This window comes from Chiloscyllium punctatum, chromosome 11, assembly GCF_047496795.1.
Source record: "Chiloscyllium punctatum isolate Juve2018m chromosome 11, sChiPun1.3, whole genome shotgun sequence".
Lineage (NCBI taxonomy): Eukaryota > Metazoa > Chordata > Chondrichthyes > Orectolobiformes > Hemiscylliidae > Chiloscyllium > Chiloscyllium punctatum.
Window position 1 is genome coordinate 8,434,029 of NC_092749.1, and position 144,179 is coordinate 8,578,207.

General features: G+C 44.9%; 1 protein-coding gene across 2 annotated transcripts; it reads right to left on the minus strand.

Moving 5' to 3' along the window:
- Positions 1 to 28,969: 28,969 nt before the first annotated feature.
- On the minus strand, positions 28,970 to 102,935 carry LOC140482707 (immunoglobulin superfamily member 3-like). Of its 2 annotated transcripts, XM_072580241.1 has the most exons (9): positions 102,812 to 102,935; positions 71,284 to 71,637; positions 52,869 to 53,213; positions 48,932 to 49,279; positions 44,077 to 44,421; positions 37,974 to 38,109; positions 34,430 to 34,473; positions 33,340 to 33,374; positions 28,970 to 29,390 (listed from the first exon to the last, which is right to left on the minus strand). In XM_072580241.1, exons 1-9 carry the CDS (start codon positions 102,861 to 102,863, stop codon positions 29,274 to 29,276), a joined length of 1,776 nt encoding a protein of 591 aa, XP_072436342.1. In that variant the 5' UTR covers positions 102,864 to 102,935; the 3' UTR covers positions 28,970 to 29,273. The 2 variants fall into 2 exon arrangements, with proteins under 2 accessions (XP_072436342.1, XP_072436343.1); XM_072580242.1 differs by lacking the exon at positions 44,077 to 44,421.
- Between the last annotated feature and the right edge of the window lie 41,244 nt (positions 102,936 to 144,179).

Here is a 144,179-nt window from a genome sequence, read left to right on the forward strand (position 1 = left end):
TTCACAATCATCCTCCCGTAAGAACACAGCTTCAGCACCGACATAACTTGTGTCGATGGTGACTTTGAAGGGTTTAAAAAAAATTGCTGTGGCTAAAACTGGTGCCGTGGTTAATAGTGCTTTTAAATTCTCAAACACCTCCAGGCATTGTTCTGTCCACTGCAATTTCAGGTTCTTTTTTTAACAAATCTGCCAATGGTGCCACTATGCTATTAAAGTTTGTACAAATTTCAATCCCAAAAATGGGAGCACTTCGTTCTGTGAAGATGGCATTGGAAATTCCTCAATGGCCTTCATCTTCACAGTTCTTGATGTCATCCATCCATGACCAATTTTGTGAACTGAGAATGCCTGTTTTTATCAAGTTTCTGACCAGTTTTGCCTGTTGTAGTCTCTGAAAGATCTCTGCCAAATGCTCCATGTAATTTTTTCACGCATGGCTAAAGAGCCCTACATCATCCATGTAGATGGCACAATTACTCAATCCTGCAACAGCTTTGTTCATCAGTCTTTGAAAAGTGCTTGGTACGTGTTTCATTCCAAATGGCATTAATTTAAATTGAAATAGCCCATTTTGGGTTATAAAAGCAGAAACTTCTTTTCCTCGCTCCAATAAAAGTACTTGCCAGTAACTGTGAAGTAAGTCCAACTTTGTGATGTAAGTGGCTTGTCCTACTTTACCAATACAATCCTCCAGCCTTGGAATTGAATATGAATTTGATTTGTCACAGTGTTGATGTTCCAATAATCTATGCAGATTCTTTGAGTACAATCACGTTTGGGAACTAATTACCTGACTGAAATTCTGAATCTTATAAGGAATGCTAAACCTTGCTCTGAACGGATCTCCTACTACTGGTAACAACATCAATACTTTATGCCCACAGATAAATGTATAAGTTTTAGATTTATTATCTGCTCTTTGGTTCATTAGGTGCTGTGACACCTTCAAATGTTATCTCGTTAATTCACCTGCTCAGTTAATCTTTCTCTCACTTCTGATATAATATCAAACTGTGAAATTTCTGACTTCAGATTGATCAACTTTTCCTAAATTAATTTTAAAGGCCCTCTTACTTCATGTCCAAATATCAATTCAAATGGAGCAAACTGATTCAATTTATTTGGAGCATCTCCAACAGCAAATAATATGAATGGAATACCTTTATTCTGATCATTTGGGTAATCTTGGAAATAAACCCTCAACACTGGCTTTAGGGTCTGATGCCACCTTTCCAATGCCCCCTTTGATTCAGGATGCTACACGCTTGATATAAAGTGCTTGATAGCTAAACTATCTGTAACTTCATAAATAATTTGGCACTAAAGTTGAACACTTGGTCTGACTGCATCTCCCTGTATTGTACACATTTGATAAGGAGAGCAAGCAACTCCTCCACAACTGTTTTTGCAATAATACCCCTGCCAGTAAAAGCCAACACACCATGTGCTTTCTTAACAACCCTCTCGACTTGGGTGGCATCTTTGAGGGATCTTTGGAAATGGACTCCAAGATCCCTCTGCTCCTCCACAATGCCAAGAATCCTTCCTTTAACCCTATATTCTGCAATCAAATTCAACATTCCCAAATGAATCACTTCACGCTTTTCCAGGTTGAACCCCATCTGCCACTTATCAGCTCAGTTCTACATCCTGTCAATGTCCCATTGCAACCGACAACAGCCCTCCGCACTATCTATCACTCTACCAACCTTCGTGTCATCAGCAAACTTACTAACCCACCCCTCCACCTCCTCATCCAAGTATTTATAAAACTCACAAAGAGCAGAGGCCCCTGAATAGATCCCTGCAGAACACCACTGGCCACCGAGCTCCAGGCTGAATACTGTCCATCTACGACTACCCTCTGTCTTCTATGGGCCAGCCACCTGTGAGAAACAAAACCCACTCACTTCAATAATTTCAGTCCGAGACAAGATCTGAATCAGTAGTGCCATTTATTTTACACTTGCAAGTGGGTGTGATGTCCACTGTCTACAAGGCAAGGGACATACACACACCAAATTCAATTCATGCACAACATTTATATGATTTGATGTCTATTGTTTTACACTGCTCCCTCCCCTGTTTACATCGTCCACTTCCCTAAGACCAGCCCCCATTACCCCTGTTTATCTCTTGCCTTATCCGGCCTTGTCTGTGACAAAATGCTTATTTCTGGCCTCACAAGGCTGTTTGACCTCATCCTGCTGTAGGTCATTGTTAGGCATATTCTTTCTTCATCATTATCTACCCCCTTCATCTGTGCCTTTCCCAAGGCCGTTCTGATCCCTATGACCCTTTTAATTGGGGTTTGTTCCTGTGTTTTTGTAAAAGTGGGAAGCACATGTTTATATCTACTGTTTGTACAGGCGTATCTAGCTTAACTTCATCCCCTCACAGCATCTTATCTACTTGCCCATAATGTCTACCTTCTGACATACAGTTTTAGCTAATACAAAAACAATTATATTTTTCCTCCACATCGCTTCCATTCTTGTTGACTCAGCTCTTGGCTAAAACAATTACACACTGGTGTGAGTTCATTTTACTTTGTAAGATGGAATTGCAGAATTGAAGAAGTAACATTAATTTACCTATATCCCACAATTTCCCCCTTTTCTTTAATTACCATTTGTTATCTTCTGCATTTTTCTTTTAGGGGCACCTGTTTCATCAAGGCTGTTTCAATCAGTCTTTGGGTGAGCCCTCGTATACAGGGTATGATCATTTTTATTAATTGTTACCCACCAAAAGAGAGCTGACACAAAGCCTGCTGCAATCTGGTTACAAGCCTTGAATTCATCAGGTACCCCCCTAGGGACTCCTACCGAATCGAGATAAATCCTGTCATCAAAAGAAGTGTCTAACAGTAATCTCTTACCCTTTCCCTTTTTCCCTCCTATCTTTTCCTTCTCAAATGCCAGGGTAAATGGAATTGCCAATTGTACAATTGCACAAATCCCTCTCCAATCTGGAGGTAGCGTGGGTCTCAATATTTTGCCTCCACAGTCCCACCACAGATCCGCTCGGGGAACCTTCAGTGCTGAGTAGTTCCCTCCCTTCTCCATTTCGGTTACATTCTTAATTTCTGTACATAATTTCAGCTCCCCCAAATCTTTCGACTGACTTGTACCTCGTCTACACACACGATGTGTGATTTCCAACTGCGGCAGAAAACAGGGGGGGGAACTTTTACATCTTTCTTCTCCAAGGGAGGGAACATCAGAGATAGGGAGGTACAATTCCTATCATTCCACGCAGTCTGATCCTGATACAGGGCTATCATACATTTCATGCCCTTCCTGTCTCGCTTCCACCCGAGCGGAAAGGGAACCACCTAGGCCACTGGCCTACCGGAGGCATATGCATAGCAATTGCTCTTGTTCAGACTTTTCACAGTATACTTTACCCATTCAACCCAGGCATTTGCATCCCCGTACCCAGTTTCTATTTCAATGGTCTGTTTCAAGTCCTTTACCTCTATAAATTTTACTACTTTAGGATCAGCGGGAGGGGTGAAAGATTGTATCTTATTACCCAGTAGTTCTACCCGTTTTCCCCGTCCTACGGTAATTCAAAAACAATAGCCCAAGAAATCCTTCCCATTTACTTTCATTTCTATCCCAAACATTTCATTTCATTGTATCTCATAGGTGCTCCCCCCCCCCCCCCCCCCCCCCCCCCGCCAACCAGGATTGTTTCGTGCCATGTGGTTTTCCTTATCGTTAGGTATATTGGGTTACACTTTTTATCAGGACAATCACGAGCTGGTCGGAAGGGGGCCTGGTGTACTGTGACGAGACCATTATACTAAGTACCATCCCCAAGGCTATCCCCATAGGACTTAAGATGTATCTCAGAGCTGCGGTACTGTCTCTGATTATCTACATCCCCACAATTTACTAAGCTGCATACATCAGCGTCTATTACTTGTGGATTATCAGACTTGGGGACCGTTAATAATACATATGAAAATGATATTTGACAAAATCCCAATACTAAAAGGGCTAGCATCATATCTCTAGCAGCATTCCCAGTATTCTAAACATCATGCTGAATATACAATCTTACAGAAATAATCCCGCGCTCGCGTCGCCACTGTATAATCAGTTATTCAAAGTCTCTTTAGCCTGAGTTTCAGCGAATCTTGCATTGATTCGGCTGTCCAGACTTCTTCCTCAACTGGAGGGTCCACTGGCCCTTTGATCCGAGTGTAGTGAGTCCAGCCTTTCTCTGCCGTCCTTATCGCTGTTTCAGGGGTCAAAAGAGCCTGGTACGGCCCTTCCCAGTCCGGCTGCAATTTAGTCTCTGTCCATGATTTTACTAAGATTCAATCGCCCGGCTGGATGGGATGAACGGTGAATTCAAGGGCTGGAGTCTGTGCCAATAAACTCTGTTTCCTGAGGAAAAACAAAGAGGAGGACAAGCCCAGTATGTACTTCTTTAAAAACAAGTCTTTAGTTTCGGGACTTGGCAATTCTCCATTCGTTCCCAAGTAAGGTAATCCAAATAAGATTTCATAGGGGGATAGTCCCAAATCTTTCCTTGGGGCTGTTCGTACTCACAAGAGAGCTATAGGTAAACATTTGATCCAAGGGAGTCTGGTTCCTATTATCAATTTAGAGAGCTGTCGTTTGAGTGTTTGGTTCATTCTCTCAACCCTTCCCGATGATGGCGGGTGCCATTGAGTATGGAACTCCCAGGAAATTCCCAACCCTTTCATTACCCCCCGTAACACTTTAGAGGTAAAGTGAGTTCCTTGGTCAGAATCTATATGGTTCACAAGCCCATATCGGGGAATTATGTGCTCCAATATTGTTTTAGACACTCCACTCGCAGTGGCGGTAGCTAGGGGGTATGCCTCAACCCAACCAGATAGATGATCTACTATGACCAACATATATTTTAGTCTCCCTACCCTGGGGAGTTCAGTATAATCTACTTGCATACTCTGGAAAGGTCTCAGTTCTGGGTCTCTTCCTCCCAGGGTCTGTTTTCTCAAGACTTTCTTATTTACCTTTCTGCATATGATACATCCCTCACATATTTGTTTAGCAATTGTATATATTCCTTTACATCCATATTCCCTAAGAACCAAATCACACATTGCTTGTCCTCCCCAATGGCTGCCTTGGTGTAGGACAGCCATAATCTCTCACATCATCATTTTGTTCAACATTCTCCTTCCATCAGGTAACATCCAATGCCCGTCTGCTGTTTTTACAGCCCCTAAATCTCTCAATTCTTTTTCTTCGCTTTCAGTAAATATAGGAGCTTCCCGAGGACCTGGGACAGTAGGTATTAGGGAATGAATTACCACTTCTTGTGGGTTCAGGGTGGCTTCCCTCGCCACTTCATCAGCTAATCTATTTCCCCTAACCTCTGGTTCATTTCCTTTCTGATGACCATTTACATGCACTGCTGCTATTTCTCGGGGAAGTAATAGGGACTCCAAGACTCGTTTAATCAATTCTTCATGTACTAATTCCTTCCCCCACCTCTGGGTTAATACTCCCAAAGCTGCTCCCTTATCCACGGTAGCAAAGAGGTGGAAAGGTTTATCTAGAGAAGGTAAGGCTAACACGGGGGCATGGATCAGATCTCTTTTGCCTCATCATCCCAACTTAGACATTTTGGTTCCCCCTCTAATAGTTTGAGATATAATTTCTTAGTCTTCTGTCCATAGGAATCAATCCACAATCTGCAATAACCCGTGAGACCCAAAGATTTGTGTAACTCCCGTTTAGTGCTGGGCAGCGGCATTCCCACTATTCCCTCTGTCCGTTCCGGGCTTATTTTTCGCTTTCCCTCACTAACTAAATGTCCCAAGTATTTCACTTCTTGCTCCACATATTGTAGTTTGTTTTTAGATACCCTCAGTCCCTGCTGACCCAGGAAATTCAATAATTTGTTAGTGGCTTCTACTACTCTTTCTCTTCTTTTTCCTGTTACTAACAGGTCGTCTACATACTGCAACAGGGTAGTCCCCTTGGGGTTGCTAAATTTCTCCAATATTTGTTCTAACATCTGTCCAAATAAATTCGGGGATTCCGTAAACCCCTGGGGAAGCACAGTACACCGGTATTGCTGTTGCTGTCCTGTCTTAGGGTCTTCCCACTCAAAGGCAAACAAATTCCTACCTTCCTCTGCCAAGGGACAAGCCCAAAAGGCATCCTTTAAATCTATCACACTAAACCATTTGTGGTCATGAGGGATCTTACTGAATAACGTAGAGGGGTTTGGCACCACTGGGTGCCTGATCTGTACTATTCGATTTAATGTTCTCAAATCCTGCACCAATCGATAAGTTCCATCGGATTTCTTCACTGGTAGTATTGGGGTATTATAAGGAGACATACATGGCTCCAACAGTCCATCTCTAATCAATCCCACAATTACTGGCTGCAGTCCTCATTTACCTTCTATGGAAATGGGATATTGTCGCTCACAGACAACGTCCCCTTTCCTTTTTTTTAAATTTACTTCAAGGGGAGGGATCTGTAGTTTTCCACAATTCCCTTCTCTAGCCCATACAATAGGGTCTATCTCTCTCTCCACATCCTCTGTCAACATTGCCTTTTGTACAACTAATTCTTTTTCCTGAATTCCAATCCCCAGTCCTAAGAGGATAATTAAATCTCTCCCTAATAAGTTACTTCCTATATCAGGGATATACCACAGTTCCCCTGTGACCCTATCCTTAGGACCTTCTATCATCATAGGTTCAAATACTGGAACAGTAAATCCTTCCCCTTTTTACCCCCGAAACAGTAATTGACCGTGTTGACATTCCTACTTTCTTTGGTTTAAAATTCAGCAATGACCGTGCTGCCCCCGTATCTACTAGGAAGACTACCTCTTCCCTACAGAGTCCCACCTTCAGGTTTATCAAGGGTTCCTGGTGGGTCCCCGGGGGCAGGAACCCCTGACACCCCTATACTTCATCAAAATTCATAAGCGGAATTGCCCTCTCTTCCCTGTCCAGAGCAGGACACTCCCGCTTAAAGTGCCCTAGCTTTCCGCAATAATAGCATCCTGCCTGTGGAGACCTCCAGCTCTGCCCCTGTCGCTCGAACCCTCTATCAAACGCTCCCCCTTGTCCTCTCTGTCCTACATGCTGCCACCTGCCCCTCCGGTTGGTCATTATTGGTTCCATTCTTTTCTTAACTACCTCATCAACCGCAGCTACCATCGTTTTCACCTTCTGTTTCTGTCTCTCATCCTCTCTCTTTACAAACACTTTCTGTGTCTCTCTTAACAATTCAACTAATGGCTTTTCACTCCACCCTTCTATTTGCTGTATCTTTCTCTGTATGTCTGGCCATTCCTTTGTCACAAAAATGTACTTTCAAAAGACCCTGTGCCACTGGGTTCTCAGGGTTCATTCCAGAATATTTCCACATTGAGTCTCTTAATCTCTGCAAAAAAGAAGCTGAAGGAGTCTCATCTTTCTCCTGTCTAACTTCAAAGACTTTAGTCAAATTCTGTGACTTCGGAACTGCCTCTCTTATACCTTTTAGAATCAGGTTTTTCAATTCCCTCATTTCTTCTCTATGCTCCGGATTTTGGTTTTCCCACTGGGGGTCTCTGAGGGGAAACTTCACCTCTCCCTGTCCAGCATCCCCATCTCCAATGGGGTGTTTCCTGTCCCATATTTAACGGCTGCTCCCCATATAAGTCCCCTTTCTTCCCCAGTAAATAGTATATTCAAAATAGACATTAACTCAGCCAGGTATACAGACTGGGCCCCAAAAATCAGTTTGTTCAGACAACCCTACCGGATCCTCAACCAGGACCTTCATTTCTTTTTTAAATGTTCTGACCTCCCCACTGCTGAGGGGGGCACTTACAAACCCAATCCCTATTTGTCCCCTACTGGTACCTCCTGAAGGGGATAAGTCATTACGTTCTTCCCCTTTTTGTTTTTTTAAAGAAATATTGCAATATTTCTAGCTCCCCATAACTTCAAACACCAATTCATCAATTCATGCTTGACTAACTTTAAAGCCTGTTCCAAACTTGTAAATATATTTATATATTTACATTCATTTATTCAGTATTTAATATTCAAAATGTAAAATGCATACAGTTCTCAATTTTGAAATCCACTGTAATCACCCAGTTTTAGTCCCTTAATTTAAATCCAAAATTAGTTTTCTTAAGTAGTCCTGACCAATCATTGCTCAATTACAATACTATAGGTCTTGAAATAATCAGAGCTGCCTTAAAATTATTTGTCTATTCAAGTTTAAAAAAAAACTTCTAATGCATGAACAATGGCCGAATCCAAGGTCACAGATATTAACCATAGGATCTTGTTTTTACTACAATCTAATGTTGAACTGAAACTTCAACTGTCCTCCATAAATCACTTTCATGTAATGATAAAAGAGATTAGTTAGAAACTGATAGTAAGGCAGTCATGACCTGTAAGAAGAACAGGAGTTATCATTCTTTTTTTTTCATAATCTCTATAGAATCCTTAACCTTAAAAGAAATCATGTAAAGTTTCCATAATAAAAATCAGATTCAAAACAGTCCCGGAACTCAAGCTCCAGGGAATAAAACGCAAACATTCAATCACCAACAAACAAATGTGCATTCAAACCAAATCACAAAGGGTTAAACTTTCTACCAGCTGTACAGCTCTCTTCATTCTCTCTCTCTCTCTCTCTCACTCATTGACAAATAAATTCAGATATTTACAAACCCAGTCTTTGTCCGACCTGAATTTTGGCCAAAAGAGGCGGGACGAAGAATGGATTCCTTAGTCCATATGAAGCAACAATATTTAATCATCTTTTTCCCCTGTACAAGTATTATTTTGCCAATTCCACAACATCCTCCCCAAAGGACTTTCTGGAGGTATGTTGTAAGGGACCCCGCCTCCAATTCCATTGCTTTTTCCTTCTTTTGTTTTCCCGGAGGCTTTTTCCTTACCCACGGCACAACCCATATTGAGTTCCTTCGTTAGTCCCTTATTAACTACTAAAACTCAATCCCGGCCACCAAGGCAATACTTAAAAGTCAATGTTCTTACCTTGGTCTGTGCACAGAGTTGCCTGGCCCCTTTGTGCCGTATTGTCTATCGAGCTCCTATCACTGTCTGATTCAGATGTCTCTCTTGTGGGATTCGTACCAGTCGCCCAAGGGAGCAGACCAAACCAGGACACGAGACCGCTCCTCAATGGGGAACGGGACACGTCTTCCCAGTATCCAAGGCCAGCCACTCCCCCCGGTGATGGAAGAAAATCCCGGACGAGCCCCCAATTGTGAGAAACAAAACCCACTCACTTCAATAATTTCAGTCCGAGACAAGATCTGAATCAGTAGTGCCATTTATTTTACACTTGCAAGTGGGTGTGATGTCCACTGTCTACAAGGCAAGGGACATACACACACCAAATTCAATTCATACACAACATTTATATGATTTGATGTCTATTGTTTTACACTGCTCCCTCCCCTGTTTACATCGTCCACTTCCCTAAGACCAGCCCCCATTACCCCTGTTTATCTCTTGCCTTATCCGGCCTTGTCTGTGACAAAATGCTTATTTCTGGCCTCACAAGGCTGTTTGACCTCATCCTGCTGTAGGTCATTGTTAGGCATATTCTTTCTTCATCATTATCTACCCCCTTCATCTGTGCCTTTCCCGAGGCCTATGACCCTTTTAATTGGGGTTTGTTCCTGTGTTTTTGTAAAAGTGGGAAGCACATGTTTATATCTACTGTTTGTACAGGCGTATCTAGCTTAACTTCATCCCCTCACAGCATCTTATCTACTTGCCCATAATGTCTACCTTCTGACATACAGTTTTAGCTAATACAAAAACAATTATATATTTCCTCCACATCGTTTCCATTCTTGTTGACTCAGCTCTTGGCTAAAACAATTACACACTGGTGTGAGTTCATTTTACTTTGTAAGATGGAATTGCAGAATTGCAGAAGTAACATTAATTTACCTATATCCCACACACCAATTCTGCATCCAGACAGCCAAGTGCCCCTGTATTCTATGCTTCCTCACTTTCTGAATGAGCCAACCATGGGGAACCTTATCAAACGCCTTGCTAAAATCCACATACACCACATCCATCACACTACCTTCATTAATGTGTTTTCTCACATCCTCAAAGAATTCAAGGCTTGTGAGGAATGACCTGCCCTTCACAAAGCCACGCAGACTATCTCTAATCAAACTATGGTTTTCCAAGTAATCATAAATCCTGTATCTCAGAATCCTCTCCAATAATTTGCCCACCACAGATATAGAACTGACTAGCCTGTAATTCCCAGAATTATCCCTATTCGCTTTAGTGAACAGAGGAATAATTTTTGCCACCTTCCAACCATTTGGTACTACTCCAGTAGAGAGTGAGTACACAAAGATCTTTGCCAAAGATGCAGCAATCTCTTCCCTCACTTCCTGTAGTAATCTTGGATATATCCCATCAACCTGTTTAAGCATATCAGCCTGTTTCACACGGTCCTCAGAAATGAGAAGATCCCTTTCAGTCGAGAGTACTGAAGCAAATTATTAAGGACCTCCCCTATCTCCTCCGACTCCAGGCACAAGTTCCCTGCAATATCACTGATTGGCGCCACCCTCACTCTGGCCATCCTCTTGTTCTTCTGTCCATTATTGCACAGATTACCAATCTGCCAGGCAATATTTCAGAAGGAGTACAAATATGTTTATCTCTGACTATTAGAAACAGACTGGCTCCTGTATCTTCTAGGAGAAAGTGAGGACTGCAGATGCTGGAGATCAGAGCTGAAAATGTGTTGCTGGAAAAGCGCAGCAGGTCAGGCAGCATTCAAGGAGCAGGAGAATCAACGTTTCGGGCATGAGCTCTTCTTCAGGAATGAGGAAAGTGTGTCCAGCAGGCTAAGATAAAAGGTAGGGAGGAGGGACTTGAGGGAGGGGCGTTAGAAATGCGATAGGTGGAAGGAGATTAAGGTGAGGGTGATCTGAAGAACTTCTGGGCAGAGGAGATGACCCGGGGTGTGCAGTGAGAGAGGGACTCACTGAAATCCTTGTAGAGGGAGGAAGAGAGCTTCTTCAAGGAGGGCACCTTAACCTCTTTCCACCTATCGTATTTCCAATGCCCCTCCCCCAAGTCCCTCCTCCCTACCTTTTATCTTAGCCTGCTTGGCACACTTTCCTCATTCCTGAAGAAGGGCTCATGCCCGAAACGTTGATTCTCCTACTCCTTGGATGCTGCTTGACCTGCAGCACTTTTCCAGCAACACATTTTCAGCTCTGATCTCCAGTATCTGCAATCCTCACTTTCTCCTAGAAGATTTTAACCTACTGCGAATCCTCTTGCAAGGATGCCTTCCTTGAAGAAGCTCTCTTCCTCCCTTTACAAGGATTTCAGTGAGTGCCTCTCTTCCTGCATACCCCGGGTCATCTCCTCTGCCCAGAAGCTCTTCAGATCACCCTCACCTTAACCTCCTTCCACCTATCGCATTTCTAACGCCCCTCCCTCAAGTCCCTCCTCTCTACCTTTTATCTTAGCCTGGTTGGCACGCTTTCCTCATTCCTGAAGAAGGGCTCATGCCTGAAACGTCGATTCTCCTGCTCCTTGGATGCTGCCTGACCTGCTGCGCTTTTCCAGCAATACATTTTCAGTTTTGGCTCCTGTATCTATCAATATATTAACTTTCTTATCTTCTCCCCTGTTCTACTTGTGTGAATCTTACCCACACTAGTGAAGTATTTGGAAAGATTGTGTGTGTGATCTCATTATCCAGCCAGTAACTAAACTGTGCACTCTTCTGCACTTTCTCAATGTCTCTTAGGATTTCTTTCACTGCCTTAATGAATTCTATTGGATTAGCCGTTTTTACCACATGCTTTTTCCTAGTGCCTTTCTTAAACCCCCAGCTCTGTGACTTTGTGTGTCCCACCTTACTGCAGTGAAAACACTTGAGGTCTTTCACCTCTTTTCCACCATCTTGGATCTGCCATCTCTGCAGCTCTTCTTGCTGCTTGAATGTTCAGTTCCTCAACATGAGTTCTTACCACTTCTGGAGCAGAATAATCTCTCTAAGACCCTCAGATGTCTTTGCTATCTTTAAGACTCTCATCCATCTATCAAAGTTGTTCTGTTTAATTCTTTCAAACTCAATATAGAGTCATAGAGGTGCACAGCACAGAAGCAGACCCTTTGGTCCAACTTGTCCATGCCAGCCAGGTATTGAACTGAATTTATTGTTACAACAGGTACGTGCGAATGTTAAGAGTTTTGTCAGTCCATTCAGTATTCTAACAACAATAGGGTAGAAACTGTTTTGAAACTGGCTGGTGTGTCTGTTCAGGCTTCTGTACCTTCTCCCCGATGGTAGAGGTTGTAGAAAAACATTGCCAGGGTGGGATGGATCTTTGAGAATGCTGGCGGCTTTTCCTTGACAGCGGGGCCTGGTAGATGGATTCTATAGATGGGCATCAATTCAATTCAATTCTTTTTCTGTTTTGCTAAACTTCCCGGCAAATTTGTGAAGCATCTTCGACCCCTCCCCCCACCCCCCAAAACCTCTTTAGCAATGCTTAGAGCCATTTTCCCACTTTTGATTTAACCGATAACAAGCAACTGAATTTAAACAGATTTTCCACATCTCACTTCAGTTTTATTTAAAGATCTAGGAGTTGAGGCCCCAAGTCTGATTAAATCTGCTGAGACCTTTCATATCCTAAATCTGTCCAATCTGTCCCAGACCATGAGCCCCCTATCTGTTATAAAGCACTCTGAGAATTAAAATTGAAACACCCCAAGAGGAGCACCTCGCCCTATAATCTGTAAAAGGAGGGTGGAAAGTGATGTAATCTGCCTTTCAGCAACTTCTCGTGGTTAAATAAAGTCAATCCGTGACACTCACTTTAAAATCAACAAATAACAATGTATTTATTAAACACTAGCAGTGAACAAATTACCTAAATTATTAACAGCCAAATAAATCCCTTATAACTACTAACTATTCCTGAATAAAATAAGATGCTAATGAAAGATGTTCCAATAAATATTCATATAATAAAAAATAGTATTTAAGTCTCTTGATATTACAGCCAAGGTACGTTTCTTCCGGAATGTTTGGGTTACTCTTCATCAATTCTTTTGTCAGGAATATTAGTGAGTTAGTACGATTGTTACTTAGATGGTGCTTTCTCTAAGACATAGATGAGGTTGTGAGAGCCAGCGATTCTCTCTCGAGGGCTCAGGGCTGTTAGCTCTGGCAGATGGAAGCTACCTCTGAGGTCTTTGTCCAGTTGCCCCGTCTTTTATAACTGTGATGGCATCTCAACGTTTCTCACAATAGGATTGGTCCTACGCTGTCAAAGCCATCACATTTAAATTTAACAGAATTTTTGTACCTAAGCAACTGGTTCAAATTGATTGGCTAAATTAATACATTAAGGGCAAAAGGGTAACTAGGGAGAGAATAGGGCCTTCAAAGATCAGCAAGGCAGACTATGTGTGGAGCCATAGGAGATGGGGTAGATACTAAATGAGTATTTTACATGTTTACTGTAGAGAAGGACATGGAATATATAGAATGTAGGGAAATAGATGGTGACATCTTGAAAAAATGCCCATATTACAGAGGAGAGGTGCTGGATGTCTTGAAATGTATAAAAATGGACAAATCCCCAGGACCTGATCAGATGTACCCTAGAACTCTTTGCGAAGCCAGGGATGTGATTGTAGGGCCTCCTGTTTAGTTATTTGTATCATCGACAGTCGCAGGTGAGGTCAGGTGCCAGAAGACTGGAGGTTGGCTATCGTGGTACCACTATTTAAGAAAGGTGGTAAGGAAAAGCCAGGGAACAGGAGGTCATGTTGCAACTCTACAGCATGTTGGTTAGGGCACTTTAGGAATATTGCATGCAATTCTGCTCTCCTTCCTATTGGAAGGATGTTGTGAAACTTGAAAAGGCTCAGCAAATATTTACAAGGAGGTTGCCAGGATTGGAAGCTTTGAGCTACAATTAAATAGGCTGGGGCTGTTTTCGCTGGAGCATCAGAGGCTGAGTGGTGACTTTATACAGGTTTATAAAATCATGAGGGGCATGGATACGGTAAATAGACAAAATCTTTTCTCTGGGGTGGGGGAATCCAGCACAAGAGGACATAGTTTCAAGGTGAGAGGGGAAAGATATAAAAGGGACAAGTTTTTCATGCAAAGGGTGGTGTGTGTATGTAATGAGCTGCCAGATGAAGAGGTGGAGACTAGTACAATTGAACATTTAAAGGCTTCTGGATGGATATATGAATAGGAAGGCTTCAAAGGGATATGGGCCAAGTGCTGGCAAATGAGGCTAGATTAGGTTAGGATGTCTGGTCGGCATAGATGAGTTGGACCGAAGGGTCTGTTTCTGTGCTGTACATCTCTCTGACTCTATGACTCTAAAAGCCTGTTGTCTTGGTAAAAACTGCTGCTTGGTCTGCTAACTGTACGGCCTTCTGATACAAAGGTTTCAATTCAGGTGCTCTCTGGGCACTTGCAAACATTCAAGCTGCTGCTCACAGACATCCATTTTAAAACTCTAAGCAGAGAAAAAGCACATGATCTTTTAAAAGAACCATGCAATGCTTCCCCCACCCCCAGCACTTTACAAACACCAAATTCAAACTTCCTGCCTCCTAATCAAGAAGTAATCTACCCAACTTTGCAACAAAAATGTCATAAACAGCAGAGCGTACCACGGATCCCTTTGGAACACCAGTAGTCATGAATGACTAGCATAAAAAAAACTCTTCCACCATTACTTTCTGCCTTTGATGCACAAACCAATTCTGAATTCATATAGCACCGTTACTATGGATCCCACGCAACCTCATCCTTTGGATGAGCCATCCATGAGGGACCTTGTCAAAAGCCTGACTAAAATCCAACTAAAACAACATCAACTGCTCTGTCCTCAGTGATTATATTTGTCACCTCCACAAAAAAGTCAATCAAGCTAGTAAGACATGACCTCCCCTGCACAAAGCCATGCTGACTGTCCCTAATTAGGCCATGTTTTTCTGAATGTGCTTAAATCCTATCCCTAAGAATTATCTCCAATAGTTTCCCAGTCACTGATGTGAGACTCTCTGGTCTACAGTTTCCTGCATTATCCCTATTTCCCTTCTTAAACAAAGGAACATCATTTTTATATTACTGGGCACTCAGACCCTCCCAGATCCTGAGATTACTGGGCACTCAGAACCTCCCAGACCCCAAGACTACTGGGCACTCAGACAGTGCAGCAGCTCAGCATGGGGGTGGAAAGTGCAGGAGGCAGTGCAGTCTCTCACTGAGATTATTTGGAGCACACTGCCCTCTGCTGCTCCCTCTAACATTGTGCAGAACAACAGCAGGGACATTGTGGGAACAGCTCAAATTGTGAAATCCCTCCAAGTCCCAGTACATCCTGATTTGGAATCTCAGCCTTTCCTTCCTCAGCACTGGCTCTGGTTATTGGAATTCCCCAGTTAACAGCCAGCAATGGGTCATTGGACAGCCCCAGGCAGAGCTGAGCTTGACCAGGATGAGGCAAGTCATGCCTTAAAGACATTTGTCACATTGTTGGGAAAAATAATGATTGACAGTTTGATCATTAAAGTTGGAACATCCCCAAAATGTTGCCTGGGTCTCTGGTTTAATTGTCTCATGATAATCCCACTCAGACATTGCCTACCCCTCAGCATGAATGATAATTTTAATCTTGCCAGGTTGTGCAATTTGGGTTGGTTTTGTTTTGCCAGTTTTTTCTGAATTGATGCCTCATTCCTCTGAAACCGGAATGTAGGAGCAGGAGTGGACCATTCAGCCCCTCTAGCCTGCTATCCCATACAGTAAGATGGCAGCTGATTGGATTGTGATATCTATCCACTTTCCTGTCTGACCCTTGACCCCTTGACTCCCTCACCTCCTGAAACCTCCAGCAGCCAATGGACAGAGTGGGGTCATGAAATGACAATCGAGTATGATGGTGAGGGTTAATGTGGCAGCAGGATACGGGAGTTAGACAGCCATCTGACTGGAATCTCTCTCCAGATGTTCCTGAGGAAAAGCTGGTTCTGTCCTGGATCAGCCTGTGCCTGTTCACTTCATATCACTGACAGCATCCTGGCTCCCTCCTGGACAGCGTTTGCTGGATTTGGGAGGTCTGTTTCCCTTTCTTTACTTCCAGCATTTTTATGGGTGATGGAGGAACAGGATGACTAGTGACCATTCCTTCTTTATCCCATCTTATCCCTGCTATCCCATCTTTGGTCCTTCCATTTCTTGCCCCAAATGTCCCTTACCCTCTCCATTTTCCTTCCCTCCATGTACTTCCACCCTCCCTTCAAGCTTCTCCCTCTCCTACCCTTTCCCCAAACTTCATTTGTCTCTCTGTGCCCCTCACCCTCCCATTATTTCCTGCCCTCTCTGTGGTGGCCATTCCCCACACCGCCATCACCATAAACATTTTGCAGAGAAGCCCTGTCCAGCTATAGCTTTAATGGCTGACCATCTCATTGGTCTAAATGAATGGGGGACAATCTCATTTCAGACTCTCACAATGTATTCCCCTCGCCCTGGCCCCTCCCCCTCCCTTCGTCAACCAGCTCCCTCTTCAACGTTGCTTTTCCAGAACTTTCAATTGGCCTAAAAGCCCAGAACCACACGCTGAGCCTGATTGATGAAGTCTCAAGATTACCTGGGATCAATCCTTGGGATCTGATTGGGATGTGGGAGAAAGTGGAACACTGGATTGGATCTGTACACATATGGGTGAAGCAGCTCACTGGCTTCACTGTGAGCTTCAGGAATGTTGGAGCTGGCCGGGGGATTGGGGACTTCAAGGGTCAGTGGTTCCAGGGTGTGGGGGTGATTAGGGGTCAGAGGAGGGGGTGTTGAGGAATAAAAAGGAGCTTCATCATTACAGAGTAACTTCACAATCTGCTGCCTCTAAGCACAGCACAGGCACTTGCTCCAGGAGTCCGCGAGTGATGTCTGAAACCAGCTTTTTGTGCCCAAAGCTGTCACAGTCTGGATTAGTGTCCTCCTTACCCAGTGTGGAAGGCAGTGCACATCCAGACTGAAATGTGCTCACAATGTCTGCCAATCATATTAGGACCTGTCAGAGTTTTCCAGTCTGTGATACTGGGCTAGATGCACTTGCAACTTTCCTTTCTCAACAAGTCTAGGCTTGTTAGATAGATTCCCTACAGTGTGGAAACAGGCCCTTCGGCCCAACAAGTCCACACCGACCCTCCAAAGAGTAATCCACTCGGAACCATTCCCCTGTGACTAATGCACCTAACACTATGGGCAATTTAGAATGGCCAATTCACCTGACCTGCACATCTTTGGACTGTGGGAGGAAACCTACGCAGACACGGGGAGAATGTGTAAACTCCACACAGTCACCTGCGGTTAGGATCGAACCTGGGACCCTGGTGCTGTGAGGCAGCAGTGCTAACCACTGAGCCACCGTGCCGCCCCAAGATTTCAACTGAGCATCACTATGCCTCAGGTGAGGAGACAGTCTTTCATGATAACCTCAGCTGGTGGGGAATTGAACCCATGCTGTTGGTATCACTTTGCATCACAAACCAGCCATCCTGCCAACTGAGCTAACCAACTCATGTAGTAATCAGTTGTACAGGAGGCACCACTAGAAAGTCTGAACAAGAAGAGGTATTTCCAAGGGGTGGGCGTATGCCATTGTCTCATTGACAGAGACCTGCTCAACTCAGGAAGATGGGCAAGGGTCAAAATTTCAAGATTTCTAATTTGTACAAGGTCCATGTCAGGGCTTAATGGGTGATTAATCCTCTACCTGTGCTAATATTCTACTCCAATACCATGTGCTCCTCTCTTGCACAAACACCTTTTTTTGTGGTACCCTATTGGATGCTTCTGACAGTCCAAAAACACTACATCTACCAGTTCCCCTTTATCATCAGTGCTTGTTATATCCTCAAACATCTCCAGTACATTTTTCAAAAATGATTCACCTTTCACAAAATCATGATGACTCTGTTTGGTGACATTAAGATTTTTGAAATATCAAGTGATTTCTTCCTTAATTATAGACTCTAACATTATTTCAATCACAGCTGTAGGGGTAAGTATGGCAGATTTCCAATCCCAAAGTAAAGTAGGGGCTTAGATGAATTTTTATGACAATGCAGCAGTTTTAGGATCATTATTAACAAGTCTTTATTCCACAAGCCGACCACAATGGGTTTTAGATGCCCACAGTAAAATCTGATCTGTGCCTCTGGGTGATTAGTACAGAGACATAGTCAGGATGCCAAATTAAAACAAAGAATGCAGATGCTAGAGACCTGACACAATAACAGAAAGTGCTGGAGAAACTCAGCAGGTCTGGCAGCATCTATACAGCGAGAAACAAAAGTTTCATATTCAGTGACATTCTTTAGAATTGGATACACGCGATGTAAGCTAGCATTTATTACCTGTCCCTAATTCCCTTTAAGAAGGTGGTGGGCTTCTTACCTGTTGCCCTTGCGCTATAGGTTGACTTACAATGAGATTAGGGAGGGAATTCCAGGATTTTCACCCAGCCACACAGAAGGAACAGTGAGGATGGTGAGTGACTTGGAGGGGAGCTTGTAGGTGGTGGTGTTCCCAAATATCTACTGCCCTTGTCCTTGCAGATGAAAATAGTAATGGAGTTGGAGATGATCACATGATCACATTGAACAGCAGCAAAGGCTTGAGAGGCTGAATGGCCTTCTCCAACTACAACTACAACATGAGCACAGCTCAAGGGTAAAAGTTAGGAAACAATCTGTTGTATGGCCCATCCCCTTTCAGTACTCTGGATTGAAGAGCGTGAAGTTTGTAAAATTAACTCCCTGTAAAAGAGGTACATTTGAAATAATTGGGTGTTACAAATGGTTAAGGGTACACAGTAAGTTAGAGATGCACACAAATAAAAAGTGGTGAAGATGCTAATTCAAGGGGTCACTGACATTGTTCCCCCAAAGCCAGACCAAGAACACCTTTAGCTCCATGTTCAGTCAGAGGAGAGGCTGGTTCAGGGTCACTGAGCAACCTTCCCTTTGACCTGGGTTTTTAAATCTGTCCTTGAGAGTGTTGATGTTGGTCTGATCAAACCTGCTTCATTGCAGTTTAGTAAATTACACACAGAGTTTGGAGACAGTTTAAAATAAAGTGAATCCAAAGTATTTGTTATGTGGAAAACAGAGAGATTCATATCCCATCTGAACATTGATAATTAAGAAAAAATACAATGGTTATTTTCAATGAAAAGCACAAACAAGGGTCCAGATGTTATACAGTTACATACATAGGACAATTCACACAGACTCTTTACTCAGTGCATTTGCAGAGGTTGTGAAGAACCATTGCAGTGTTGGCCACGTGATCTACAACACAAATTCTTTTGAAGTTGTTTCTGGTTTTCTCTTTTTTTCATTGCAATGAGGAAGTACTCCTTCTTTGCAATATCTCTCAATGCTACTCGCAAGCCAGCTTAAACAAGCTCTTAACCAACTGAAACTCCTAATTCAAGAAAGCCAGCTCTCATCTTCCCTCCAGTTAATCTTCAAATTAATCCAGTGAATTTGAAGGACATTTCTGCTTTCCATCAATAGCCGGGCCTGTCCTGTGTCATTTGAACCTTTACCTGCTCTTTCTGCAAGGATTGCTAAGAGCATGCAAAGCACAGCAGGAACAGACCATTCTGCTCATCAAATCTGCTCCTCTCCCTCCAATACAATGATGTCTGATCTTCTGCCTCATCTATATTTTCCTACCTGATCCCAGGGATGGTGGAAAAGTGGTAACGTGATTAAATTAACAATCGAGAGGCCCAGTCTCATGTTCTGGGTCACTCGTTCAAACCCCACTGTGCTATGTAGTACTGTTTACATTCAGTTAATCAAGTCTGGAATTGAAAGTGTCTCAGTGATGGAGACCATGAGAATTGTCACCTACTGTGGGATTCACTGATGCCCTTCAGGGAAAGACATCTGTCATCTTTACCTGCTCCAGTTGACAAGTGACTCCAAAAGCACAACAACGTGACTGTTTCACACCTGCCCTTTATCATGACATGAGTTGAAAAGTGTGGTGCTGGAAAAGCACAGCAGGTCAGGAGCAGGACAGACGACCTATCGAGCATGAGCTCTTCATCAGGAATGAGGGTGTGGCCAAAGGGAGTTGAGAGATAAATGGGAGGGGTGGGGCTGGGGTAGAAGGAAACTGGGAAGGCGATAGGTCAATGAAGGTTGGGAGTGATGGTGATAGGTCAGAGAGGAGGGCGGAGCGGATAGGTGAGAAAGAAGATGGACAGGTAGGACAGTCCAAGAAGGAGGTGCCATGTTGGGGGGTTGGATGTGGGATAAGGTTGGGGGGGAAGGGAAATGAAGAAACTGGTGAAATCGACATTGATGCCATGTGGTTGCAGGGTCCCAAGGTGGAAGATGAGGCATTCTTCCTCCAGGCATCAGGTGGCGCAGGTTTGGCAGTGGAGGAGGCCCAAGACTTGCATGTCCTTGGCAGAGTGGGAGGGGGAGTTGAAGTGTTCAGCCACAGGGTGGTGTTTTTTTTTATTGGCTGTGTCACAAAGATGTTCTCTGAAATGTTCCGCAAGTAGGCATTCACTCTCCCCAGTGCAGAGGAGACCACACCCAGAGCAACAGACACAGTAGATGACATGTGTGGAAGTGCAGGTAAATCTCTGACAGATGTGGAAAGATCCTCTGGGGCCTTGGACGATGGTGAGTATGGAGGTGTGGTGCAAGTTTTACACTTCATGTAGTGGCAAGGGAAGGTTCTAGGAGTGGAGTGTGGAATGGTAGGGGCTGTGGACCTAACAAGGGGGTCGTGGAGGAAATGGTCTCTCTGAAAGGCAGTCAGGGCTGGAGAGGGAAATATATCCCTGGTGGTGAGGGCTGTTTGTAGATGGCAGAAATGGTGGAGCATGATGCTTTGTATCCGGAGGTTGGTGGGGTTGAAGGTGAGGACTGGGAGTGGGGGGTCTGTCCTTGCTGTGCTTGGAGTGGTGGGGTGCAAGGGTGGAAGTGCAGGAGATACACTGGAGGACATTGTCGACCACTGGGAGAGGAAATTGTGGTCCTTGAAGAAGGAGGGCATTTGGAATGGTCTGTGTTGTGGAATTGGTCCTCCTGGGAGCAGAAGCAGCGGAGGCAGAGGAATTGGGAGTAAGAGGCAGCATTTTTACAGGAGGCAGAGTGGGAGGAGGTATAATCCAGGTAGCTGTGCAAGTCAGTGGGTTTGAAGTAGATGTCCCTGGTGAGTCTGTTGCCAGAAATGGAAATGGACAGGTCCAGGAAGGGGAGGGAGGTGTCTGAGATGATCCAGGTGAATTTGAGCACAGGGTGGAAAGTATTTGTGAAATTGATGAACTGTTTAACCTCCTTGCAGAAGCATGAGGTGGGCTGATACAGTCAACGATGTAGCAGAAGAAAAGGTGGGGAATGGTGCTGGTGTTGCTGCATAAGATAGACTGTTCCATGAACCCAACAAAGAGGCAGGCATAGCCGACGGCCATGTGGGTCCCCATGGTTTGGAGGAAGTGGGAGGATTGGAAGGAGAAATTGAGTGAGCACCAGTTTAGCGAATCAGATGAGTTTTTCAGTGCAAGCATACTGGTTGGGTTGGTGGAAAGGAAGTAACGGAGGGTCTTGGAGACCTTTGTCATGTCAGATGGATGTGTACCGGGACTGAATGTCCATGGTGGAGATAAGGTGTTGGGGTCCAGGGAAAATACAGTCATGGAGGAGGTGGACGGTGTGGGTGGTGTCCTGAACGTATGTGGGGAGCACCTGAACAAAGAAGGACAGGATGGTATGCAGAGACAAGTTTGGTGGGGCAGGAGCAGCTGAGACAATGGGTAGGCTGGCACAGTCAGGTTTGTGGATTTTGGGTGGGAGGTAGAATCAGGTGGTGTGGCATTCCCAGACAATGAGTTTGGAGCCTGTGGATGCTATATCCCTTGAAGTGGTGAGGTTGTGGATGGTCTGCGAGATAATAGTTTGGTGGTGAGATGTGAGGTTGTGCTCAGGGAGCAGTAAGAGGAAGTGTATACGAATTGGCACCTGACTTCTACGTTGTACAGGTCAGTGTGCCAAACTCCCACTGCACCCTCCACTTTGCCGCTGGTTTGATGGTGAGGTTGTGGTTGGAATAGAGGGAGTGGAGGGCTGCGTATTGCAAGGGTGAGAGGTCATCTACTGTGTACGTTACTTTGGGTGTAATCTCCTCTACACTGGGGAGACAGGATGCCTACTTGTAGAACATAGAACATAGAACATAGAACAATACAGCACAGAACAGGCCCTTCAGCCCACGATGTTGTTCCGAACCTCTATCCTAGATTAAGCACCCATCCATGTACCTATCCAAATGCCGCTTAAAGGTCACCAATGATTCTGACTCTACCACTCCCACGGGCAGCGCATTCCATGCCCCCACCACTCTCTGGGTAAAGAACCCACCCCTGACATCTCCCCTATACCTTCCACCCTTCACCTTAAACTTATGTCCCCTTGTAACACTCTGTTGTACCCGGGGAAAAAATTTCTGACTGTCTACTCTATCTATTCCTCTGATCATCTTATAAACCTCTATCAAGTCACCCCTCATCCTTCGCCGTTCCAACAAGAAAAGGCCGAGAACCCTCAACCTATCCTCGTACGACCAATTCTCCATTCCAGGCAACATCCTGGTAAATCTTCTCTGCACCCTCTCCAAAGCTTCCACATCTTTCCTAAAGTGAGGTGACCAGAACTGCACACAGTACTCCAACTGTGGCCTAACCAAAGTCCTGTACAGCTGCAACATCACTTCACGACTCTTGAATTCAATCCCTCTGCTAATGAACGATAATACACCATAGGCCTTCTTACAAACTCTATCCACCTGAATGGCAACTTTCAAAGATCTATGTACATAGACCCCAAGATCCCTCTGTTCCTCCACCTGACTAAGAACCCTACCATTAACCCTGTATTCCGCATTCTTATTTTTCTTCCAAAATGGACAACCTCACACTTGGCAGGGTTGAACTCCATCTGCCACTCCTCAGCCCAGCTCTGCATCATATCTAAGTCCCTTTGCAAACAACAAATGCCCTCCTCACTGTCCACAACTCCACCTATCTTCGTATCATCTGCAAATTTACTAACCCACCATTCGACTCCCTCATCCAAGTCATTAATAAAAATTACAAACAGCAGAGGACCCAGAACTGATCCCTGCGGAACTCCACTTGTAACTGGGCTCCAGGCTGAATATTTACCATCTACCACCACTCTCTGACTTCGACCGGTTAGCCAGTTTTCTATCCAATTGGCCAAATTTCCCTCGATGCCATGCCTCCTGACTTTCCGCATAAGCCTACCATGGGGAACCTTATCAAATGCCTTACTAAAATCCGTGTCCACTACATTCACTGCTCTACCCTCATCCACATGCTTGGTCACCTCCTCGAAGAATTCAATAAGACTTGTAAGGCAAGACCTACCCTTCACAAATCCGTGCTGGCTGTCCCTAATCAAGCAGTGTCTTTCCAGATACTCGTAAATCCTATTCCTCAGTACCCTTTCCATTACTTTGCCTACCACAGAAGTAAGACTAACTGGCCTGTAATTCCCGGGGTTATCCCTATTCCCTTTTTTGAACAGGGGCACAACATTCGCTACTCTCCAATCCCCTGGTACCACCCCTGTTGACAGTGAAGACGAGAAGATCATTGCCAACCGTACTGCAATTTCCTCTCTTGCTTCCTACATAATCCTAGGATATATCTCGTCAGGCCCGGGGGACTTGTCTATCCTCAAGTTGTTCAAAATGTCCAACACATCTTCCTTCCTAACAAGTATCTCTTCTAGCTTACCAGTCCGTTTCACACTCTCCTCTTCAACAATACCGTCCCTCTCGTTCGTAAATACTGAAGAGAAGTACTTGTTCAAGACCTCTCCTATCTCTTCCGACTCAATATACAATCTCCCACTACTGTCCTTGATCGGACCTATCCTCGTTCTCGTCATTCTCAGGTTTCTCTCACGAATAAAATGCCTTGGGGTTATCCTTGATCCTATCTGCCAAGGATTTTTCATGCCCTCTCTTAGCTCTCCAATCCCTTTCTTCAGGTCCCTTCTGGCTATCCTTTATCCCTCCACTGCTCTGTCTGAACCCTGTTTCCTCAACCTTATGTAAGCCTCCTTCTTCCTCTTTACTAGACATTCAACCTCCCTCGTCAACCAAGGCTCCCTCACACGACCATTTCTTTCCTGCCTGATAGGTACATACATATCAAGGACACGTTGTATCTGCTCCTTGAAAAAGTTCCACATTTCCACCACATCCTTCCCTGACAGCCTATGCTCCCAACTTATGCTCCTCAAATCCTGTCTTACAGCATCGTAATTTCCCTTCCCCCAATTGTAAAATCTACCTTGTTGTGCGCACCTATCTCTCTCCATAACCAAGGTGAAAGTCACAGAATTGTGGTCACCATCACCAAAATGTTCACCCACTAACAAGCCCATCACTTGTCCCGGTTCATTACCGAGTACCAAATCCAATGTGGCCTCCCCTCTGGTTGGACAATCTACATACTGAGTTAGAAAAGCTTCCTGGACACACTGCACAAACACCGCCCCATCCAATCTACTTGATCTAAAGAGCTTCCAATCAATATTTGGGAAGTTGAAGTCGCCCATGACTACGACCCTGTGGCTTCTGCACCTTTCCAAAATCTGTTTCCCAATCTGTTTCTTCACATCTCTGCTGCTATTGGGGGGCCTATAGTAAACACCCAACAAGGTGACTGCACTTTTCCTATTTCTGACTTCAGCCCATACTACCTCCAAAGGCAGATCCCCCTCAAACTTCCTTTCTGCAGCCGTTATACCATTTCTAATTAGCAATGCCACCCCCCCTCCTTTTTTGCCACCCTCCCTAATCTTACTGAAACATCTGTAACCAGGAACCTCCAACAGCCATTCCTGTCCCTCATCTATCCACGTTTCCGTGATGGCCACAACATCGTAGTCCCAGGTACCGATCCACGCCTTACGTTCACCCACCTTATTTCTGATACTCCTTGCGTTGAAGGATACGCACTTGAGCCCATCTCTGTGTCCGCAAGTATTCCCTGTCAGTGCTACCTTCTCCACAGCCTCCCTACAGTCTTGGACATCCTGACAAACAGCTAGCTTACTTGCTGGACTACATGTCCGGATCCCATCCCCCTGGCAAATTAGTTTAAACCCCCCCCGAAGAGTGCTAGCAAACCTACCCCCCAGGATATTGGTGCCCTTCTGGTTCAGGTGCAACCCGTCCTGTTTGTACAGGTCCCACCTTCTCCAGAATGCAGTCCAATTGTCCAAATACCTGAAGCCCTCCCTCCTACACTATCCTTGCAGCCACGTGTTCAACTGCACTCTCTCCCTATTCCTTGCCTCACTGTCACGTGGCACCGGCAACAACCCAGAGATGATGACTCTGTCTGTCCTAGCTTTTAGCTTCCATCCTAACTCCTTGAGCTCTTGAATGACCTCCCCACCCCTCTTCCTACCTATGTCGTTGGTGCCAATGTGTACCACGACTTCTGGCTGCACACCCTTCCCCTTAAGGATTCTGAAGACACGGTCCGAGATGTCTCGGACCCTGGCACCCGGGAGGCAACAAACCATCCGAGAGTCTCGCCCATGTCCACAGAACCGCCTGTCCGTCCCTCTAACTAGAGAGTCTCCTATAACTAGCGCTCTCCTCCTCTCCCCCTTTCCCTTCTGAGTCTCAGAGCCAGACCTCACGCCACAGACCCCTTCACTGCAGCTTACACCTGCAAGGCTGTCCCCCCCCAACAGTTTCCAAAGTTGTATACTTATTATTTAGGGGAACGACCACAGGGGAACCCTGCACTGCCTGCTGCTTCCCCTTCCCACCTCTAACTGTTACCCAGCTACCTCTGTTCTCCGGCATAACTATGTCCCTGTAGATTCTATCAATCACCCTCTCAGCCTCTCGAATAATCCTCAGTTCATCCAACTCCAGTTCCAGTTCCCTAACTTGTTCGGTGAGGAGCAGGATCTGACTGCATTTCCTGCAGACGAAGTCGGCAGGAGTATCGGTGGTCACCCCTACCTCAAACATCCTGCAGGAGGAACATTCCACCGCCTGTGCTGCCATGACTGTACACTTTGTCTCCAAAACAAGAACACTGAGTCAATTGTGGAATGCTTTAGAGAACATCTCTGGGACACATGTACTAAAAAACCCCACTAGCCTATGGCTGAACACTTTAACTCTCCCTCCCACTCCACCAAGGACATGCAAGTCCTGGGCATCCTCCACTGCCAAACTCTAGCCAGCTGACGCCTGGAGGAAGAACGCCACATCTTCTGCCTTGGAACCCTCTAACCACATGGGATCAATGTCAATTTCACCAGTTTCTTCATTTCTCCTCTCCCCACCTCACCCTAGTTCCAGCCTTCCAACTTGGCACCGTCCTCTTGACCTGTCCTAGCTGCCCATTTTCCTTCCCATCTATCTGTTCCATCCTCCTTTCCAAACTATCACCACCTCCATCCAGCTATTGTATTCCCAGCTATCTTCCCCCAGCCCCACCCCCACCCCCACTTCCATTTATCTCTCAGCATCCTTGGGTCACCCCCTAATTCCTGATGAAGAGCTTATGCTCAAAACATCGAACCTTCTGCTCCTCGGATGCTGCCTGACCAGTTGTGCATTTCCAGCATCACATGTTTTGACTCTGATCTCCAGATTCTGCCATCCTCACTTTCTCCTCCATCATGACATAGCATGTTACTCATTTCAAGAAGAGTTAGGGATGAGCAACAAATGCTGATCTTGCCAGGGATGTCCACATTGCATGAAAATATAACAATTTTAGAAACCTTAACTTCCTGAGAGACTAAAAATCTGTATCTAGAATATGCTCAAGATGTGAGCACTTACAGATCTCTGGGGTCCAGAATTTGAAAGATTTGCTATTGGTCAGGAAGTGTCTCCACATCTCTATTCAAAATAATCAACCCCTTATTCAGAGAATATGTGCCCCTGACTTCATCCCACCCTGCATCCCACCCTGCAGCCAGGAGGGAAAGCAGCCTGTCAGTGTCTATTATGTGATGGAACAGCATTCTTCCACACTCCCAACATTACAGACACGTTCTACTCAATCTTATGTCAAAGGCCAACTCTCCTCACTAATCCCTACTCCACCCCCACCCAACCCAACACCCCCACCCCTCACCCCAGCCCTTATTTCACCCTCTCTCGGGTAAGCTTGGATATGAGGGCAAACTATGTAGTCCTCCTTTGGGTATCTAATCTAGTCATATACTCCAGTTTGTTGAGAGCATTAAAATTACAAGAAATGAAACTAAAATAATGAAGCTGTTTAATAATTGCAGATGTGTAAATGCTTGCATTATGGATTCCTAAAATATACTATTTTACAATTTCAGAATAAAAGGTGTGAGTTTCGTGTTCAGTATTGAGAGAGGTGAGCGGGTAAAGATTGCAGATCGTGACCACTCACTCCCTCCATTGAGCTCATTCTTCAACACACCTCAAAAGGTTAAAAGCACCTCACAAACACATGAAAAGAATGATTCCTGCTCTATCTGAGCATTCATTCCATTTCACTCTTCACTAAAATCACCTTCATTATCTTTACTTTGATTTTACACAATTATTTAGTTATCTGTCCTGCTTTAAACATTTGAATAAAAATAAAATCCCTGCCATTCTAAAATGCCTTAAATAAATCTCCAATTGGTTCAACCCCTGGTCCAAAGTATGTTTGTTTTGTTCGACGCAGTTACATGAGACACTGAAGTCAGTCTTCTCAAATCAGCTCATTGATTCCCTGCTAATGACAAAATCCAAGGCAGGCAAGGGTCTCAAATGACGAAGACGAGTCCATATGAACCTTCAGCGGGAAAGTATGCGAACGAGGTTCGGGAGTTCAGAATTCGGGTGTTCTTGGTCACCAGGACAGTTTAATTTTGTTGAGTTTAACAAGGGAGAACCTCCTGCTAAGTTTGGGGAGGAATCTAACTTAAATGAAATGGGGAGGTCTCTCTGACTTCTGCTCAGCTCACATCCTGAGAGACAATGCTGCTGGCGAGTGGGCTCATGGGGTGACCAGATTCCTAGGCTTTCAAAGGGACTGTCCCAGTTTCTCAAACTCTGCTGAGTTCCTGATAATTTCCCGAAAATAGTACAAATAGCTCAGTTCTCATCTCTTCCCTAGCTGAGAATGTAATCTGGGTCTTAGGAGAGAGTCAGTCTGACATAATTGTTTTTTTTTCCCTGGAAGCCCCCATTACTTCACCTAGCACTGTACACAGTGAATCCTATATCCTGGAAGAGACTTCACAGTAAGGTAGAACGTTTTCAAGGTCAGCATCCTGTATCACCCCTGCCAATACTCAGCCTCTCTCCTCAGCCTTCACCTCACCCCTGCCAGAGAAAGTAGGAGCAGGAGGAGGCCATTCAGCCCTTCGAGCCTACTCTGCCATTCAATATGAAGATGGCTAATTAATTATCTAACTCACTATCCTGTTTTTGCTTTCTCTTCCCCCAAGCTTTTTGATCTCTTTAGCCCTAAGAAATATGTCTAACTCCTTCTTGAAAATAGTTAATGTTTTAGTTTCAACCACTTCCTGTGGCAGAGAGTTCCACAGGCTTCCCAATCGCTGGGTGAAGACATTTATTGTTATCTCAGTCCTAAGTTGCCTACTCCATATCCTTGGACTGTGAGCCCTCGTTCTGGACTCCAAAGGAGCTGTCTTTAGCACCGAAAGGCCCCTTTGTGGATGACCTTTTAGAAACAAAGTATAGAAGGTCACCAACTCCAGCTGGAGATAGTCCGGAAAGTGTCATCATGTGACTATTACCCCCGCCACCCCCATTCCCCACCCACCCACATTTCAATGTCTAACCTTGAGACTCCTCCCACTGGTCACCCAATGTGTTAATCTTCAGCGATGCCCCTCTTTCCCATGCCTGTTAAACTCATCTTGGTTTCTCACTTAAAAATCTGGTCACCTTATGGACTCTGCCCAGAGACTTCAATCTGTCAGGAAGCTGCACCCTGGAAATTCAGGAATAGTTATCAAGCAGAAATATCAATAAGCGATTGTGATGACCCATTATCCCTGGTGCTGCTGATTTTGGAGTTAATGGTAGCAAACACTGCTCCTCATCACTTGCAGAAGAATTGATTTCTCTTCTCTATGCATATTTAATGGTAGCGTACTCAGTTGACTCCTCAGTCATCACCATAACTTGTCCTGTGGTTTTCTTTCGGAAGAACTGGATATCAGCGTAATACAGCTCCCCTTCCTCCAACTGAAACACAATGGAAGATACAGAATTTTTACTACAGCTAGTATCAAGCCCCTTCTGCACCCACTCTCCGCACATACTGCACCAGAGAACAAACTCTTCAACCACTCGTCAGGGACAAAGTCTGGATCCGATCGTTGGGTGTGAAGGTCCCATCAGGCTTTCAGCTAAAGGTACAGGCCCTTTGAACAGCTCCAGAAGCTTCTCTTTGATGAACCTACAGCCCTTCCTCCTAGCAGAAACAGTGCCAGCTGGGGTACTGAAATGGAGGAAGGGCAGTTCAAATAATCATTTTGCCAGTAAAGGAACCTGCGTATTGCTAATTAAAGATCATTTTAACAAAGTTTCCTGTTCAAATGCACTCATAAGGACATTCCACAAGAATACAAATAATGCCATCCAATATTAAAACTACAGGAGAGGAGCGTGCTGAACTCTGATTGTTAGAAGGGTTGTCAGGGAGAGTATATCCAATGGTACTGATTGACAGTTAACTGCCAGGCTTTGTTAAATTTAAAACCAATCAGGTTGAAGCTGACTGGTCAATGAACCAGCATGAATGTCACATTTCTTGCTAATTTGAATCAAATAAAAGAGTAAGGGCATCCTTTTGGCTTCAAAGAACATTGGTCCTGTGTATCGATACGCATAGCTTCCTGTAAAGGCAAGTACAGAACACTACAGGCCCGGTGAACTGGGCTGTCAGTGAAATTCCTCACATATTCTGGATTATCCAGCAAATAGTGTCCAACATGAACATTAACATCTACCATCAGACAAGATTCTGCAATGGGGAGGCTCAGGAGAGCTCTCAGCTGTCCTCCACAGGTGCATTGTAGGTGGCTTGCCCAAATACTGATAAAAGACACTAGCTGGAGGGTAAACTGAGGGTGAGGGTAAACTGAAGATGAGGGTGACTGTGCAGGAGCTTCCATTCAGGGAGCTCGAGCAAGAAAGGAGTCAGCATAGTATAGAGAGGCAATCACTGCATGAAGAAGAAGAGGCGAAGGATTTCAGAATTTTCCATCACACTGGTCAAAGTTTTTCCCATTTTCAGATCACATGAGATGGGGGCAAAAGTAGACCATTCTGCCCATCAAGTCTGTTCTGCCATTCAATGAGATCATGGCTGATTTAATAATTCTCAGTTCCACTTTCCTGCCTTTTCCCTCATAATCCTTGATTCCCTTCCTTCATAAAAGTCACTTGTATAGTTTAAACTTCGGTTTTCCAAACCATAGACAACACAAATCAAATCCGAGAGCCTGACCTCATAAGGCATGAGAAAACACACTCCAGTTGCAAGACATTGGCTGCAATCTGTGGCTGAGGCTGTCTGTACCTGCAGACTGATTATAAACTATTTCACATAAACAAAACCTTTTCCACCAAAACCGAGCATGTTTGGTTCGGCACCCAGTGCTAGTTTGCTCCGCACACAGCTCTCCACCACTTTCCCGTGCGCAGTGTTGGCATTGGGTAATAAATGCTGAGCTAACCCATGAATCTCCATTCATGTGAAGGAATAAAGAAAAAACATTGATAAAGGGAATATTTCAAACCCCTCCCAACAGGGTGCCCAATAAGGTGGGACCAAACAACAGAAGAAGAGAGCAGGGATGGAGGAGGAAGCAACTTTGACAAACCTTAGACAGAGTTACCTCGGAGTTAAGGGAGAATTCAGAGGCCTTGCTCTGCAATATAAGGGAATGATTCTGAAAGAGTTAATGTTGCAATCGCACTAAGCTCCACCCAATCTCATTTGTCACACATTCTTGGATAGAAAATATTAGTCTTGAATGAGATCCCAGTTGGGCCACACTTAGTTCCAGACTACTTGAAGATGGTCAGTGTAACTTGTACCAATTGTTATCATGTTATAAACTATCTTTCCTTGTTTAAGGCAAGGCCCTCTTCAAGTTTAGAACCCGTAGCACTTATGATTAGACAAGCCTTTGAACACAGCATAGCAAACAAGATTATGAAGAGAGGTTGGATTGATTAGGACAATATTGCTGGAGTTTCATAGAATGAGAGGTTTGTCATAGAAACATTTAATAGTTTGATTGGATAAGATGCAGGAAGGATGTTCCCAATAACCTGGGAGTCCAAATCAAGAATCACAGTCAGGAATCACAGTCAAAGGGTAAACCATTCAGAACTGAGGTGAGGAGAAATGTCTTCACCCACAGAGTTGGGAGCCTGTGGAGTTCTCTAACACAGAAAGTGGTTGAAGCCAAACATTACATATTTTGAAGGAGCTAAACATAGGTCTAAAGGGATCAAATGGTAAAACGAGAGAACAGGCGATTGAGTTGGATGTTCAGTCATGATAATCTTGAATGGCACAGCAGGCTCAAAGGGCTGAATGGCCTACTATGGCTCCGACTTTCTATGCGTCTACGATTGAAGACAGTGATCTAGCTCAACCATCGAAATTCAAAATATTACAGGTCCTTGATCAGGACTGGAGCATTTTATCATTCCATTCAGAATGGCTTCCTGATGATTTGAAGCGATGATCTTTCCAGCGAGGTTTTTGTGGCTCAGCAGATCACTGAGTAATTCTTACAGGGTCTGGCTGGTAGGGTCTGGGGTACTCCAACCAGCCCCACAGGAGTGGGGAGGAGGCTCAGGTTTAAATGGAACTGGTGGGTCACAATCAAGGAAGGGGTCGCACCTGACACTAGAAAGGTCACATGACCAGAGAATACAGCTAGTCACAATACACCTTAGCAACTTGTTCTCCCTCTCTCAAGGTTTATCCAGAATCAGGAGCCATGAGATTACAACTGGAGTTAGAGGTTGCTCAGGGATAATGTCAGCAAACAATTCCATAGAGGTTAATAGAATGGGAATCTGGAATTCTTCATCTACAAAAAGTAAAGCAGGAAGTCCATGGCACATTTGAAAATGGACACTGATCTTTGTTTTGTGTTAGACAAGATCAAGGCAGCTAAATACAATTCTCATACAGGTCAGCCATGATCTCTTTGAATGGACCAACAGTCCAAAGGCTTGAATTCGACATGATCATGGCTGATCATCCAGCTCCGTCCCCTGTTCCTGCTTCCTCCCCATAGCCTTTGATCACTTCAGCCTGAAGAATGAGATCTATCTCCTTCTGGATAATATTCAATGTTGTGACCTTAACCACTTTTCATTTTCGTATGTTACCCCATTCCGAATAATTAATGCACAAGATACTTGTTAAACCTCAGTTGGAGTATTGCGTACAGTTGTGGGTGTCACATTAAAGGAAAGATGTGAATGCAATGGAGAGAGAGAGCATTCCTGATTTACAAGAACAGTTTCAGGGATGAGAAACTTCAGCAATCAGGACAGTTTGAAGAAGTTGAGACAATTCGGAAATCTGATAGAGGATTTCAAAATCATGAACAGGTTGGACAGAGCAGATAAGGAGAAGCTGTTTCTGCTCATAAAAGAATCACGAATGGGAGGGCATAGATTGAAAGTGATTTGGAAGCAACACAAGGGTCATGAGAGAAAAAAACTTTTTCACATAATGCGTGACCAGAGTGTTGAATGCACTGCCTAGAAATGTAATGGAAGCAGGTTCAATTGAGGCACTTAGAGAGGCACTGGATGGTTATTTGAGATAATGTGAAAGGGTATGGTTAGAAAGCTGATCAGCACTTGGTAATGACGCATGTTTGAAGAGTTGGAGCAAGCTCAATGGGCCAAATGCCCCCTTTCTGCACCGTAACAATTCTGTAATCCTGTGATGTGTGCTTCGATCCAAGCTGTCGGAGGTTAAATAGTAACTCAGCGCCATTACTGGAATACCTGCACACACTGTTTCCTGTAAAAGTGGTTCCTTCACAACATCACAGCTAACATTGAAAAGAATGAAGGCAAACCAAACAGGATTACAGAGAGGGAACTGTAATGGATGGTAACAGGATGATAACTGTTTATGTTCAATACTTACTGGAGTAGGGGCCTGTTCGTTTTTCTGCACTTTTTCTGAAAGAAAATAAGAATTTCCAAGTTTATTTTCACTGTCATTTCTGGCTGATAATAACAGGAAAACAGGATCGTTGACAAAAATATTGAGTTATACTGAATGTCTGATGACTAGCTATACATTCGATGGTCCATACTAAGGGACTACAGCACTGTCAGAGGGACAGTGCTGAGGGACTACCGTACTGTCAGAAGATCAGTAATGAGGGAGTGTTGCACTGTCAGAGGGTCAGTGCTGAGGGACTGCTGCACTATCAGAGGGTCAGTACTGAGGCAGTGCTGCACTGTCAGAATGTCAGCACTGAGGGAGTGCTGCACTGTCGGAGGATCAACACTGAGTGAGTGCTGCACTGTCAGAGGGTTAGTACTGAGGAAGTGCCGCACAGACAGAGGGTCAGTATTGGGGAGGGGGAGGCCACACTGTTGGAGGGCCAGTAGTGAGGGAGTGCCGCACTGACAGAGGGTCAGTACTGAGGAGGCATTGCTCTGTCGAAAGGTCAGTATTGAGGGAGTGCTGCACTGTCAGAGGGTCGGTACTGAGGAAGCATTGCTCTGTCGAATGGTCAGTGCTAAGGGAGTGCTGCACTGTCAGAGGGTCAGTGCTGAGGGACTGCTGCACTGTCAGAGGGTCAGTGCTGAGGGACTGCTGCACTGTCAGAGGGTCAGTGCTGAAGGAGTGCTGCACTGTCAGAGGGTCAGTACTAAGGGACTGCTGCACTGTTGGGAGAGCCACTTGAAAAGGAATGGTCTTCCCCTTCCTTCTGTGCTCCAGTTTTGCTCGGTCCCTCATCCTTGATCCTAACAAATGATTGGCTACAGGTGCTGAAGCAGACTTGTTTCACTGATGACTTCCATCCCAATCTCAGGGTTAGGCATATTCCTGTGGCCTGATAGAGGGAGCATACCTCTACGACTGTCTGTCTGATGTCTTCAAGATGAGTGCTTGAAAATAACATTGGGCAGAAAAACCATTTTACTGATATTTCATAATTAATATTAAGCAATCGATATCACCTGGAATGATCATTACTGTGGATTTGAATTTGTTTTCTTACCACTGACTGTTGCATAGACTGTATTAAGCTCTTCTTCAGAGGTCCTGTTTGATATGGTGCAGAAATATAAAGTCAATGATTTAATATCAGGACTGCAGAAGGAGAAAAGAATGTCAAAGTGATGGAGAAAGCCCGTTATTCTGTCAAATAAACCTTGCACATGTTGGAAGGTGCCAACTGGTGCCTACTTCTCCCATCATGATAGGTTTAGGCTTAACAAACCAAAGCTGTTCCCATTTGCTGATGCAACAAGGACTGGCAGGTGCATATTGAAGGATTTGGATGAGAAAAGCAGAACGGATCTGAGGAAGATCTCTGCAACCAGGGGTGGGAATGACCAGAACACGGGTGCCTGTGAGGAGAGTGGAAGGGGAGAGAATGAATGATTTCAAAAAGAGATTAGAAGGGCACTTGAGGGAAATGATCTTGCACAGTTATAGGACAGAGCAGGGAGTTACATTGATGAGATTGAGCCACATTGAGCTAGTATGGATGTGATGGGAAGAATAGCCTACTTCTTTTCTGTAAATGACTTGAGAATGAAAGGATGTATTTGAGTGTGACCAACAAATTTCTTCAGATACACCAAAACTTAATGTTAGCAGCTGAGAGACTAAGCTAGAGAGGATTGAGGTTTGTAAAGAAGAGGTGTTAGCAGTTCTGGAGAGTATGAAAATAGATAAGTCCCCTGCGCCAGTTAGGATATATCCTAGATTCTCTGGGAAGCTAAGGAGGAGATTGCAGAATGTTTTGCTTTGATCTTTGTGTCATCATTGTCGACAGAAATAGTGCCAGAAGACTGGAGGATAGCAAATATCTCCTTGCTCAAGAAGGGGAGTAGAGACAACCCTGGTAATTATAGACCAGTGGACCTTACTTTAGTTGTGGGTAAAGTGTTGGAAAGAATTGGAAAAGCTAGGATTTATCATCATCTAGAAAGGAATAAATTGATTAGGGATAGTCAACATAGTTTTGTGAAGGGTAGGTTGTGCCTCACAAACCTTATTGAGGTCCTTGAGAAAGTGACCTAATATATGGATGAAGGTAAAGCAGTTGATGTGGTGTACATAGATTTCAGTAAAGTGTTTGATAAGGTTCCACATGGTAGGTTATTGCAGAAAATATGGAGGCATGGGATTCAGGGTGATTTAGCGATTTGGATCAGAAATTAGCTAGCTGAAAGAAGACAGAGGGTGGTGGTTGATGGGAAATATTCATCCTGGAGTTCAGTTACTAGTGGGGTACCGCAAGGATCTGTTTTGGGGCCACTGCTGTTTGTCATTTTTATAAATGACCTGGATGAGGGTGGAGAAGGATGGGTTAGTAAATTTGTGGATGACACTAAGGTCAGAGGAGTTGTGAATAGTGCCGAAGGATGTTGTCAGTTACAGAGGGACATAGATAAGCTGCAGAGCTGGGCTGAGAGGTCACAAATGGAGTTTAGTGTGGAAAAGTGTGAGGTGATTTACTTTGGAAGTAGCAACAGGAATACAAAGTACTAGGCTAATGGTAAGATTCTTGGTAGTGTAGATGAGCAGAGAGATCTCAGTGTTCATGTACAAAGATCCCTGAAAGTTGCTAGGGTTGATAAGGTTGTTAAGAAGGCCTACGGTGTGTTAGTTCTTATTATTAGTCACGAGTTTCAGAGTCACGAGGTCATGCTGCAGGTGTACAGAACTGTGGTGTGGCCGCATTTGGAATATTTCATACAGTTCTGGTCCCCACTTTATAGGAAGGATGTGGAAGCTTTGGAAAGAGTTCAGAGGAGATTTACTTAGGTGTTGCCTGATATGGAGGGATGAAATTATGAGGAAAGGCTGAGGGATTGAGGCTGTGTTCATTAGAGGGAAGAAGGTTGAGATGTGACTTAATAGAGACAGATCAGATAATCAGAGGGTGGATGGGGTGGACAGTTAGAGCCTTTTTCCTCAGATGGTGATGGCTAGCGTGAGGGGACATAGCTTTAAATTGAGGGGTGATAGATATAGAACAGATGGAACTGTGTAGGTTAGATGGGTATCAGATTAATTTCACAGGTCGGTGCAACATTGAGGGCCAAAGGACCTGTACTGCATTCTATGTTCTATGTCAAAGGTAGTTTCTTTACTCAGAGAGTAGTCCGGGCATGGAACGCACTGCCTGCAACAGTAGAAGACTGGCCAATTTTAAGAGCATTTAAATGGTCATTGGATAAACATATGGATGAAAATAGAATAGTGCAGGATACATGGGCTTCAGATTGATTTCAGAGATTGGCACAGCAAGAGCTGAAGGGACTATATTGTGCTATACTGTTCTATGTTCTAACAGCCCAAGAATTTCTGAAAGTTGAGTCAATGCTGGGATCAGTGTTGTTCAAGGGTGCCTTGTGGATGTGGTCAGGAATATAGATGGACTGCTTCATTCTGCTGTGACCTTTCTCCTGGTTGTTGCGATAATGTCATGAAGGAGCTCCTAGAAAGCACCATTTGTGCCGAAGAAGTCATCTTCCCAGACTGCCTTCACTTTCAGATAGCATCAGCACAATGGGCTGAATTAAAACTTCGGAAACAGCAGCAAATTGCTGGGCACTGTTCTGAATGTTGATCAGAACAGGAGCTCCTGGTCAACCAGTGTACAATGTCTAGCGTCCATTAATACTATCAGCAACTTTGGCAAACTCATGATAGAGAAATAGTTTGGTGCAGTCTATCAAAAATTATAAATCAGAATTTATGTTCAAACATAACAATCACCAGTCACAACTCCCAAAAACCAAACATCAGGAATTAACAACACCTCCTTAAGAGTGGCTCCAACTGAAATCACAGCTCACCTCCGTGACTGAGCTGAGAATAACAGTTTGTTACTTGGACACTTGTTATCATGCTTATTGTTTATTCCCATGGATTACAAATGTGTAAAATTCCTTCTTGTACATTGTCTGCACAAAAAAGTTACAGTGATCTTAAAAAGCACCTTGCAGATTGTAGAAGAACTAGGGCAGCTAATATATGGGAACACCTGCAAGTTCCCCTCCAAGCCACTCCCCATCCTGACTTGAAAATATATCACTGCTCCTTCAGTGTCGCTGGGTCAAAATTCTGGAATTCCCTCCCTTAGGGCATTGTGGGTCTATGTACAGCACATAGTCTGCAGTGGCTCAAGAAGGCAGCTCATCACCACCTTCTCAAGGCAACTAGAGACAGAGCAATAAATGCTGGACCAGCCTGTGAGACCCACATCCTGTGAGTGAATAAAAATAATGCAGAAGAGAGGGTTCTAAAGATGGATAGAGAGGGCCGGGAAAGAGGGGAAAAAACTGATAGAGAAGTTGATGGTGAACTCCAGAAATCATAGACACATGTTTTGAAATTCAAAACGCTAATAACCATCTGAAAAATTGCAGCGCATCATAGGTCTGGGTAAGTTTAGATTCATTAGGCTCCTGTAAGTGGGAAAATGTCTTTGACACCGTTGCCAAAGTGCTGATGTCATCCATGTACCCATCAATATTTAATTCAAGATTATAATCCGGTGAGATAGGGAATGCGATTGTATTTACCCTTCTGGTTTTGATAGGGATTGAAAACAGGCCCATTTCTTCATGTAAAGAAGTACGATGAGAAAGATGCAGAGTAAGAGAACAAATGCCAGGGTGGCGCCAATGATGATCATTAATAACCAATTTCCAGGTTGTTCTGTAAAATACCAAAATCAAGGTTTAATATAACATCAGCAACACAAATCAAGTTAGCCAATGGATGTCTGTCCTTTGGAACAGCCAGCTTCATACAGGAGTGATGGAAAAGCAGAGCTCTCTCTCACGTGGATAGGACTGACCTGAGGGATGTACCACATGTGGGGCGTGTACAGAAGGAGGACAACACTAAGAAACAGACAGGACAAAAAAACTGCTGTTGGTGACCACTGCCTTTCAAAGGAACTGTTACATTTGTTATGGACCAGGCCAGGCCTCCTCAAAATATTTCAAGAAAGTAGCCTAGACCCTAACTTTTCTCGTTTTTTTAAACAGGTGGAAAGTGGACATACCAGGAGTGATGCAGCTGCCCAATCATTCAGTTTTAAACAAAACAGCATTTATTCATACACAAACACAAGAAAACAGAATTTAGAATAATATAACTATTTGAAACCCAAATTGACTCTATCGCAACAGAATGATGCTGTTCTGAATACCAGCAACATTCCCATAAATACTCCTTGGCAGAAAGGTAATTTCATAGAACATAGAACAGTTCAGCATAGTACAGGCCCTTCAGCCCTCGACACTGTGTTGGCCTTTTATCTATTTAAGGTCAGACTAACCCACATACACTTAATTCCATGTACTCAAGAGTCATGAGGTGATGTTGCAGCTGTACAGGACTTTGGTTAGGCCACATTTGGAGTACTGTGTGCAGTTCTGGTCGCCTCACTTTAGGAAAGATGTGGAAGCTTTGGAGAGGGTGCAGAGAAGATTTACCAGGATGTTGCCTGGAATGGAGAGTAGGTCGTACGAGGATAGGTTGAAAGTTCTCGGCCTTTTCTCGTTGGAACGGCGAAGGATGAGGGGTGACTTGATAGAGGTTTATAAGATGATCAGAGGAATAGATAGAGTAGACAGTCAGAAACTTTTTCCCCGGGTACAACAGAGTGTTACAAGGGGACATAAATTTAAGGTGAAGGGTGGAAGGTATAGGGGAGATGTCAGGGGTGGGTTCTTTACCCAGAGAGTGGTGGGGGCATGGAATGCGCTGCCCGTGGGAGTGGTAGAGTCAGATTCATTGGCGACCTTTAAGCGGCATTTGGATAGGTACATGGATGGGTGCTTAATCTAGGATAGAAGTTCGGCACAACATCGTGGGCCGAAGGGCCTGTTCTGTGCTGTATTGTTCTATGTTCTATGTTCTATGTTCTACCTTACATGTGCCTATCCAAGAGTCGCTTAAATATCCCTAATGTCACTGACTCTACTACCACTGCTGGCAGTGCTTTCCACGTACCTGCCATGCTCTTTGTAAAGAACCTACCTCTGACATCTGCCCTAAACCTTTTCCCAATTATCTTGAAATTATGCCCCTTCATGATAAACATTTCTGCCATGGGAAATAGTATCTGGCTATCCACTCTATCTATGCCTCCCAACATCTTGTACGCCTCTGTCAAGTCATCTCTCATCCTTCTTCACTCCAATGAGAAAAGCCCTAGCTTCCTCAACCTCTCTTCATAAGACAAGCCCTCTAGTCCAGGCAGCATCCTGGTAAATCTCCTCTGCACCCTCTCTAAAGCTTCCACATCTTTTCTATACGGAGATGACCAGTAATAGGGCGGCACAGTGGCTCAGCACTTAGCACTACTGCCTCACAGCACCAGGGTCCCAGGTTCGATTCCAGTCTTGGGCAACTGTTTGTGTGGAATTTTCACATTCTGCATGGGTTTGCTCCGGTCCAAAGATTTGCAGGTTAGGTGAATTGGCCATGCTAAATTGCCCATAGTGTTAGGTGCGTTAGTCAGAGGGAAGTGGGTCTGGTTGGGTTACTCTGCGGAGGGTCAGTGTGGACTGGTTAGGCCGAAGGGCCTGTTTCCACACTATAGGGAATCTAATTATGTGGGCGGCATGGTGGCACAGTGGTTAGCACTGCTGCCTCACAGCGCCAGAGACCCAGGTTCAATTCCCACCTCAGGCGACTGACTGTGTGGAGTTTGCACGTTTTCCCCGTGTCTGCGTGGGTTTCCTTCGGGTGCTCCGGTTTCCTCCCACAGTCCAAAGATGTGCAGATCACGTGAATTGGCCATGCTAAATTTCCCATAGTGTTAGGTAAGGGGTAAATGTAGGGGTAGGGGTAGGGGTAGGGGTAAGGGGTAGGGGGTAGGGGGTAGGGGCATGGGTGGGTTGCGCTTCGGCAGGTCAGTGTGGACTTGTTGGGCCAAAGGGCCTGTTTCCACACTGTAATCTAACCTAATCTAAATCTACTGAGCACAATATTCAGGTTCTTACAGGAGAGATGTAAGAGAGAGGGGATCAACATGGAACTGTTTCTTTTGGTCCAGCAGCCTCTCTGGGTTCCCAGCTAAAACCTGACCAGTAGCTGCAAATAAAATAGCCAGACTGCTGAACCCAAACCAAACCCTGAATTGAGAGAATGGGCCACTACCCTTTCATTGTTCATGTGTTTTTAAAAAAACACTTAAAAGCTCCTTCAAGTAGCTAAACCCAGACATATCTGTCTTAATGACCCCTCTGAAAAAAACCCAAAGACAACATAACCTTGTTAAAGGAGCAGCATTATCATACATTTTAATTCCTGTTAATTTCCCTAAACCTAATATTTATCCACTAGGCTGCATCATACAGTGCAGTTGTAATCTGGAGCAGAAAATCAAAATTCTTAATTTTACTATTTCTCTCTTTTGCACTGAAGCAGCAAGACGGATTGGTGTGACATTGGTGGCAGGAGGCAGGTGAACCAATGGGAAGCTCATTGACCATGTCTGCTGTCTCTGAAAGGTCCTGCGCCCAGATTGAACTTGTGCCATCACAATCTTTGGAATGTTATCGATGAAAAGCAGCTGTCTGAGTCTGATTATTAAAAGCTGAATCGACACGAGTATAGTACTGTTTTGTGGAATAATACAGGAATGCCAATGCACAAAATAGGAACAAGGATAGGCCATTCACTAATACAACAGCTGATCTGTTTGTGATTCAAATTCCACATTTCTATCTATTCCTGATAACATAAAATTCCCTGCCTCATAAGAATCGATCCTCCTCTGCCTGAAAGAAATTTCAGTGACCCCCACATCCACTGCATTCCAGGCAAAGAGTTCCAAAGTCACACAATAGTCGGAGGGAACTGTGCCCCACCTCCCATCTCTGCCCTAAGAGGGCAATAGTTAATTTTACTTCAATGTCTCCTCGATCTTGACTCAGCCACAAAAGGAAACATCCTTTCCACATCCACCTTGTCAAGATCATTCAGAACCTTATGCACTTTAATTAAATCCCCCTCACTCTTCTAAACTCTGTGGAAACAAAAGCAAAAATTTTACATACACTGGATATCTGACAAATAACAAAGTATGCTGGAGAAACTCAGCAGGTCTGGCAGCATCGTTGGACAGAGTTAATATTTTGCTCCAGGAACCCTTCTGTAGAATGAAGAAAGAGTCATGTTGGACTCAAAACATTGACTCTGTTTTTCTCTCTACCTATGCTGCCAGACCTGCTGAGTTTCTCCAGGATTTCAAGTGGAAAAAAATCCACTTTTTTTAGTCCTTTGTCATAAAATAGCCAATTTATTCTAGAGGTCAGTCGAGTAAGCCACCTCTTAACTACCTCCAATACATTTATTTTCTTATATGAGGAGACCAGAGCACACACAGTATTCAAGATGTTCTGGTCACCCTGTTATAGGAAGGATATTATCAAGCTGGGGAGGATTCAGAAAAGATTTACGAGGGTGTTGCTGGGAATGGCAGATTTGATTTATAAAGAGAGACCAGACAGGCTGAGACCTTTTTTCACTGGCGCCTAGGAGGTTGGGGGGGTGACCTTATAGAGATTTATAAAATCGTGAGGGCAAGGATAAGGTGAATGACAGGTGTCTTTTCCCTAAGGTGGGGGTTTTCAAGACCAGGCAGCACATTGTTAAGGTGAAAGGAGAAAGATTCAAATCGGATATGAGAGGCAAACTCTTTACACAGAAAAGGGTGAGTGTGTGGAATGAACTTCCAGAGGAAGTGATGACTACGGATACAATTGCAACGTTTCAAAGATATTCGTATTAATACATGAATAAGAAACATTTGTTTTTTTTTATCTTTATTCGGTTTCCACCACCAGGAAGAAAGGAAACACCCGAGTGGCCAGTGACAAGCAGAGCCCTTCACATCAAAGGGCAATGCTGTGTGATCAAACAGTGAAGGGGAGGGCACGGGTTAAATCAAAATAGAGTTGGGGGAAATAATGCACTCCACTCCCTGCGGCGCCCACCTCTCCCTGAACAACTCCAGGGTGTTGGTGGACACCGCGTGCTCCTTCTCCAAGGACAACCGGGCTCTAACGTAACCCCGGAAGAGGGGCAGGCAGTCAGCCCTAACGACCCTCTCCACGGCCCGCTGCTTGGACCTTTCACCATCCTTCACAGCTAGCGGGCTAGTACTCCATCGAAGAATTCTGTTGTGGTTGGACAGATTGAACAGTGAGCCTTCCTCTGAAATCACCTCTCTCTCTCTCTCTCTCTTCTCTCAGCTCATCAGCTACTAGGATTTGTGACTGCTTATTCACCAGGAGAGCTCCTGTTAATTCCACAGTGAGCCCTCAGATCTGAAGCTTATCAGATTCCCCATCAGCTCTCTTCCAGGAGGAGACAGTGACACGGGAAAGTGGCTGGGTCTGACTGGAGGGAGGTGAGAGTGCACTCTGAAAGTTGTAACCACTTTGAAGCAATTGATGAAAGAGGGAACATCTGCGCAGAATAGAGAGAGAACACAAGGGGAGGTCTGGAATTGGGTGGAAGACAGAGGAAATCACGGCAAACCTGGACACACACTATGGGAGAAAACAACAGAAATGACAACAATCTGAATTTGATGAAGTTAGAATTATGTTTGCAGCATTATAAAATCCCAGGTCAAACATAGTTTTCCTTCAGTTCATGTTGAATTTCAATGGAACAGTGTTTGAGGTCGAGGTCAGAGTGGGAGTGAGAATTAAAGTGAGAGTGAGTGGAAGCACAGCACTGATTGAGGATATGAGCCTCCACACAACAGGCTACTGGGCACCTGTTTGACCCTCTGCACCATCTCCCACATCTTGCTGATACTCAATGCTGGCACGAATAATGTGCTTCACTACTGGAACCTTCCAGTCAACAAGCCCGCTCCCAGTTTCCTGTCCTCACAAACATCTCTCCCCTCCCTCACACATCTGGTGACTGATGAAAACCCACAAGCTGGATGAAGTGATCTGTGCTCCCTCTCCTTTCCAGACTCCACAATGATCCACTTGGTGTTCCCTCTCCATCAGGGTGTTCTGTACAGAGCAATATTCCTGAGCAAGGTCCACCAACAAGATATCCTTCAGATTAAGGAGATGGAGACTGTGAAATATCGCTGACACATTCTTCCCTTGTGTCAAAGGCCATCTGTCAAATGGTTGTCTTGGAGTTCCCACACTGAGAGCGGGCCTTGCTGAACTGGATGAGAACCAGCCAGAGTCCTGAAGCAGCTAGCTCCCTCCCTCGGGGCTTCAGTCCAAAGCCCTCTGTCACACACATGTGAAGAGAAACAGTCTACACTGCACCTTGCCAAGGAGTGTCCCCTGGACAAACAGACTCATCATCACAACCACCCCCAGCAAATGAGAAGGGGTTTACCAGGTTCTGGAGATTTTAATTTGGTGAATAATACATTGGGATGTTCAGCTGACAATCATCCAATCATAAATGTCCCGCCAAAGAAGAGGAGAGATTGACAGTTGCTGATTTGATCTATTGTAAACACTGTAACATTCAAGTAAAAAGGTTCTTTTGAGATTCTTAAAGACATTTTAAGCCATGAACTAAAAGTTTAAAATAAATATTATGAAATGATCCCCAGTCCCAACCTGTCCATCACCCACACAATCAAAGGTCAGTTAGTATCATGTAAACAGGACTTACCTGTTACAGTCAGCTGTGTTCCATTCCCACTGATGTCTCCCCACACTTTACAATAATAGACCCCAGTGTCATTGGGCTGCACATTTGTGATGGTCAGAATGAAGCTGTTCTTGGAGAGGTCTCTAGAAGACTGGAATCGCTGAGTGAATCCTGGGCTCCATTGTGTGATGTTTCTCACGTCATGTGTTAAAACCCACTCCGTGTTATTCCCTGGTTGTTTCCGGTGCCAGTGAACATCGGTATGTGTCACTGCGGCGTTCCTCATGGTGCATTGTAACTGGGCAGTGTGACCCTGAGTGACACGTTCTAGGCTCAGAGACTGGAGAAGGACTGGGGGAGTTGCAACTTTAAGGGAAGAATATAAACAATGTACAAACTAGACTGCAATCTGTAAACTGTCCTCAATATTTCAGTTGAAATGTCAGGGAAGTACACATTATCTCGTCATAAATGCACAAATATATGGCTCCGAAACTTTCAATCGAACATTTAAAATCTTACAAAATGGCTCCCATAAGTCACTTGTACTCCTTTGCAGATTAACCTGCAATTGGATTCAGCCTGTATCTGGGTGTAGCTTTGCTCACTGAGCTGGAAGATTCATTTCCAGACATTTAGTCACCCTTTGGGTTTTTTTTGGGTTGTATTCTCCCAGTCGAAGTGGTGTCCTTACATACAGATAAGGAAGGACACCCCTTCGACTAGGACAACACATCCATCCTAGGACAAGCCAAATAGAAACACACACAAGAATTGCAAGAAGCATGGCATCCCAACCGTAACTCTATCAATAGACACATCAAATTAGACCCCCATCTACCAACCGCTGAGAAAAAAAACAGGAAATGACATTACCACAGGAAATGACATCATCAACCCAAATAAACCCAGTCATATAAATAGAAAGCAGGAATCATCAACAGTGCTTTGCCTGAGACCCACTGAAGATGTTACCTAGTATGGTGACAAAACGTCTGGAAATGAACTTTCCAGCTCAGCGAGCAAACCTATACCCAGAACCTCAACCTGAGCTACAAATCTTCCCAAAACTTGCTTAGCCTCTGTTTATCTGAAAGACTGAACATTCCACAGGGTAAAGAGAAACTCATTGGCAGCATCTTTTTGAAACTTCTCCTGTGTCAGCAAAAAGGTGACCAAACAGGTGTTTGAGGATAAAGCAGTTGAGGTGGTGTATATGGATTTCAGTAAGGCATTTGATAAGTTTCCCCACGGTAGGCTATTGCACAAAATACAGAGGCATGGGATTGTAGGTGATTTAGTGGTTTGGATCAGAAATTGGCGAGCTGAAAGAAGACAGAGAGCAATGGCTGATAGGAAATGTTCATCCTGGAGTTCAGTTACTAGTCATGTACTGCAAGGATCTGTTCTGGGGCCACTGTGTGACTTCTCCTGCGTCAACAAAAACCTAAAAGAATGAGAGATATAAACAGGAAACCCAGCAGGTCTGGCAGTATATGAGGAGACAGAAATCAGAGTTTGTGTTCACTGCCACTCAGCTCAAAGCCTGGAGCTGCCCTCACAGCTGCCTTCTGGGCTGTCCATCCAACATGGCTGCTCCCAGCCAGATGTTGATAGATTTTTTCAAAAAAAAACCTGCACCCAAACCATGTCAGGCATTGTGGTAGCTCTCATCTTGAGCACTGATTGTACATTGTCCTGGAGCTGAGGAAATGAACTTTTTAAATGTCACAGCCTTACAATGTGAAAGCAGGCCATTCTGCCTATCAGGTCCACACTGACCCTCTGAAGAGCACCCAGTCCCAGCCCCCTAGCCCATCATTGTAACCCTGCATTTCCCATAGCCAATTCACAGAACCTGCACATCTTTGGACTGTGGGGGAAAACCGGAGCAACTGGAGAAAACCCACGCAGACACAGGGAGAATGTGCAAACTCCACACAAACAGTCGCCTGAAGCTGGAATCGAACCCAGATCCCGGGCGCAGTGAGGCAGCAGTGCTAACCAATGGGCCTCCTATAGGCATTTAGGTTAGGTTATCATATGACTAAAAGCAAAACAGTGTGGATGCTGAAAATCTGAAGTAAGACAGGAAGTTCTGGAGAAACTCAGCAGATCCAGTAGCTTCTGTGCAGAGAATCACAGTTTATGTTTCGAGACTGAAATTTTCTTCATAACGGTGCTGCAGAAGGATCATTTTTAAAAATTCAAACAGTGGCTACAAGAGCAGTTGAAAGGCTGGGAATCTTGCAGGGAATAACTCCCTTTCAGACTTGTCAAAGCCTGTCCAATATCTACAAAGGAACAAGTTAGCAGTGTGATGGAAAATGCACCATTTACTTAGCTGAGTAGGGCTTTAATATCACTTAAGAAGTTGAACAGCTTTCAGGTCAAAGCAGCTGGCTTCTTCATAATCCTGTCCATCATCTTATAGAACATTACAGTTCAGTACAGGCCCTTCGACCCTCAGTGTTGCACCAACCTGTGAAATCAATCTGAAGCCCAACTAAGTTACGCTACTCCATGATCATCCACCTATTTATCCAATTACCATTTAAATGCCTTTCAAGTTGGTGAATCTGCAACTGTTGCAGGCAGGGCATTCCACGCCATTAGTACTCTCTGAGTAAAGAAGGAACCTCTGACATCTGTCCCACATATATCACCCCTCAATTTAAAGCTATGTTCCCTCGTGCAAGCCATCGCCATCCAAGGAAGTCTAGAAGAGAGTTATTGCCTGCAAGATTCCCAGCCTCTCAACTGCTCTTGTAGCCACTGATTGATTTTTTTAATGATCCTTGTTCAGCACCGTTCTGAAGAATTTCATTTCTACCCTAACTAATCCTCTAATCATCTTGTATATCTCTATTAAGTCACCACTTAACCTTATTCTCTCTAACAAAACAGCCAGAAGCCCCTCAGCCTTTCCTCATAAGACCTTCCCTCCAGACCAGGCAACATCCTGATAAATCTCCTCTACACCCTTTCCAATGTTTCCACATCCTTCCTGTAATGCAGTGACCAAAACTGTATACAATACTCCAAGTGTGGCCACACCAGAGTTCTGTACAGGTGCAACATGACCTCATGGCTCGAAACTCAATCCCTCAACCAATAAAAGCTAACACACCGTGCACCTTCTGAACCCTATCTACCTAGATGGCAACATTCAGGGATCTATGCACATGGACACCAAGATCTCTCTGTTCATCCACAAAATGTTGAAAAAGATTGCAAGAGATAGGAATTATAAACAGCTAGAAAGGAATAAATTGATCAGGGATAGTCAACATGGTTTTGCAAAGGGTAGGTAGTGCCTTACAAACCTTATTGAGTTCTTTGAGAAGGTGACCAAACAGGTGGTTGAGGGTAAAGCAGTTGATGTGGTGTATATGGATTTCAGTCAGGCATTTGATAAGTTTCCCCCATGGTAGGCTATTGCACAAAATACAGAGGCATGGGATTGTAGGTGATTTAGTGGTTTGGATCAGAAATTGGCGAGCTGAAAGAAGACAGAGAGTAATGGTTGATAGGAAATGTTCATCCTGGAGTTCAGTTACTAGTGGGGTACAGCAAGGACCTGTTCTGGGGTCACTGTTGTTTGTCATTTTTATAAATGACCTGGATGAGGGCGTAGATTACAGATTGCTGCCCCTCAAGGATATCAGTGAACCAGAAAAGTGATTCAGTGCGGAAAAGTGTGAGATGATTCACTTTGGAAGGAGTAACAGGAATACAGAGTACTGGGTTAATGGTAAGATCACCTTAAATGTTCATTCCCTCCACCACCAACACTCAGTAGCAACAGTGTGTACTCTCCACAAGATGCAGTGCAGAAATTCAGAATAGATTGGGTGGCACGGTGGCACAGTGGTTAGCACTGCTGCCTCACAGCGCCAGAGACCTGGGTTCAATTCCCGCCTCAGGCAACCCTGTCTGTGTGGAGTTTGCACATTCTCCCCGTGTCTGCGTGGGTTTCCTCTGGGTGCTCCGGTTTCCTCCCACAGTCCAAAGATGTGCAGGTCAGGTGAATTGGCCATACTAAATTGCCCGTAGTGTTAGGTAAGGGGTAAATGTAGGGGTATGGGTGGGTTGCGCTTCGGCGGGGTGATGTAGACTTGTTGGGCCAAAGGGCCTGTTTCCACACTGTAAGCAATCTAATCTAAGATCCTCAGACAGCACCTTTCAAACCCACAACCATTTCCATCTAGCAGGACATGGGCAGCAGATACATGGGAACACTACCCCCTGCAAGCTCCCCTCTGAGCCACTCAATATTCTGACTTGGAGATACATCTTTCACTGTCACTGGGTCAAAATCATGGAATTCCCTCCCTACAGCATGAGGACTGCAGTGGTTCAAGAAGGCAGCTCACCCCCACTTTCTCAAGAGGCAACAAGTGATGGGCAATAAAGGCCCATTGAATGACAACCACACCATAAGAGTCAATAAATACAGCCAACCAGTTCACTGGCATCCTTGAGGGGCAGCAATCTGTAATCTTTAGTTTGGCCTGTATCTAAATCCAGAAATGTGGCCAGCTCCAATCTGCCCTCTGAAATAGCTGAGCAACATTCTCAACAGGATCGAGAGGCAGCTCACTGCTATGTTCTGAAGAGCAATGAGTGAGGAGCAGTAAATGCTGGTCCAACCCAGTCACACCCATATCAATGGCAAAATAGAAAAAGTATCAATCCATTCTCATATTTCCACAATTCAACTTTTCCATTTTACCTCTGAAACTAACCTTCCCACTGCGCATTCCGTGCCCCTACATGAAATTATACGATTCCACTTGTCTGCTCTACAGTATGAAGGTAAAACAGTTCCCAGTTGGTTCTGTGCAGCTGCTTGTGTTCTCTCCCATTGACTTACCAGTTACATTGAGCTGGCTCCCTGCTCCATAGATGTAGCCCCACACACTGCAGCTGTACACAGCAGTATCATTGAGAGTCACATTCACAAGGCTCAGAATGTAACTGTTCCTGCTGACATTTCTGGAAAGCTGAACACGATCGTGGAAACCCTGGGCCTTGGTGAGGGTGCCATTCACAAAGTGGCTTATCATCCACCCCCTGTTGCTGCCAGGTCGCTGGTAGTGCCAGTGGACATCAGTGTCAATCACACTGGCATTGTGCATGGCACAGTGGAATTCGACAGTATCACCCTCTGGTACCTTGCTGACCACTGGATCCTGAATGAGAACTGGATCAGCCAATGGATCTGTTTGTGGGAAACAGATATAAATCAACACAGAGAGAAAAAATACTCCATCTTTCAAATCTCAGTAATACAGCAAAAAAGTTTGACAATCACTTGATGTTAATGCACTACTTTCTAAAGCATGGGGCTGGAAACAGTGCAACTCAACAGGGTGCAGTCTGTCAGCTGTGGTTTATTGGGAGCTCTCTGTCTCTGAGGCAGAAGGTGATGGGATTGCTTCCCCCTCCAGAGGTTTGAGCAGACATTGGGACCATCCAGAGCAGCACTGACCTGAGGTGTTAAACCAAGTCTGTCCTTACAGGAGGATGTGAAATATCCCAGGGTATCATTCAAGGGTCAACACAGGAGTTCACCCAGTCTTCAGGAAATATGTATTTCTGAAGCAGAAGATGGGGCTATTCACTTCAACGCTGTTTGTTGGATCTTTCTGTATGTTTTCCCCACTCATGACTACAATGTACCTCATTTGCTGTAGATTATGTTGGGGCCCTCTGAGGTTGTGAAAGGTGGTACTGAAAAAAATAGATGTTTATTATTTTAATGTTTCATGCTGTCGCATCAAAATGCCATTGGAAGACTGGGATAAGGCATCTCCAAATTTGAGATGAACTTGCAGCTCTTCCACCGAGTCTCAGTGTCGCGATGCAAGGCGTGTGTGTGAAGAGCTGTGGCTGTGTGGTGTCCCAGCCTCAGGGATAGTCCAATATAGGAGGAGACTCAGTTTGATGTTTCACAGTTCTGTTAACTCAGTGAGAGGGGTCATGGACCAGGTTTGTAAAGATGTATAAAAGAAAATTGCTGTTGATGCTGAAAAACTGAGATAAAAACAGAAAGTGATGATGAAAACCCAGTACATCTGGCAGCATGTGTGGAGAAAGATAAACAGAGTTAAGGTTCTGGGTTCTGAAGAAGGCACCTTGGACTTCAAACATTAACTTTGCTTCTCTCTCTACAGATGGTGTCAGACCTGCTAAGTTTCTTCAGCAATTTAAATTTTTATTATAAATATTTATCATTGCCTTGGGTGTCGTAGGTACAATTTTTAAGTTTATAGATGTCATAAAAGATAGACTAGTGACAGACCATCCTGAACAAAGCAGTCTGCTTCACTGATTTGATTTAATTTGATTTGATTTGTTTTATTGTACTCACATGTACCCAAGTACAGTATATGTTTTGTTTTGCAAGCAGTGCAGGCAGATCATAGCAAACAAGGACATATACATCCATAGGATGTTTGGACAGAGCAAAGCATACACGGTTACAACTGCACAGCAGCTGCACAAAGCAACATCAACATTGTTAGAAATTAGAGAGGCTCATTCAGCCATCGAATAACAGCAGGGAAGAAGCTGTTCTTGAACCTTTTGGTGCACATGTTCAAGCTTCTGTATGTCCTGCCTGATGGAAGAGGTTGGAACAGAGCAGTACTAGGGTGGGAGGGATCTTTGATGACGTTGGCAGCCTTTCCGTGGCAACGAGAAGTGGAAATGGAGTCCATGGATGGGAGGTTAGCTTCCGTGATGGTCTGGGCTATGCACACAACCTTCTGTAGTTTCTTATGATCTTCAGCAAAGCAGTTGCCGTACTAGGCCGTGATGCACACAGGCAGAATGCTTTCTACGGTGCACCTGCAAACGTTGGTGAGGGTCCTTATGGACATGCCGAATTTCCTAAACTGCTTGCGGAAGAAGAGGCATTGTGCCTTCTTGATATCACATCTACATGCGAGGTCCAGGACAAATGATCAGTTATCATCACTCCCCAGGAACTTGAAGCTGTCGGCCCTCTTCACCTCACCTCCACTGATGTAAATAGGGGCATGTTCTCCTCCTTTCTTCCTGAAGTCAATGATCAGTTCTTTTATTTTGCTGATATTGAGAGAGATTGTTATCATTGTACCATGACACCAAACCTTTTATCGCCTTTCTGTATTCTGACTCATTGTTGTTTGAAACCTGTCCTACCACAGTGGTGTCATCACAAACTTGTAGATGGCATTTATTTGGAATTTGGCAACACAGTCATGGGTGAACAGACAGTACAGTAGGGGACTAGGAATACACTTTGCAGGGTTCCAATGTTGTGAATTATCGTGGAGGAGGTGCAGTTATCTATCTTCACTTCTTGCCCTCCCGATTGCAGATATGGACCAGGAAGCTCAGGATCCTTTGGTGTGATTGGCACCACATCCACAAACATCCAGTCCTTCCACCAGGAGAAAGTGAGGATTGCAGATGCTGGAGCTCAGAGTCGAGAGTGTGGTGCTAGAAAAGCACAGCAGGTCATCCAGCATCCGAGGAGCAGGAGATCAATGTTTTGGGTATTAGCCCTTCACCAGGGACTTTCCACCACCAATGCTCAGTAGCAGCAGTGTGTACTATCTACAAGATGCACTGCAGATATTCACCAAAGATCCTCAGTCAGCACTTCCCAAACCCACAACCACTTCCATCTAGAAAGACTAGGGCAACAGATACATGCGAACACCACCCCCTGAAAGTTCTTCTGCAAGCCACTCACGATCCTGACTTGGAAATATATTGCCATTCCTTCACTGTCACTGGGTCAAAATCCTGGAATTCCCTCCCTAAGTGCATTATGGGTCCACCCACAGCACAGGGACTGCAGCGGTTCAAGAAGACAGCTCACCCCCACCTTCTCAAGGGGCAACTAGGGACAGGCAAAACGTGATCACTCCCAGAAGTAATTTTTTTTTACATGTATTTCTATTGAGTTTGAGAAGATGGTTGATTCTGTTCAAAGGTGAAATTACAGAGGAAACTCGATTATCCAAGCGAGAGGTATTTCATTCGGACAATTGATTATTCGATAATTAATTTGACTTTAAACAAGGGAAGCCATACTGATCAAACGCTGTGCTCTGCTGGAGAGTTTGTTTAAATCCATAAATTTGATGAGTCTGCTATTTAAACAAACTAACCTTTGCATTGTGCAAATTGCAGGTGAAACTGAGAAGGACTAAACCCTTACCATCACATAAATATATGAAATCACAGCAGTAAACAAGGCCCTGAGCAGCTTCTACAATCACAAGAGCACTTGTCCGTTTCTGCTGAACTCAGTGTTATGATAGAAATACAGAAGCACTGCTTCATGCAGGTTTTTACGTTTTCTGCCATTTTTTTCATGAACGACCCAGTAAAGTGACGGGAATAAAGCACTTACTTTGGCAAAGGGCTGTGTAACTAATCCTTACGTTGGTGCTTGAGGTGCTTGTGTTTCTTTGTTTTTGCCAGTGTTTTCACATGTTCTTCAGTACAGGCAATCAGAGTGCATTTACCTCTTTGACTTAATGTTTTTATGGGATCTCGAGGACACGTTCGGATAATCCAAAATTCGGATAATTGATATTCACATAATCGAGGTTTCTCAGTATTAGAGAAGATTAATTCTGCAATGATGTGTTCCCAGGGAGGAGTCACAGCTCCATGGAATATGGGACAGAGATATGCTGACAATATCACAACCCCAAGTCTCCAGTCCTGTCTCCTCTCTACTGGGACTACTGTGACTGAGTTCACTGTTTTGATGCTATTTTTTATAAAACAAATTTTCATATACTTACCTGTTACAGTCAGCTGGGATCCATTCCCACTGATATCTCCCCAGACTTTACAGTAAAAGACTCCAGTGTCATTGGGCTGCGCGTTTGTGATGGTCAGAATGAAGGTTTCATTGGAGGAGTCTCTGGAAGATTGGAATCGCTCAGGGAATCCTGTGCTCCGTCGTGTGATGTTCCTCGTGTCATGTGTTAAACCCCACTGCATGGTCTTCCCTGGTTGCTCCCAATACCAATGAACATCGGTGTGTGTCACTACAGCGTTCTTCATGGTGCACTGTAACCGAGCAGTGTGACCCTCGGTGACACGTTCCAGGCTCGGAGACTGGAGAAGGACTGGGACATTTGCACCTTTAAGAGAAAACGTGTGAATAAATTAAAATTAGTCTGAAGCCTGTTAAATATCTCAAACATTTCATAAAAACATATCAGTTCATGTTACTTTGGGTAATTTCTCAACCTATTATCAAGCAGCTTAATCTGGAAGACTCAAGGATGACTTTAATTTGAAGATTAGGTTGCAATGATCAACTGCCTCTGCCACTTCCTCCTCAGTCACAAACTTGTTGCTTCTCCCTCCTTGATTACTGCAGAATCCTCCCAGTCTTCTCCCCATGCTGCCTTCCTATTTCCTAATGACTTAGTGCCTATTTATTTCTTCTCCACACTTTCCCTGTGTTTCCTTCATCCTTTACAATACAGCTCACACAGCTAGAGGTTTCTTGAAACTCACTGTCATCAAGACCTTCCTCAAACAAGTCAATCAAGTGACTGAGGTGTCAGTGGAGGAGCACTTTGGGGCAAGTGATCATAATTCTATTAGTTCGAAATGAGTTATGGAAAAGGATAGACCTGACATAATAGTTAAAAGTTCTAAATTGGAATAAGGCCAACTTTGACAGCAAGGTATTTGACAAGGTCCTGCATGATAGACTAATTAGTAAGGTTACATCACATGGGTTCCAGGGGAGCCAACTGGATACAAAATTGACTTGAAGGTGGAGACAGAGGGTGGTGAGGGAGGGTTGCTTTTAGGGCTGAAGGCCTGTAACATGAAGTAACAAGTGCTGGATCCACTGCTTTTAGTCATTTATATAAATGATTTAAAGGTGAATTAGGAGAGATGGTTTGTAAGTTTGCAGATGACACCAGAATTGGTGGTGTAGTGGGCAGTGAAGATGGTTATCTCAGATTCCAACAGGATCTTAATCAGATGGGCAAAGGGGCTGAGGAGTGGCAGATGGAGTTTAACTTTGATAAATATGAGGTGTTGCATTTTGGTAAGGCAGATCAGGACAGGATCTATATACTTAATGGCAGGGCCCAGGGAATGTTGCCAAATGAAGACAGCTAGAGGTACAGGGATACAGTTCCTTGAAAGTGGAGTTACAGGTAGATAGGTTGGTGAAGAAGGTATTCGGTATGCTTGCCTCCACTAGTCAGTGCATTGAATATAGAAGTTGAGAGGTCATGTTGCGTTTGTACAAGATATTAATGAGATCACTTTTAGAATACTGTGTTTAATTATGGTCTCCTTGTAATAGGAAGGGTAGTGTTAAACTTAAGAGGGTTCAGAAAAGATTTACAAGGATGTTGTTGGGATTGGAGTGTTTGAGCTATAAGTTTGATGATGAATAGGTTCTGCTTTTCTCCCTAGAGCAGTTAAAGCTGAAGGGTGACCTCATAAAGGTTTATAAAATCCTGAGGGCCATGGATAGGGTGAGTGAACAAGGTCTTTTTTCTCAGGATAGAGGAGTCCAAAACTAGAGGGTAAGAGGGGAAAGATTTAAAAGGGACCTCAAGGGCAACTTTTCATGCAGGGTTTGGTGCGTGTATAGATGCCAGAGGAACGGATAGAGGCTGTTACAATTACAACATTTAAAAGGCATCTAGATCTGTATATGAAAAGGAAGGGTTTAGAATGATACGGGCCAAACACTGACAAATGGAACTAAATCAGTTTGAGATGTCTTGTCGGTGCAATGAATTGGACCAAAGAATCTGGTTCTGTACTGTATGATTCTATGACTCTAAGCCACCCGTATCTTTTGGACTCCCTGCCACTGATGTTAATCTCCATTCCCAAAGCTCTCAAAACAATCTGTTCAAATCCATCCAGTCCAGCTCTCAGTTCACAGCATTGAAATTGGATCCTGCTCATCTATTGCTGAAATCAGACTCTCACTGGCTGAAATTCTGTGGGAAAAGATTTCATGAAGTGTCATCAGGGTTTGTGGAGAGTCTGTAGTGATTTCATTCCACCCCTGAGAAATATGAAAATGTGAGCTAAACCCGGGGGGGAGTCTCCCCCCCGTCACTCAGCTGCCTGTTTCAAATGGGCTGTTGCAACTTCCAAACTGCTCACTGGGGAAAGCTGCTTAAAGTTGGGACTGAAGGAGTACTTGAGAGTAATCCGTGTTATTATTGCTATTGTTGTTGTTATTGTTCTCTCTGGGTCACTGTCTGCCTGATAGCTTGTTCGTGATGTCTTTGTTTGGCACGGAGCTCTAACTGCTCTGTGGAAGCTGGCAAGTTGGGGAGCTCTGTCTCTAACCTCTGTGGCCAGCTTGGAGCTTCCCTCTACCTGGACCTTACCACTGACTCCGATAGTTAAACATGAGGAAGGGAAGTTTAGGAGGGGACAAAATGTGGGATAAAACTGACAGACGGGGAGATAAGAGATGGGGAATGAGGGTGGCAGATATGAAAGTAGAATCAAGGCCACCACCAGAGCAGCGATGAACTTATCAGATGGTGCAGCAGTCTGAGGGGCCGATTGGCCTGTTCCTGTGCCCTAAGGTCCTCTATGGCTCAGCTGATTGGCAGCTCCCTGCAACTGGTGCTGGAATGTCTGGTTTCCCCTCTCAGTGGGGACTCAGTGCTGGAGGACAGAGAGCCTGCGGTCAGTCTCCCGAGAAATCTTCATGTTTCTTCCACGATCAGTCAGCTTCCAAATGTTTCAGCTTCACTAGCAAATCCTCCCAACCCAAAGTCAGCTTCAACAATTCGCACACAAACCCTCACCCCCACCACTGCTCCCCCCCCCCCCCCCAAAAGTTACTATGCATGTCACTGGTCCTGAAATCTGCTTCAGTGATTCAGTGTCAAATGCTGGTCAGTAAACACTCCTGTGAGATACTTTGTTAACATGTTGCTACTGTCACTTGTTGCTATAAAAGTGCAGTTGTCAGCCACCACAGGCTCAGGCCAAGAGCTTTCTGCTTCAGGACTTGGTGTTGATACAATTGATGCTGCCTGCCCAAAGAGAGCCTCCACAATCACAGTGTCATACAGTCATACAGCACAGAAATAGGCCTTTCGGTCCAACCACTCCATGCTGACCATCTTCCCAAACTAAACTAGTCCCACCTGCCTGCTCCTGACCCATATCTCTCCAAATCTTTCCTATTGATGTACTTACCTAAATGACTTTTAAATATTGTGACTGTATCCATATCCACCACTTCCTCTGGAGGTTCATTCCACACACAAACTAATCTCTGTGTAAAAATATTGCCCCCCTCCATGTCCTTTTAAAATCTTTTTCGTCTCACCTTAAAAATATGCCCCCTAGCCTTGAAATCCCCCAATCTAGGCAAAAGACACATGTCATTCCCCTTACCTATATCCCTCAAGATTTTGTAAGCCTCTATTAAGTGACCTGTCAAGCCCCTATTCTTGAGGGAAAAAAGCCCTAGCCTATCCGGCACGGTGGCACAGTGGTTAGCACTACTACCTCATAGTACTAGAGACCTGGGTTCGATTCCTGCCTTAGGCAACTGTCTGTGTGGAGTTTGCACATTCTCTCAGTGTCTGTGTGGGTTTGCTCCGGTTTCCTCCCACAATCCAAAAATGTGCAGGTTAGGTGAATTGGCTATGCTAAATTGCCTACAGTGTTACGTGAAGGGGTAAATGTAGGGAATGGGTCTGGGTGGATTGCTCTTCAGCCTCTCCTTATAACTGAACCCTCCAATCCAGCAACATCCTATTAAATTACTTCTGAACCTTCACCAGCTTAATAATATCCTTTCTATAACAGGGAGACCAGAAAACCTCAATGTGATATCCCAACTTCTATACTCAAAGGTCTGTTCAATGAAGGCAAGCACACAAAACTCCTTTATGATCACCTTAGCCATATGCGATGCAAATTTCAAAGAATTATGGACCTGAACCCCTAGGTCTCTCTGTTCTACAACACTGCCCAAAGCCCTGTGTTTAATTGTATAAATCTTGCCGTTGTGTGTTTTACCAAAATACAATGCCTTGCATTTACCCAAATTAAACTCCATTTGCCTATTCAACTTCAAACTTCAGCCCATTGACACAGTTGATCAAAATCTGTTTATAATCATAGATAACCTTCTTCACTGATGGATGCTCCACCAATCTTGGGTGTCATCTGCAAACTTACTAACAAGCTTTCTATAGTCTCATCTATATCATTTACACAAATGACAAATAAAAGTGGACCCAGCACTGATCCCTGAGAAACACCACTGGTCACAGGCCTCCAATATGAAGAGCAACCCTCCACTATCACTCACTGTCAAGCCAAATTTGATTAGATTAGATTCAGTGTAGAAACAGGCCCTTTGGCCCAACAAGTCCACACCGAGCCTCCGAAGAGTAACGCACCCAGACGCATTCCCCTCTGACTAATGCACCTAACACTATGGGCAATTTAGCATGGCCAATTCATCTGACCTGCACAACCTTGGACTGTGGGAGGAGCACCCAGAAAAAACCCACGCAGACATGGGGGAAATGTGCAAACTCCACACAGTCGCCCAAGCTGGAATTGAACGTGGGACCCTGGTGCTGTGAGGCAGCAGTGCTAACCACTGAGCCACCATGCCACCATTTGCATTTTCTATCCGATTGGCAAGCTCACACTGAATCCCATGTGATCTAACTTCACTAATTAGTCTACCATGCGGAACCTCGCCAAAGCCCTGGATCTACTCAATCCTGTTCCCATGTGAACTTTATAAGAATCATGTTCAGCACTTGGGGATGAGGGATGGAGTTTTCCTTATCAGGCTCTCTGGGCATGGGCAGGGGCAGGAATGTGGGGAGGGAATGAAAGGGGTATGAGGCAGGGCTTGGTGCAGTGGAGGAATCAGAGCGATGGGGCCAGAGGGCTACGAGGGGGTACAGTTGAGAGGGTGGGGGTGGGGCGGTAATGGTGTTGACACAGGGAACTAAGTAAAGTAAGAGCATAAATAGACCATTCAGCCCATCTAGCCTGCTCTGCCATTCAAGATGATCATGGCTGATCTCTTTGTTGAGCATTCCATCTCCCCCAATAGCATTAGATCTACCTCTGCCTTAAAACTATCCCATCTCTACTACGTTCTGTTGCATTGTGTTCAGAATTTGCACAACCCACTGACAGAAAATGAACCAATCCCCTCAACTACATCCTAAGAGGTCAATCACTAAATTTAAACAGTGCCCCCTGGCTCTGGGCTCGCTCACAAGAAAAAGCACCCTTTTCACATCCACTTTGTCAAGACCATAAAGGGTCTAATACACTTCGATTAAGTCAACCTGCACTTTTCTAAACTCCAGGGGAAACAAGCTCAGTCTGTCCAGCCTTTCTTCATCAAAGAACCCACTCACTCCCCAGATGTTATTCCAATAAACCTCCTCTGAACCATCTCCAGTACATTTCCATCCTTACTTCAAAAACAAAATCAAAACTGTACAGTATCTGAGCTGTGGTCTCACCAATACCCTGAATAACTGCAGCACAATACCTTTACGTTTTTATTCAATTCCTCTCAATAATAAAGGTTAGCACACCACTAGCATTCATGTATACATGCTACACCTGCATCCAACCATTTTGTGACTCACATTTGAAAATCTAGATCTCTCTGTACCTTGGAATTCTGCAGTTTTTTTTTAAATTAATGCTCTGCCTCTTTATTCTTCCAGTAAAAAGAGCAACTTCACATTTGTCTGCAGTATACCCCATCTAGCGGCTTAAATGAATGGACAAGACTCCATCCCTATACATTTTCAACTTCCTTATGATATCTTTGCAATATACTTGCCAATCTAACTTGAATTGGCTGCGAATTTAGCTGACATGCCCTCGGTCCTCATACCAAGTCATTGTTGTAAATTGTAAAACGTTAAGGTCCTAGACTGCTGTGAGATTCCCACTCATCACCTCCTGTAAATCAGAAAGAAACTCATTTCTGCATTCACTCTGTTTACTGTCAGCCAGCCAATCTTCGATCCAAGCTGATACAATACCCCTGACACTATGAGCTTTCATCTGCTGCAGTAACCTTTGATGCAATACTTAGTAAAATGTTTTCTGGAAATCCAAGTGCAGCATACCCGTTGGCTTCCCTTTATCCACAGTACAAGTTATTCCTTCAAAGAAGTCTAATAAATGAGTTTAACATGATTTCCTTATCACAAAACCTCGTTGACTCTTCCCAATTATTCTGAATTTTCCCAAGTATGTAGCAAAAACATCTAATGATTGATTCCAGCTCTGTTTCCATGACAGACACCAAGCTAGCCAGCCATAGGTTCATTTTGTCTGCATCCCTTGACTCATAGTCATAGAATCTTAGAGTCCAACAGCACAGAGACTTTTGGCCTGACCAAAATGTCAATCTACACTAAGCCCATTTCCCTGCACTTGGCCCACATCCTTCTAATCCTTTCCTATCCGTGTATTTGTAAAAATGTCTTTTAAATATTGTTCATATACCTGCCTCAAGCACTTCCACTGGTAGTTCAATCCACGTGCATAAGACTCTCTGTGTAAAAAGGTTGCCCTTCAGCTTCCCTTTTACTCCTTCCCCTATAATCTTAAACTGATGCCCTCTAGTCCTCTACTCCCCTACCCTGGAAAACAGACTGAGTGCCTTTACCCTCTCCATGCCTCTCATGATCTTGTACACTTTTGTAAGATTGCCCCCTCAGACTCATTTGCTCTAAAGAGAAATGTCCTAGCTTGTCCAACTTCTCCCCATAACTGAGACCACTAAGTCCTGGCATCATCCTTGTAAATTTCTTCTGCTCACTTTCCAGTTAAATAACATCCTTCCTCTTGCAAGATGACCAAACTTGAACACAATGTTCCAATTTGGCCTCACCAACGTCCTGCATAACTGCAACAGAACTTCCCAACTTCTATACTCAATGCCCTGACTGATGAAGGCCAGTGTGCTAAAAACCTTCTTCATTACTTTGTCTACCTATGACTCCAATTTCAGAAAACCATGCACCTGTACGCCAAGGTCCCTCTGTTCCACGACACTCCTTAAGGCCTGACTATTCACCATGAAACTCCTATCTTGATTTGACTTTCCAAAGTGCAAGACCTTACACTTATTTATATTAAACTCCATTTGCCATTTCTCAGCCCACTTCCTCAGCTGATCAAGGTCTTGCTGTAATTTCTGATAACCCTCCTCATTGTCCATGATACTGCCTATTTTTGCATCATCAGCAAACTTACTAATCATGCCTTTTACATTCTCATCCAAATCATTGATATAGATAGTGATCAGCAAAGGGCCCAGCACTGATGCCTGAGGCACTAGTCACAGGCCTCCAGTCCAAAAAGCACTCTTCCACTAATCCCCTCTGCTTCCTACCATCAAGCCAATTTTGTATCCAGTTTGCCAGTTCACCCTGGATTCCATGTGATCTAACCTGCCAGAGCAGCCTACCATTGAAACCTTATCAAAGGCCTTACTGAAATCCATACAGATTACATCTACCGTCCTGCCCTCATCAATCTTCCTGGTCACTTCATCAAAGAATTCTAACAAATTTGTGAGGCATGATCTCCCACTCACAAAGCCATGCCAACTACTTCAAATCAAACCCTGTCTTTCTAGATGCATGTATATCTTATCCCTCAGAATCTTCTCAAGTAACTTACCTATGGCAGATGTTAGGATGACTGGTCTATATTTGCCAGGTTTTTCTTGGTAACCCTTCTTGAATACTTTCCAGTCTTCTGGGGTCTCATCCATGACAAATGATGATGCAAAAATATCAGCCAGGTCCCCGTAATTTCTTCTCTAGCCTCTTGAAGTGTTTTTGGATATATCTGGTCAGGACCAGGGGATGTACCCACCTTCATAAATTCTAATACAGCCAACACTTCCTCTACTGTGATATGGACTGTCCCCAAGATATCACCACTAACTTCCCCAAGTTTCCAAGTCTTCAGGTCTTTCTCCACAGTAAACACGGAGGAGAAATATTCATTGAGGATCTTGTCCATCTCCTGCAGTTCTACACATACATGTCCACATTGGTCCTTGAGGGGTCCTCTTCTCTCTCTAGTAATTCTTTCTCCTTTAATATACTGAAAGAACCTATTTGAATTCACCCTAATCTTCTCTGCCAAGGGTATCTCATGCCACTTCCTGATTTCCTTCTTCAGTAAACTCCTGTCTTCCTGATATACCTCCATGGATTCCATTGATCACAGCAGGCTGCTCCTGAGCCATGCCTCCTCCTTTTTCTCTAGTCATAACCTCTTGTCATCCAGAGTTCCCTATTCCTGCCAATCTTGCCTTTCACCTTCACAGGAACATATAGACTCTAGCTATCTCACTTTTAAAGGCCTCCTATTTGCTGGAGGTCCCTTTACCTGCAAATAAACTACTCAAATCAACCCCTGCAAGTTCCTGTCTAATTCCATCAAAATTTGCCTTGCCCCAATTTAGAATGTAAACCTGTGCACCAGTTTTGTCACCCTCCATAACTATTTTAAAATTAATAGAACTATGGTCACTGGTCCCAAAGTGCTCCCCAGTGTCACCTCGATCACCTGTCCTGCCCTATTTCCCAAGAGTAGATTGAGTTTTGCCCCTTCCTGAGTCGGGCCCTCTATATACTGCTTGAGGAAACTTTTCTGAGTGCACTTAACGAATTCCATCCTACCTTACCCCTTAACACTATGGCAGCATTATAGAAGCAATGTATTTACTAAAGTCTAGTTTTACTTTTCCTGAATCTAGGGAACTTTAGAAAATTAACAGCAAACCGATCCATGATGACCAGAGCCACCTATTTTAATGCCCAAGGCTGAAGTATATCTGGAGCTGGAAATTTCTCAACCCACAGTTCCACCAGTTTATTCAGTACTGTGATTGTAATTTCACAATGTTCCTCTCTTCCATCCACCTCCTTGTTTGCAGCTGTTGTTGAAATGGTTTTCGTATCCTCTGTGGTGAAGGAATTTCCTTATTATCTAACAACTGCCCATTCTCTTTCCAGAGGGCCACTTTACATGCTACAAGATTTTACATTACCAGCTATCTTTCGGTTGTATTCTAATTTCTTCCTCTTTAATTAATTTTTAGCCCTTCTCTGTCACTTTTTTATACTCTGACAAATCTTCTGACCTGCTGCTCATCTTTATGTGCTTTTTGCTCAAGTTTGACACTTGCTCCGAACTTCTTTCATGAACCAAGGATGGTGGGTCATCCTTTCAGAGATTTTCCTTCTCGTAGCAATATACCAAATCAGAGCATTCTGAAATCCCCCTTAAATATCTGTCACTGTGTCTCCATTGAGCTTCCCGCCTCACTTTGCCTGCCTGTTCAGTCCAGCTAATCGTTCCTGCATAATCGCATCTACGTTTAAAATAATTGTCTTAGGCCCAGTCTTCTCTCTTTCAAACTGAATGTAAAAGTCAATCATATTGTGGTCATGACTCCCCTTGGAGGAAGTTATTAATCTTGTCATATTCCACAACGCCAAGTCTAAATGACTATCTGATACTTTCTTACAGCAGCATGTTGTGGAATCACTGTCCAAAGTATTCTCTGAATTCTTCATCCAGGTGACCAATTGTCAATCTGATTTGTCCAGTTTGTATGTAGATTTAAATTACTCATAATTATTCCTGTATCACATGTACACAATGTTTCTTCTTCTCTACGGTCTTCCACACTGTAGTTCCTGCTGTGACCTCCCATGAGTGATTTCATTCCTTTATTTTTTTCTCATCGCCACCCAAACCAATTCTACATCATGATCTCCTGGACCAAGGGCATCTCCAGCTGTTGTACCATTGTCATAGAGACACAGAAACTAGCAGCAGGGATAGGCCATTTGAACTTATTCCAACATTCATGGCACAGTCCCCTGTTCCTGTTTTTTTCTCCATATCCTTTGATGCCTTTAGCCTGAAGAACTGGAAATGTGTTGCTGGAAAAGCGCAGCAGGTCAGGCAGCATCCAAGGAACAGGAGAATTGACGTTTTGGGCATAAGCCCTTCTTCAGGAATCATGCCCGAAACGTCAATTCTCCTGCTCCTTGGATGCTGCCTGACCTGCTGCGCTTTTCCAGCAACACATTTTCAGCTCTGATCTCCAGCATCTGCAGTCCTCACTTTCTCCTCATAGATTTTAGCCTGAAGAACTTTATTTTTCGCGTTCTTGAAAACATTCAATGTTTTGGTGTTACCCTTGTTTAACATTGCTACCCCTTCAGCTTTTGCCTAGATTCGACTTGAATCTATGTGGTTCCCTCGGCATATCGGGTGGGTCTTGTAGTGAGTGAGAGGTGTGCAACAATTATGGGAAATACAAAGAAAACACCAAGTGGTTTCACTGGGGTTAGTTTCTGGTCAATTTGGAGGGATAGGTGTGTGAAATGATGGGATCTGAGGCATGGACTGCTCCTGAAAGGATGCTGGGAGAGAGGGTAAGATGATATTTCCTCAATCCCAGTGTGGGAATGTCAGTGTGGATGAGGATGAGGGGCACGTTGGGCACTAGAAAGGTAGGCAACTTCAGGTGCAGGTGGCAGAATGGCTAACTCCCAGTCTCACATGCCTGAGCTGGGGCTGATGGTCTTGGGGGGCTGGGGCTGTGGAAGAAGGTTATGGAGAGGTGGAGATCTCTTTGAGACCCAGCGGGTATGTTCAGGGGGTTCCCTCTCATGAGACAGCCATACCATTCCTGGGAGGGAGAAGGAAAGATCCTGTCATTATAGATCGGCTGAGCCCCAGATTAGTCCCCAGCTGCCAGTTTTCCTGAGGCTGGGGAAAGCTGCTGACTAGAGTTAGAGGTGTAGATCTCAACTACACTGAGGATCCCAACCTCACTGTATCATTTAAAGGGACAGCCTGCCTTCTGGGACTGCATTGGTCATCCACTTACCTTCTGACCCCAGACCAAGCTGCAACGGGGTTGGTATGAAGTTTATTTAGGAGGGAATCGGATTTTTAAGACTTTAACCCCTCCTGCCCCACACCACACCATGAAGTCTCAAAAACAATTTTTTTTTATTTCTCTGGGATTTAGCTGCTCTCTTTGTTTGGAGTTAATGTTACAAAAACTAATTTCTACAGGGAATCTCGACTGGAAAATCACATATAACAACGGGAATGTTCAGTAAACTCTCCCAATGGGTGAAACTTTAAGATTACAGCCCACAGAGCCAATTTGATACTGTATTTTGGTGTTTAAATTGTTCATTTTCATTTCCCATATTCCAGGCTCCTTGCGGTTCAGCCTTGATCCCCCTCTGGGTCTCAGCCTCGCTGGGAGGGCGATGTCCTGTGAACACTCCATTCAAATGCCCCCACCACAGAGAGACATCCCATTAGCAAGGAGTTTCCTGGGAGTCCTGTCTTCCACCAGTGCAATGACTGTGAAATATGATTCCACATTCCCAAATTACAGATGACAAGATCATCCATTGTAAATTAATGTCGCAAGAGGCATTTAGTGTCATCAAGGGGAGCAGATTTGGGAATAAGCATTTGTTTTCATATATACATCCCAGTCAAAGTCCCCACGTAATCAGGCTTATTCTGAGGATCATGATTCCTTTTCTTCAACACAACTTGGTGACAGTGACCACAACTGCCTCACCTTTACCATCGCCATGGAGAGGGATAGGAACAGACAGTCTAGGAACACACATAATTGGGGAAGGGGAAATTATTCTGCTATCAAACAGGAGCTGAGGAGTATAAATTGGGAACAACTGTTCTACAGGAAATGCACAACAGAAATGTGGAGGCTGATTAAGGAGCACTTGCTGCGAGTGTTGGATAACTTTGTCCCACTGAGACAGGCAAGGGATGGTAAGGTGAAGGAGCCTTGGATGACAAGAGGAGAGGAGTTTCTCATCAAGAGGAAGAAGGAAGCTTATTTAAGCTTTGGGAATCAAGGATATAGTACAGCTTTAGAGGATTACAGGGTAGCTAGGAAAGAACTCAAAAACGGACAGAGGAGAACCGGGAGGGGCACGAGAAAACATTGGTGGGAATGTTTAGGGAAAACCCAAAGGCAATCTACACTTACATGAGGAATATGACAATGGTCAGAGAGAGGCTAGGGCCCATCAGGGATAGTGGAGGGAACTTGTGCCTGGAGTCTGAAGAGGTAGGGGATGCCCTAAGAGAGTTTTTTGTTTCAATATTCACTATAGCGTGGGACCTTGTTGATAGTGAGAACACCGTGGACCAGGTTCATAGGCTTGAACAGATTGATATTAAGGAAGTGGATGTGCTGGACATTTTGGAAAGCATCAAGATACATTCACATCCAGGGTCAGACCAGGTACATCCAAGGTTACTATGGGAAATAACGAATGAGTTTGCTGCGCCTCTGGCAATGATCTTTGCATCCTCACCCTCCACGGGAGTAGTACCAGATACTTGGAGGGAGGTGAATGTTGTTCCTCTGTTCAAGAAAGGCAATAGGGAAATCCCTGGGAATTACAGGCCAGTCAGTCTTACATCTGTGGTAAGCAAGGTCCTAGAAAAGATTCTGAGAGTTAGGATTTATGACTATTTTTTTAAAAATAGTTTGATTAAAGATAGTCTGTATGACTTTGTGGGGGCAGGTCATGCCTCACAAGCCATATTGAGTTATTTGAGGATGTGACGAGACAAGTTGATGAGGGTCAAGCAGTTGATGTGATACATATGGATTTCAGTTAGGCATTTGATCAAGTTTCCCCATGGTAGGCTCATTCAGAAAGTTAGAAGGTATGACATACAGGGAAATTTGATTGTCTGGATACAGAATTGACTGGCCAAAAGAATACGAGGTAAAAACAATGACTGCAGTCATTGTTTTTACCTTGTTGATTTTAACCCTACTGTGAATCCTCTTGCAAGGATGCCTGCCTTGAAGAAGTTTTCCTCCTCTCTCTACAAGAATCTCAGGGAGTCCCTCTCCCACTGCAACTCCCAGGTCATTTCCTCTGCCCTGAAGCTCTTCAACCATGTCGTGAAACAAACTCGCTACCACAGCCACATTTGCTTCCTCAGTGCCTGCCTCCATAATCAACTCATCCCACACGGACTTCGGACCACCTTTAAACCAGCAGAGTTCGGACCCGAACAGGACAAACAGTACAGACTACAGATTTAAAAACACCAGCAACCGTTCTCCTTCAAGATCCTCCGCTCCACGCTTGCAGCAATGCGCTGGCACCTAACCTCTCTACAGTCAGCCCTGCCTCAGCTGAGGGCCACACTCTCTCAGAATTGCAAAGGGCCCACTCTGTACTACATTCTCAGGAGAATTCATACTCTCAACAAACAGTATTTCAATTCCATCTCAAACATCAAAAACTGTAAGTACAACAAACTTTTATCCACCCATCTCCATAACCAGCGCTCCTCAAACATTCCAGAAGATTCCCCTGGCCTGGGAACCAATTCCACCGTTAGCCATGCAGCTGATGCAGCGACCACCCCCACGCTGATTGATGATGTCACTTCCGCCCCCATCATGGCCACTCTCACAACCACTTCCACCCCTCACAATTCCTCATGCATCACACCTGACATCACTTCTGCCCTTCACATCATCGCTGATGCCACATGCTCAGTGACTTCCGCCACCCCTACTGCCGTGGTCACCACCACTTCCGCCCCCACCAGCGCCACTCACCTGCATTCTGCTGACATGCCCCCCCCCCCCCCCCCCCACAGACCCCACTGTCACTATCCCCAAACCCCAGAACCCCAAGGGGAACATTACCCCTGCTCATGACTTCACTCCCATTCCCCCCACCATCACACCCACTCCAGTGACAGGTTCCGCCCCCACTCCCAGCTCTACACCCACACCAAATCCCAGCACCCAGCCCTGCCGAGTTTTCACCATCCCCCCAGACCTCCCCCTCACTGAGTCCTCAGCAAAGGACTCACCTTCATCCCCCTCCGTCCACGCATCAATGAATTTAATACACACCGTGACGTCGAACAATTCTTCCGTCGCCTCTGCCTCCGAGCTTACTTTCACAATCAGGACTCCCGCCCACCTTCCGAGGACCCCTTCGCCCACCTCCAACACACTGCATCCACCTGGACACCCCGCGCTGGCCTATTACCTGCCCTCGACCTCTTCATTTCCAACTGCCGCCGGGACATTAACCGCCTCAACCTGTCGTCCCCCCTCCCCCACTCCAACCTCTCACCCTCACAACATGCAGCCCTCCAATCCCTCTGCTCCAATCCCAACCTCACCATCAAGCCAGCGGATAAAGGGGGCGCAGTGGTAGTCTGGCGCACTGACCTCTACACCACTGAAGCCAAACGTCAACTCGAGGACACCTCTTCCTACTGCCCCCTCGACCATGACCCCACCCCCCCATCACCAAACCATCATCTCCCAGACCATACAGAACCTCATCACCTCAGGAGATCTCCCACCCACAGCTTCCAACCTCACAGTCTGGGAACCCCGCACTGCCCGGTTCTACCTCCTTCCCAAGATCCACAAGCCTGACCACCCTGGCCGACCCATTGTCTCAGCATGCTCCTGCCCACTGAACTCATCTCTACCTACCTCGACACTGTCCTATCCCCCCTAGTCCAGAAACTCCCCACATACGTTCGAGAAACCACCCACGCCCTCCACCTCCTCCAAGACTTCCGTTTCCCCGGCCCCCAACGCCTCATCTTCACCATGGATATCCAATCCCTCTACACCTCCATCTGCCATGACCAGGGCCTCCAAGCCCTCCATTTTTTCCTCTCCAGACGTCCCCAACAGTACCCTTCCACCGACACTCTCATTCGTTTGGCTGAACTGGTCCTCACCCTTAACAATTTCTCCTTTGAATCCTCCCACTTCCTCCAAACCAAAGGGGTGGCCATGGGCACACGTATGGGCCCCAGCTATGCCTGTCTCTTTGTTGGCTATGTAGAACAGTTGATCTTCCGTAATTATACCAGCACCACTCCACACCTCTTCCTCCGCTACATTGATGACTGCATTGGCGCTACCTCATGCTCCCGCGAGGAGGTTGAGCAATTCATCAACTTCACCAACACATTCCACCCTGACCTTAAATTCACCTGGACCATCTCTGACACCTCCCTCCCCTTCCTGGACCTCTCCATCGCCATTAATGACGACCGACTTGACACTGACATTTTTTACAAACTCACCGACTCCCACAGCTACCTGGATTACACCTCTTCCCACCCTACCTCTTGCAAAAATGCCATCCTGTATTCCCAATTCCTCCGCCTCTGCTGGATCTGCTCCCAGGAGGACCAGTTCCACCACAGAACACACCAGATGGCCTCCTTCTTTAGAGACCGCAATTTCCCTTCCCACATGGTTAAAAATGCCCTCCAACGCATCTCGTCTACATCCCGCACCTCCGCCCTCAGACCCCACCCCTCCAACCATAACAAGGACAGAACACCCCTGGTGCTCACCTTCCACCCTACCAACCTTCGCATTAACCAAATCATACGCCGACATTTCTGCCACCTCCAAACAGATCCCACCACCAGGGATATATTTCCCTCCCCACCCCTTTCCGCCTTCCGCAAAGACCGTTCCCTCCGCGACTACCTGGTCAGGTCCACGCCCCCAAACAACCCACCCTCCAATCCTGGCACTTTCCCCTGCCACCGCAGGAACTGTAAAACCTGCGCCCACATCTCCTCCCTCACCTCTATCCAAGGCCCTAAAGGAGCCTTCCACATCCATCAAAGTTTTACTTGCACATCCACTAATATCATTTATTGTAACCGTTGCTCCCGATGCGGTCTCCTCTACATTGGGGAGACTGGGCGCCTCCTAGCAGACCGCTTTAGGGAACATCTCCGGGACACCCGCACCAATCAACCACACCGCCCCGTGGCCCAACATTTCAACTCCCTCTCCCACTCTGCCGAGGACATGGAGGTCCTGGGCCTCCTTCACCGCCGCTCTCTCACCACCAGACGCCTGGTGGAAGAACGCCTCATCGTCCGCCTCGGAACACTTCAACCCCAGGGCATCAATGTGGACTTCAACAGTTTCCTCATTTCCCCTTCCCCCACCTCACCCTGGTTCTCAACTTCCAGCTCAGTAACTGTCCCCATGACTTGTCCGGACTTGTCCTATCTGCCTATCTCCTTTTCCACCTTTCCACTCCACCCTCTCCTCCCTGACTTATCACCTTCTTCCCCTCCCCCACTCACCCATTTTACTCTCTGCTACTTTCTCCCCACCCCCACCCTCCTCTAGCTTATCTCTCCACGCTTCAGGCTCACTGCCTTTATTCCTGGTGAAGGGCTTTTGCCCAAAGCGTCGATTTCGAAGCTACTTGGATGCTGCCTGAAGTGCTGTGCTCTTCCAGCACCACTAATCCAGAATCTGGCCAAAAGAATACAGTGAGTGATAGTGGATGGAAAGTATTCCGACTGGAGATTGGTGACCACTGGTGTCCCACAGCGATCTGTTCTTGGGCCTCTGCTCTTTGTAGTTTTTTTATAAACAACTTGGATGAAGAAGTGGAAAGATTAGTTAGTAAGTTTGCTGATGACACAAAGGCATTGTAAGTAGTGTTGAGGGCTTTTGCAGGCTACAACAAGGCATTGACAGGATACCAAGCTGGGCTAAAAGGTGGCAGATGGAGTTCAACCTGGATAAATTCAAAGTGATTCATTTTGGAAGGTTGAATTTGAATGCTGAATACAGGGTTAAAGATAGGATTCTTGGCTGCATGGACAAACAATGGGATGTTGGGGTCTATGTCTATAGATCCATTTGGAGTACTGTGTCCAGTTTTGGTCCCCACACCTCAGGAAGGACATACTGGCACTGGAATGTGTCCAGCGGAGATTCACACGGATGATCCCTGGAATGGTAGGCCTAACATATGAGGAATGGCTGAGGATCTTGGGATTGTATTCATTGGAGTTTAGAAGATTAAGGGGAGACTTAATAGAGACGTACAAGATAATACATGGCTTGGAAAGGGTGGATGCTAGGAAATTGTTTCCGTTAGGTGAGGAGACTAGGACCCGTGGACACAGCCTTAGAATTAGAGGGGGTAAATTCAGAACAGAAATGCGGAGACATTTCTTCAGCCAGAGAGTGGTGGGTCTGTGGAATTCATTGCCGCAGAGTGCAGTGGAGGCCGGGACGCTAAATGTCTTCAAGGCAGAGATTGATAGATTCTTGTTGTCTCGGGGAATTAAGGGCTACGGGGAGAATGCGGGTAAACGGAGTTGAAGTGCCCAGCAGCCATGATCGAATGGCGGAGTGGACTCGATGGGCCGAATGGCCTTACTTCCACTCCTATGTCTTATGGTCTTATGGTCTTATCCCTCAAAGTTGCCACTCAGGTTTATCGGGTTGTTAAGAAGGCACATGATGTTTTGGCTTTCATTAACGGGGAATTGAGTTTAAGAGCTGCAAGCTGTAGCTTTATAGAGCCCTGGTTAGACAACATTTGGAATATTGTGTCCATTCTGATCACCTCATTGTAGGAAGGATGTAGATACTTTAGAGAGGGTGCAGAGGAGATCTACCAGGATGCTGCCTGGGTTGGAGGGCTTGTCTTATGAAGAGAGATTGAGTGAGCTAGGGCTTTTTACACTGGAGAGGTGACTTGATAGAGGTGTACAAGGTAGAGGTGTACAAGAAGCATGGATAGAGGAGATAGCCTGAGACTTTTCCCCAGGACAGAAATGGCTGTCACGAGGGGTCATAATTTTAAGGTGATTGGAGGAAGGTATAGGGAAGATGTCAGAGGTAGGTTATTTATGCAAAGAGTGGTGGGTGTGTGGAATGCACTGCCAGCAATGGTAGTAGAGTTAGCGACATTAGGGACATTTAAGCGACTGCTGGACAAGCACATGGATGGCAGTAAATCGAGGGGTGTGTAGGTTAGGTTGAGCTGAGATTGAGATAAATGCTCAGCACAACACTGTGGGCCAAAGGGCCTGTACTGTTCTGTACTGTACTATGTTCTATGTTGTTGGATCATGTTCACACACTCATTTGTTCAGTTCAATATGTATGGCCAGATTTTACTCCGTTTCAAGGCGATAATTTCCACTCTGTTATTACTGCATAAGTGACGACGTAGCCACATTTATTTCAAGGTGAGATGGTAATTTGATGATAATATCTGAAACAATATCAATATAATATCAGAAAATACTTACTGGTCACATTCAGCCGGGTCCCTTTCCCAAATACTGTCCCCCAAATCTCACAGATGTAGGTATTGGTGTCTCTGAGCTGCAGCTCTCTGATGGTCAGAATGAAGCTGTTACTGGACACATTTCTGGAAAGTTGAAATCGCTCAGAGTACCGCCGATCCGATCGGTAAACACCGCCGTCGTTATAATGACTCAGTATGATCGGCCCGTGTCGGGAATGGTGCCAGTGTACAGTGTATTTGTCCACAGTGTAATCGACATTACTGCTCCGCAAATCACAGCGAAATGTTACTGTCCCACCCTCGGGCACTGTCACTGCTTCAGGGGATTGGATAAGAACTGTCCGTGTATCCTGACCTGCGAATAGACATTGATCGAGATCAGAACATAAAAGTAAAACGCCAAATCAAAGCGGTTATCGAAACATCTGTACATTTACAGATATCGATTCTGCATTGTTATCACGAGTCTTGTCGGCGACCTATTTTAACATAAAATTAAAACAAAGTATTGCAGCTGCTGGAGATCTCGCCTCAGGCGACTGACTGTGTGGAGTTTGCACGTTCTCCCTGTGTCTGCGTGGGTTTCCTCCGGGTGCTCCGGTTTCCTCCCACAGTCCAAAGATGTGCAGGTTAGGTGAATTGGCCATGCTAAATTGCCCGTAGTGTTAGGTAAGGGGTAGATGTAGGGGTATGGGTGGGTTGCGCTTCGGCAGGGCGGTGTGGACTTGTTGGGCCGAAGGGCCTGTTTCCACACTGTAAGTAATCTAATCTAATCTAATCTAAAGCAAACAGGTCTGGAAGAATGTGGAGAGAGAAGAGTGAATGTTTCTAGTCAAGTGATCCTCCTTCAGAACTACCATGAGCAAAATACTGAGGATTCTAGAAATGTGAAATATGTAAAAAAAAACAGAAAATGCTGGAGATACTCGGCAGGTCTGTTAGGATGCGTAGAGAAAAAAGGAAAGGGAATATTGCAAGTCAGTGACCTCTTACCAGACCATGCCAGGTTTTTCACATTGCCCTGCACTGACCAGTAATTCCACTGGTTGAGGTCCACCCAAAAGCAGAGAAACTGTGGCTGAAGCTCATTCCTGCTCCACATATATACTTCAGTGCTGTTAGTTACAGCAAATACCATTACGATGAGCAGAAAAACAAGGGAATTTTTTGCCAGTTTTGATGACATTTCACAGCTTCCAGCTCAAATGACTGGTGCATGTTCCGAGACAGGAGGCTTCTTAATCTCATCTATTTAATCCCATCCTTGCAGAATGACAAGGTTATCATATCCCGAAATCCAGGGGTCCATTATTCATCTGAAAAGGAATGTGTTCTGGAGTTAGCTTTTACGATGCTGACCCTGCCTGTTGTTGATTGTAGCTGCTTCAGGACTATGCAGAAATGACACTAGGTTCTGTGTGTGCAACTGTGCTTTAAAATGTCTCCTTCATGTTTACAGCTCCATTCTCCAGCAACCTCTAAAACATGTAGTAATTTTCTCTAAATCTAGACTCAGGCTTCAAGCACAGTAAACACCAGTAATAATCAGACTCAAAATCAATTACAGGACAGTTGAACAGATGAACACTATGCTCTTTAATCTCAGGTATGCCTGAAAAATTGTTCTGCAATTTCTTTAATTTTCTCCAGAGCATATTCTGTCCTAACCAATGGAGTGGATTTGCTGTATTTTCACAACCAAACCTTTCAGCACTTTTCAGTCTGCATGCTAAATTTAATGCCACGTTAATCTGACTGGATGCTGGTCTTGTTCAGCTCCACCAAATCCGTACACATTCACATACACTGTCTCTCTCACCTTCACTCGCACACACACACAAAGTCTCACACATGCACACACTGTCACACACAAACATGGACATACACACACATACACAAATGCAAAGAGACACAAACACACACACTCACTCAGGTTGAGGTTTAGGGGAACTCTAGATACCATCTATCAACCCCTCAGAAAACGAACAGGAAATGACATCACCACAAACCCCAGGAACCCCATCCAGGACAAACATATAAACAGAAAGCAGGAGACTACAGCTTCGCTTCACTTGGAGGTCGCCACTGATGATGTTGCCTAGCCAGGTAATGAAATGTCTGGATATCAAACCTACAGCTCAGCGAGCAAACCTACCCCCCCCACCCCCCACACACACACACACACATTCTCCCTCAAACATTCTCTCTCTTTCTTTGATGCACCCAGACACATACATAGAGGCACACATTCACACTCTCTCTCTCACACACATTGATACACTCATAAAAGCAAACCCCATTGCCCAGACCTGAATGTGATGTGGAGGTGCCAGTGTTAAACTGGATGCACAAAGTTAAAAATCGGACAACACCAGGTTGCAGTGCAACAGGTTAATCAGGAAGTACTAGCTTTTGAAGCACTGCTTTTTCATCAGGTAGCTAGTGGAACAGGATCATAAGGAGCTAACATAAGGTTTGATGCATTGTCTGAGCTGAAATGTAACCTTTATTTATAAACCTTAAGTTATCTTGAGAATGTGACTTCAAAAAAGTTCTGGGATTTACATACTAATGAACCAAAACCTGCAACCCATTCTAAAAGATGAAAGACTTAACAGCAATCTAGGTTTGTTCAATATATTATTTCAATTGCATGACACTGTAATCTTTTGCAATAAATTCAGTGTCCTATGATCCTGTTCCACAGCTACCTGATGAAGGAGCAGTGCTCAGAAAGCTAGTGCTTCCAAATAAACCTGTTAGTACTAAGCAATCAGTCCTTTCATTTCATGGCTTATTAAGCGACAGTTGTTTGTAGATGGTGAGATCTGAGACACTTTAATCACAGTTTCAAAATGGAATCTGGTGAAACTACACATAAATTTACAAACAACCTCATTAGGAGCAGGAATAGGCCACTCAGCTCCTCAAGCCTGCACACCATGCTGGAATGCCCTGGCTAAACCGACCTCACTCTTGTTTTAAATCAGCAAACCCTGATATTTAAACATTGACCTCTCATTCAGGAATCTTTTATAAGAGGAACCATCCTCTCTACGTCTTCCGGTCAAGTCTCCTCAGGAGACTTTCACAATCAGGATTCCCGCCCACCTTCTGAAGAGCCCTTCGCCCACCTCCAACACACTGCATCCACCTGAACACCCTGCGCTGGCCTATTACCTGCCCTTGACCTCTTCATTTCCAACTGCTGCCGGGACATTAACCGCCTCAAGCTCTCTACCCCCTCCCCCACTCCAACCTCTCACCCTCACAATGCACAGCCCTCCAATCCCTCTGCTCTAATCCCAACCTCACAATTAAGCCAGCGGATAAAGGGGGCGCAGTGGTAGTCTGGCGCACTGACCTCTACACCGCTGAAGCTAAACGCCAACTCGAGGACACCTCTTCCTACTGCCCCCTCGACCATGACCCCACCCCCCCATCACCAAACCATCATCTCCCAGACCATACAGAACCTCATCACCTCAGGAGATCTCCCACCCACAGCTTCCAACCTCGCACTGCCCGGTTCTACCTCCTTCCCAAGATCCACAAGCCTGACCACCCTGGTCGACCCATTGTCTCAGCATGCTCCTGCCCCACTGAACTCATCTCTACCGACCTCGACACTGTCCTATCCCCCCTAGTCCAGGAACTCCCCACATACGTTCGAGACACCACCCACACCCTCCACCTCCTCCAAGACTTTCGTTTCCCCGGCCCCCAATGCCTCATCTTCACCATGGATATCCAATCCCTCTACACCTCCATCCGCCATGATCAGGGCCTCCAAGCCCTCCGTTTTTTCCTCTCCAGACGTCCCCAACAGTACCCTTCCACTCACACTCTCATTCGTTTGGCCGAACTGGTCCTCACCCTTAACAATTTTCCTTCGAATACTCCCACTTCCTCCAGACCAAAGGGGTAGCCATGGGCACACGTATGGGCCCCAGCTATGCCTGTCTCTTTGTTGGCTATGTAGAACAGTTGATCTTCCGTAATTACACCGGCACCACTCCCCACCTCTTCCTCCCCTACATTGATGACTGCATTGGCACCACCTCGTGTTGGTGAAGTTGATGAATTGCTCAACCACCTCGTGGGAGCACGAGGTGGTTGAGCAATTCATCAACTTCACCAACACATTCCACCCTTAAATTTATCTGGACCATTTCTGACACCTCCCTCCCCTACCTGGACCTCTCCATCTCCATTAATGACGACCGACTTGACACTGACATTTTTTACAAACCCACCGACTCTCACAGCTACCTGGATTACACCTCTTCCCACCCTATCTCTTGCAAAAATGCCATCCCATATTCCCAATTCCTCCGCCTCCGCCATATCTGCTCCCAGGAGGACCATTTCCACCATTGAACACACCAGATGGCCTCCTTCTTTAGAGACCGGAATTTCCCTTCCCACGTGGTTAAAGGTGCCCTCCAACGCATCTCGTCCACATCCCGCACCTCTGCCCTCAGACCCCACCTCTCCAACCGTAACAAGGACAGATGCCCCTGGTGCTCACCTTCCACCCTACCAACCTTTGCATAAACCAAACCATACGCCAACATTTCCGCCACCTCCAAAAAGACCCCACCACCAGGGATATATTTCCCTTCCCACCCCTTTCTGCTTTCTGCAAAGACCGTTCCCTCCGTGACTACCTGCTCAGGTCCACGCCCCCCACAACCCAAACTCCCATCCTGGCACCTTCCCCTGTACCCACACCTCCTCCCTCACCTCTATCCAAGGCCCTAAAGGAGCCTTCCACATCCATCAAAGTTTTACCTGCACATCCACTAATATCATTTATTGTATCCATTGCTCCCGATGCGGTCTCCTCTACATTGGGGAGACTGGGCGCCTCCTAGCAGAGCGCTTTAGGGAACATCTCCGGAACACCCGCACCAATCAACCACACCGCCCCGTGGCCCAACATTTCAACTCCCCCTCCCACTCTGCCGAGGACATGGAGGTCCTGGGCCTCCTTCACCGCCGCTCCCTCACCACCAGACGCCTGGAGGAAGAACGCCTCTTCTGCCTTGGAACACTTCAATCCCAGGGCATCAATGTGGACTTCAACAGTTTCCTCATTTCCCCTTCCCCCACCTCACCCTAGTTCCGAACCTCCAGCTCAGCACCGTCCCCATGACTTGTCCGGACTTGTTCTACCTGCCTATCTCCTTTTCCACCCTCTCCTCCCTGACCTATCACCTTCATCCCCTCCCCCACTCACCATTTTACTCTCTGCTACTTTCTCCCCACCCCCACCCTCTTCTAGCTTATCTCTTCACGCTTCAGGCTCTCCGCCTTTATTCCTGATGAAGGGCTTTTGCCCGAAACGTCAATTTTGCTGCTCCTTGGATGCTGCCTGACCTGCTGTGCTCTTCCAGCACCACTAATCCAGAATCTGCTTTCCAGCATCTGCAGTCATTGTTTTTACCTTTTTTCTCCTCAGGATCTTACTTTTCAATTAAGTCACTTGTTACTCTTTCAAAATCCAGTTTCCTGAAGTCTAACTATTCTTCATAAGTCAATCTGACTTTTCCAGGTGTTAGTCTAGTAAAACTCTTTGAATTACTTCCAATACATTTCCTTAAATAAGGAAATACCACAGTACTCTAGATATTACTGCATCAGTTCCCTATATAACTGAAGCATCACCTCACTACATTAGTATTCAACTCCTCTCAGGATAAATGATAACATTCTATTAGCCTGCCTAATTACTTGCTATATCTGAAAACTAAACTAATCACGTCACCTCCTTTCTCAGGAGCTTTCTATTTTCCACAATAACCTCAAGTTGTACCTGACCAAGTGCTTACAGTACAGTACCTCCACTGGTTCCCTTTCTCCATAGCATATCTTATATCTTCACAGCTCTTCAGTAGCTTGAGAATTGCTGAAATAAGATGCATTCTGGTGAAACTTTTTGTGTTGAGCTCACCAGGACAATTCACAAGAATTACCAAAATAAAGGGGAATTTTTTTTTCATTCCATGTGAAAGGAGAATACTGACTGGTTGATAATTGGACTCTGATTTACATGTTGCCATCAATAATGTACCAGTTGGATGATGATTGACAATTAATCACCAAACTTTGTTTCAATTTAAATCAGGCAGGGTGATTCTGTTTGGTAACTGCAACAGCCTGAGTAATTAACCAGAAACTGAATGTCAATTTTTTTTCAAGTTGCAAAGGGCATAATGTATGTTCCTATTCTTTCTGCATGTGAAGTAAAGGGCACGGCATACTGATGTAGGTAGTTTTCATAACAAGGCCGACTGACAATTCTAGATTGATTGGCAGAGTAAGCCCTGGTACACTCATGTTTATTAAACAAATGCTGATCAATGGTCGATTACATCAAGTGTTTGATGTGTGTTTTTCAAGCAGAGGCTGGTTGGGAAAGGACAGACTTTTTACTTTGTTGCAAACAGCTGAAGCGACAGGTGAAGCTAGCTGTTTCTCACTGCTGCTATACAGGAGCAACACGAGTGGTGTTCAAAAATAACAGGACATTGACATTGAGGCAGAAAGGCCTCTGTCTACCACACAAATGAACAATGTGGTATATGAGTTTCAGTGCCAGTGTTCTGACACACATGGAGGCCAAATATCCAAAAGACTGGCCAATCAAATCTATCCATCCACTGTCTAATTACCAAGCTATCAATACTTTCTTGGCTTACAATACATGTAATTCTTCCCAATGTGTTTCTTTTAAATTGTTGTAATGGATATAGGAGAGGTGGTGACCTAGTGAAAATGTCACTGTGTCACTGGAATACTATGAACCTCGGGTAAATGTTCCAGGGGTATGGGTCCGAATTCCCACATGGTAGCTGATTGAATTTGTATTCAATAGAAATATCAAATTAAAAGCTGGCATAATGGTGCTCATATAACCATTCTTGATTGTTGTAAAAATCTATCTGATTCACTAATGTCCCTTTAGGGACAGAAATCTGCCAACCTTACCTAGTCTGGCCTACACTCCAGACCCAAAGCAATGAGCCTGACCCTGAACTGCTCTCAGAAATGCCTCTCAGAGCAAGGACAATTAAGGAATGGTAAAAAGTGCTAGCCTGGCCAGTAACACCCACACCCCTCAAAAGATAATTTAAAGAATGTCAAAAGTATTTGTTTTCACCAGTACTTTCACCATCTGACAGGAATTTCCTTGAATCCAGGGTATTTTGGAAATTCAAAAACAAAGTGTCAACTATGTCACCAGCTACTTCTGTAGGATCCTACAATGAAGTCCATCAAGACCTGAGACTTGACAGCTTACAGCTCCAATGATTTACTCAGTGCCACTTGCCCAGTAAATATAATATTCTTGATTTCCTCCCTTCCTTCCACTTCCACGTTTACAGCTTTTTTTTCAACATCGTGTATGTTAACTGGGGTGAAGACCGATGCAAGATACCTGTCCAAATCATATTTTCCTTGACAGATTCCCCACATTCACTTCCTACAGCTCCAATAGTTGGGTTATTAACACTTTTCTTTCTTCACTATAGAAACTCTTACTGATTTATAATTCTAGCTAACTTTCCCTCATACTCCATTTCTCCTTAATAACTGAGCTAATCTTTGCTGTTTTTGGTAGCCTATTGACCTACATAATATGTCCTCATAATACCCTTATTTAAGTTTAAAATATGCATCTTGGACCCACTCCTCTCTCTCGAACTAAATGTAAATTTAATCAGAATGTGTCCACTGCTACGTAAGAATGCTTGCTCTATAAGATTATTAATTAATTATATCTTAGAACATAAAACGTAGAACTGTACAGCATGGGAACGGGCCCTTCAGTCCATAATGTTGTGCTGAACATCATACCAAATGAAACTAATACCTTCTTGTCCATATCCCTTCATTCCTTACATACTCATGTGTTTGTCCAAAAGTCTCTTAAACACCCCTATTGCATCAGCCTCCACCACCAACCCCTGGCAGCGCATTCCAAACTCCTACCATTCTCTATGCACAAAACCTGCCCCTCACATCTTCTCAGGACTTTCCCCTCTCACCTTAAATGCATGTTACTAATTTAAGACATTTCAACTCTGGGAAAATGATTCCTACTGTCTATGCATCTCATAATTTAGTCCTAAATCTGCTCTTCCTAATTTTGAGGCTATGCCCTCTTGTCCTAGTTTCACCCGCCCAGTGGAAACATCCTCTCTACTTCTATCTTATCAATTCCCTTCATAATGTTATATGTTTCTATAAGACTCCCTCCCCTAACTCTTCTAACTTCCAATGAATATAATCCCAGTCTTCTCAGTCTCTCCCCAAAAGCCAACCCCCTCAACTTCAGAATCAACCCAGTGAACCTCCTCTGCACCACCTCCAGTGCGAGTACATCCTTTCTCAAGTAAGGAGACCAAATCTGCACACAGTACTCCGGGCATGGTCTCACCAGTACCTTGTACAGCAACAACACTACTTCTCTGCTTTGAAACCCTGCTTTTTAAGGCCGTTGATGTGGTGTATATGGACTTCAGTAAGGTTTTTGATAAGTTTCCAATGGTAGGTTATTGCACAAATTACAGAGTTTCAGGATTGAAGGTGACTAAGTGGTTTGGATCAGAAATTGGCTAGCTGAAAGAAGACAGAGGGTGGTGGTTGATGGGAAATATTCATCCTGGAGCTCAGTTACCAGTGGTGTGCCATAAGGATTTGTCTTGGGGCCACTGCTGTTTGTCATTTTTATAAATGATCTGGAGGATGGCATAGAAGGATGGGTTAGTAAATTTGCAGATGACACTAAAGTAGGCAGAGTTGTGGATAGTGCCGAAGGATGTTGTGGGTTATAGAGAGAGACATAGATAAAATGTAGAGCTGGTCTAAAAAGTGGCAAGAAGTTTAATGCAGAAAATGTGAGGTATTTCACTTTGGAATAAGTAACAGGAATGCAAAGTTTTGGGCTAATGGTAAAATTCTTGGCAGTGCAGATGAACAGAGAGATCTCGGTGTCCAGGTGCATAAATCCCTGTAAGTTGCCACCCAAGTTGATAGGGTTGTTAAGAAGGCATATGGTGTGTTGGTGTTTATTGGTAGGGGGATTGAATTTCTGAGCCACAAGGTCATGCTTCAGCTGGCCGAGACACTGGTAAGGCTGAAACTGGACTATTGTTTGCAGTTCTGATCATGGCACTATAGGAAGGATGTGGAAGCTTTGGAAAGGGTTCAGAGGAGATTTACGAGGATGTTGCCTGGTATGGAAGGAAGGTCTTACGAGGAAAGGCTGAGGGAACTGAGGCTGTTTCGTTGAAAAGAAGGAAGTTGAGACATTACTTAATCAAGACATATAAGATAATCAGAAGGTTAGATTGAGTGGACAGTGAGAGCCTTTTACCTCGGATAGTGAAGGCTAACACAAGGGGATGTAGCTTTACATTGAGGAGTGATAGATTTAGGACAGATATCGGGGTAGTTTCTTTATTCAGAGAGTAGTAGGGGCATGGAACAGCCTGCCTGCGACAGTAGTAGACTTGCCGATGTTAAGGTAATTTAAATGGGCATTGGTCATACATATTCTGGATTCGTGGTGCTGGAAGAGCACAGCAGTTCAGGCAGCATGACTGCTCCTCAGATGCCTCCTGAACTGCTGTGCTGTTCCAGCACCACGAATCCAGAATCTGGTTTCCAGCATCTGCAGTCATTGTTTTTACCTAATTGGTCTTACATATGGATAAGAATGGAACGGTGTAGGTTAGAAGGGCATCAGATGATTTTCACAGGTCGGCGCAACATTGGGGGTCGAAGGGCCTGTACTGCACTGTAACATTCTATGTTCTATGTTCTAAACTCAATCCCTTTAACGATGAAGGGCAAAATTCCATTTGCCTTCCGAATCACTTGTTGTACCTGCAGACCAACCTTCTGTGATTCATGCACAAGGACACCCAGGTCCCTCTGCACAGCAGTGTGTTGCAACTTTTAACCATTCAAGTAATAATCTTTTTTACTGTTCCTCCTACCAAAATGGATGACTTCACATTTATTAACATTGTAGGCCATCTGCCAGACCTTTGCCCACTCATTCAATGTATCTATGTTCCTCTGCAAAGTTTCACAGTCCCCTGCACACTTTGCTCTGCCACTCATCTTAGTATCATGTGCAAACTTTGACACCCTACATGTGGTCCCCAACTCCAAACCATTTATATAAATTGTAAATAATTGTCTTCCCAACGCCGATCCCTGAGGCACACCACTATTCACTGATTGCTAGCCTGAAGAGCACTCAATTATCCCCACTCTTTGCTTCCTGTTAGTCAACTAATTCTCTATCCATGCTGATACTCTACCCCGAACGTCATGCATCCTTATCTTATGCAGCAACCTCTTATGTGGCACCTTTTTGAAGGCTTTTTGGAAATCTAGGTACACCGCAACAACTGTGTCCCCATTGTCCACCGTGTTTTCAAAGTCTTCATAGGATTTCAGAAGGTTAGTCAAGCATGACCTGCCCTTCATGAATCCATGCTGCATTTGCCCAATAGAACAATGCCTCGCTATTTCTTTCTTGATAACAGACTCAAGCATCTTCCCCACCACAGAGATTAAGTTAAACACTCTATAATTCCTTATCTTTTATCGACATCCCTTTTCAGACAGTGGCATCACATTTGCTGTTTCAATCCCTGGGACTGCCCAAGAGTCCAGCGAATTTTGGAAAATTACTGTCAGTGCACTTGCTATTTCCCCCGCCATCTCTTTTAGATTAGATTACTTACAGTGTGGAAACAGGCCCTTCAGCCCAACAAGTTCACACCAACCCACCGAAGCGCAACCCACCCATTCCCTTACATTTACCCCTTTTACCTAACACTACAGGCAATTTAGCATGGCCAATTCACCTGACCTGCACATCTTTGGACTGTGGGAGGAAACCGGAACACCCAGAGGAAACCCACGCAGACATGGGGAGAATGTGCAAACTCCACACAGTCAGTCGCCTGAGTCGGGAATTGAACCCGGGTCTTTAGCGCCGTGAGCCAGCAGTGCTAACCACCGTGCCGCCCACTACCCTGGGATGCATTCCATCAGGGCCAGGAGACTTATCAATGCTTAGCTCATTAACTTGCTGAACACTACCTCTTCCATAACGTTATGAACACGTGGGCGTACTATACTTTTAAGAGAGTAAAAGCTAGCAGTGACAGCACCTAGTGGTTCTCAATAAAAAACAATGTAACATGTACTCCAGCTATTGGGGTAGCTGGTTGCCTGGAAACAACAAAAGCAGATTCAAATTAGGCCAATCAGTTTAAATTATACCCTGAAAAATACCGAATTCCAATCAAGTTTGAATTGAGTATATTGACAATCTTAAAAGCCAATGGCACAATCCAATGCTTTGGGGTATAAGACCGGAGAAAATTGAACAGTTGGGAGAAGAACTGCCACCAGACCAACAGATGTAGACTGCTAATGTGAACTCTCTGAGAGGCACCTGTCTCAAGAAGGAGTTTGCACAGAGAAAAACCTTAACACTGACCTGGCGAGCCAATCTACCGACGAAGACAAAGAGAAGATTCCGCTGCTGGCTGGTTTTGAAATTTGAATTTTTCTGTAAAACTTAATTGGGAGTTTTATCGAACTACTATCATAGAAGGGAATGTCAAGGATAGGTTAGCTGAAGGAATCATAAATAGTCATTAGTTAATTATTCTCTGTTATACTTCAAGAAATAAAGTTGCTAATTTTTACTTTAAGTAGTTCTTGGCCACTCAAATTACTACAGATTACTGCACGGGATGAAACTTTTTACTGTGTTGCTGGTTTTAAATTAAGCAGGATGGTTTACACTGTGTCATAACAGTAATAATGATTGTTTCCAGGTCCTCATCTGCCATCATCTCTTTCTAGATTAGAGTGGTGTTGGAAAATCACAACCGGTCAGGCAGCCTCCGAGGAGCAGGAAAATTGATGTTTTGGGCAAAAGCCCTTCATCAGGAGCCCTGATGAAGGTATAAAGGTGATATCTCAGGTCATACAATGCAGAGGGACCTGGGTGATATTCCTGCTCCTCGGATGCTGCCTGACCTGCTGTGCTTTTCCAGTACCACTCTAATCTAGACTCTGATTTCCAGCATCTGCAGTCCTCACTTTTACCTTAATCTCTTTGTCAATTACTGACGTTGTTAGTGTTCTTCACTATGAAGACCGATACAAAATACCTCGGCCATTTCATCATATCCCATAACTAAATTCCCCTTCTCATCCTTTAAAGGGCCAACATTTACTTGAGCCAGTCTTTTTCATTTTACATATTTATATAAACTTTCACCAACTGTCTTTATATTCTGAGCTAGTTTATTCTCATAATCTATCTCACTTTTCTTTACAGCTGTTTTTGTGGCTTACTGTTGACCTTTAAATCTTTAACAATCTTCTCATTTCCCCCTGATCGTTTTGTATACCTTCTCTTTAAATTTGATACCATCTCTTGTTTCCTTAGACACCCAGGGCAGATTGCCCTTTTTTTTACAATCCTTCCTTTTCACTGGAATATACTTTTGCTGAGCACTTTGAAAAACTGCTTTGCAAGTCCTCCACTGCTCGTCAACTGTCCTACCATAAAATCTTTGTTAAGTCCTCCCTCATTCTACTGTAGTTTCCTTTGGTTAAGCACAGGATCCTGGTATTGGACTTTATCTTCGAACTCTCCATGTGTATTTGAAACTCAACCATATTGTGATTGCTGTTCCAAGAGGATCCCTAACTATGAGGTCATTAATTATTCCTGTCTCATTACACAGGACCCGATCTAGGACATCTTGCTCCCTCGTCAGTTCCATTACCTACTGTTCAAGAAAACTATCACGGATGCTCTCCTCAAGGCTACACTGGCTATGCTGGTAGTGGTACCATTTTTACAGGCATTAGCTACTCTTTGTTTATTGCCCACCCCAATGTGATGTAATTATATTGTGGCCTATAGATTACACCTATCAGTGACTCTTTCTTCTTAGAATTTCTAATTTCCACCCAAACGGATTCAAACTCATTCTCCATAGAACCTATATCATCGCTCAGCAATGACCTGATATCGTCCTGATGTCTGTCCTTCCGAATACTCTGGTACCCCTGAATATTTCATTCCTAGTTGTGACCATCTGTAACCATTTTCCATAATAGTTACCAAATCACACTCATTCGCAATGATTTGTGTCATTAAGTCATCGACCTTGTTATAAATGCTATGAGCATTCAGGTAAAGTGCCTTTTATGCTAGCTTGCTTACCCTCACAATTTGCATATAATATTTCCTGAGTTATCCTTCCTTTTTACTTCTTTCATAGTCTGCCTTGGACTTTAATCCTCCTGCACACATGCTAACCTGCTGCTTACCTTTTTATTTACCATCATACCTCCTGTCGTCTTTCCCTCTCCCTTCCCCCACCTCACTAGTTTAAAGTCCTACTGACCATCCTATTTATCCTTTTCGCTAGAACACCAGTTCCAGATCAGTTCAGGTGGAGACCATCCCAATGTTACAGATCCACCCCTTCACATCCCCGGTTCCAAAACTGATTCAATGCCCCATGAAATGGAACCCCTCTTTCCCACACCAGTCCCTTAGCCACATGTTTACTGCCTTAATTTTCTTATCCCTAAGCCAATTTGCAATGGCTTAGGCAGTAATCCAGAGATTATGACCCTCGAGGACCTGTTTCTTAATTTCATTCCTAGTGCTTGATAATTGCCAAACAGGTCCTCCATCCTAGCCTTGCCGATGCTGTTTGTCCCAATGTGCAACAACAGGATCCTCCCCCTCCTGCTCCAATATCCTTTCATACCAGTTGGATATGTCCTGCACCCTGGCACCGGGCAGGCAACACACCATGTGGGACTCCCGATCCGGCTCGCAAAGAATACTATCTGTCCCCCTAATTATAAAATCCCCTATAACTACCACTCGTCTTTTTGCTTCCCACTCTTGAATGGTCTTTTGTACCATGGTGCCGCAGTCAGCTAGCTCATCCTCCCCGCAGCCCTATTCCTCATCCCCACAGGAAGCAAGTATCTCATATCTGATGGATAAGGTCTAAAGCCGAGGCTCCTCTATTCCTGAACTCAGGATCCCCCTACCTGCCTCGCTTGCAATTACTCCCTGTTGTCCCTGATCACTAACTGAATTTGAATTACTTAATCTACCAGGTGTGACTGCCTCCTGAAACAAAGTGTCCAGGTAACTCTCCCCTCTTGGATGTGCCGCAGTACTTGAAGCTCAGATTCCAGATCATCAGCTCTGAGCTGGACTTCCTCCAACACTTGTTGCAGATAGTCACTGCCATTCATAATGGGATCAGCCAACTCCCACATCATGCACCTACAGCACATCACCGACCCAGACGTCTCCACTAAGTTAATTTCTGTATTGCTTTTTATAAATGTATGAGTTAAATAATTTCTAGTACTTCTCTGAATTTTTCAATTGCAGATAATAGATAAATAAAAAAGAATGTATCTTTGTAACCAATTACAAAAGAAATGGAAATAGAAAAGCCTGACCTTATCAGCACACCAGAGTTCTTTCTTTTGGTTAGAGGAGGAGGATGGGTGGGAGACACTACACGTGTAGTGTCTCGGGTACAGCCACTGCCCAAATATATTCCTGGCAGCTCCCTGGTCCTCTCCCTCTGTTGTTGTAAAATGAAGCTGTTGCTGATTGTTGGAAATATCCATGTGGTTCACGAATGTCCTTTAAGGAAGGAAATCTGCCATTCTTACTTAGCCTGGCCTGCCCTACACCCACAACAATTTGGTTGATTTTCAACTGCCCTGTGGGCAATTATGGATGGGAAATGGCCTAGCCAGTGACACTCACATCCACTACATGAATAAAAAAAAAGCAGTCCTAGATTAGCGACAACCTCTCTGACTCATGATGGCTTTCACAGTTTAAATTTTGCCGATTGACCCAACACATGATCTAACACATGATAAGAAGCTTCACCCACAGACTTCTTCTTGACCCTAAAAAAATAGCCACGATAGCCATGAAACTATTGTTGGAAAAACCTATCTGGTTCATTAATGTCCTTTAGAGAAGGAAATCTGCCATCCTTACCTGGTTTGGCCAAATGTGACTCCAGACCTATAGCAGACCCAGAGACACCCACCTCCCACGAGTGAAGATCAAAAGAAATCTGATCAGCCATTGTCCTATTGTCAGAAGTCACACGACTTATAGTCCAACAGGTTTATTTGAAATTACAAGCTTTTGGAGTGACTCACAAACTGTCAGTTGGTGAGAACACTGGGAACATATTTTATCAAGTAGATGGAAGTTTGAAGTGGAAGAAAGAACTTCAAAAGACCAGCAACACTGAAATAGGAGTAAAAAGGAACTTTGATAAGAAAGCAAAACTTTCTGAATTTTACATATGTTGAGAAATCCTCAACTGAAGACATTGAATAAAAAACTGAAAAAAGAAGAAGTGGGTAGAACATAGCAGACTTGTGGTTTCAACATAAAACAATGAGCAGTTGGTTCCTGCAAAAGGGGGAAAAGGAAGTCTTCAATCATGGCTTTGAATGAGGGAGGGTAGATACTCAAGTGCCTCATCCTGGTCAGGTCTGATGCAGGTCTGTAGCTGTCCTCAGCATTCAGAGTTAGGAGGGCAAGACTCCAAACTCCTTATCTGGACCAGGTAAAAACTTATCAGAAAGACCAGCATTAATTCCCTGCAGTGTTTCAATCAAAGAGCTCGCTAAATGTCTTCCCAGTGTCACCCCATTCTCTGTCGTGCTGTGACTTCAAAGTGAAAAGACTCTTAATTCGTCCAGACTCTTCATCGAGGGTCTCATGTCTGTCATTTGGGTGAAAGCCAACAGGAATGTGAGATTTATCAATGTTTAATCCATCAGAAAAGAAGAGCGAAGGGTCAAGGGGAATATTAAGAGAGAAGGAATGAGAGAAATAAACTAAAGGGCCTAAAATAGTCGATCCTATGATGTTTACAGCAGTTTTGAAAGTCATATGTAGTCACAGGAGTTGCTGTTCCTTCAGTGTCAATCGGTCAAAATCCTGGCATTCTCTCCCTAAGAGTTGTGGGTCTGTCTACAGCACATGGACTGCAGCGGTTCAAGAAGGCAGCTCACCCCCACCTTCTCAAGGGACATCTAGGGACGGGCAATAAAGGCTGGCCCAGCCAGGCATGTCCAAGTCTTGGAAAAAATTAAAAGTTATTACCCAGAGCACAGCTTGAAAAGAGCCTGCCTGACCATTATCTCTGCACTAACCAAACTAACTGCCTAATCTGACTTCTCAGTTCTTGGCCCAAAAACACTTTTGGTTAATTCCAAGTACTCGGGTGTGCTTGTTCCTGATTTTTAAATAGGGGGAGAGGCTCACCCTCGACTGGCTTTGCCGGTAATGAGTCTCAGATTGTTCCAAACGTGTGCATTCACTGGCTGTTAACTCCTGTCAGAGTTAGGGAGGTAGGACTAAGCACTTTGAAGAAGTATTGGGTCATTTCACCCTTTATATCCGCTCTTGGATAAATGTGAGGTTTTACAGGGCAGTGTTGGAGAACAGAAGGATCTAGGGTTCAGGTTTGTAATTCTTTAAAGGTTGTATCAAAAGGTTGGGTAAGATGCTTTTTAGCATGCTTGCCTTCATTGCTCAGACCACTGAGTATGGGAGTTGGGACATCATGTTGAGTTTGTACAAGACATTGGTGAGGCCTCTTCTCAAGTACTGTGACCAGTTCTGGTCATCTGGTTACGGGAAGGATATTATTAAATGGACGAGGGTTCAGGAAATATTGACCAGGATGTTGCTGGCAATGGAGAGTTTGACTTATAAAAACAGGCTAAATAGGCTGGAACTCTTTTCACCTTTTCGAGGTTTATAAAACTATGAGTGTCACAGATAAGGTGAATAGCAAGGGTCTTTTCCCCAGGGTGATTGAGTTCAAAACTACTTTGGAGATGAGAGGAGAAAGTTTCAGAAAGGACATGACGGGCAACTGCTTTTACAGAGAGTGATTTGTGTGTGGAATGAACTGCCAGAAGAAGTCATGGATGCACATACAGTTACAACGTTTAAAGACATTTGGATAAGTTTGTGAATAGGGAAGGTTTGGAGGGGTATGGGTCAAACACAGGCAGGTGGTTCTAGCTTAGTTATGGAACCTGGTCGGCATTGACTGGTTGGACCAAGGAGTTTGTTTTCATGCTCCATGATTATGATTCCATCTTTCAATTAGATCATGGCTGATTGGGTTGTTGTACATTCCTGCCTGTCCCTGATAGTCTCTAGATGGTTTACATGAGGGATGTAGATGGAATATCTGTAAGTTTGTAGATGACACAAAGATGGGTGGGAAGGTGAGCTGGGAGAAGATCATCGAGATGCTTCAGTGTGACTTGGACAAACTCAGTCAACAGGCAAAAACAGGTCAGATGCAGTATAATGTGGATAAATGTGGGAAGGCAGATGATGACCTGAACAACCATGAAATGAAAGAGGAGAATGTGCAACAAGACCTGGGTGCGCTCATACATTAGACGGTAAGCATGAAGATGCAGCAGGTGATAAAGAAGGCAAATGGTTATTGTTGTACATTGGCCTTCATCTCCATACAGGAGCAGGGATGTGTGGCTGCAATTGTACAGAGCCTTGGTGAGACCACACCTGCGATACTGTGAGCAGTTTCGCTCCCTAATCTGAGGAAGGATGTTCTTGCTGCAGAGGGAGTGCAGCAACGGTTTACCAGTCTGATTACTGGGATGGTAGGATAGATGGATGAGGGTAAGTTGAATCAATTAGCGTCACATTTGTCCAGATAAATGAGGGATGATCTAATGGACACCTATAAAATTCTAACAGGCTGGGAGGAGGTAGATGCAGGAAGGTTGTTCCTGTTGGTGGGAGAGTCCAGAATGAGAGGTCATTGACTAAGGATTTGGGCAAACCATTTACGATTGAGATGAGGTGGAATTTTTTTTTTAACCCAGAGAGTGGTGAGCCTTTCACTATCACAGAAAGTGGTCAAGGCCAAACCATTGCATGATTTCAGGAAGGAGCTGGATATAGCACTTGGGCTAAAGGGATCAAAGGATATGGGGAGAAAGCAGGAACAGGCTATTGAATTGGATGATCAGCTGGAGAATGCTCAAAAGGCTGAATGGCCCATTCCTGCTCCTCATTTCATAGTTTCTATGTTCCTAACCCTGCAGTCCCTTGAATACCAAAATTCTACTGAATGCAATCTTCAATAATCTCAACCACACAGCCTCCTCTTGCTCGCTCTGGAGAAGAGAATGCCAGACTCCAACCCACACCTCCCCCACCACCACCACCCAAGAAAAATAATCTCTTCACACATTTGCCTTAAAAGGATGAATTGTTCTTGTGAAACTGTGGTCACATGTTTCTGTCTCCCAGGCAAGAGGAAATATCCTCAGGGTATCAACCTCCTCTTGATTCCCCCCAGAGTGGGAGTTCAGTAGAGAATCTCCTGTGTTGCACTCCCATACCCAAATCCTCTCAGATATAACTGCTGACCAATTGAGTTACAAAAAATAAAGCGGGTTTTGTTTCCCAAAACATTTATATAAAGTGGTTTATTATTGCAATAGTCAGGAGATTTGCTTCTGTTTCACAATATCCTCTTGCCAAAGTCTCCCATTTCGCTGTTAATTACCGATTATTTCAAAAGAGTTATGGGAAATAGAGTTTGTGAAAAGTAAATTTCCAAACTCCAACAGCAAATGCGAAGAGGAGATGTTTGAACAGGTTGAAGTTGTTTTCAACAGAACACAGAACAGTCCAAAGATTGTGTGTTAGGTGAACTGGGGAGTAAGTGAGGACTGCAGATGCTGGAGATCACCCACGCCTTCCACCTCCTCCATGATTTTCGCTTCCCCGGTCCCTAACGCCTTATCTTCACCATGGACATCCAGTCCCTGTACACCTCCATCCCCCATCACAAAGGACTCAAAACCCTCCGCTTCTTCCTTTCCCGCCGAACCAACCAGTACCCTTCCACTGACACCCTCCTTCGACTGACTGAACTGGTCCTCACCCTGAACAACTTCTCTTTCCAATCCTCCCACTTCCTCCAAACCAAAGGGGTAGCCATGGGCACCCGCATGGGCCCCAGGAATGCCTGCCTCTTCGTAGGATATGTGGAACAGTCCATCTTCCGCAACTACACTGGCACCACCCTCCACCTTTTCCTCCGCTACATCGATGACTGTATCGGCGCTGCCTCGTGCTCCCATGAGGAGGTTGAACAGTTCATCCACTTTACCAACTCCTTCCACCCTGACCTCAAATTCACCTGGACTGTCTCAGACTCCTCCCTCCCCTTCCTAGACCTTTCCATTTCTATCTCGGGCGACCGAATCAACACCGACATTTACTATAAACCGACCGACTCCCACAGCTACCTCGACTACACCTCCTCCCACCCTGCCCCCTGTAATCCCATATTCCCAATTCCTTTGTCTCCGCCGCATCTGCTCCCAGGAGGACCAGTTCCAAAACCGTACAACCCAGATGGCATCCTTCTTCAAAGACCGCAATTTCCCCCCAGACATGCTCGACAATGCCCTCCACCGCATCTCTTCCACTTCCCGCTCCTCCGCCCTTGAGCCCCGTCCCTCCAACCGTCACCAGGACAGAACCCCACTGGTCCTCACCTACCACCCCACCAACCTCCATGTAGAGTGTATCATCACCCGTCATTTCCGCCACCTCCAAACGGACCCCACCACCAGGGATATATTTCCCTTCCCTCCCCTATCAGCGTTCCGAAAAGACCATTCCCTCCGTGACTCCCTCGTCAGGTCCACACCCCCCACCAACCCAACCTCCACTCCCGGCACCTTCCCCTGCAACCGCAAGAAATGCAAAACTTGCGCCCACACCTCCCCCCCTTACTTCCCTCCAAAGCCCCAAGGGATACTTCCATATCCGCCACAAATTCACCTGCACCTCCACACACATCATCTATTGCATCCGCTGCACCCGATGTGGCCTCCTCTATATTGGGGAGACAGGGCACCTACTTGCGGAACGTTTCAGAGAACACCTCTGGGACACCCGGACCAACCAACCCAACCACCCCGTAGCTCAACACTTCAACTCCCCCTTCCACTGCACCAAGGACTTGCAGGTCTTTGGACTCCTCCATCGTCAGACCATAGCAACATGACAGTTGAAGGAAGAGCGCCTCATCTTCCGCCTGGGAACCCTCCAACCACAAGGGATGAACTCAGATTTCTCCAGTATCCTCATTTCCCCTCCCCCCACCTTGTCTCAGTCAAATCCCCCGAACTCAGCACCGCCTTCCGAACCTGCAATCTTCTTCCTGACCTCTCCGCCCCCACCCCAATCCGGCCTATCACCCTCACCTTAACCTCCTTCCACCTATCGCATTTCCAACGCCCCTCCCCCAAGTCCGTCCTCCCTACCTTTTATCTTAGCCTGCTGGACACAGTTTCCTCATTCCTGAAGAAGGGCTTATGCCCGAAACGTCGATTCTCCTGTTCCTTGGATGCTGCCTGACCGGCTGCGCTTTTCCAGCAACACATTTTCAGCTCTGTTAGGTGAACTGGCCATGTTAAAAATTGCCCACAGAGTCTATTGGTGTGCAGGTTAGGTGAGTTAGCCATGTTAAAAACCCCATAAAGGGATTGGGTGTGATGCTCTTCACAGAATCGGTGTAAACTCAATGGGCTGAATAGTCTCTTTCTGCATTGTAGTCATAGAATCCCTATGCTGAAAAACACCATTCATCCCATTGCATCTGCACCAACTCTATGAAAAGTAGCCAGCCCCCTATGCCATCCTTGTAACCCCTGCGTTTGCCATGACTAATCCATCTAGTGTGCACATCCCTGGACGCCATGGGAAATATAGCATGGCCAAACAACTTAACCTGCGCACCTTTGGACTATAAAAGGAAACTGGAGCACCCAAAGGAAACACTTGCAAACACGGGGAGATGGGCAAACTCCACACAAGCAGTCACCCAAGGTTGGAATCAAAGCTGGTGCTGTGAGGCTGCAGTGCTAACCATTGGGCCACCGTGCTGCCCATAAGGATTCTATTTGTTGACATTTCCCTAATCCATCTATTCAGAGATTTTATGACAAACTTCGGGAGCAGGTGGGATTTAAACTGAGATCTCCTGGTTCAGAGGTAGGCACACTCCCACTGCACCAGAGTGATTTATGTCAGGCTCAGGCATGAATACCATATGCACATTGTTCATCCTTTGGGTGAAACAGTGTCAGAGGACAGGGATCCATACACAGAACTACTTTAATCGCCATCATGTTGATCCATAATCTCTATAGTTTTCCATTATACCTCCCTGCATCCTTGTTACCAGTGGTCAACTTATCACAGACACTCACCCCTATGGAAAGAGGCCACTGAGTTCTTTGTGTCAAATCCACACAACAAATATTTGATGAAAATAATCCCATTTTCCAGCTTTTGGCCCACTGACAATACAAGTGAATATCTAAGTGTTGTTTCAATCCAGATCTCACTGTCTGTAAGGTTGGGAGAGTCAGAAGCCCTCATCATTTCGATACGCACTTGAGATTGAGAGGAAGTTTGAAGCGCAGATGCTGGAGAGTCAGAGTCAAAAGATGAGGTGCTGGAAAAGCGCAGCAGGTCCGGCAGCATCCGAGGAGCAGGAGAGATGACGTATTGGGCATAAGCACATTATCAGAAATGTGGAGCTGAAAGGGGGGTGCGGAGAGATAAATAGAAGGGTGGGGGTAGGGCTGGGGTAGATTCGATTCCCTACAGTGTGGAAACAGGTCCTTTGGCCCAACAAGTCCACACAGACCCTCCAAAGAGTAACCCACCCAGACCCATTTCCCTTTGACTAAGGTACCTAACACAATGGGCAATTTAGCATGGCCAATTCACCTGACCCGCACATCTTTGGACTGTGGGAGCACCCAGAGGAAACCCACGCAGACAAGGAGAGAATGTGCAAGCTCCACACAGACAGTGAGCCAAGGTTGGAATTGAACTGAGGTCCCTCGTGCTGTGAGGCGGCAGCGCTAACCACTGAGCTACCATATTAGAGGCAGTTGGGAAGGTGATAGGTAGATGAAGGTGAGGGTGTGATTGTGAGAGATCATTGGAAAGGGTGGAGCGGATGGGTGGGAAGGAAAATGGACAGGTAGGACAGATCAAGAGAGGTGTGACGAGTTGAAGGGTCGGATCTGGGATCAGTTTGGGGAGGAGAGATTTGGAAAAAGAAACAAAAAAAACATAGAAAATTACAGCACAAGAAGAGGCCTTTCGACCTTACAAGCCTGGACTGATCCAGATTCTCTATCAAAACTTAATGCCTATTTTCTAAGGATCTGTATCCCTTTGCTCCCTGCCTATTCATGTATCTGTCAAGATATATCTTAAATGATACTATCGTGCCCGCCTCGGCCACGTCCGTTGGTAACACGTTACAGGCCCCCACCACCCTCTGCTTAAATAACTTTCCAAGTGTATCTCCCCTAAACATTTCCCCCTCACTTTGACCTCGTGACCCCTAGTTATTGAGTCCCCCACTCTGGGAAAAAGCTTCTTACTGTCCATCCTGTCTATATCTCTCATGATTTTTAGACCTCAATCAGGTCCCCACTCAACCTCTGTCTTTCTAATAAAAATGATCCTAATCTACTCAACCTCTCTTCACAGCTAGCACCCTCAATACAAGGCAACATCCTGGTGAACCTCCTCTACACCCTTTCCAAAGCATCCACTTCCTTTTGGTAATGTGGTGACCAGAACTGTACACAATATTCCAAATGTGGCAAACTGTAACATGACCTGCCAGCTCTTGTATGCAATATTCCATCTGATGAAGGAAAGCATGCCATATGCCTTCTTGACCACTCTATTGACTTGCGTTGTCACCTTCAGACCTGAACACCCAGATCTCTTTGTACATCAACTTTCCGCAGGACATTTCAATTTACGATATAGTTCGCTCTTGATCTGGATCTTCCAAAATGCATCACCTCTGCATTTGCCCAGATTGAACACCACCTGCCATTTCTCTGCCCAACTCTCCAATCTATCTATATTCTGCTGTATTCTTTGTCAGTCCCCTTCACTATCTGCTACTCTACCAATCCTTGTGTCATCTGCAAACGTGCTAATCAGGACACCTATACCTACCTTCAAATTCATTAATGTATATCACAAACAACAGTGGTCTGAGCATGGATCTCTCTGGAACAACACTGGTCACAGATCTCCATTTTTTGAAACTCACTTCCACTATTTCCTTCTGTTTCTGTTGTCCAACCTGTTCTCTATCCACTTCGCTAGTATACCCTGGACCCCATGAGACTTTACCTTCTCCATCAGCCTACCATGGGGAACTGAATCAAACGCCTTACTAAAGTCCATGTATATGACATCTACAGCCCTTTCCCAATCAATCAACTTTGTCACTTCCTCAAATAATTCTATTTGGTTTGTAAGACATGACTTTTCCTGCACAAAACCATGCTGCCTATCACTGATAAGCCCATTTTCTTCCAAATGGGAATAGATCCTATCCCTCAGTTTCTTCTCCAGCAACTTTCCTATCACTGACAGCAAGCTCACCAGTCTATCATTAAATGGATTATCCTTGCTACCATTTTTAAACAAGAGGACAAGATTAACAATTCCCCAGTCCTCTGGGACCTCACACATGTTCAAAGATGCTGCAAAGATATCTATTAAAACCCCAGCTATTTCCTCTCTCACTTCCCTCAGAAACCTGGGATAGATCCCATCCAGATCTGTGGACTTGTCCACCTTAATGTCTTTTAGAATACCCAACACGTCTGCCCTCCTTATGCTAATTTGACCTAGAGTACTCAAAGATCTATCCCTAACTTCAATATCCATCATGTCCCTCTCCTCGGTGAATATCGATGCAAAGTATCGATAAGACCCTCACCTATTTTCTCTGACTCCAAGCATAACTTCCCTCCTTTGTCCTTGAGTGGGCCAACCCTTTCCCTAGTTATCCTCTGACTCCTTACATATAAATAAAAGGCTTTAAGATTTTCCTTAAACCTGTTTGTTAAAGACATCTCATGGCCCCTTTTAACCTTCTTAAGTCCTCATTTCAGATTGGTCTTTTCTTCCTGATATTCTTCCAAAGCTTTGTCTGTCTTCAGTCGGCTAGACCTTAAGTACACTTCCTTTTTCCTCTTGGCTAGTCTCACAATTTCACCTGTCATCCATGGTTCCCTAACCTTGTCATTTTCTCCCTCATTTCCACAGGAACAGACCTCTCCTGAACTCTAATCAAACTCTCTTTCAAAGCCTCCCACATATTGAACATGGATTTACCTTCAAACAGCTGTTCCCAATTCACATTCCCCAGCTCCTACTGAATTTTGCTCTAGTTGACCTTCACTCAGCTTAGCATTCTTTCTTTCGGACCGCTCTCGTCTTTGTCCATGAGTATTCTAAAATTTACAGAATTGTGATCACTATTCCCAAAGCAATCTCCTACTGAAACTTCAACTACCTGGCCAGGCTCATTTCCCAACACCAGGTCCAGGATAGCCCCTTCTTGAATTGGACTATTTACACACTGCTCCAGAAAACCCTCCTGGATGCTCCTTACAAATTCTGTTCCATATAGATCTCTAATACTAAGTGAATCCCAGACAATGTTGGGAAAATTAAAATCTCCTATCACCACCACCCTGTTGCTCCTATGTCTTTGCATGATCTGATTACATATTTGGACCTATAGCTCACGCTCGCTGGAGGGAGCTCTGCAGTACAGCCCCAACATTGTTACTGCACCCTTCCTATTTCTGAGCTCTACCCATAACACCTCACTGCTCGAATCTTCCATAGTGCCCTCCTTCAGCACAGCTTTGATATTTTCTTTGACCTGTAATGCAACTCTTCCATCCCCTTTATCTCCCTCTCCGTCCCACCTGAAGCATCGACATCCTGGGATATTTTGTTCCCAATAATGCCCTTCCATCAACCAAGTCTCGGTAATAAGAATAACATCATATTCCCAGGTACTAATCCAAGCCCTAAATGGGTGGCAAGGTGGCACAGTGGTTAGCACTGCTGCCTCACAGCGCTAGAGACCTGGGTTCAATTCCTGCCTCAGGTGACTGACTGTGTGGAGTCTGCACATTCTCCCTGTGTCTGCATGGATTTCCTCCCACAGGTCAGGTGAATTGGCCATGCTAAATTGCCTGTAGTGTTAGGTGAAGGGATAGTGGGTTGCGGGTCGGTGTGGACTTGTTGGGCCGAAGGGCCTTTTCCATACTGTAAGTATTCTAATTCAAAAAAAATCTAATTCCAATTCATCTGCCTTACTCACTACACTTCTTACATTAAAACAAATGCACCTCAGACCACAAGTCCCTCTGAGTTCATCATCTGCTCCCTGCCGCCTCTTTCCCTTAGTCACACTGACTTGATTATCTAATTCCTTACAAGCTTTAGTTACTACCCCTTTACTGCCCACTAACCTCCTCATTTGGATCCCACCTCCTTGCCACATTAGTTTAAACCCTCCCCAACAGCATGAGCAAAAGCACATCCTAGGACATTGGGTCCAGTCTGGCCCAGGCGTAGACTGTCCAATTTATAATAGCCCCACTCTCCCAGAACTGGTCCCAATGTCCGAAAAATCTGAACCCCTCCCTCCTGCACCACTTCTCAAGCCATGCATTGAGCCTCCATTCTATCGTTCCTACTCTGACTAGTGCATGGCACTAGTAGCAATTTTGAGATTACGACATCTGAGGTCCTATGTTTTATCTTGACTCCTAACTCCCTAAATTCTGCTTGTCGGACCTCATCCTGTTTTCTGCCTATATCGTTTGTGCCTATATGCACCATGACAACTGGCTGTTCACCCTTCTCCTCGAGAATTTTCTGCAGCCGATCCAACACATCCCTGACCCATGTACCTGGGAGGCAATATAGACAATAGACAATAGACAATAGATGCAGGAGTAGGCCATTCTGCCCTTCGAGCCTGCACCGCCATTCAATATGATCATGGCTGATCATTCCTAATCAGTATCCTGTTCCAGCCTTATCTCCATACCCCTTGACTCCACTATCTTTAAGAGCTCTATCCAATTCTTTCTTAAATGAATCCAGAGACTGGGCCTCCACTGCCCTCTGGGGCAGAGCATTCCACACAGCCACCACTCTCTGGGTGAAGTAGTTTCTCCTCATCTCTGTCCTAAATGGTCTACCCCGTATTTTTAAGTTGTGTCCTCTGGTTCGGCACTCCCCCATCAACGGAAATATGTTCCCTCCTGCCAGAGTGTCCAGTCCTTTCATAAGCCTATACGTTTCAATCAGATCCCCTCTCAGTCTTCTAAACTCAAGGGTATACAAGCCCAGTCGCTTCAGTCTTTCCGTGTAAGGCAATCCTGCCATTCCAGGAATTGACCTCGTGAACCTACGCTGCACTCCCTCAATAGCCAGAATGTCTTTCCTCAAATTTGGAGACCAGAACTGTACACAGTACTCCAGGTGTGGTCTCACCAGGGCCCTGTACAGCTGCAGAAGCACCTCTTTGCTTCTATACTCAATCCCTCTTGTTATGAAGGCCAGCATGCTATTAGCCTTCTTCACGACCTGCTGTACCTGCATGCTTGCCTTCATTGACTGGTGGACAAGAACACCCAGATCTCTCTGAACAGCCCCTTTACCTAATTTGATACCATTGAGGTAGTAATCTGCCTTCCTGTTCTTGCCACCAAAGTGGATAACCAGACATTTATCCACATTAAACTGCATCTGCCATGCATCTGCCCACTCACCTAACTTGTCCAGGTCACCCTGTAATCCCCTAACATCCTCATCACATTTCACCCTACCACCTAGCTTTGTGTCATCAGCAAATTTGCTAATGTTATTGCTGATACCATCTTCTATATCATTTACATATATTGTAAAAAGCTGCGGTCCCAGCACGGATCCCTGCGGTACCCCACTGGTCACTGCCTGCCATTTCGAAATGGAGCCGTTAATCACTACCCTTTGTTTCCTATTAGCCAACCAATTCTCTATCCAATCTAGTACTTTGCCCCCAATCCCGTGCGCCCTAATTTTACTCACTAACCTCTTGTGTGGGACTTTATCAAAAGCTTTCTGAAAGTCCAGGTACACTACATCCACTGGATCTCCCTCGTCCATCTTCCGAGTTACATCCTCAAAAAATTCAAGAAGATTAGTCAAGCATGATTTCCCCTTCATAAATCCATGCTGACTCTGTCCTATCCTGTTACTATTATCCAGATGTGCCGTAATTTCATCCTTTATAATAGACTCCAGCATCTTTCCCACCACTGAGGTCAGACTAACTGGTCTATAATTTCCTGCTTTCTCCCGCCCACCCTTCTTAAAAAGTGGCACAACATTAGCCGCCCTCCAATCCTCAGGAACCGACCCCGATTCTATTGAACTCTGGAAAATAATCACCAGCGCATCCACGATTTCCCGAGCCACCTCCTTCAGTACCCTGGGATACAGGCCATCAGGTCCCGGAGACTTATCAACCTTCAGACCTAACAGTCTCTCCAACACCAAATCCTGGCAAATAGAAATTCCCTTAAGTTCAGGTCCTTCAGCCACTGTTACCTCAGGGAGATTGCTTGTGTCTTCCCCAGTGAACACAGATCTGAAGTACCCATTTAATTCCTCTGCCATTTCTTCGTTCCCAGTAATATATTCCCCTGCTTCTGTCTTCAAGGGCCCAATTTTTGTCCTAACCATTTTTTTGCCTTGGACATACCTAAAAAAGCTTTTACTATCCTCCTTTATATTCTTGGCCAGTTTACCTTCGTACCTCATTTTTTCTCTGCGTATTTCCTTCTTACTAATCCTCTGTTGTTCTTTAAAAGCTTCCCAGTCCTCCGTTTTCCCGCTTATCTTCGCTAAGTTATACTTTTTCTCTTTTAACCTGATATGTTTCTTTACTTCCCTCGTCAGCCACGGCCGCCCATGTCTCCTCCTGGGATCTTTCTTCCTTTTAGGAATGAACTGAATGAATATGCCATGCAGAAGTCTTGTTTTTGACCATAGAACCCCCCTATCTACTCCTCTGACAAGTGAATCCCCTGTGACAATTGCCCTTCCGTTCTTTTTCTGCCTGTCTCTGCAGCAGAGCCAGCCACAATGCCATGAACCTGGCTACTGCTGCCTTCCCCTGGTGAGCCATCTCCCCCACCAGTATCCAAAACAGTGTACCTGTTTTGGAATAGGATGACCACAGGGACACCTGTACTGCCTTCCTGCTCTTTCTCTGCCTTTTGGTCACCCATTCCCTTTCCCCCTTTGCAATCCTAATCTGTGGTGTGACCAATTTGCTAAACATGCTATCCATGACCCCCTCAGTATCACGTATGCTCCAGAGTGAGTTCATCTACAGCTCCAGAGCCATAATATGGTCTAACAAGAGCTGCAGCTGGACACACTTCCTGCACATGAAGGAGCCAGGGACATCGGCTGCATCCCTGAGCTCCCACATTGAGCAAGAGGAGCATAATACCGGTCTGAGATTTCCTGCTATTTTTAATCTTAAACCTAACTTAATCTTAATTTAGATAAACAAAAAAGGAAAAAAAACATTTTTACAAACCACACAATAAAATTTAAAAAATGAAATGCCGAATCTTTATCAACTCACCACAGAGTCATTTTTTTGGTGAGAGGAGGAGGTCAGGTAGGAGACACTACACCTAGAGTATCTCAGGTTCAGCCACTGCCCAAATATATCAGTTTACTCACCTTCCCAGTGCACAATTCGACCGCTCCTATTCAGCTCCTCACTGCCGCAAATGGAGGCCTGTCCCTCGGGGTAAGTCCCTTTGAAGTGGGAAATTTACCTTCCTAGCAACTCCTGGTACTCTCTCTCTCTCTTGCCTCGCTGCTCCCGAAAATGGAAACTAATAAAGTCGATGTTGAAGGGTCCCAAGGCAGAAAATGAGGTGTTCTTCCTTCAGGTGTCAGGCGGCTTGAATTTGGCAATGGAGAAAGCCCAGGACTTGCATGTCCTCGGTGGAGTGGGAGGGGGAGTTGAAGCAGTTGGCCACAGGGCAGTGGGGTTGTTGGGTGCATCTGTACCAGAGATGTTCCCAAACAGTTCCACAAGTTGGCGTTCTGTCTCCTCAATGTAGAGGAGACCACTTTGAGAGCAACGAGCACAGTAGATGATGTGAGTGGATGTGCAGGAGAATCTCTGCTGGATGTGAAAAGATGTTGTCGGCTCTTGGGCGGAGGTGAGGGGGGAGTGTGTACACAGGTTTTACACCTCTTGTGGTGGCAAGGGAAGGTGCTAGGAGGGGAGGGTGCGTTGGTGGAATATGTGGACCTAACGAGGGAGCCATGGAGGGAAACGTCTCTGCGATTAATTTACAAACAATACCTCTTATATTCACATCCAATTCATAATTCATCAATTAAGATCTCATTGAAAGGTAGAGAGACTTGATAGGCTGAATGTCTTCCTCCTCCTGCTTCTATTAGCTATCATCCTATATTCTGGTACGTTGCCTCAAAACAACACCAGGCACACACACACACACAAACACACATACACACACCACCACACACACACACACACACACACACACACACTCACACTCACACTCACACTCTCACACTCTCACACACTCACACACACACTCAAACCCAGACACACACACATGCACACTCACACTCACACACACCCACACACACACAGACACACACTCACACACCCTCACACTCTCATGCACTCACACAAACTCAAACCCAAACACACACACACACTCACACACATACACACCCACACTCACACCCACACACACACACACAGACATACACACACCCACACACCCACACACACTCACACACTCACACACACACAGACACATATACACACAGACACACACTCACACTCACACCCACACCCACACACACACACAGACACACACACACCCACACACACTCACACACACACTCACACACACACACACAGACACATATACACACAGACACACACTCACACCCACACACACACACAGACACACACACACCCACACACACTCACACCCACACACACACACACCCCCACACACACACACACACACACATATACACACGTAAATACATGTTGACTACCTCATTCCTTTCTTCAAACATAAAGTGAGATATGTGGCTTTTGATTTCAATAACATAATCCCCTGTTCTACAAACTTTCAAATATGATGTGACCATCATCATAATTTCTTCTTCTGTCTTATTAATATCCTGACATAGAAATCACCAGAAATCCCTGCAGATTTATTTATCTCCAATCCCAAAGCTTACTTCATTTCTTAAAATTTAATAAGTCCAATTTTTTTGTCTTGAATGGCCTGTAAGGTATTTCCTCTTTATTCACCATCGCCTAAATCTGTCCTTCTTGGGTCCATTCATCCAACTAAGTAACTTATTTTCTCTTAACATAATTAAAAGAAAGTTTTTATATTGTACACAAGCCTCTTATTTGGCATTCATCTTCATACTTACTGTGAATCCATAAGAGCCAAAGATACAGAAGCAGAATTCATTCCTTTGGCCCATCAAGTTTTATCTGCCATTTGATCATGGCTGATCTGTCTTTTAACCCTATTTTCCCCTCGATAGCAATGAGATTCACCATCATCTGGCACCATCTCATCTCTTTCTTGCTTTTTTATCTTTTCTTTACATTGTCTCTGTTTCTTGTGCATGTAATGCATTTTGGAAGATTCAGTTCAAGAGCGAACTACATGGTAAATTGAAAATGCCCTGGGGAAAATTGATGTACAGTGAGATCTGGATGTTCAGGTCCATTGTTCCCTGAAGGTGGCAACGCAGGTCAGTAGAGTTGTCAAGAAGACATATGGCATGCTTTCTTTCATTGGACACGGTATTGAGTACAAGAGATATAGTTGTATAAGACTTTGGTTCAGCCACATTTGGAATACTATGTACAGTTTTGGTTGCCACATTACAAAAGGATGTGGATGCTTTGGAGAAGGTACAGAGCAGTTTAACTAGGATGTTGCCTGGTATGGAGTGCGCTAGTTGAGTAAATTAGGATCATTTTCATTAGAAAGACAGAGGTTGAAAGGGGACTTGATTGAGGTCTACAAAATCATGAGAGGTATAGACAGCATGGATAGCAAGAAGCCTTTTCCCAGGCTTGAAGGGCTGAAGGGCCTGTTCCTGTGCTGTAATGTTCTTCGTTCTTTCTTTGTTCTACTGTATTAATATTATCTTGACCTCAGAGATAGTCTCCCACGTGCTAATGACTGACCTGTGTTGCTCAGTGTCAAATCTCACACTGTACTTACCCATTGAATCATAGAAACTGAAATTTCAGTTCGAGAATAAAAGAAAAGTGATGACAAAATGCCCAACTCATACACTTCTGTCTGACCCGTGAATCAATCTCCAAAACATAATAAAAACAAAAAACCCGTCCTGGACATTTACTTACCCCCTACGATACAAAGGATCAGAGTCAGGGTTGAGAATGTCCAGCCAAACATTTCAAGCGAAGCTATGTTTCAAATTCTAAAGTCTAACTGTTTCACACGCAGAATGCTGTGACACTGCTGATATTGCAGAGGTGGCTGAATTTGACTCTACTTCCCTACTCAGTTGTCACAGCTTGAACACAAACCGCGAAAAGAGGAACGCATGAGTAATTGGGACTGTCCTCAGAAAACAAGTCACCAATCAGTGTCAAAGCAATGAAATGAATTTGTACTGATCATACCCAAATGCCTTTCATTTGAATTCAGGGACCCACGCTATTGTCAAAATCCGTAGGCTCTGTGTTAGCTTTAGTCTGGGCTCTGACAGGTTACACAAAGAGGGATCCAGGTTATAAGTGATTAGAAAGTTGTTTATTAGTCTGTGAGAAAGTAACAGCTCAAACATATATCAAAGGTAAATGAGCAGGAAAGGTTGTTCCACCTGGGTCAGGTGAGTATGGGTTAACTGGGTGGGCAGAACACACTCCTGTATGGGCAAGGGTGGTGATGGCCTCATGGTATTATCGCTGGACTGTTAATCCAGATAGCCAGGTCATGTTCTGGGGACCCAGGTTCGAATCCTACTTTGGCAAGTGTTTGAATTTGAATTCAACAAAAATCTGGAATTAAGAGTCTAATAATGATGATGCATTGTCAATTGTTGGGGAAAAACCCATCCAGTTCACTAATGTCCTTCAGGGGAGGAAACTACCATCCTTACCTGTTCTGGTCTATATGTGACTCCAGACCCACAATAATGTGGTTAACTCTTAGGGATGGATAATAAATACTGGCCTTGCCAGTGATGTCCTCATCCCATGAATGAATCAATAAAAAGTCTGTAGATCCCTGCCAGTGCAGCAGTCTGCTCTCTCACAGTGAATGTTACAAAGCCTTCTCCCCCAACCCAATCCTCCATCTTCCAACGACTGTTTTTGGAAAGATGTCTGACAAGGATTCAGCCCTCCAATCCCCAAGCACCTGCTAATGTACAAATATCCAAAGGACAGTACGGATTAAGATCAGGAGTAGGCCATTCAGCCCCTTGAGCCTGTTCTGTCATACCACACAGATCATGGATTCTCCACAGTCCCACCCATCCGTGATAACTGTTTAAGCACTTGTTTAAGAAACATTAATTCATCTCTGTTTTAAAAATATCCAAGAACTTTGCTTCCATCACCTTTTGCAGAAAGAGTTCTAAAAATGTTTGACTCTCTGTGAGACTGTTTTTTTTTCCTCACCTCTAGTCATAAACACGCACTCCCTTATTTTTAAACTCCGTCCCCTCGTTCTAGATTCTCCTACAACAAGAGGAAACATCCTTCCTACATCCACCCGATAAACTCCCCTCAGGATTGTCATGCTTCAATTAACTCACCCCGCACTCTTCCAAACTCCCAGCAGATACAAAAATTGGATGAAGAACTATGAGTCACTAAGTCACTAAGTCATAGAGCATAGAAACAGGCACTTCAGCCCATCATGTCTATGCTGACCAACAAACTACACAAATCCCATTTACCTTCAACTGGTCCATCGCCAACTGTGCCCTGGCATTTAAAGCCCATCAAGCAGCTTCTTCAATGTTATGAGAGTACCTTCCTCCATCTCATCTCAGGCAGCAACTTCCATATTTCTACTACCCTCTGAGGGAGAAAGGTTTCCCTCTAAACCACTTACTCCTCACCTCAAACCTATGCCCTGTGGTCTTAAACACATCTGCCATGGAGAAAAGACTTTCACAATCCACTCAGTCTATACATCTCATAATACTGTAGACCTCAATCAGATCCCCCTCACCCCCTCTGTTCCAGGGAAAGTAAACCCAGTCTATCTCGTGTCTCCTCATAACTGAGACTTTGCATCCAAGGCATCGTCCTGGTGAATCTCCTCGGCACCCCCTTCAGTGCAATCATAACCTTCTGATAGCATGGTGACCAGAACTGTGCACAATGTTCTATCTGTGGGTGAACCAATGTTTTATAAAGTTCCACAAGTATTCCCTGTTCCTATATTCTACACCTTGGCTAATGAAGGTAAACATCCCATATGCCTTCTTCCCCTTCCTGTCTACCTGTGCTGACACCTTCAGGGATGTATGGACTTGTCCCTCAGTGCTCCCTAGGGACCAACCATTCCTTGTGCATATACCTCCCTTATACCTTCCAAAGTGCATCACATCACACTTATCAGGATTAAGTTTCTTCTGTCATTGCTCTGCCCAATTTACCAGCTAAATATCAGACTGTAGACTGAAACCATCCTCACTTTCAACAGCTCCACCAATTTTCATCTCATCTGCAAAATAATGAATTATACCTCCTCCATTCACATTCAAGTCATTAATGTACAGAGCAAACAGCAATGATCCAACACTAACCCCTCAGGTATACCACTGGTCACATGCTTCTAATCACAAAAACAATCTCCACCATCCCCATTGCCTCTTATATGCACACCAGTTTTGGATCCAGTTTGCCAACTTGCCTTGTATTTCATTGACTCTTACATTTTGGTCCAGACTTCCATGTGGGACCTTGACACAGGCCTTGCTGAAGTCCATGTAAACCACATCATCTTTTTTTATTCATCTGTGGGATGTGGGTGTTGCTGGCTGGACCAACATTGACAGCCCAACCCTAGTTGCCCTTGAGAAGACGGTGGTGAGCTGCCTTCTTGAACTGCTGCAGTCCACTTGTTCTGAGTTCACCCGCAATGCCATTCCTGGGGAAATTCCAGGATTTTGACCCAGCGATAGTGAAGGAACCGTGATATATTTCCAAGTCAGGATGGTGAGTGGCTTGGAGGGGAACTTGCAGCGAGTGGTGTTCCCATGTATCTGTTGCTCTTTGTCCTTCAGGATAGCAGTGGTCGTGGGCTTGGAAGGTGCTGTCTGAGGATTGTTGGTTAATTTCTGCAGTGCATCTTGTAAATAGTACATACTACTGCTACTGAGCACTGGCGGTGGAGGGAGTGGATGCTTGTCAGTACAGTATTAATCAAGCGGCTGCTTTGTTCTGCATCATGTCAAGCTTTTTCAGTGTTGTTAGAGTGAAGCCCATTCAGGTAATAGTCCACCTACCACCTGATGCAGGAGCAATGCTCTGAAAGCTAGTGTGCTTCCATTTAAACCTGTTGGACTATAACCTGGTGTTGTGTAATTTTTAACTTTGTACACCCCAGTCCAACACCGGCATCTCCAAATATTAATTAATCCTGTCGTTCAGAACTTTTTCTGATAATTTCCCTACCAATGACACCAGACTGACCGATTTATAATTACCTGTCCTATCCCTGCTGCCCTTCTTGATTTTGATCTTTGATTTTGATTTTATTGTCACTTATATTTTACAGTAAAAATAAAAATACAGTGAAAAGGTTCCATTTGCTACCACAATGTGGCACCGCTTGAATAATTTAAGAATATGGAAAAACAAAGATAAAGCTGGAAGAGAGTCCATCAACCCTGAGCCAGATCATCACTCACAATGAGCTCTGCACTGTCACCCCTCCACCACCACTTCAGTGCCAACTATCCAGGACTCAACAAGCAACAAAGTCACCAATCCTCAAGTGCCATCTTTTACCGTTGGGCATACCTTGCCGAAATCACTTCTGATGATGTAGCAGCCATTGATTCCAAGTCCCAGAAAAACAAAAACAGCTAACTCTCCCCGCACTAGGCCCGAATCGAGATCTGTGCTGAGCCAGCTCAAGGTTTGTGGTAAGTCTGCCCGAGATCCACACCCTGGGTCTGCCCGAGGTTCACACCCTGGGCCTGCCTAAGGTCCACAGCCTGAGCCTGCCTGAGGTTCACACCCTGGGTCTGCCTGAGATCCACGCCCTGGGCCTGCCCGAGATCCACACCCTGGACCTGCCCGAGATCCACACCCTGGACCTGCCCGAGATCCACACCCTGGGCCTGCCCGAGATCCACACCCTGGACCTGCCCGAGATCCACACCCTGGACCTGCCCGAGGTCCACACCCTGAGCCTGCCTGAGAATCACACCCTGGGCCTGCCCGAGATCCACACCCTGGACCTGCCCGAGGTCCACACCCTGGGCCTGCCCAAGATCCACACCCTGGGCCTGCCCGAGATCCACACCCTGGACCTGCCCAAGATCCACACCCTGGGCCTGCCCAAGATCCACACCCTGGGCCTGCCCGAGATCCACACCCTGGACCTGCCCGAGGTCCACACCCTGAGCCTGCCTGAGAATCACACCCTGAGCCTGCCTGAGATCCACACCCTGAGCCTGCCCGAGGTCCACACCCTGGACCTGTCCGAGGTCCACACCCTGGGCCTGCCCGAGATCCACACCCTGGACCTGTCCGAGGTCCACACCCTGAGCCTGCCTGAGAATCACACCCTGGGCTGCCCGAGATCCACACCCTGAGCCTGCCTGAAAATCACACCCTGGGCCTGCCCGAGATCCACACCTGAGCCTGCCTGAGAATCACACCCTGAGCCTGCCTGAGATCCACACCCTGAGCCTGCCTGAGAATCACACCCTGGGCCTGCCCGAGGTCCACACCCTGAGCCTGCCCGAGATCCACACCCTGAGCCTGCCTGAGATCCACGCCCTGGGCCTGCCCGAGATCCACACCCTGGGCCTGTCCGAGATCCACACCCTGGGCCTGCCCGAGGTCCACACCCTGAGCCTGCCTGAGTTCCACACCCTGGGCCTGCCCAAGGTCTGTATTTGCCTGCCCGAGGGACACACCCTGGGCCTGTCCGAGATCCACACCCTGGGCCTGCCCGAGGTCCACACCCTGAGCCTGCCTGAGTTCCACACCCTGGGCCTGCCCAAGGTCTGTATTTGCCTGCCTGAGGGACACACCCTGGGCCTGCCTGAGGTTCACACCCTGAGCCTGCCTGAGGTCCACACCCTGGGCCTACCTGAGGTCCACACCCTGGGCCTACCCGAGGTCCACACCCTTGGCCTGCCAGAGGTCCACACCCTGAGCCTGCCCGAGGTCCGTGTTTTGCCTGCTTGAGGGACTCACCCTGGGCCTGGCAGAGATCCACACCCTGGACCTGCCCGAGGTCCACACCCTGAGCCTGCCTGAGAATCACACCCTGAGCCTGCCTGAGATCCACACCCTGAGCCTGCCCGAGGTCCACACCCTGGACCTGTCCGAGGTCCACACCCTGGGCCTGCCCGAGATCCACACCCTGGACCTGTCCGAGGTCCACACCCTGAGCCTGCCTGAGAATCACACCCTGGGCTGCCCGAGATCCACACCCTGAGCCTGCCTGAAAATCACACCCTGGGCCTGCCCGAGATCCACACCTGAGCCTGCCTGAGAATCACACCCTGAGCCTGCCTGAGATCCACACCCTGAGCCTGCCTGAGAATCACACCCTGGGCCTGCCCGAGGTCCACACCCTGAGCCTGCCCGAGATCCACACCCTGAGCCTGCCTGAGATCCACGCCCTGGGCCTGCCCGAGATCCACACCCTGGGCCTGTCCGAGATCCACACCCTGGGCCTGCCCGAGGTCCACACCCTGAGCCTGCCTGAGTTCCACACCCTGGGCCTGCCCAAGGTCTGTATTTGCCTGCCCGAGGGACACACCCTGGGCCTGTCCGAGATCCACACCCTGGGCCTGCCCGAGGTCCACACCCTGAGCCTGCCTGAGTTCCACACCCTGGGCCTGCCCAAGGTCTGTATTTGCCTGCCTGAGGGACACACCCTGGGCCTGCCTGAGGTTCACACCCTGAGCCTGCCTGAGGTCCACACCCTGGGCCTACCTGAGGTCCACACCCTGGGCCTACCCGAGGTCCACACCCTTGGCCTGCCAGAGGTCCACACCCTGAGCCTGCCCGAGGTCCGTGTTTTGCCTGCTTGAGGGACTCACCCTGGGCCTGGCAGAGATCCACACCTTAGACCAGCCTGAGGTCCACACACCCTGGGCCTGCCCGAGGTCCACACCCTGTGCCTGCCCAAGGTCCACACACTGGGCCTGCCTGAGGTCCACTGCCGAGGCCTGCCTGAGGCTCACACTCTGGGCTTGCCTGAGGTCTGTGTTTTGCCTGCCTGAGTGACACACCCTGGGCCTGCCTGAGGTCCACAGCCTGAGCCTGCCTGAGATCCACACCCTGGGCCTGCCTGATATCCACACCCTAGGCCTGCCCGAGGCTCACATCCTGGGCCTGCCCGATGTCCGTGTTTTGTCTGCCTGAAGTCCACACCATGAGCCTCTCCAACGTCCATGCTGAGCCTCCCCAGTGCCCACACCCTGGCTTGTCCATGATCTACCCCTTGACCTGTCCAAAGTCCACACGCTGGGCCTGGTTCAAGACCTCTCGAGGTCAGCACGTTGGGCTCTCGCCATCAACAAAATGAATACAGTTCAGGGAAAGTTCGCTAGGATGGTCCCTGGTTTAGAGGGACTGTCTTATGAGCAAAGGCTAAAAAGGTGGGATTCTATTCATGGGGACTGAGAAGGATGAGAGATTATCTCATTGAAACATATGGGGTTCTTAAAGGGTTGACCTGGTAAATACTGTGAGGATGTTTCACCTCAGGGGATAGTCTAGTACCAGACAGCATCATCTCAGAATAAAGACGTACCAATTTAAGACTGAGATGAGGAGGAATATCTTCTCTCAGAGGATGGTGAGTCTTTGGAACTCCTTACCGCAGAGAGCTGTAGGGGCAGAGTCTTTGTGCATATTTAAAGCTGAGATAGAACAATGGTAGATCATTAGGCAAATCAAGGATGATGGGAAAGGGCAGGGAATTGGACATTAGGAATGTCAGATCAGCCATGATCCTATTGAATTGCAGAGGAGAATTGAGGGACAAATTGCGGTTGTCTTATGTTATTCTAGTGATAGTCACAGTCAAGACAAGAAATGTTTATGTGAAAGAGGAGAGTTTGTGGAAGAAATAATTGGCCAGCTTTACATATCACATAGAATATATTTCTGTTCCTGTTGGAAATGTTTTTAGGAAGCTGAAAAAGAGGAAAACAGTTTTAAATAAAACTATGATAGTTTATTTTTAGTTTGAATATTTTTAATAGAATCTTTTTTTTTGAGTTAATTGACATACATACTTTTAACTTTCCAATCACAGTGTTGTCTGTGGTGCAGAATGCTGCTGGTTGTCTGTTCTCAGTCGGGCTGTGCATTGGAAATGTAAGGACCATCACACATAGAAACAGTGGTCGGCCATATAACCCACCAAGTCTGCTCCACCATTCACTGAGATCATGGCTCCACTTTCCTGCCTTTTCCCCATAACCCTTGATTCCTTTATTGATTAAAAATCTGTCTGTCTCAGCCTTGAATATACTGAATGACCCACATTGACAGCCCTCTGTGGTAAAGAATTCCACAGACTCAACTCCTTTCTGAGAGAAGAAATTCCTCTTCATCGCTATCTTAAATATCTGTCCCTACAGACTGAAGTAATATCCTTTGGTCCTAGACTCTCCCACAGGGGGAACCAACCTCACTGCATTGACCCTGTCAAGTCCCTAAAGACTTGTATGTTCTAATAAGGTCACCTCTCATTCTTCTAAACTCCAACAAGTACAAGCCCAATCTGTTCAACCTCTCCTCATCAGTCAATCCCTTCATAGCTAACATCAGCCTGGTGCATGTTCGCACTGCACTGCCTCCAATTCCAATATATCATTCCTTAGTTAAGGGTCGAAATTGGTCACAGTATTCCAGCAGTGATCTGATCAGTGCCTTGTACAGTTTTAGCAGCACCTCCCCCTCTCCATGCTCCATTCCTTTTGAAAAAAAGGCCAACTTAACATTCCATTTGCCTTCCCTGTTACCCACCAAACCTGCTCGCATTTTTGTGATTTCAGGAGAATAATTAAGGAAGACATTTTAAAAAACCACCATTGAGATCAATCTAGTTCCAGATAGGCAAAGGAAAGAGAAGTACAAGAACAATGAGTTTTTGTCAAGTTCCTCCTTTCACATATTTATTTACTGAATTCAGTTGCAAAAGAAAAATGTGATGTTGTGAAGTGAACACACAATGGCTGCCTTCTCCCTGGCTCCTGACAACGCCAGTCTCTACCACAATCCCTGTGCAGCTGAAACCTTCATCAGAACTTTTGTTACTTTCTGATACAACTATAGAATCATACAGTACAGGTGAGGCCCTTCAGCCAACCAGGTCTGCACTGTCAAAACTCAGCTAACTCTACCCTAGTCCCATTTCCCAGCACGAGACCCTCAATGTTATGATACTTCAAATGCTCATCCGAATACTTTTTAAACATTGACAGGTTTTGCCCTTCAACCATCCTCCCAGACAGTGCATTCTAGAGCCCACACCACTCTCTGGTTAAAGGAAAAATATTTCTTCAACGATGTCCGATGCTCCCCTGGCCACTCCCTGAAAAAGCAGGAGGAATGTTAACATTGTAGCTACAGCAAGCAATAAGGAAAGGAAATGGCATGTTGGCTTTTACTGTACGTGGTATAGAGTACAAGTGAACGGAACTCAACCTCCAGTTGTACAGCGATATGGCGAGCATGCTTTCAGAGTGCTATGCAGAGTTTTAGTCTCCCTATTATCAAGTCGTAGAATCAGAAATCCTACAGCAGGGAGACAGGCCCTTTGGTCCAAACTGGTCCATGCCGACCAGAATGTCTGTCCACTGTAATCTCATTTTCCTGCACTTGGCCCATATCCTTCTAAACATTTCCTATCCAGGTATTTGTCCAAATACCTTTTAAATGTTGTTAACGTACCCACCTCAATCACTTCTGCTGGCAGCTCATTCCATATGTGTACCACCCTCTGTGTAAAATGGTTGCCATTCAGGTTCCCTTTTATTCTCTTCCCTCTAACATAAACTGACGCCCTCCAGACCTCAACCCCCCAACCCTGGGAAAAAGACTGAGTGCATTCACTCTATCCATGCCTCTCATGATCTGATACACTTCTATAGGGTCCTCCCTCAGTCTCCAATGCTCGAAAGAAAATGTCCCAGCTTGTCCACACTCTTCCTATGACTCAGATCATTGAGCCCTGGCAACATTCTTGTAAATTTCTTCTGCACTCTTTCTAGTTTAGTAACGTCCTTCCTATAACAAGGTGACTAAACCTGAACACAACACTCCAAGTGCAGCCTCACCAATGTTCTATATAACTGCAACAGGACTTTCCAACTTCTATTCTCAATGCCCTGACTGATGAAGGTCAGTGTGCCAAAAGCCTTCTTCACTGCCCTGTCTGCCTGTGACTCCATTTTCAGAGAGCCATGCACCTGAACTCCAAGGACCCTGTGTTCCACTAAACTCCTTAAGGCCCTACCATTCAGTATGAATCTCCAACCTTGATTTGACTCTCCAAAATGCAAGACCTCACACTTATCTATATTAAACCCTATTTGCCATTTCTCAGCCCACTTCCCCAACTGATCAAGGTTTTGCTGCAATTTCTGATAACCTTCCTCACTATCCATGATACTGCCTATTTGTGTCATCAGCAAACTTACTAATAATGCCTCCTACATTCTCATCCAGATCATTGATACAGATAACAAATAATAACGAGCCTAGCACCGATGCCTGAGGCACTCCACTAGTCACAGGCCTCCAGTCTGACAAGCATCCTTCCATTATTTCCCTCTCGTTCCTACCCTCAAGCCAATTTTGTATCCAATTTGCCAGCGCACCCTGGATTCCATGCAATCTAACCTTCCAGAGCAGCCTGTCATGTGGAACTTTATCAAAGGACTTACTTACATAGACTATGTCTACCATCCTGTCCTCATCAACCTTCCTAATCACTTCATCAAAGAACTCTAACAAATTTGTGAGGTATGATCTCCCACTCACAAAGCCACGCTGACTACTCCTAACCAAATCTTGTCTCTCTAAATGCATGTATATCTTTTCTCTCAGAATCTTCTCAAGTAACTTACCCACCACAGATGTTAGGCTTACTGGTGTATAGTTCCCAGGCTTTTCTCTGTAGCCCTTTGTGAGTAATGGCACAACATTCATAACCCTCTAGTCTTCCAAAACCTCGCCTTGGCTAACGATGTTGCAAAAATATCAGCCTGGGACCCGCAATTCTTCTCTAGCTTCTTGAAGTGTTCTTGGATATATCTGGTCAGGACCAGGAGATTTATCCACCTTCATACATTCTACTACATCCAATACCTCTTCTACTTTGATATGGACTATCCCCAAGATATTGCCACTGGCTTCCTCAAGTTCCCAAGTCTTCATGTCTTTCTCCACTATAAATACAGAGGAGATATATTCATTGAGAACCTTGACCATCTCCTGCGGTTCTATGCATACATGTCCACTCCAGGATATCCTTGGATTGAAGCCAGAACAGTGAAGGGTTCAGTGAAAGTTCCCTTGCTGAGGGAATGAGGATATGCAGCTGAGAAAATTGAATGGATATTTTGGAGTTTAGAATTACAACAGACAGTGTTTTGAAACACATGGGATTCTGAAGGCATCTGATACGGTAAAGATTGATAGTTTCTGCTTGTCACAGAATCTAAAACATGGAGGCACGCTCTCAAGTTTAGGGGCCAATCATTCTGGACTATAATGGAGCAAAGTGCCTTCACTCAAAGGGTTATAGACTCAGAGAGTTTCACAGCACAGAAACAGACTTTTCGAACCAACTCGTTGATGCTGACCAGATATCCTAAATTAATCCAGTCCCATTGACCAGCATTTAGCTCATATCCCTCTAAACCTTTCCGATTCATTTACCCATCCACCATTTCCTCTGGCAGCTCATTCCATACACACACCATTCTCTGCATGAAAATGTTGCCCTTTTGATCACTTTTAAATCTTTCCTTTCTCACCTTAAGCCTGTGCCTGCTAGTTTTGGACTCCTGTTCTCTGGGGAAAAGATCTTGACTATTCGTCCTATCCATGCCTCTCAAGATTTTATAAACCTCTATAAGGTCACCCCCTCAGCTTCCGACGCTCCAGTGAAAATAGCTATAGCCTGTTCAGCCTCTCCTTGCAGCTCAAACCCTCCAACCCTGGCAACATCCTTGTAAGTCTTTTCTGAATGCTTTTTTTCCTATAGCAGGGAGCCCAGAATTGCATGCAGTGATCCAAGCGTGGCCTAACCAATGTCCTGTACAGACCGAAAATAACATCCCAACTCCTATACCCAAGGTACTGACCAATAAAGTGAAGTGTATTGCTTCACTATCCTATCAACGTGTCACTGCACTTTCAAAGAATTATGACCTTTCACCCCAAAGCCTCCTTGTTTGGCAACACCCCCATTAAATGTGTAAGTCCTGACCTGATTTGCCTTACCAAAATGCAACACCTCACATTTATCTAAATTAAACTCTTTAGCACGAGGTCCCATTGTACTGTGAGATAACTTGCTTCGCTGTCCAATGCACCACCAATTTTGATATCATCTGCAAGCTTACTAACCATATCTCCTATATTCACATCTAAGTCAATTATATCAATGATGAAAGGCAGTGGACCCAGCACCAATCCTTGCAGAACACCCCTGGTCACAAGCTTTTGCTCTGACAAACAATCTTCCGCCACCACCCTCTGTCTCCTACCTTCAAGCCAATTTTATATGCAAATGTCTGGCTCACGCTGGATTCCATGTGATCTACTCTTGCTAATCAGTCTACAATGCGGAACCTTGCCGAATGTTGTGATGCTTTGCAATCCTTTACCCTTGAGGTGAAGTATTTGAACATTTTAAGTTTGGAATGGACAGATTTTTGACCTCTTAGGAAATCAAGGGATTTGAGATCCAAGATCAGCTGTGATCAATGTGAATGTAGCTCAATGGGCTGAATGGTTTGCTCCTATCCTGTTTCTTTCACTATCACAGACTCGATGGGCCAAACAACTTCTTCTCTGCTGCATGACTGTATGACTATTTCTTTAATTTGACTAAGTGACAGGAAACCGAAAGTGCTGGTGGACAGATATTTATTAGTCTGTAGGAGGGTTTATAATGGTATTCCCCAGGGATCAACTTTAAGGAACAGAAGAACATAAGAACCAGGAGCAGGAGTAGGCCATCTGGTCCATTGGGCCTGCTCCTCCATTCAATAAGATCATGGCTGAACATTTTATGGACTCAGCTCCACTTACCCACTCACTCACCATAATCCTTAATTCCGTACTGTTCAAAAATCTATCTATCTTTGCCTTAAAAGGATTCAGCAAGTAAGCCTCAACTGTTTCACTGGGCAGGGAATTCCCCATATTCATAACCCTTTGCGTGAAGAAGTTTCTCCTCAACTCAGTCCTAAATCTGCTGCCCTTTCTTTGAAGCTACCTTATCTATTCTCTTTGTAATTTCATATCTTTTTATAAGCTGCCCCTTCATTCTTCTAAATTCCAATGAGCATAGTCTCAATTTATTCAATCTCTCATCATAACCCAACACTCTCAACTGTGCAATCAACTTGCTGAACCTCCTCTGCACTGCCTCCGGTGCCAGTACATCCTTTCTCAAGTCAGCAGACCAAAACTGTACACAGTACTCCGGGTGTGTCCTGACCAGCACCCTATACAGCTGCAGTACAATCTCCCTAGGTATTCCACTGGCTTCCTTCATCAAATTTAAAGATATAGACTCAGGTGCACAGGGCACAGTTTGCAAATGACACTAAACCTGGAATTCTTGTGAACTGTGAGGAAGGTGCTGATAAACTTCAAGAAGGAGAGAGGCAGGCCGAGAGTAGTGGGCAGAAGAGGGCAGATTATATCCTGTGCAGTGAAATAAGAAATGATTCCATTTGACAGGAAGAGCAGGAAGAGACAGCACAATGGACACAGTTTTAAAGGGGAGCAGTGGCTGGACAGGTAGAGAGAGTCACTGACAAGGCAAATGGCATTGCTGGTTTTATATTCAGGCAGAAAGAGTCAAAAGGCAAGGAGTTCTGGCTATTGTTCATGACACTGGCACAGATTGCGTCTGCTTCTAAGCATTGCCCTATCAGAAGGACGTGAGGATGTTTTTGTCGAAGACGCAGAAAAGATTCACGGGAAATGATTCCAAAGGCGAGAGGACTCGATCGGGAAAACCGGCACTGTTGCCCTTACAGAAGAGAATTTCGAGGGAGTAGTTTTGGTCTTGGTGTTTAAATCGGGAGGGGTCTGGACAGACTGGACTGGGTGAAACCGGGATAGATTTAATATTGGACCACACCCAAACCATACCCTGGAGAAAGTTTCAAGGTGGGCCTGCATCACCCGTTCCCCATACACAGCTGTTTAATGAATGTTTGACCAGTAATTGGCTTTAGGTCAGAGCTTGACCCCCATCTGGGGAGGAAGTGTTGCCTCTAAGAAGTGCCAACTGGTCACATGTTTAGAGACAAAAAAACTGTGGATGTTGGAATCCAAAATAGACAGGCCGGAGGCTGGAAGAACACAGCAATCCTGAAGAAGGGTTACACCCAAAACGTCAACTTCTCAACCTCCTGATGCTGCCTGTCTAACTTGTCACATGGTCTAAAGGCTCTCTGGTTCAACAGCACCATCAGAAAATGGTGGTCTCTGCTGAAATATCATCTGGTTCCCAATGACAAGGTGCCATGGAGTCAGATTCAGAGGTAATTGTGTAATGGCGAAGGGCAGGGGGCTTTGCGAGACCAAGGCAAAAGGCTGTGGCAATGGAGGGATGTGGGTTTGGTTAAGACAGGATCAGGGTGGAGGTACCAGGAATGGTGACTGGGTGGAGATGCTGGTGAGGTTAAATAAACCCAGAGGACCCATTCAGGAATTCCATGCAATGGAAACTGCTCACTGGCTATTTGAAGTAGGCCTCTCCAGATATGAATTAAATCTCAGTAGGAGCTAGATCATTAGCACTTAAAGCTCTCCAATGGCCATTTTATCCTCCCAACACCTCCTACAACTGGTAAAATCGCGAGGGGTCCAAACATGGAAGGTAGGTAGTGGGCTCAGCACCACAGAACAGGATTTTGTATTCTTCTCCTGCCAGGTCACCGGCAATGGACGGGAGGGGTAGTGTAAAGTCAAAAGGTTAAGTTTGATTTCTCTTCACGGATGCTGCCAGACCTGCTGCGCTTTTCCAGCAACTCCTGTTTTTGTTTCTGATTTACAGCATCCGCAGTTCTTTCTGTGTTTATTTGGCAACCTTCTAGTATTCACTGTCAAACTGAATGGAGCCAGACAGCTATGCTGAAAGGTTTTGGGTGGAACAATAGATCCAAATTTCAGTCAAACTGTTTTTGAGACAGCTCAGCTCCGAGGGTTGGCTCAATCAATAGGGAGATTTACAACATCCAAAACTATCTTTTGTAACATCCTTTCTGAGGTAGAACTCAATTTAAATTATGGTAAATATATTGTTGCATTAAACTTTTGCTAAGCCAGAAAACTCCTTAAAAGAAGCAAAAATAAAAGGGTCTAACACACACTCCAGAAAATTTCAGGACCAAGAAGCAGGAAACTTGCCAGCAGGAACTCCAGTTCAAACTGCTGTCATCAGGGTCGTACACACTTTCTAACATCTTGCCCTCCCAAAGCAAATTTTAAATCTGTGTGTGGGCATAGACATTTAAGATCTGTAAGGTCACTCAGGGTACTAGAGAGAAAGACTGGTTTTGTAAATTTGTATATCTATCCATCTTGTGTTTCGATGACAATAAACCATTCAAGATAATAAACCATGTCTCATTATCAGCGTAAAATGAGACCCCCTAAGTAAGCAAGTAGATCAGCCCAGATGGAAGTGAAGCTTACAGTTCACATGGAGGATAAACTCTTGTTACAAATGTTACTCTTTCATGGGATGTGTGTGTTACTGGTTGAGCCGGTATTTATGGCCTGTCCCTAGCTCCCCTTGAGAAGGTGGGGGTGAGCTGCCCTTTGAACTGCTGAAGTCCATGTGCTGCATAGACCCACAATGCTATTAGTGAGGGAGTTCCAGAGTTTTGACTGTTCCACTGAAGGAACAATTATATATTTCCAAGCAGTGGTTCTGCGATCCATGAAGCTGTGCCTAACAGCACAGATGACCACCAGCCAACGTAGAGAGGGTGCAGTCCAATACTAGGCCTTGCAGCCTGTACTCCAGAAGGGATTCCTGATCCAGCTGTAACCCACCAGTTACACTACACTCCCTGAAATGGCACTGTGTGCCAGCACTGGATCTGACAAAGGGTAGGCACTAAGGGAATTCTTCAGGAAGGGCTTATGCTGCCTGGCCTGCTGCGCTTTTCCAGCACCACACTTTTCAACTCTGGTCTCCAACATCTGCAATCCTCACTTTCTACTAAGGGAATGCACAGGAGTGAACAGTTGTGTTGTGTAAGAAATGTGGACTGTTTATCTATATAGGGTTGTTATGGAATCATTGGTTTACATTGTCTTTTATGTTCAGAATACAGTTGAGATGATATTGTGATTGTCAGTAACTGAGGGAGGATAATGTATGGAGTTGTTGGAATTCAGGAAACAGAGTTGGATCAGGTGCTGGTGGACAGATTGCCAGGAATAAAGAAGTGGCTGCTATTTTGCACCCACCCCCCTCCATTCCCTTCCTCCTGAGGTGTTTGTGGGATCCCTGATGCCAAGGATATAGCTCCATTACTGGGACCAGTATGGAGGGACCCATCACATTTCAGGAAGCCCTGTCCTGGTTTGCCTAGTGCTCCTCCTTCAGCAGCAGCAGTGCCCTGTGCTTCAACACCTCAGCCACTGTGTCAATGATTCTCGGGGTGGTACAGAGGACTTGTTCAGAATGGAAGGATTGTGACTGCTGCCAGGGCATTGGGCACCCAACAGACTGGAGGTGATGGCTCACTCACTCCCCCTTCAAGCACCTGTGAGCTTTGCGATGGGGAATACAGTTGATCTGGCATGAGGCCAATCGGGCGTGTGCAGTCTTTCATGGCAGAGGCGGGTGGTTCTGGCAAAGCTCAATGTACATGTTGGTTGTGCTTACAGAGAATACAGGGGAACCCGTTCTCTGGGGATATGGGATGTGTCACCTCATTGATGCGGCTGTGGGTGGTGAACTGGGGGCTGTGAGACCGGGTGTACATTCCAGTTTCTAGGAACTCAGGGTCTTTGTCACTTTCTCAGACACTGTCACTACCATCTTGCCCTGCCCTGAGATTGAGAGCTTCCCACAGCAATCATGGAATGACACTGTGACTCAGTGGTTAGCACTGCAGCCTCACAGCATCAGGGACCCAGGTTCGATTCCAGCCTTGGGTGACAGCCCTGGTGGAGTTTGCACATTCTCCCTGTGTCTGCGCGGGTTTCCTCCAGCTGGTTTGGTTTCCTCCCATAGTCCAAAGGTGTGCGAATTATGTTGATTAGCCATGCTAAATTGTTCATAGTGGCCAGGAATATGCAGACTAGGTGGATTAGCCATGGGAAATGTGGGATTTCAGGATAGGTTAGGGGGTTGGGTCTGGGTAGGTTGCTCTTCAGAGGGTCATTGTGGACTTGATGGGCTGAATGGCCTGCTTCCACACTGTAGAGATTCTATGATTCAATGACTGTACCAGCCATGGTTATAGTGGAAAAGGAAATGTGCTTCCTGAATGGCCTGGGTGGATGTAGAGGCTCCTACTGGGTCCCATCTCTCCCATCCCTCCCTTCGTTTCTCTCTCTCTCTCTCTCTCTCTCTCTCTCTCTTTCTCACTAAGTTCTGAGCAGCCTCTCTTCTTCCTCCCTCCCCCTTTCCCTCTTCTGAGGGAGGAGAATACCCACTGTCAGTGAGGAAGTGGTAAGTCAGTACAGACGGCCTGCTCTCAAAACCAACACATGTTCCCCTTCCTTTATAACGGTGTCAGGCTTGTGAAACCACACAGCACTTCCACAAACTCAGAGCCAGCAGCAAACAATTAGCAAAACTTGAAAATGCTGATTCTGATCCAATTAAATATTGCTGGGATTTTATAGAGGTGGGGAGGGTAATGAGGTGTATCTGTTCTTGAGTCATGTCTGACTGTGTCTTCTGCTTAATGCAGAAAAATATGTAGATAGGTTGACTAGAGGGGTGGCCACATTGGATTTGGTGCTTGGTAACAAACCTGGTCAGGTGTCAGATCTCGGTGGGAGAGTATTTTAGTGATAGTGATCACAACCCCCTGATCTTTACTATACTCATGGAGTGGAATAGGAGTTGAATTATGGGAAATAATTTAATTGCGGGAGGAGGAATTGCAATGCTATTAGGCAGGAACTGTGTTGCATAAACTGGGAACAGATATTCTTAGGGAAATGCACAAAACAGAAATGTGGAGACTGTTTAGGGAGCATTTGCTGCAAGTGTTGGATAGGTTTGTCCCACTGAGGCAAGGAAAGGATGGTAGGATGAAGGAACCTTGAATGACGAGAGATGTGGAATATCTAGTGAAGAGGAAGTAGGAAGATTAATTATAGTTGAGGAAGCAAGGATCAGCCAGGGCTGTCAAGGGTTTAAAGGATTACAAGGAAGGAACTGAAGAATGGACTTAGGAGAGCTAGAACGGGATACAAAGAAGCTTTAGTGGATAGAATTAAGAAAAAACCCCTAGGCATTCTATACTTATGTGAGGAGCAAGAGGATGGCCAGAGTGAAGGTAGGGCCGAACAGGGTTAGTGGAAGGACCTTGTGTCTGGAGTTGGAGGAGGTAGGAGAGGTCCTTAATGAATACTTTTCTTCAGTATTCACTAGTGAGAGGGACCTTGTCGTTTGTGAGGACAGCGTGAAATAAACTGATATGCTTGAACAGGTTGATGTCAAGAAGGAGGATGCGCTGGAAATTTTAAAAGACATAAGGATGGAGGAGTCTCCTGGCCGAGACTGGAGAACCCCAAGGTTGCTACAGGAATTAAGGGAAGACATTGCTGCACCTTTGGGTGATGACCTTTGCATCCTCACTATCCACTGAGGTAGTACCAGAAGATTGGAGGGCGGAAAATGTTATTCCCTTGTTCAAGAAAGGGAATAGGGATAACCTTGGGGCTTACAGACCAGTCAGTCTTACATAAGTGATAAGCAAATATTGGAGCGGACTCTGAGAGACAGGATTTATGATTATTTGGAAAAGCATAATTTGATGAGAGATAGTCTGCATGGCTTTGTCACGTGCAAGTCATGCCTCACAAACCTTATTGAATTCTTTGAGGATGTGACAAAACACATTGATGAAGGTAGAGCAGTGGATGTGGTGTACATGGATTTCAGCAAGGCATTTGATAAGCTTCCCAATTGTAGGCTCATTCAGAAAGTAAGGAGGCATGGGATACATGGACATTTGACTGTGTGGATACAGAACTGGTAAGTTCACAGAAGACAGAGCATAGTAATAGATGGAAAGTATTCAGTCTGGAACTCAGTAACCAGTGGTGTTCTGCAGGGATCTGCAATGGGACCTCAGCTCATTGTGATTTTTATAAATGACTTGGATGAGAAAGTGGAAGGGTGGATTAGTAAAAATGGCTATCACAAGGGGGCATAATTTTAAGGTGACTGGAGGAAGGTTTAGGAGAGATGTCAGAAGTAGGTTATTTCTGCAGAAAGTGGTGCGTGTGTGAAATGTACTGCCAGCGGTGGTAATAGAGTCAGAAACATGACGGACATTTAAGAGATTCTTGGCTCGACACATGGAAGATAGCACAATGAAGGGTGTATAGGTAAGTTTGGTCATAGAGTAAGATAAAGGTTGGCACAACATCAAGGGCCGAAGGGCCTGTACTGTTCTATGTTCTATGTTCTATCATCTAGGACAAGGCAGCCTGCTTGAATGGCATCACACCCACAAGCATCTGCTCCTTCCATCACCAACACTCAGTAGCAGTCGTGTCTACAAGCTAGAGTCAGAGAGTCAGGAAGTCCTACAGTGCAGAGTGTCTTCTGCACTCTTTCCAGTTTAATAACAACCTTCCTGGAGCAAGATGACTAAACCGAACATAATACTCCAAGTGTGGCCTCATCAACTGTACAACTGCAATATAAGTTTCCACCTTCTATACTCAATACCCTGACTGATGAAGCCTTCCTTCACTATTTTGTCTGCCTGACCACACTTTCAGAGTATAGTGCACCTGAACTCCAAGGTCACTCTGTTCCACTATACTCCTTAAGCCCCTACCATTCACCATGCACAACATCAAGGGCTGAAGGGCCTGTACTGTGCTGTACTGTTTAATGTTCTATGAAATTCCTACTTTTAGCAAGGCAGCCTATGTGTAGAGCTGCAGGAAATGGAAGAGATACTAAACGAACACTTTGCATCAGTGTTTACTGTGGAGAAGGACATGGAAGATATAGAATGTGTGGAAATAAATGGTGACATCTTGAAAAATGTCCATATTACAGAGGAGCAGATGCTGGATGACTTGAAACACATAAAAGTGGATAAATCCTCAGGACCTGATCAGCTGTACCCCAGAACTCTGGGAAGCTAGGGAAGTGATTGCTAGGAACCTTGTTGAGATATTTGGATCCTCAATAGTCACAGGTGAGATGCCGGAAGACTGGAGGGTGGCTAACGTGGTGCCACTATTTAAGAAAGGTGTTAAGGACAAGCCAGGGAACTATAGACTGGTGAACCTGATCTCAGTGGTGGGCAAGGTGTTGGAAAGAATCCTGAGGGAGAGGGTGTTCATGTATTTGAAAAGGCAAGGACTGATTACAGATAGTCAGCATGACTTTTGCATGGGAAATCATGCCTCACAGACTTGATCAGTTTTTTGAAGAAGTAACAAAGAGGATTGATGGGGGCAGAGCGATGGATGTAATCTATATGGACTTCTGTAAGACGTTTGACAAGGTTCTCCATGGGCGACTGTTTAGCAAGGTTAGATTTTACAGAATACAGGGAGAATTAGCCATTTGGACACAGAACTGGCTCGATAGTAGAAGACAGAGGGTGGTGGTGGAGGGTTGCTTTTCAGACTGGAGGCCTGTGACCAGTGGGGAGCCACTAGGATTGGTGCTGGGTCCACTACTATTGGTCATTTATATAAATGATTTGGGTGTGAACATAAGAGGTATAGTTAATACGTTTGCGGATGACACTAAAATTGGAGGTGTAGTGGACAGCGAAGAAGGTTACCTCAGAGTATAATGGAATCTAGATAAGATGCAAATCAGAGCAGGACTTATGCACTTAATGATAATTTCCTGGGGAGTATTGCTAAACAAAGAGACTTTGGAGTGCAGGTTCATAGTTCCTTGAAAGTAGAGTTGCAGGTAGATAGGATCGTGAAGAAGGCGTTTGGTATGCTTCCTTTTATTGGTCAGTGCATTGAGTATAGAAGTTGGGAGGTCATGTTGCGGCTGTACAGGCTATAGGTGAGGTCACGTTTGGCATATTGCATGCAGTTCTGTTCTCCTTCCTATCAGGAGGATGTTGTGAAATTTGAAAGGGCTCAGAAAAGATTTATAAGGATGTTGCCAGGGTTGGAGGATTTCAGCTACTGGGAGAGGCAGTGTAGTCTGGGGGTGTTTTACCTAGAGTATTGGAGGCTGAGGGGTGACCTTATAGAGGTTTATAAAATTATAAGGGGCATAGATAAGGTAAATGGACAAGGTCTTTTTCCTGGGGTGGAGGGAGTCCAGAACTAGAAGGCATAGATTTAGGGTGAGAGTGGAGAGATATAAAAGGGACCTAAGAGGCCACTTTATCACGCAGACGGTGGTACATTTATGGAATGAGTTGCCAGTAGTGGAGGCTGGTACAATTACAGCATTTAAAAGGCATCTGGATGGGTATATGAATAGGGAGGGTTTAGAGGGATATGGCTAAATGCTGGCAAATGGGACTAGATTATGTTAGGATATCTGGTCGGCACAGACAAATTGGACTGAAGGGTCTGTTTCTGTGCTGCACATCTCTGTGACTTTCCAAATGCAACACCTCACACTGAACTGTTGCAAAAATTCAACAAAGTTCCTCAGATAGTGCCTTCCAAATTCACGACCACCTCCGTCTCGAAAGGTAAGGGCAGCAGATACATGTGAAACCACCCCCTGCACTTTCCCCTCCAAGTCATTCACCATCCTGACATGGAATATTATCACAGTCCCTTCAATGTTGCTGACTCAAAATCCTGGAATTCCCTCCCTAAGGGCATTGTGGATCAACCCACACCACATGGACTACAATGGCTTAAGAAGGCAGCCCACCTTCTCAATGGTCAGCTAGGGCTGGGCAAAATAAATGCTGGCCCAGCCAGTTACATCCATGTCCAACCATTGAATAAAAAACATAAGGGTTTATGGAGACAATGCATGTAAAAAACATTGAAGTGCTTGATCAGCCATGATTGAATTACATGGTGAGACATGCTCAATGGGCTGAATGGCCTACTCCTGTTCCTATGGAGCAATAATTTAATTTACAATTATTTCGGTAGAGGTGAAGTTTTCAGCTGTATAATTTAAAGATGTTCATATAACTGGCAAAGAAAGTAATCTTTATTGACAGTACATTTGAAGGACAGTGAGTGCTGTGTTCCCCATGGGTTTGTGTCGAATGTGGTTATTGTGTAACTCATTGTTTGTTTAAGGGCAACATGCTGGGGATTTGGTCACTTGGATGGCTGGTTTGCAATGTCGAGTGATGCCAACAGTGTGGATTCAATTCCTGAGTTGCTTGAGGTCACCAGGGAGGCCCTGTCTTTGCTCATGGGGAACCCTCAAACAGAAATACAACCAATTAACCCTCTCTAATGAAACAGAAGGGTTCTAGCAACTTTGCCTTAAATTCAATATGTTACTACTGTTAATGTGAAATCAGGTCTACATTAGTGTAGATGGGATAATGCAACTAACCTCTTTCATTGTTCTTTGGGAGGTGGGTTTGCGTCTGTGATTTATACATATTTGAATATTATTTATTTTCACTTCTTCACATGGGCAGCACAGTGCAAGGAACTCAGGCTTAATTCCAGCCTCAGGGGCTGTCTGTGTGGTACTTGCACATTCTTCTCATGTCTGCGTGGTTTTCCTCCAGGTGTTGTGGTTTCCTCCTACAGTCCAAAGATGTGCAGGATAGGTGGATTGGCCAAGCTAAATTGCCCATAGTATTCAGGGATGTGCAGACTAGGTAGATTAGCCATGGGAAATGAAGGGTTACAGGGATAGGGGCGTTGGTCTGGGTGGAATACTCTTTGAAGGATTGGTGTGGACTTGATGAGCCAAATGGCATGCTTCCACGCTGTAGAGATTATATGATAATATGAATTGGATTCATAGCACTGTACAAAGCTACATTTTATGATGCAATTAATGTGATCATTGATTTAAAATGACATTCTCATTGAGATAAAATGGGTAAAAGCCAGTCTTCAGTATTTGAATAATTGCCAAGAAATGAGTCACTCACTGTAGAATAGATACAAGGGGAACCAGAACAGTGTGCCTACTGGGTGAGAGCCAACTACTTGAGTTAATTACAGATGCTTATAAACAGGTAAGCTTCATCAATTCAACACTCAGAGCTACTGGAATAAGAGGAAAGCTTCACAAGGACCTTATCCTGGTTTTGTAACTTGACAAGGATCTTTACTGAATAAAAAGAACAGCTTGTTTGGCTTTGTTACAAAAATAAAGACATATTTCTGAAAGTTAAAATGAAATGAGAATGGGATAGACACAGATTACAGCCATTCATAGAATCATATAGTACTGGAAGGGCCCTTCAACCTATCAAATCTGTATCACCAAAGACTATATCTCCACTAGTCCCACTTTCCTGTACTAGGCTCATAGCTTCAAATGTTATGACATTTCAAGTGCTCATCCAAGTTACTTTTAAAGGTTGTGAGGATTCCCACCTCAACTACACTCCCAGGCAGAATATTCCAGAAACAACTCCCCCCTTCCAAAAAAAAGCTTCTGGGAGCAAAATACTCCCTCACATCCCCTCTAAACCTCCTGCCTTTCACCTTGAAATGCCCCTCCCTCACGGCATGTAGATTGAGGAACTTCAGGACTTCCTCTTAAAAGAAAGGATTTCATGATATTAATTTAAATATCTCTTTCATTTGTTGTTGGATTTGAAAAATATGTTAAGTTTAATGTCAAATTATCATGTTACGACTATTTTCAGGTGCATCTATAGACAACATTCTTTATTAAGTGGAGGTTTTACTAATTATTTACTTCAATATTGATTTGTTATTATAAAAAGGAATTGGCTAAGTTTCATTACCCAATTCTCGACATATCGTAATCACTAAATGAGTTTAATACGGATTTAATCTTAGAATAAAAATTTTAAAGCAATTATTAGAAAGTTGTAGTCTCATATTTAGTTCCTCAAAGACCCAACAATCAAATCAAAATGAGTAAGGTAAGATTTCTACCAGAGTCCATTTGATACCCAATCAGCAGTGTCCTTTCGTCCAGCCTTAATGTTGGTTTCCCCATGGATTGGTATTCTTGTGAAGTGTCCTGAAAGAGAAAGATAGATATCTGTGATAAATTTTATCTTTTGCAACATAACTCATAATCTAATATTCTAAAATGATGGAAGTCATTTCACATCTGTTTCTCTCTCCACAGATGCTGCCAGATCTGCTGAGCTTCTTTAGCATTAGATTAGATTAGATTAGATTACTTACAGTGTGGAAACAGGCCCTTCGGCCCAACAAGTCCACACCGACCCTCCAAAGAGCAAACCACTCAGACCCATTCCCCTACATTCACCCCTTCACCTAACACCAGGGGCAATTTTAGCATGGCCAATTCACCTAACCTGCACCTTTTTGGACTGTAGGAGGAAACAAAAGCACCCAGAGGAAACCCATGCAGATGCCTATCCAAATGCCTGTTCAAAGTAAGCGTACTAGCCTCTACTACTTCCTCTGGCTCTCAATGCGTATACGCAGCACCCGCTGCAGCAAAAGGTTGCTCCTCAGTTCCTAAGCTTTGCAGCCCTTCCCCACAACTCAAACCCTCCAGCCTGGCAACATCCCTGCAAATGGCCTCGGCTCTCTGCATTTGTTTCAGATTTCTGGCATCTGCGGTATTTTGCCTTTAATCTATCCTGAGATAATATTGTTACTTTGAAAACTACAAGTATGGTTCTTTTATGGTCCAAGGCAAAAAAATGGTTAGGACAAAAATTGGGCCCTTGAAGACAGAAGCAGGGGAATATATTACTGGGAACGAAGAAATGGCAGAGGAATTAAATGAGTACTTCAGATCTGTGTTCACTGGGGAAGACACAAGCAATCTCCCTGAGGTAACAGTGGCTGAAGGACCTGAACTTAAGGGAATTTCTATTTGCCAGGATTTGGTGTTGGAGAGACTGTTAGGTCTGAAGGTTGATAAGTCTCCGGGACCTGATGGCCTGCATCCCAGGGTACTGAAGGAGGTGGCTCGGGAAATCGTGGATGCGTTGGTGATTATTTTCCAGAGTTCAATAGAATCGGGGTCGGTTCCTGAGGATTGGAGGGCGGCTAATGTTGTGCCACTTTTTAAGAAGGGTGGGCGGGAGAAAGCAGGAAATTATAGACCAGTTAGTCTGACCTCAGTGGTGGGAAAGATGCTGGAGTCTATTATAAAGGATGAAATTACGGCACATCTGGATAATAGTAACAGGATAGGACAGAGTCAGCATGGATTTATGAAGGGGAAATCATGCTTGACTAATCTTCTTGAATTTTTTGAGGATGTAACTCGGAAGATGGACGAGGGAGATCCAGTGGATGTAGTGTACCTGGACTTTCAGAAAGCTTTTGATAAAGTCCCACACAAGAGGTTAGTGAGTAAAATTAGGGCGCACGGGATTGGGGGCAAAGTACTAGATTGGATAGAGAATTGGTTGGCTAATAGGAAACAAAGGGTAGTGATTAACGGCTCCATTTCGAAATGGCAGGCAGTGACCAGTGGGGTACCGCAGGGATCCGTGCTGGGACCGCAGCTTTTTACAATATATGTAAATGATATAGAAGATGGTATCAGCAATAACATTAGCAAATTTGCTGATGACACAAAGCTAGGTGGTAGGGTAAAATGTGATGAGGATGTTAGGGGATTACAGGGTGACCTGGACAAGTTAGGTGAGTGGGCAGATGCATGGCAGATGCAGTTTAATGTGGATAAATGTCTGGTTATCCACTTTGGTGGCAAGAACAGGAAGGCAGATTACTACCTCAATGGTATCAAATTAGGTAAAGGGGCTGTTCAGAGAGATCTGGGTGTTCTTGTCCACCAGTCAATGAAGGCAAGCATGCAGGTACAGCAGGTCGTGAAGAAGGCTAATAGCATGCTGGCCTTCATAACAAGAGGGATTGAGTATAGAAGCAAAGAGGTGCTTCTGCAGCTGTACAGGGCCCTGGTGAGACCACACCTGGAGTACTGTGTACAGTTCTGGTCTCCAAATTTGAGGAAAGACATTCTGGCTATTGAGGGAGTGCAGCGTAGGTTCACGAGGTCAATTCCTGGAATGGCAGGATTGCCTTACACGGAAAGACTGAAGCGACTGGGCTTGTATACCCTTGAGTTTAGAAGACTGAGAGGGGATCTGATTGAAACGTATAGGCTTATGAAAGGATTGGACACTCTGGCAGGAGGGAACATATTTCCGTTGATGGGGGAGTGCCGAACCAGAGGACACAACTTAAAAATACGGGGTAGACCATTTAGGACAGAGATGAGGAGAAACTACTTCACCCAGAGAGTGGTGGCTGTGTGGAATGCTCTGCCCCAGAGGGCAGTGGAGGCCCAGTCTCTGGATTCTTTTAAGAAAGAATTGGATAGAGCTCTTAAAGATAGTGGAGTCAAGGGGTACGGAGATAAGGCTGGAACAGGATACTAATTAGGAATGATCAGCCATGATCATATTGAATGGCGGTGCAGGCTCGAAGGGCAGAATGGCCTACTCCTGCATCTATTGTCTATTGTCTATTGTCTATTGTCTATTGTCTATTGTCTTTATTATAGTAGCAGTAACTGAGTTCCTTTAATGATCTGAAATCTCTCCTTCTTAAGGTTTCAGTCAAACAATAAAGATGGGTTTTCCTTTGCAGATGTGGGGTTATAGCTCCCAGAAGTAATATGGTTAATGTGGGGAATATGGTTCCTAGAGGAGATGCAGATCATGTGGGATAGAATAGAATAGCAATCTATTGTCACTTATATTAATGAAAATACAGTGAGATTTGTAGGAGTACCATTTTAATTATAGAAATTATAAAAAGAAATAATTGAGACAAAGTTAGGACACATTTCATCTTTTGTTCCCTCCTGGGATGATGGAGTGGCTCCTGATGCTGCCAAAGCAACGATTTCTGGACCAGACCCTCCACACTGCCACGCTGAAACCAAACGAAAGCCACTGCATCACTGTCATAGCCAGAAGGAACAAACTGGTCCCAACCAGACACTGATGCTGAAGCCATTACTCAAACTGTACCATTTTGCTTCCCACCCAGAGTCACAACAGCCGTGAGGAACCAAACAGAAGCATCATGCTGCCACCGCTGAGACTTCTGCACCACCAGAAGGAGGAATGGACCAGACCCAGTCCGACAATGGAGTCTTCGATAAAGCCACGGCCATATAGCAATGGGGAACGGGCAACTGGATCCACCACACTGCTGCAGCAGCACCTTGCAACCACCTTCCTCCACCACAGCCACAGAAACGAAGAAAAGATGAATTCTGATATAACAGAAAAACGAAGAAACAAAGAAACAAAAAAAAAGTGAAAATGGCAGCCACCAGGTGAGCGGGAGCTTAAAGTCTCAGAGCCTGAATGCTGCCTCTGCTATCTTGATATGTTTCCTACAGAAGGGAATTTATACACAAAACACAGAAAGCTAGCACACAGGGACAGGAAGGTGAACGGAATGCTGGCCCTTGTTTCAAGGGGGTTGGAGCAGGAGGGAAGTCTTACTGCAACTGTGCAAGGTGCTGGGAGACCATATCTGGTGTACTGGAAGCATTTTGGGTCCCCTCATTTAAGAAACAGTATCATTTCATTGGACGCAATTCAGATCCTAGGGTCAATCTGGGTATGGAATGATTGTCTTATGAGCAAAGGCTAAACAGATTGGAACTCTACTCATTGGGGTTTAGAAGAATGGGAGGTGATCTCAAACATACAGAGTTCTTAAGGGGCTTCACAGGATAAACATTGAGAGGATGTTACCCCTCATGGGAGAGTCTAGGAGCAGAGGCATAGTTTCAGTAAAAAGGGACACTAATTTGAAAGTGAAACGAGCAGGAATTTCTTCTCTCAGAGGATTGTGAGTCTCTGAAACTCCTTATCACAGAGTGGAGACAGAGTGTATGTGTGTCTTTAAAGCTGAGATAGACAGAGGGACTTGATCAGTCGGGGAAATCAATGGTTAGGAGGAAAGAGTAGAAAAAGTGGACTTTAGAATGTTGGATCAGTCGTGATTCTATTGGATGTTGGAACAGGTTTGAGAGGCTGAGTGGCCTACTCCTATTTAGAACATAGAACATAGAACAATACAGCACAGAACAGGCCCTTCGGCCCACGATGTTGTGCCGAACTTCTATCCTAGATTAAGCACCCATCCATGTACCTATCCAAATGCCGCTTAAAGGTCGCCAATGAATCTGACTCTACCACTCCCTCGGGCAGCGCATTCCATGCCCCCACCACTCTCTGGGTAAAGAACCCACCCCTGACATCTCCCCTATACCTTCCACCCTTCACCTTAAATTTATGTCCCCTTGTAACACTCTGTTGTACCCGGGGAAAAAGTTTCTGACTGTCTACTCTATCTATTCCGCTGATCATCTTATAAACCTCTATCAAGTCACCCCTCATCCTTCGCCGTTCCAACGAGAAAAGGACGAGAACTCTCAACCTATCCTCGTACAACCTACTCTCCATTCCAGGCAACATCCTGGTAAATCTTCTCTGCACCCTCTCCAAAGCTTCCACATCTTTCCTAAAGTGAGGCGACCAGAACTGCACACAGTACTCCAAATGTGGCCTAACCAAAGTCCTGTACAGCTGCAACATCACCTCACGACTCTTGAATTCAATCCCTCTGCTAATGAATGATAATACTCCATAGGCCTTCTTACAAACTCTATCCACCTGAGTGGCAACCTTCAAAGATCTATGCACATAGACCCCAAGATCCCTCTGTTCCTCCACCTGACCAAGAACCCTACCATTAACCCTGTATCCCGCATTCTTATTTGTTCTTCCAAAATGGACAACCTCACACTTGGCAGGGTTGAACTCCATCTGCCACTCCTCAGCCCAGCTCTGCATCCTATCTAAGTCCCTCTGCAGCCGACAACAGCCCTCCTCACTGTCCACAACTCCACCTATCTTTGTATCATCTGCAAATTTACTGACCCACCCTTCGACTCCCTCCTCTAAGTCATTAATAAAAATTACAAACAGCAGAGGACCCAGAACTGATCCCTGCGGAACTCCACTTGTAACTGGACTCCATGCTGAATATTTACCATCTACCACCACTCTCTGACTTCTACCGGTTAGCCAGTTTTCTATCCAATTGGCCAAATTTCCCTCTATCCCATGCCTCCTGACTTTCCGCATAAGCCTACCATGGGGAACCTTATCAAATGCCTTACTAAAATCCATGTACACTACATCCACTGCTCTACCCTCATCCACATGCTTGGTCACCTCCTCGAAGAATTCAATAAGACTTGTAAGGCAAGACCTACCCTTCACAAATCCGTGCTGGCTGTCCCTAATCAAGCAGTGTCTTTCCAGATACTCGTAAATCCTATCCCTCAGTACCCTTTCCATTACTTTGCCTGCCACAGAAGTAAGACTAACTGGCCTGTAATTCCCGGGGTTATCCCTATTCCCTTTTTTGAACAGGGGCACAACATTCGCTACTCTCCAGTCCCCTGGTACCACCCCAGTTGCCAGTGAAGACGAGAAGATCATTGCCAACGGTACTGCAATTTCCTCTCTTGCTTCCCACATAATCCTAGGATATATCCCGTCAGGCCCGGGGGACTTGTCTATCCTCAAGTTGTTCAAAATGTCCAACACATCTTCCTTCCTAACAGGTATCTCTTCTAGCTTATCAGTCCGTTTCACACTCTCCTCTTCAACAATACGGTCCCTCTCGTTCGTAAATACTGAAGAGAAGTACTTGTTCAAGACCTCTCCTATCTCTTCCGACTCAATACACAGTCTCCCACCACTGTCCTTGATCGGACCTACCCTCGTTCTCGTCATTCTCAGGTTTCTCACATATGCATAGAATGCCTTGGGGTTATCCTTGATCCTATCCGCCAGGGATTTTTCATGCCCTCTCTTAGCTCTCCTAATCCCTTTCTTCAAGTCCCTTCTGGCTATCCTGTATCCCTCCACTGCTCTGTCTGATCCTTGTTTCCTCAACCTTATGTAAGCCTCCTTCTTCCTCTTTACTAGACATTCAACCTCCTTCGTCAGCCAAGGCTCCCTCACACGACCATTTCTTTCCTGCCTGATCGGTACATACATATCAAGGACACGTCGTATCTGCTCCTTGAAAAAGTCCCACATTTCCACCACATCCTTCCCTAACAGCCTATGCTCCCAACGTATGCTCCTCAAATCCTGTCTTACAGCATCGTAATTTCCCTTCCCCCAATTGTAAAATCTACCTTGTTGTGCGCACCTATCTCTCTCCATAACCAAGTTGAAAGTCACAGAATTGTGGTCGCCATCACCAAAATGTTCACCCACCAACAAGCCCACCACTTGTCCCGGTTCGTTACCGAGTACCAAATCCAATATGGCCTCCCCTCTGGTTGGACAATCTACATACTGCGTTAGAAAAGCTTCCTGGACACACTGAGTCTTATGGTGGTATAGTTGATGTGGAGGATATGGTCCCTGCAGGAATTAGGGACAATGCTTGTGGTGGGTGGTTATTTCCTATATGAGAAAGGATTAAAGTGGGGGATATGGTTCCTGTAGAAATAGGGTTAATGTGGACAATATGGTTTCTTTAGCAGATAGGCTTAATCTGGGGGACATGGTTCCTATATGAGATAGGGTTAATGTGGGGAATGTGGTTCCTGTACACGATAGGGTTAATGTGAGTGATATGGTTCCTGTAGAAAAGGGTTAATGTGGGTATTATGGTTTCTACAGAAATAGGATTAACCTGGGGGATATTGTTCCTATCGAAATAGGATTAATGTGAGAATATGGTTCCGACACAAGACAGGGTTGATGTGAGGAATATGGTTTCTATACAAGATAGGGTTCATGTGGGGGATGTGACTCCTTAAGGAATAGGATTAATGTGCGAGATATGTTCTTATCGGAATAGGGTTAATGTGGGTGTTATGGTTCCTATAGGAATAAGGTTAATGTGGGGGATATAGTTCCTAAAGAAATAGGGTCAATGTGGAAGAAATAGTTCTTATAGTAGATAAAGCTATTGTGGGGTATATGAATGGGCAGAGTGTGGAGACCATCTTGCTGCTAGTACTGTGCCTGTAATGTCGAAACTACTTACCGTGGAGCTGAACCTCACCCCTCAGCAACTCAGTCCCTTCCAGAGAGATGGAGAGAAACAGGAAACACGGTGTTTGTGATTGGAATGAGGTTGGCCAGGTGAATTTCATCAAATCTGAATTCCCTGATTGGGGCTGTTAACCTGGGACAATCAGGGAGTCCTGTCTGACAGATACAAAAGGAGTGTTAGGTGTTCTGGCCACTCGAGGGGAGCTGGCTCTGAGCTAACAGTGTCTGTCTCATGTATTATACATGTGTAAGCAAAGAGTGACTTGGTGAAGGATACCAGCCTTCATGGAATTATTTCAGTGGCAGTGAGAGAAAAGCATACTCCTGAAGAAATTCACTCACAACAGTTGTTTTTGAGTTGGGGTATGCATTTCTTGTATCATCCAACTATTTGGGAAGCATGACTCAATCCTGCTGTCAAAGACTGAGCCCAGCATGTCGAAAGAATATTTTCCGGGCAAATGATATTTGGGCAGATGAAAAGCAATAAGTAATTCTCCTGATAGTGTGTGGACCTACAGCTTTTTCAGTTATTAGGAGCATAGCTTTCCCTGAGGCACCAGAAACAAAAGTTTTCCAAGAGTTTATGGGTGTAGCTAAGAAATATTATGACCTGAAGCCTCCTCTCATTCTGAGATGCTATCAGCTTTACCCAACAATTCGAAAACCAGGGAAATCCGTACGGGGATTTTTGTCAAGGTTAAAATGAATGGGAGAGGCATGCAACTTTAGTTCAACCCGAAGTGTGACACTGAGAGACTTTTTGGTATCTGGGATTAATGATGTAACCATGCAAAAGCACCAATGAGCTGAATCCCAACTGGATTTTGAACGGGCGCAACAACAGTCTTCATGATTAGAAAATGCAGCAAGTGGAGTATGAGTTGCCAGTGGAAGTTGACACCTTTGCCAGTCCGACTGAACTTGGAGAACACCAACTCAGTGAGGGTAATTGCACAGCCTTACTCAGAAGATATCCTGAACAAAACGATTCTAGGTCAGCCACAGCAAAACCCCAAATCAAAGCCAAGTCTCAGTGAAACGGTTAAAATTTTCTCAATGATCTGGGCTGGCAATCCATTGTAGTTGCTGTTGGTATGCAGACTCGAGGCAGCAAACATGACCCAGCAAATTGAGTAAGAGAACACATCGGCCAGTATCTGGGAGAGTGCACATTCTGGAAAGTCCACCCACATCTATTTGGAACAGTTGTATTGTTTAGCAACATTCAAATTAGAACCAATCAAAATAAAGATCTCGTTAAATGGTCACCCAGTACCAAAATTCACTCCAACACTAAAGTTTACAATAAAACCTCAGCCAGGCTGAGAAACTATCCTGGGCGACCATTACAGATTAAGGCTACAACTTTGGTTCCGGTCTCTTATGAGAAACAGCTTGTTCAGTTCTCACATTGTACTGAAAGGCTCCGTCCCAAGCTTGATGGGGTGAAATTAGTTGAGAAAGATTCAACCAGATTGGCTCAATTTTTTTTATTAGAAAATGGCAGCCTGAGGGAAGTCATACGTTTCTCAGGGAGGTTTAGGGACTCTCAAAGAAGCTAATGTCACCTCACATGTTCCATGATCCTACAAGACCCACCCAATGCCATTTGCTGAATGTGCAGAAGTGGAGGCAGAAATCAGGAGGCTGGAAAATGAAGGAATCATCAAACCAGTCCAGTTTGTGGAATGGATGGCATCAGTCGTATTGATCGTGACGCCTGAGAGTGAGTTCACCTTTGTGAAGACTTCAGCCAAACAGTGAACTGTTTTCACAGCTGGATAAATAACTGATTCCTTGCTCAGAGGACTTATACACGAACCTGGTGGGGAAGCTGTCCTTCACAAAGCTACACATGAGCTATGTGTACATGCAATTACAATGAGATGAAGATTCCCAGAGATATGCTACAATTAACATCCATAAGGGTTTGTACCAACAAACAAGACTGCTTTCTGGGGTATCATCAGCTTGTGTCATTTCACAGCGACTGATGGAGAACATTCCACAAGGTCTACCCCAGAATGCCATTTTTCTGGATGGCATGCCAAAAACAGGCAAGACCAGTAAAGAGCAGTTGGAGAACTTGGAGATAATGCTTAAACATTTCTCAAAAACCATGAAAAATGAGTGTTCCAGACAGCCAAAGTGACCTATTGGCCGTGCAGCCCATAACTTCAGGTCGAATTCAGGGGTAGGCCCTTATTCTCTGCCCATACAATTACAAGTTGTAACACCATTAAGGAGGCCATGTAGCAAATGCGGCTGCCTTGAATCACCTCCCACTGGCAGTGATGCAAGCACTACAAGACTCCATTCTAGTTTTAAATTTACTGGACATGAATCTTATCACCCCTGACAATATCAGACTGTGAGCATGACTGGATCCTGTCCTGACCAAAGTAAAACATCTGGGGAAGCAGAGGGGCCATCACAACCAGAATTGAAACCTTTCTGGACCCAGTGACACCAAATACTTGAAGATACCTGGGGAGCAACAGTGATTATCCCAAGCAAAAGTCATTGTCAGATACTGGGTCTAAGGATTTTGGAAATGAAGATGTTGGCAAGACGTTACATCTCGTGGCCAGAATTGGATACCAACATATCCATGTTGATAAGACAGTGTCCAAAATGCCAATATCGGACAAAACGTACTGCCAGCAGCTCTCTCACATTCATGGGACTGGCTGGGTAAACCCTGAACACGGTTACACGTTGACTGTGCCAGTCCTTTCACAGGCTCTGTGTTTTGAGTCATTGTGAATGCCCATTCAGAGTGATTGGATGTGCACAGAGTTCATTTGTCAAAACGGGAACAACAATTGAAAAGTTGCCAGTTTCTTGTAGAATACAGACAATGGGCCATCATTTCACAATAGGGAATTTGAGTATTTCCTCATGGCATTTGGCATACAAGGACAGTTCCATACCATCCATCATCCAATGGTCTGGCGGAGAGAGCAGCCAAAACATTGAAGGCAGCCTCAAAGAAACAGCTTACAACTTCACTCAATACCAAACTGTCCCAGTTCCTGTTGGAGTATTGGACCAATGCTCACATAACTATAGGGACAGCTCCAGCAGAGTTTCCAGTGGGGAGAAGACTCCTGAGAAGGAAGGAGACACTGCATTAGGAGCATCAATACTGGACACTAGATTCCTTCAAGTGAGAGAGACACTTTACTTCAGGGGACAACATTTGGTGCTGAAACCACAGAAGTGGCCCTGCATGGGTAAGCCACCAGGTTAACACGAGGTCAGAAGCCATGACATACAAAGTCCGGATAAGTGAGGCAGTCTTGAACAAGCACGTGGACCACATGAAAGCTGCAACCTCACAAACAGGGTAGCAGCAAAACATACCCAGCCTCTCAGAAGATCTGGTACTGCTGTCGGAACCAGTGGCTTTTCACTCTGCACCTCACGTCAAAGAAATTTCTGACGGTGAGTGGATGGGGCAGACATCACAGCCTCAACGTTGTTACCACCTGAAGAAGATGAGTTTCGGCTGAGATGTTGCGAACGCGAGCAGTGGGCTGTGGTCCAGTACACACCACCACTGTCTGAGGCAGAGAGAGAGAGAGGAACCAGACCCCTGGTGTGAAAATGCTACAGGAACGAGAAAGCACCTACATCCCAGGACTTGGAGGGACAGGGATGTAAAGATTGGAATGAGATCAGCCAGGTGGACCTCATAGGATATGAGTTTCCTGATTGTGTTACAACACAGAGTAAACACTTCTTTGAAGACCCACAGAAAAGCTCACCTCTCCTTGTTATCTCTTAAAGTATGAGTTAGAAAGAATTGTCCCAAATATCACTACTTTAAAAAAGCTTAACAATTTTATTTTTTACATCCAAAAGAGAACATTAAACAACAACTGTTTACAACTCACTTCCTCTTAAACCTAGTTTTATCTCCCACTCTACAATACTGCTCCGATAAAAATCCCGATTAATATTTCCAAAAGAGAAAAATCACATTTCAAAACCAGCCAGCTGTGTCGGTTCTCCTTTGCAGATTTTCCTCTGTAGACTTTCCTGGGTTATCTTTTATTCAGTCTTCCGCTGCACAAATTTCTTTTGGACAGGTACCTTTCAGAGAGCTATTCTGCTGGCAATCATTGGTGCTTAGCTGCTCTTTGTTGTTCTCCACAGCTGTTCAAAACCCCCAATTTATATACCTCAAAACATCGGACCGGCTCATTGGTTTAATGTCATCCATAACAGTAAAATTCAAATTCGATTGGATTTTGGCATCTGGGGAATAATTTAAACTGATCCGTCAGATTTGAATTTGTTGTGTACCATGGCAACGCAGCTATTTGTTTCACAACCAGAAGTTACAGTTTTGAATTTTTCAGCACATTCTATGCCAGCCAGAAGTTTCAGCTCCCTTAATCTTACAGTACACATCTACAACTTCACAACAGCTGTGGCTGTTAACTTGTCCCAATCAGGAAGCCCTGGCTGACAGACAGTAACGGGAGTGTCAGGGATTCTGCTCACTCTAGGAGCTGGCTCTGAGCTAGCTGGGTCAGTGTCATGTACTTTGCATGTGTAAGTAAACAGGGGCTTGGTGATGCCTCAATGTTTATCTGCAATGTGTCAGTACATTTCAAACAAATCTTTTCATTGCTGGTCAGCCCACTTTCTCCTTCCTCTTTCTATGATGTACCTTTAGTAAAAACCTTGAAGTTCCATGGTACTGAGATCCTGACACACCAATATTACAAAACAGCCTGAGAAAGGATAGCAATTGAAAAAATACATTTATTTGAAATGTTTTTCCTGAATTTCTCCATCTTATCTCTGATCCTCTCTGTTGCACTGGATAAGTAAATGCTTGGATTTGACTTTGTTTCCATAGACGTCTATTTCTGAGTTTGATTTTCTGATGGTGAGCTGGTGTTTGAGTCAGTATTTCGTAGTTCAGGATTTCCTACTAAGAGCTGAAATTGGGCTTTCGCACAGTGCAACGGGAACAGTGTGTCAGATGTGACACTGAATGACACTTTCCAGTTTTCCCACTCCTGGACTTCAGCAGCTGTCATTTAAAAATCCCATGCTAAGTCTGCACAAAGTTTCTGACTGAAACACTGCACCTTTAAAGAACCCCAACTTGTAGCAAAGTGAATGAACCTTCAGTATTAGTCCATCAAATAGACTCCTCAATATGCGATGTGACTCTGTGATACTTTTGAGTGCCTCCTATTTTCACTTAGACAGTGGGGGGGTAAAACCTTTGGGGAATTGGTAGGAACAGTGACTCATTCTGGGGAATTGTCAATCGTCCAAGAGAAATTTTATTTTGTTGTGGTGGAGGCTATCGAGACAGTACTCGGATGTTTACCCAGTCAGTGTGACCTTGCCCGAGACTCTGAGTCAACAAACCAAAACATCACAAACATGAATTATTCTGACCATTACTGCCTGAGAAACCTGACATCTTCCAGCCAGGATCATGATCCAATGAGTTTACTGTGAGTTTCTGGATGGATGGGAATCCAGGATAGCTACGCCACAATCCCTGGTCACTGGCCAACATCATTGAATTCCCAGATCCCACTTTGACTGCTGGATCGATCTGGTGGAGACTGAAATATAAACAAGTGTGAACAAGCACAAAATTCAGGCTTCATTTCAGTTTCGAACAAAACAGAAATTGCTGGAGAAACTCAGCATGCCTGGCAATACCTGAGGAAACGCAAGCTAACATTTTGAGTCCAATCTGATTTTTCACCACACTGAATTCAAAATATCAACTCTTTTCACTATCTGCAAATACTGAGCCAAACCTGCTGAGATTCTCTGAAACTTGTATTTCAAATTTCCAGCATCTTTCTTCCTTTCCTCTCAAATGATGCTCGTTTGCTGTGTTCTGTAATATTACAATGCAACATGTTTGTTGCTTCAGGAAGCTGAATGAAGAAATGGTGATACCTGATTGTGGATTGTCAGGCAATCTTATCTTGGGATCAAAGTAAACGATATTCTGGACATTGGAGTGCTGTGGGCAATTCCTGAGCACACACAGACACAATGTGGACACCATTTAGAATGAGAGGCCACAGTTTAAGGCTAAAGATTAGCAGATTGGAAACAGAAATGAGGAATTGCTTCTCTCATAGGGCCATGAATCTGTGGAATTCACTAACCAGCGAGTGGTGAATATTGGGACATTGCATAAATTTAAGGAAGAAACAGATTTTTAATTCAAAACATTTCAAAGGCCTATATGGAGTGGGCAGTAAAGTGGAGTTGAGGTCAAGATGAGATCAGCCATGTTCATGTTCACTGGCAGAGCAGGCTAGAGGGGCTGAATTGCTGACTTATGTTCCATGTTCTTCAGAGAGAGGATAGCGCACTATCCCTCGAATTGTTCATAAAGACTGGCAGTGGGTCTTGCAAGAGGAAGAGTGATTTTAAGGCATTACCGACGAGAATGCCTTGTGTAGAAGTGATGTCCTGTGATACCAGTCACTGACAGGAGAAGGGGATAAACCACTGTAGATTCACACTGGTATCATTAGTTACCAATGTGTTGCTCATAACCCAGTGGAAGGAGAATGCAGTTTTAAGTTTCCCTGTTGTATGTGCTGTTTCTCTGTTGTTATCCTCCTGAGTTATACTCTGCTGCAAGGTAGAGGATAGAACCTTGTGATATTCTTAGGACTGGGAAGAAGGTAGGAGGGAGGACTTCACCAAATGAAAATCAACTTCCAGATAGAGGGACGATAATGGAATTAAGTTCGCTGAAATTTAACGGCAGGCTGAATTTCTCAATACTAAGTTTCAGGAAGCTCAAATTAAGTTCCCCTTTACAAAGAAGTCGGCTGTGATTGTACAAAGTCTAAATTAAGATACCTGGCTGAATGCTACCAACATGTAACAGGCAAGGGTGTGTTCCTGATAGATTGCAGAGAGCAGCCATGACTTTATACTTTTTGCTCACACAGGGACTGGTTGAGATGGGATAGTGATGTCCAAGCAAGCAGAAAGCAGATAGGTAGCCTGACAGAGTCTGTAAAGGAGAGTCCCCAGTCCGAAAGGAAGGAGAATAATTGTGTCTAGCATATGGTGGTCCCAATAAGACCATAACCCAGGGACAGAATTAGACTATTCAGCCCATTGAGTTTCCTCCACCATTTGATCATGGCTGATATGTTTCTAAACCCCATTCTCCTGCCTTCTCCCGATAACCCTTGATCCCCTCATTAATAAAGAACCTACTGATATCAACCTTAAATACACTTAATAACTTGGTCTCCACAGCCCTCTGTAACAATGAGTTCCATTGATCAACCAGCTACTGGCTGAAGAAATTCTTCATCTCAATTCTAAAGGATCATTGCTCCACCCTGAGGCTGTGTGCTTGGGTCCTCATCTCTCCTACTTGTGGAAACATCTTCAGGTTCACTCTGTCCAGGTCTCTCAGTATTCTGCAAGTTTCAGTCAAATCCCCTCTCTTCTTTCTAAACTACATTACATCCAGACTCAGTCCGCAATCGATCCTTATTTGACAAGCCTGGGATAATTCTTATTTAGCTCCTCTGGACCCCATCTAATGGCAGCAGATCTTTCCTTAAATATGGGGTCCAAATCTGCTCACAATATTTCAAATGCAGTCTATCTCTCATCTTGTTTTCCAGCCCTCTTGAAATGATTGGCAACATTATGTTTGCCTTTCTAACCAATAATTGACCCTGCATGGTACAATTGCAACATTTAAGAGGCATTTAATTGGGTATATAAATAGGAAGGGTTTAGAGGAATATGGGCCGGGTGCTGGCAGGTGGGACTCGATTGGATTAGGATATCTGGTCGGCATGGATGGGTTTGACCAAAGGGTGTGTTTCCATGCTGTACGTCTCTATGACTCTATGACTGTATGTTAACCTTAAGATAATTCTGAATGAGGTCCTGAGATTTTTGAGGCTGTCCCACATTTAGGAAATAGTCGTTGTCTCTATTCTTCATACCAAAGTGCATAGCCTTACACTTTCCAACGCTGTATTCCTTCTGCTACTTCTTTGCCAACTCTCCTGGCCTGTCCAAGCCCTCCTGTAGCCTTCCCACTTCCTCAATATTACCTGTCCCAATCTTTGTGTCATCTGCAAACTTAGTAACAATGCTCTCAGTTCTTGTGTCCAGATTATTAATGTATAATATGAATAGTTATGATCCCAACACTGACCTTTGTGAAACTCCACTAGTCACCAGCTGCCATACTGAAAAAGATTCTTTTCCCATTATTCGCTGCATTCTGCCAGTCAGCCAAACTCTCTCCATGACAGGAAATTGACTTTAACATCATGGGCTCTTCCTTTATTTCACAGCCTCCTCTGCGACACCTTATCAAAGACCTTTGTAGAAATCCAAATAGATCACATACAGGAGGTGGGAGAGGTGTGAGAATTTCCAAGCTAGTGTGATGGGAGAGGGGAAAGGCCTCAAGGGTGAATCTGAACGTTCCACTGTGGGGTTATGAGGTTAGACAGAGGCACTGAATAGTGGATATCTGGGATCGGAGGGAGTGAGATGTGGGTGCATTGAATTTCAGGACTGTGGTAGGAATTCAGAGGGTGGGGACTCACTGTTCCAGAAACAGGAGCTTGGACAATGGGGTGGAGGGAGCTATGTGGATCAGGGCCAGGATGGTATGGGGATGGGAACGAGTGTAGGCTCATGGGGAAAGAGCAGAATCAGAGAATTGTTACTGCAAAGAAGGAGGCCATCCTGCCCCTTGTGTGTGTACCAGCTCTTCAAACGATCATCATTACCTTGTGCCAATCTCCTCTGTTTTCTCTGTATCTCTGCTGACCATTTCCTTCTTTCGTAGATCAGTTTATATCTATGCCCATCTCATTCTTGTTCCTTTTACAGGCAGAAACATCTTCTCCCTATCTACTCTGTCCAGCCTGCTCATAATTTTGCAAATCTCTATCCGATTTCCTCTCAACCATCTTCTCTCCAGAGAGAATAGCCCCAACACGTGCAATCTGCCCTCATCACTGAAGTGCCTCATCCCTCAAACCATTTTCATAAATCACATCAACACTGCAGTCTCATCCTTCCTATAGTGTGGTGCCCACAATAGTACACAATACTTCAACTGAGCATGACCAAATTTCTTGTACAAGTTGCACAACACCTCCCTGCTCTTCTACACTCTGTCCCTATTAATAAAGCTCAGGACACTGCCTGCTTTATAAACTGCCCATTCCACCTGCCTTGCCAATGGTCTGTGCACATATGTACCCTGGTCCCCTGCTCCTGCACCCCCTTTAGAATTGTACCCCCTATTTTAGATTGCCTTTGAATGTCCTTCCGACTTTACATCTTACACTGTCTGCATTGAACCAGTCTGCCACCTGCCTGCCCATTCCATCAACTTGTCAATGTCCTATTGGAGCATTACACTGTCTTTCTCACAGTTAACGACTCTTCCAAGTTCTGTGTCATCTGCAAACTTTGTAACTGTGACTTACACACCAAAATCCACATCATTAATACAGACCAGAAAAGAAAAAATCCCAGTAACAACTCCTGGGGAACTCTATTGTGAACCTCACCCAGCCCAAAAAATATCCTGAGACTATTAATCTCTGTTTCTATCACTCAGCCAGTTTTGTATCCACACTGTGACTGTCCCTTTCATATTTACCAATAACAATCCTCACAAGTCTATTGTGTGGCCCTGTATCTGCTGTCTTCTGGAAATCCTTGAGCACCACATTAGCAGCATTAGCTTCACTGAGCATTTCTCCTACCTCTTTGCAAAACTCCAGCAATCTAGTGAGACATCACTTCCCTTTCAGAAATCCATGCTGAGCTTCCAAATCAATCTACATTTTTCCATTATTTATTCTATGGAATATTATCTCACCACTTAGGTTAATGTTGGGCTTATCATTATAATCTTTCTCAAACAAGGCTGCAATTATCCAGCCTTTGTCACATGCCCATGCCGAGGGAGGACTGTGATTGTCGCCTACACTCTCAACCTTCAAAATATCCTCAAACCATCCTGGTTCCTTGTCAACATTAAATATGAACAGATTTGCAGGACACATTGATTATAATATTTTCAAAGGAATTAGGGTGTCTGTTGTACACTCTATGCATAGAACATAGAACATAGAAAAATACAGCGCAGTACAGGCCCTTCGGCCCTCGATGTTGCGCCGACCGAAGCCTACCTAACCTACACTAGCCCAATAACCTCCATATGCTTATCCAATGCCCGCTTGAATGACCATAAAGAGGGAGAGTCCACCACTGATACTGGCAGGGCATTACATGAACTCACAATCCGCTGAGTAAAAAATCTACCCCTAACATCTGTCCTATACCAATCTCCCCTTAATTTAAAGCTGTGTCCCCTAGTAACAGCTGACTCCATACCCGGAAAAAGGTTCTCACTGTCAACCCTATCTAAACCCCTAATCATTTTGTACACCTCTATCAAATCTCCCCTAAACTTTCTTTTCTCCAATGAGAACAGCCCCAAGTGCCTCAGCCTTTCCTCATACGATCTTCCTACCATGCCAGGCAACATCCTGGTAAACCTCCTCTGCACCTGTTCCAGTGCCTCCACATCCTTCCTATAGTATGGCGACCAGAACTGTACACAATACTCCAGATAAGGCCGCACCAGAGTCTTATACAACTGCAACATGACCTCAGGACTCCGGAACTCAATTCCTCTACCAATAAAGCCCAGTACGCCATATGCCTTCTTCACAGCACTATTTACCTGGGTGGCAACTTTCAGAGATCTGTGTACATGGACACCAAGATCCCTCTGCTCATCGACACTACCAAGTAGCCTACCATTAGCCCAGTAATCCATCTTCTTATTACTCCTACCAAAGTGAATGACTTCACAC

Bases quoted from the DNA above. Each gene is read 5' to 3' on its own strand.
- LOC140482707 (XM_072580241.1), bottom strand. From the start codon at position 102,863: ATGTTTGGCTGGACATTCTCAACCCTGACTCTGATCCTTTGTATCGTA. The intron at 71,638-102,811 runs GTAAGTAAATGT...GTCTATTCGCAG, and splicing joins GATCCTTTGTATCGTAGGGG to GTCAGGATACACGGACAGTT. The intron at 44,422-48,931 runs GTAAGTCAATGG...CTTCCCTTAAAG, and splicing joins GAGCCAGCTCAATGTAACTG to TTGCAACTCCCCCAGTCCTT.